This window comes from Centroberyx affinis, unplaced genomic scaffold (genome assembly GCF_046629955.1).
Source record: "Centroberyx affinis isolate AG114_WGS23_722 - 3 ecotype Tasmania unplaced genomic scaffold, CSIRO-AGI_Caff_v1 ptg001273l_1, whole genome shotgun sequence".
In the NCBI taxonomy this organism is placed as follows: Eukaryota; Metazoa; Chordata; class Actinopteri; order Beryciformes; family Berycidae; genus Centroberyx; species Centroberyx affinis.
The window spans coordinates 72,134-216,312 of NW_027279782.1; the positions used below are offsets into that span (position 1 = coordinate 72,134).

A 144,179-nucleotide genomic window follows, 5' to 3' on the forward strand; every position below is an offset into this window, starting at 1 on the left:
CAAACCATTAATGCAGCTAGCAGCATCAGACTCACGCTGTGCTGGGTGCTTAATGTCCTCAGTTCCACCAAGGTCATATATCATATCATTATTATGGTCTACTAAAGGCTTTATGCTAACTCTAATGCTTTCACTCTGTTTAACGGCAGCTTCATGTTAATTTTGGTGAAACCGATTTGCCATAATTGCAGTCCTCATGCACAGACCTATATTCTTAATCAGTCATATTTACTTGCAGTGCATTCAAATGAAGAAAAACACATTGAAATTTGCATAGATCTTTATTTTTAGTAGAATCTATAATTGACATCAATTAAATAAAAAGGAGAAAACAAGAGCCAAAAAAAAAAAAAAATCTTTAAATTACAAGAAAATTACACTGCACCGTTCATATAGTACAAAAATAGGCCTTACTTTAGAGTTATGTCCCATGTAAGATAGTCATTCTTTTACATTATTCATAGGTCACGGTATCTATAAGGTACTGTGTGCAGCCACAGGCCAGGAACCTCATGCGGTTCAAGGTGGGAGGAGGTCAACAGAGTCGTCCGAGGCTGCTCCACTAACCCCGCCCCCCTCCAAAGTGTTGAATTTATACCTAAACAAGCATGCGCACACATGGACGCACACACGCACGCCGAGCACGCACACACACACGCATCTGATTCAGCCCTTAAGTTAATGGCGATGGGATACATTCTACCTCCTCCTTCCGCAGCTGCTGGACATACAGGGTGTCGCTGCAGATCTCAGATCTTTAAAGGCAGAAATTACAGAAAGGTTTCAACAAAACAAACTGAATGGATGTAGGGATCGATGGATAATGACAACCTGAAAGCAACACCGCATGTCAACACTGCACACTGTTAAAATGATTCTGTCTTTGGTTGTGCCAAAGATATTGCTGCGATTAACTCTAACTCCATACTGGTCGCTTCAGATTATATCCTAAGGCAGGACTGAAACAATGTTGAACTCCACATGAAACAGGTCAGCAGCACAAAGAAAAGGTTCCTCAGTACCCAGAAGCATTATTTTCTTTCTAGCAGAGCCACTTTGTAATGAAAGTTTTTTTTTAGTAACATTCAGTTACTTTCTACCATTAAAAGGCTTAATACATTAGTGCCAGTAAGTGGTTGCCTTATAATTACGAACTGCTTTTTGGCACAATAAAAGAACCTTTTCTTTTTAGTGTGTAGTTTTCAGCACATTCTCAGAGTGAAAGGAGTGGGCCGGCTGCAAATGGATGTCGGCAGCTCTCTGTGCTTCAGAAGCACCAGCTACTTAATGCTGTCTGCACTGCATCTGATGTTTTTTTTTCAAAACACAACACTTGAATGCACAGAGCTCGGAGTTCATCAGTCTAAAGTTTCTAGAGTTTTCAAGCTGTAGTGAACACAGCATCAAGCGAAAAGGAATAAATCATTTTATGCATGCAATCTAGGGGGCACAGAACATGTCAAAACACCCAGAGATGTTACAATTCAGAAGTCAGCAATTTCATTCTTTTTGGAAGCAGAGTAATCCCTGGTGTTTAGTAAGGGCGGATGCACAATACACAATGTTGACTAGATGTAGCCCAAATAAGTCAATCTCAATCTCTCATCATCAATACAAATTAAGAAAAATTGGTCAGAAGTCCCTGTCATATTTTTCTTAAGAAGCCCGCTTTGAGATCCATTTATGCATCCAGATCTTGAGAAAATAGTTTACGGAGGCAATTTTGGTGCCCAGTTAGTCCAATAAATCTTGTAGTGTATATCCACCGTAAACTGGGGTGTAAATATGATTTTGTGGCTCAAGTCCGAGCTCGTAGTTATTTTGACAGGGCACAATATCACATTTTTAAATTTATGTCTTCTTTTAACTGGGGGTAATCAATACTTAAATGACAGCAGGCGCTGGTGAACATCACACATCGTCCTGTGGCACACCCTCGTAATCTGCAATGACTTCAGCTTTGCTCCTGTTAAGGGCATTAGTCAGTTTCTCTCCTCATTCTGAGGTTGGTTTCCAATCCAGTTTAGTGCTTCCTGGCTGAAACAGCCTTGATAAGCCAAATGTGCACCTGTGCTAGCCATCTGAGATGAATTAAGCCTCCTGGCTCGGTGCTGCATTTTAGAGAGTTGCTGTTGGTGACAGTATCCGTGCCATTCTTTCTGCTTTGTTTTGAGCAGGTTTTTTGGCATGTATTTGGTTTGAAACCTTTTATTCTCTGTTTTGTTCTAATTTTTTATTTGTCCTTTTTTTTTTCTTTTCTGGATAAGCAGATAACTGCAGGATCCTCCTTTGCAATTTAAATCACATTTGCCTTTGCATATTTATGCAATACCTTCCAAGAAGGGTTTCCAAAAAACGTCATTCAATTAAAACTGATTTGTTTTGTGTGCTTGTGCAACTTCCCCTCCCCAAAAACAAGAAAATTATCGATTTGATTGTCAGTGACAGAAACTCAAGAACAAAAATGTCTTAACCCTAGATGGAGCCGTCTATAAATCGAGTATAAGAGGTGAGGAAAACAAAATGCCCATAACAGTTTCAAGTTGGCAATCATGATTTAACACTCAAACGCTGGCCAACATCTATGGACAATCCTTCTACTATCCCACTTTCAACAACAGCTTTTAAAGCATAGGTGTGACTGCTCATGAATACCAATCCTAAAAGCAATATATTTCAAAGAGATAGGTCTGATGTGGGGTTTGAGGGGGAACAATCATTTACACTGCAGGTTTTCAGTCCCAGCACCGCAGTTGGTCTTTTTCCTTTAAAAACATAAATTAAGACTTGAAAACCCCGATGCTCTTAAATCTTTCCCAAGAGAAGTTCTCATTTTTTACCTACATATATTTCGACCTCTATATTCATTCATCATTAACAACGGAAACAGCATACAGTATGTGAAACATTGCTGAACGAAATGAGAGGTAGATGAAAGGATGAGCAGCTGCAATTTTGTATGCATGTCATCACCATGACAACCTCTCTCAGCAAGCTCCACTGTTCTGTACTGAAAATGGAAAATAACTTCAACATAGTAAAAAAAAAAAAAGAAAAAAAAAAAAGATCAATGGATCCAAAATTGGTACAATGGATTAATTTATGAGATGCAGATTTTAGATGATAAGCAGCCCAAAAGAAAAAAATCACTTTAAAACAATCTTCCCTACAGATATGAATAAAATCTCTCTCAGAATAAATCTTTGCTTGTAGTGTCATTCAGGATATAATTAATTGGCAAGTACACTGAAGAGATAATCTCAAGGTCAGATCAGATGATGACTGGAGGGTGAGCGCAGAGAAACTGATGAGATGTAAAGTCTCAATGCAGGATTCCTAAACAATATTGAATATTTTAAGAAGAGAGCTCGACTATGAGTAGGAGAGGGAACTACCGCTTCACAGGGCAGATAGTATTCGCACTGCATTCACACTATAGCAATTCCATACCAACACTCAAGACGGGCACGAAGGTCTTTCTCACTCACACACATACACACTAGCGGTTCCACACAGCCGTTATGATATGAGGCATGTGTAAGAGCTTTATAGAGCTAACTTGCTCTGATGAAGGGAAGGCCATTATGTCACCATGTCTGGGAAGAAAATCAATCACAGGTAACTCATCACTCGAAAATTGCTTTAAGAAGGCCTTGTGTTAAATAGTCACCTATTGTTCCGGGTCCCATCCACACACTGCGCTGCTCTCAGCCCCAGGGTGTGAGCACAGCAGTTGCTGGAGACGGGTAAAATTAAATGTCTCTGGAACGGATTTTGCCTTAGGGTTTATCTAGTAGCCAATGATAAGTGACTAATACCCTTTCTTGTGAGGGCCAACAGGTTAAGAGGGTAGGGGAATTTAGATTTCCAAATTAATTCTATGTTAAAAAGCCAAAATAAATTCAAACCATCCTGGAGTCTAAAGTGCAGGGAGAACTATGGTAGTTGTGTGACTGAGACCTGAGATATCATTCCCAAGTATGTGGATAACGAGATGACTAAAGCCCCCATCACACCTAGAACAATAACTGTACAGATAAGCACAACTATTAAAGATGAAAATACAATGATTGTGTCTCACCGCAACAAAATAATGACAGAGAGAGCGTATCCAGAAAGCTCTCAGATAGATGGTTTTGCTTCTCTGACAAAATGATTACAATCAATTCATTGACAAAACGTCCATGTATGTCCAGCATGAGTAGGGACTCTAGTACAGCAAATTTCAAATGCTATTGATTTGATAGCGATGTTGCGCTGTGCATTTTTACATAAGCTTTAAAAATGTAAACTGGTAAGAAACAGGTTTTGGATGTTTATGTCAGCACAGTGACACTTGTTCAGAACAAAGCAATGTTTACAAATGTGACAGATTTTTGTCATTGTTTTGTAGTTAAAGTTCTAGATGTGACAAGACCAGCTACAGCTTCTCTATAACTGACCCTACTACACTGTGCACCAGATACACAAGCACACATACACAGAGACACATGCACACACACACACACACACACACACACACACACACACACACACACACAAAGCTGTGTTCCCCAAATTTAACAATCTCGTCTGGCTACTGCACTGAGACTGATGGAAAAAAGGAAGAAAGCAAACAATAATCGTTTGTTTATTGTGACACAAAAAACCCTGGAGCTGGCGGGAAATGGGCTCTGCACAGACACACTTTGTCTGTCAGTGATTGAGGGCAAGAGGGGGGAGAGAGCCAGTTTAATAGAAATGCGCCCAAGTGTGAACAGAGCAAGCTCAGGCCATCCCGAGCTCCGGGAGACAGCGGCCTCCCATCAGGTCACCCACAACGGAGTGGAAGACAAGGTCCAGAAGCAGGACTCAGATGAGAACCCGGTAAGATGGAGAGGGAAAAGGGGATGAGAGATAAAACCAGAGAAGACTGTGAAAGGACAGTACCACAGCCTCGAATTATCAGACCAAAGGGGTGAGAGGATTTTGAGAGCAGGAGGGAAAGAGAGAAAATGGCGGTGAGGGCATTAAAGAGCACTTTGTGTTTTGATAAAGGCAGTCCTCTCATTGTGGACGTCAAACTCTTCGTTTTCGGAGTCTGTATTCACCCCATCATCCCCCCACACTGTGGGGATACCGCGGTACGAGACCACCCTGTTGCCCCCGAGGCTGAAGCTCCCCCCCAGGCCCGCGCCGGCCTCCAGGGAAGGCAGCTTGATGAGCGCGCCCGAGCGCAGCTGCAGCAGCAGGAAGATGCCGGCGAAGGTGGCGATGATGGCCATGCAGCTGAGCACGGCGACGGTGATGGGCAGCTGGGAGCCGAGCTCGAGCTCCGGGCCGCCGTTCCCCTGGCCCACCATGAAGCGGGGGGACTCGCGCTGGATCTGGTTGAGGTGTAGGCAGGTGCCGGAGGCGGGGTCCAGGTGGCTGTGAGGGGGGCAGGACAAGCAGGCCAGAGGGCTGAGGCTGCTGCAGGTCAGGCAGGGCGGCCGGCAGGGCAGGCAGGTCGGGACGGAGGCTGCCTCGATAAAGTTTCCCTGTGTGTAGTTGAGGGGCTGGGAGCCCACGGTGTAGCCTGCTGGACATTCTTTCACACAGCCCTCCTGAAAGAGGTAGAAGCCAGCGTTGCACTCTGCAAGACAGGGGAAACACGGGAACTGAAATAAACATGTTGTTGATTTGAAAAACAGACAAACAGCAGTCTTGTCCTGCAGGGGGTTTTTAGACTTCAAAAAGCCTCACACTAGAGAGCCAGGAGATGGACTCTCACCCAACAAGATGGCCATGGATCAAAGAGCTCAATTAACATGGTAAAGCACGTTATGTCACACATATCCACATTTATTCATCCATTGTTGGTTTTGTTTCCAGGCGTAGATGTAGAAAGTTTTTGGGCAAATTCGTATTCATTCGGCTTTGCCTCAAAACATACTGGAGTGCAAGTCTTGAAGAACGCCCCCATTTCCACTTTTGTCAGTGTTAACTTTTGCTTACTAAAAATGTGATGACGAAAAGCTTTGCAAATTATATGCTGAGTGCAGCATCTTTAAGTCAACAGACCCATTTCCATATGCAGCAGGTCCAGATGCAGACCATTGCCTATAACGGCAATTAAAAGAATGTGGATGCCAAGAGGGAAGGAGCTGATAACAGGAGTGTAAGCCAACAAGAGCGAGAAAATCTAATTTGCTACAGGGTTCTCCTCAATTTGTTCAAAACAGACAAACTGATTCAAATTATTATGGAGATCTCTTTGGGCCACAGAGGAAAATATACTGTAGGTTATCCAGCACTGAGGACTAAAGCTCCTCAGCATCAAGCTATTAATTCTACATTGGACTGATATTTTTATATATATACACACACACTTCTGCTTGATAATCAAATTCAATTCAACCTGTATTTTTGACTAAGCCCTTTGCCATGGAAGTACCCCTGACAGCCTGTAGGGGTCAGACTGCCACTGTTTCGGCCAACATTTTTGTGGGACATGAATGCAGCACAGGGCTCAGTGGTATCTCAGACCTTGCCTATAGCAGAATTTGGATTCGGCAATAGACAGCGATATGGATATCATTAACTTTAAATTGGATAATAAAAAAGGGACCTGAAGTAAAATTTAATTTGAGCTAATCAGAATTCAGCTCTTTATTTTACATGGAAATTAAAAACTAAAGCCACTCATGACATGAACTTTGCAGGAATAGTTTTAGTTAAGATCATTCTGGGACTTCCAAATAAGTTTCAGAATTGCAAATTGCCTACATTTGAATTGCCTACATTTGAATATGAGAAACAATGCAAACTAGGCAAAACCGTGCTGCTGGGCAGAATTGGGACAATGTTCCATCCTATTTTAAATGCCACAATCGAAACACAACTCAAGAGTAGTCAATAGTTTCTCTACCCCTATACAAGTGATAGCACTCTTACCGATGCATATCTGCCTCAGGTCAAAGGTCTTACAGCTGCCGTTGCCAGGCTGAGCCGCCTCTTTGTCGGAGGAGGTGGAAGATGCTGAGCCTGTACCATACAGGACCAGAGTGAACTGGGTCAGAGTGCCTGAGAGACAGTTGGGGAGAGAGAATAAAAATTGAAATTAACCAGGTCTGCCTATACCAGTGAGGCTTTGGCACTCCCTAGGGTGGATTGTGTAATTGTAGCCTCTCCCCTTCTTATTTTATATTCTTGGGTTTCCTGCACAAAATGACAGAAAAGGATTCCTTGAAATGAGCAGCGACGTAAAGACAGACAGTGACTTTACTCTGAGCCTATTAAGAGCGTTATGAAGCGCACACCTCTTGAGAAGTCGTTCAAGTGTGGGGCCTTGTGAGAGGTTCCACCTTAGTAAATCACTCCTTACTGAGGGAGGGGAGCGTGAGACATATATATAGTTCTTGGATTTTGTGGGATTTTCTTGGCTGCTGAGAATAGTGTCGTGGGTGGACCCGCTGTGTCCAGATGTACTGTGGATGGCTGCTGCTGGATTGTCCAAGGGCAGACAGGACGAGTGCAGGATCCACTCCACTGCCTGATTACGCTCCCCGCTTTAATAAAGCTGATTTAAGGTTGGATGTAGAGTTATATAGGGTCCGTTTCACAGCTCGTATAAAGAGAGCAAAGGGGGACGCGCTCTGGATACAGATACTGCCACTTGATCTCCAATCTCAAGGCATAAAACGTTGCCTATTTGGAAGGCTGAACTCTAGACTGCACATATTATTGCACATATTTATATTAATGTCAAACATGATCAGGAAATCAACAAATTTGGACAGCGCATAAACCTACCTACTAACACAAAAATATGCAAGCAAATCCACCAGAACATTAATTTCATACATTACATTGTATCTGTACAGGTGATTGCATGTTGTGTTTTTATATGTATTTCTTAACTATAATAACATCTGGCCACAGGGACAACAGGTGAAAATTAGCCAGTTTGCTAACAGTGGCACATTTACCCTCGGGTCGATTAATGTGCACTGTCCCTGTTTAAAAATAAATAAATAAATGACATGAAATTTAATAAATCCATCTTATAGAGAATATAGCCCACAGGACATTCCTCAACTCAGACTTTCAGCACTAGAAAACACAGCTGAAGTGACATGAGGTTCTTTTTACAGTACTGGTGCGAGGAAGGTGGTTTACCATAGTCGCTGGCCCCAGCCACATTCTCTATTTCCAGAGTCCATGCCCCACTGGGGTTCTCGTCCCAGGAGTGGGTGGTCATGAAGGCCCAGTCATTAAAACCTTCTGATGAGTAGTCATGAGGCCTGCGGGAAAAGGACAAAGCAAGAGTGTAAATGGTCTGTGTTTTACAAGCTAAAAATGTGTGTGTTTGTCTGTGTGTGTACTCGCGTGCTTGTACCTGGGGGCGAGCAGCGTGGAGCGCGTGCCCATGGGACTAATGAGGTGGATGGCCAGGTTTCCCCTACGGTTGTAGGACAGGGTAAGCTGGGCCTGGACGTGCTCTAATGAGCTCACGTGGTTGGCTGTCCTGATGCAGCCATCCACACTCTTGTTAATCACCAAATGGCTGCCAATGTTCCTGACACACATAAGAAACAGAATATTAACAACACACATTCAGACAGTCACGCCCGTTGATTGTGGTTTGTGTGCCGGCCTCGTCTGACACCGTGTGTGGATTGTTCTAATCTTGTGACGTCCAAGCAACATGGTGTGTGCCCCAGACATCTGGGTGAGTCTGACATTGTGCTCTTGGCCAGAGAGTGAGACTGTGAAGGGCAAAGGGTTTGTGGCCTTGAACAGGATTAGCGTCTCACGTCCTGTAGCACCAATGTCCTCTACAGGAGTAAAGCACCCAGGTCTTTCTACTCCCCCCAAATCCGCTTAGGAGATTACATGCATCCACAACAATTCTGAGTAGGAGCCTAGGGGAAGGCGTGGGGCTTTAGTGACACTGAGGTGCCCAAATTATAGACAAGATACAGTGCAATCAGTGAACTGGGTGAAAAGACACACTGGCTACAGGTTAAGTTTGATAAATGCTTCATGATGCACGAAAGAACCAAATCTATTCCTCTGACCTTTGCAGCAATCTCAGATGGGAATAGCCTAAATCTTCAACAACAAAGTGTACACACACACACACACACACACACACACACACCCCTGATGCGTCTTCCACATTAGACATGGTTTGCTCAGTGCTCGGTACAGCACTTCAACTCTTGACTAGATGTTTGGGGAAGTTGGAGTAGCGCAAAAAAAAAATTAAATAAATAAATAAATATATATATATATACATATATATATATATATATATATAGGCAGAGTTTCCAAGAAGCAGAGAGAAAAAGAATTCCTCGCTTTACACAATCTATAACCCCATGGGATCTCTACACACAAGAAGACCATAATAGCCATTTCACACTGAATAGCTTGTAGCTAGTGGTGTGGATATAGAATATGCCTCAGCCACAACTAAAAATATAGCATCCAATGGTCATGTATGCTTGGTTACTTGGTAAGAAACATGCTTCCAGACAGGCAAGGTCCCTATAAAACTTCAGAATTGTGTTGTATAGTTTGGGAAATTCTGATACTGCTAGAATCAACTTACAAAAACTTACAAGTTTTTTTGGTTCTATTGGACATCAAAAAAGTTCAATTACGTAGTGAAACATTGTGCCTGCATGCAAGCCATTGGAAATAATGGTTTCAGAGAGCCTGGGTTGAGTTATTGCAACCCATGTAAATGGGTTACTTCAGACAGCGAAAGGTTATCACAAATGTTTCACGAGCAACACGCTTGTGGAAGAGTTTGGCTTTATCCACCTTGATCTATCTGAATGACTCTACTCTTCCCACACTGCCTGTGTGGACGCCCTGAGCCACCAAGTCCCTGGAGAAGCTCCCTGATCCCCTGTCGTGCTCCACCCTGCCTGCCCATCTGCTGAATACAATGCTGGCTGTGTTTAACAACTCAACAATTCATTGCTACTCGTGGCCAAGTGTGTGGCATCAACTCTGTAAACAACGGAATCCCCCCAGTTCTTGTTGCAGTGTGGTCTCGTGGTGTCAACATAAGTACATCTTTTTTTGTTTTTGTGCTCTATATATATATATATATATATATATATATATATATATATATTATGTATTAAAAATAACTTTGTTTTTATGTTCACTGTCATGATTGTGTTTGTGAAATGTAATTTAACAATGCGTCTTTGAGAGAGACACTGAAACTCTACCTGTTCACTCATTCTAAGTCACTCTGGATAAAGGAATCAGCTAAATGCCTAAAATGTAAATTAAATAAACCTGACTTGGCTGCTGCTCCCAGAAGCTAACACCATCTGGTCTGAGCCCCTCATACCAGATACAGTGTAAGAGAGAGAGCTTCACACCCAGAGACAGAAGGAGAGAACGGGACAGAATAATGAAGAGAAGATGAGAGACCTTGTTTGATTTTGACACCAAGAAAGAAGGAATAAGATGGTGAAAGAGAAATATTTAAAGTCCCAAGGAAGGAAAGAACATATGGGGCAGACAGATGTATATATGAATCTATGAATGATTATTTCTCTTTAAAACGCTCCCTCTCTCTTTGAGCCCCTGCACCAACACACCTGACACACAAACACTAAACCGCATGGCGCATTTCAACACAAGCGCCCAGAACCAAGCTCAAAATGAAGACATGACGTGTCATCACAGTGAAGCATGACAGCTCAGTCACACGTGAGCGCCTCTAACACCTATGTTCTGTCACAAACCACTTCATCTTCAGTTTCTTCTTCTTATCTCTCACTGCTGGCATGTCCAGGTCGACTTCAGATCATGACGCTTTATCACACTCTAATCACAGGCTTAGTTTATCACGTCAAACCTCAAACCATGGAAAGAACGGTATCAGGGCCTTGGGACCAATACAATGAGCCAGAGACAGTGTGTGTGTGTGTGTGTTTGTGTGTGTGTGTGTGTGTGTGTGTGGTGTACTAACCTAGGTTCAGAGAGCATGGAGAGAACACATTTACGCTGCGGCCCCACACTGGTCCACTTGTTTGCCAATGTCACAATTGCGCTGGCATCAAGGAGGCCATATCCGTATGAATGGCTCACTGCAGAAACAGAGAGAGGCATCAGTACTGTCCCGCTGAAGGCCACATCCTCACTACTGCAGCTCCAACTTAATAGACAACCTTCACAATTAAATTACAGCGTGTTCCCTTTTGCATGTCCTGTCAAACCTATCTCTCAACCTCCAAAGACTTGCATCTGTAATCACTTAATGTAGGAAAATTGAGTTTAATAGATGCGTAATATAATAAAAAGCAGTCTCAATAGCCTTTACAAACTGCAGATGGCAGAGGGAAAAAAAGATGGCCAGCAGAACTCGGCCGGTGGAGGGATTAGCTGTACCTTTGCGGCCAACTCCATTGGTTCTCCAATCATTGGTGAGGAGGTGGGCAGGATGAGAAGTTCGTACTACCAGATGTTGCATATCCCTCCAGGTCAGGTTTTTACTGGAACATATGTGTGCGCACACACACAGACACACACACACACACAGACACACACAGACACACACACACACGGACACACACGGTAAAAATCTGGCAGATATAACAGAGATCTCTGACAATAAATCCTATGGTCTTAACCAGCAGGCCAACAGTTGCTGTATCTTCAGTCAACATGTGTTTGAAGTTTCTGTCCTTTAGTAAAATGTCAGTCTTGTAATGAGGAGACTTGATTATCCTGATTATAGCCATGCAGGTTTTTAATAGACAAGACACAAAACAAGGGTTGTAACAGGACACACAGGTTTGCCTCCCTGGTGTGCCCTCAATACCTACAGGCATTCGACTTGGGCTTTAATTTCATCATTCTTTAAATTGCTATGGATATTTTAAAATTATATATTTTATTTATTAACTTTGCTCAATCACATTCTTGTTAAATTTGTCCTTAATTGCAATCCTTTCTTCCACCTCACTCTGTTTTGGCACAAAACTAATTAATCCCTTTTCCAGGACTGTTCTGATGTTTATGTTTGTCCCTTGGTTAGTGCTGCATGACTGGGTCAGAATGATTGGTGGTTACATCAAATAATGCCTTTTTTAGAAATGCATGAAGGAATTCTGTCAGCCAGAGGGGTTAAAAAGTAATTTATAAAGTGGAATAATGAACCAGAGGTGATGCATAGACAGGCAGTGTTGGTAGTTAATGCTAGATTCAGTACCAGAATGTTTAATTTAGTACAAGACTACTCAGTCCATATCCAAAAAGAGCTGGAAGATTTATTTACCTGTTGCTACTGCGGTTATGAAATTGATAGCCACATGCTACAAATTGATAGCAGTAGGGCATAAATTCACCCTACTTAGGCCTTCTGTTTGCTTTACATTCATGTCGGTCCAGATAATACACATGCTTTCCCTATAACTGGATAACTATTGCACATCTTATTATTGTGTGTTGAATTCAATATATTTTATGTCTTTTCCACAGGATTAATCAATTTGATCAACAAAAATCATGACATTTTTCAATCTGTGAAAATAATGGAAAAGACCCATTTCTATCGGGTGCAGGAAGAAACATTAGAATGAGGTTGTAGAAGAGGGGGATGGGCAACCACGTGCCATGGTGGCACGTGGACCAGTTGATTTCACTGATTAGTTCCTCCTCTCTGTGGTCAGCTGCTATAGTCTTTGGTTGGAAAGAAAACCTGCAGACTCTCGGCCCTCCATTCCAGATGATTGCTCAGAATTACAAATAATTTCAAGGCTCTGTGAGACTCGCAGAACAAAGGTGAGAAGCACTTACTTGGCCTCAAGAGCAAGGGCGATGATCCCAGCGGCCAGCGGGGCAGAGGCGGAGGTGCCGGTGTGGGAGTCTGTGCATTTTGATTTGAGGTCTGTCGTCACCTATAAGGAAGAGGAACATGGTGGGCTTAAGAGTCAGACAAACACCATCAGTAGATAAAAAGCTACAAACATTTATCTACTCTCCCCAAATTATCATTAAGTTCATACAGAGGCACAACTGGAGGGCTAATTGCTGGTATTGCATCCTGAAAAAATTAAGCTTATGCCTCATTTTTGCATGAGGGATGGCATTCTGTTCTGTTGTTCTCATGACAAAATAATGAAACAAAAATTTTGAATAGTCACCACCTCTATCTTCACCCTCTTATACAGTTTCATAGCCTTTATCCACTTGTGCCTGTGCTGCTCTAGTGCTTGCACACTGAACTGAAAAATTAATTCACAAGATATCATGGACTATCATCACTTGGTTTAGTGCTGGCACCGATGTCAACACTTGGAACTGGCCTCCTCTAAAGGGAGCATTAACCTTTATTTCCCCACTCTTAGTCTTGAATCTCATATGCATACATTTGCTGGGGCAGAAGCCGCCTGATGGTTCGAGAAGTGGGCTTGTGAGCAAAAGGTCCCCAGGATGAATCCCTGGACCAGCTGGACCAGCCTTAAGACCGAATTGCTCCAGGAGAGCTGCTCAGTGACCAACTGTAGAAGACTATAGTTGTACTGAGTGGCTCCCAGGTGTGACTGTATGAATATGAAGCAGAACCACAGCATGTGTGCTCAGCAAACCCCATCTCTGGGAGGATAAAGGTTAAAAAAAATGCCTCAACTGCCCTCTCCCCACCTATAATTACAATTTCACAAGGGGAGGCGTATCTAGAGAATTGAATGAAACTGAGATACTATGTGAAACAAAAGCACCTAGAATCTATCCAACATCTAGTCGATTTATTGACCAGCCCAAAAAATGGAAAACCTAGTAACTTGTGCGGATTGTTTTTGCTTTAAGGGACTAATCAGTAGAATAAATGGTCAATGTGGACCAATTCTGTATTCAGGAGCTTCCTATATCCCTTTACTCTAAATTGAAACAGATGGATAATGTATAGAGTGTAAAAAGGACTAAGCAGCACGCATTAAGACATTCTCTCCTGCATAATCCAAGAGGTTCGACCCTCTCTTCTATTCCACTTCTTCATGAGTTCATGAGTGACAGGACAATTAAATGAGTACAGCACTGAAGCATTAAGGGACCAGCCACATGTCAGGGAGATGTCATGAGCTGTCTGTCCAGTGGGTCCGGCTGCTAGACTGTAGGTTTGAGAGAGACCGCGCGTGTGTGTGGGTGAGTGTGTGTGTGTGCGTGTGTGCATGTGGATGAGTGAGATTTTGTGTTTGTGACAGGACTGTTAAGCAGCAACAGATTGCCAGATGGAGTTTCAGCATTTCACAATTCAATAACAATTTGGCCCAATAACAATGGCCCAAGAGAGAATGAAAGGAGAGGAAGAAGAGTGAGGAAATGGAGGGAAGAATGCAGATGGCATGTTGTGGTTCAGACAGCTGGACACCAGGTACAGAGTAAAGCTGCAGATACAAATGCTACCATGAACTTCAGGAATGCTCTAGCTACAAATTGTTGAATGTGTCCAATATACTGTATCTGATCAAATGAGATTTTAAAAATGTTTAGAAAACATGAACTGAGGAATTCCTGGTATTCTCTTGTTCTATTTCACTTCATTCTCATAATTGTGTCTGCCTACCAGTATGGCAAGTTATCATAAACACAGTTCACTGGCTGTGGCAGCTGTCTGATTACAATCACCTGTTGTTGGCCTTGCAAGACGGCTGCGGTGGTGTAATTTAATACTAGTATGTAACTGTTATAACATCAGATTGCTCTGAATCTAAACACACGGTGCTGCAAAAGAAAACATCTGAAGCACCTGAATTGAAGTTTGGACTTGTGATTCAAATATTTCAGGGGTTATGTAGACCCTGCCGGTCAAGTCAACTTGCCTCTGTGAATAAATGTCCTCCCTTTGTACAGACCTTTCATCCTCACTGACATTTTACCATTTCACCAAACACATGCAAGCACAAGCACAGCAGAAAATCCTATTGTTTGTGCGAGGGAGAGAGGGGGAGGCAGAGAAAGAGAGAGCAAGAGAGAGATGATGGTGTGTACTCAAACTGTGTGTGTTCCTCTGCGCACAACTACAACTCACAATCTGCTTCTCGTTGAGGTTCCCAGAGCTGTAGGTGGTGGCGAGGGTGGAGGAGCAGGCCTCGCTGTACCAGGGAACGTTGCCATTCTGGGTAGAGCTGCTGATGGACAGCGTGTAGATGCTGTTGGTGTAGCCGTCGCAGTTACAGCTGTCCTTCTCCCTCCCTCCGTTCCCAGAAGCCCACACAAAGATGGAGCCCAGACCCCCGCGGCCCTGCAGCACATACATTTAGACAGACAGATTGAGAAAGACAAAACATAATAGAAACTACTGTAGACGACCACAGAGGCTTTCATCCATGCCTTACCAGATGTGCATATTTTTGAGCCACCACTAATGATAAGGGGTGAAACAGAGGAACAAAATGCCTTTCAATCTTAATGGGAATCCCAATGATGAAAGGGCAAATTCATTACAGGGCTCATTTCAAAAAGGGCCCATTAAAACGCTGCATACATCACAGAGGCCAGTGTGGCCACTCAATGAATTAAAAAGAGCTAAATATTGCATGACAGCAATACAACACAAAAGGGACTATATGTCAACAGCTCAGTGTAATAAATCATCCAGCCTCTCAGCACTCAGACTGCAATAACTTTTATCTAAGAACTGCTTTATTGTACCACAGTGGCGCAGTCGCTGTGCATTGATCAAACCCCAACTATGCACCACCCATACCGCCATCTGACTGCTGTCACTGTGATAATTATCTTGGTAGTCCGTGTTAGTGGTTCCAATCACTTTTATGGCACAGGCCTAGGATCCTATGGCTGTATAACAAGACTCAGTGTTTGCTAGATGGATGTGCTCACTCAGCCTGGGGTGTGATCTGTATGCTTATTAATCCTTTGATCCATTCATTTACATACCTGTCACACTCGGGCTAATGTGCAGTGTGTATTTTAACACGTGCCGCTATCAGGAACGACACTGATTACATGACAGGATTTCTGTACAATATCCGTTTTAGGTTTACATTCAGTATGCCGTGTTGTTTTGTTCTGCTATATGACTACGCTGTATGCTATGTGAGTGGTTTTCAAAATAAAAGCCTTTAAAACTCTACACCTCAATACTCAATTATTATTCAGTTGATAAGCCTGTGTTTGGAAGCTGTTAGAGCTTGCCTTTGCACTTTATCTAAAACCATCGGGTCCAATAGTCTGGTGCTTGAGTTCAAGTTTCTAAATTCATATCAACCTGATGAAGAAAAACTAGAAAGTAATTTTGAGCTCCAGTGACTATTTTTTTATGTGAACTGTTGCCAACAACCTTGATTTGTATTGTAAGAACACTCAATTCCCAGTTGAAAAGATACACCACATGCTGAACAAATGAAAGCTGAGATAAGTTGAGATGAGTTGAGATAAAAGATGAGCTGGGAGTTTAAAAAATGCCCTTCACATAGCAATGAATATTGAAACAAATCTTTCCATACTTAATTTCTCTCACTGCTGCTTCTATTCATTTTGTAAAATTTTCCTCCCTAGTTGCTTTTAGAGGAACTCCATTCCAAATTCCTCTGCATTCATAATTCTCAGGGTCAAAAAGTGCACCGCTTTGTTCAACCCGCTTGTGTCCTCTTATGCTTGAATAGTTCAATTACAGACTGTGAAAAGCAAGCCACACACAGGCAGTAAATAATTTCTGTCTCACACAGCGGTGATGGAAAAATTGGGAACATAAAAACTGTGGCCATGAGGACACATATACATACATACAGTACATACGCACAAACCCACACACGCACACACACACACACACACACACACCTCTGTAACTCCGTGAAGAAAGGCTTCCTTGGCGAGCTTGGCAGGTCCATCGACAGTTTTGCCATCATCCTCTGGGCCCCAGCTGGCACTGTAGATGTGGATGTGTTGGGGGTTCAGACTGAGAGACTGGGCCTCCACCATGTCAGTCACCTCCCCGTCTAGCATACGCACACCTGCACACACACACAGACACACACACACACGCACGCACAAAAGACGATCATAAATAGAAAGCCTTCTCCGTGAGCTTGGCAGACACACAAGAGGACCACACATACTGTAGTAAATAATATATGAGGGAAATATCTAACTAAATCTGTTGATCCAATCAGACAGGCTGCTGTCTCCTCTGCAGAGTGTACAGTACATGGAAAAGCAAAGTCACTTTTTCAAGTTAAGTAAGTTGTTTATATTATATCAAACAATCTAATGAACTTAAGACTATAGTGAAAATCTTTCCTGGAGAATCAATTCCACTAAAGGCTGGGATAAAACAGAGTTCAACTGTATGATGGGTGAACTGCCTCCTCAGTTGTATAGCAGAGAGATTTCTCTGAGTGTTCCTTTACAGCAGATAAATGAAAGCACTTCTTTTTCCCTGTGCCTAAGTGCCTAATGGATATAAGAGTTTGAATCTAAATTGACTTAGATTTGCTCTCCCTGTAAGAGAAGCGAACAACTCAGACAGGGCTTCAATGTTCCTGAGACTTCAAAATGTCTGCTTGTGTGTCAAGTATATTCTTAAAGTAAAACAATCATCGATCAAAGTGCTGTATCAGAGATAAAAAAAACTAAAAAACAAGTATGTGCTCTAACCAATTAATTCTGCTACAAGTTCAGAAAGTTTTCTTGCATCATACTCTTAAGCCTTCCTTCTCTGTCTCTGTGCATCCACAGGGAAAAGGTTGAGAAATCAACATCTTCAAAACAAACATATTCTCCCTCTTTGATGCACGGCAGGTCAGGTTACTCCATACTGCTTTCATATGGGTTAAAGTAAACAAAGTATCAGAGCTTTGAAGTCCTCTGAAGGCATCAAACAGGCCAGGCACTGTGCTCCCAGTATGTCCATGACAGCCGGCACCTCTACCACAGATAGCCACATGGTGTGTTGAGGAGACTCATGTAGGCATGCATCCCCCACCGCTGTCCAAAACATCCACCCATCCCAATATGATGACTAAGGCTGATAGCACAGAACCATTGGTTATATGTATTATATATACACAAGATGAACTTAAACAATTGAAGGCTGAAAATATATTTCTAGATCATGTTTAGCTAGTTCACAGTAAAAATTTGAGAGTTAAAAAAATATCTTTGTTCCATTAAATTCAAAACATGAGTTCTGCCTAACGCTCAAATGATAATCTCATAGTCAAAACTTTCTCACAAACTGACACGGGGCGTAGACTCAGCTCTTGCCCTGAAGCTAAGCAGGGACAGAGCAACAAACTTTCACATAGTTGGTGCAAATGGTTGCCAAAGAAACTACAACAAACAAACTTTCTGGCACTTGTTTCGTCTGTTTCACGTGAATCAGATCCTTGTTTATTAGTACTCATTTAGTCAAACCTGTACGCCATTCTGCCTCAGAGTAATTTAGAAGGAAGAGTTGTACATGGATGAATTCTTATTGAAATACCTTGTAACAGAAGTTAAATATAATAAAATCTAAGCAAATATTCCCACATTAGCCTGACAAAGACCTTCACCATATGCCATGACAATTGCTTATAACTGCTCTTGGTGACATGGAGAGACTGACCTTTTCCTTAAGTCTAGGCAACAACAAATCTGTAAACTATTGGAACTATTTTATGTGTACTATGAGCTGTATATGACCCATCTTATAATCTTAATGTGTAATAATTTCATCTGTATACCATGACTGTAATAGCCCAGGTGACCAGTCGTTCTCATCTATTGCTTTTCTAAATAAAAAAAAAAAGTATAAAAAAAAAAGACATTTGGCACTGTTTTTATGTAAAAAGAACATGCCCATCCCCTCTAGTTGAGATGCTGTACATTCGCCCTATTTGCCCCAATTCAATTTTCTTCCAACCACTAAGAAGAATAAATTTAGATCCAAGGAGTGCACAGTGTACTAACATCACGTTACACGAGTTCTGGGTATCACAGTCGCCTCTTGCTGTCTTTTGGGGCCACCAACGTGCAAAACTGTCTGTAGCTACAAGGAGCATGATTCAATATCGGTTATGCAGGAAGGTAGGTGTGTGTGCATAAAAGGAGCACATGTGCAGGGGCTTCACAAGACCGAGCCCGCCGCCTGCTCCACCTGCATGGCCACGCACAGCGCTCCACCTGCCCACTTGTGTCTCAGTGAAATTGAATGACAGCTGGGATACTACCACTTACCATCTGGAATGACCATAAAGACTAGAGTTATGGCACTATTTTGACTGAGTTCAAACTTGATATGACAGCTGGAAGTAAGCAGCAGGGTATTGAGATTGGCAGAGAGGTAATGAGATAGAGCATGCACTGAGTGGATAGAAGAGCTGCCTGTAATTAACAGGATTATGCGTGCTTACGCTCCATCCTGGAGTCAGAGGACCCTACTCCACACTGAAATTATAACACACTCTCAGGACAGAACTCTAGAGATCCAATCACTGCTATAAAACATACACACACATTGGGGAATTACAGCACATACCACACTGACATACCTTCTTACAATAATAAACACTAGTGATGTGGCAATACCAAAACTTAACCTCAGCACCGATACCAGCCAGGTATCATGGTTTCAATTTTAGAACCATACCACATTGAAATAAAACAAGTCAACTTTGTTTAAGATTTTTTTTGCCATCAAATAGCCATTAATAGTTCCTCTGAAGAGGGGGCGAGGGGGCAGAAAGTACATAAAGCAGGCAGTGGTGCAATAATCAGGGTGCAAAATCCTATTTAGCACCCCTCAACCAAACTGATGCTTATCCCTCCTGAGTGTGCACACGCATAAACACATCTTAAAAGAGTTACATTCAAGAATGATAGTATGTATCTTGTTTGAGCAATATTATGTCACCCTACCCATTTCATTTCTGTAGCATTTTGGAGTTGACTGATACAATATTATGTCACTGTCACGTCTTCTGCATCTGGCATTAAATTAGCGTAGGATACATTGTGTGTGTGTAATTGGCATAGTAAGAAACCTTATAAACCTATTGTCAAATGTCAAGATTTCCCTTTAGAATAAAGTTGAATCTGTCTATGACATTGCTGCATCTTTTTGGAAGAAAAGGGTAAATTTCTTGAATGATGTCTCTGGAAAAATCACTTTATGTTTTGATATACTGAGTTATGGACTCTTCTGTTGCCTACTATAAATTTAATTTACAAAGCAAAATATATCAGTGATCTTCCTTTGATTCTGAAATCTGTAAATTTCAATGTCAGTAGTCTCAACAATCACAGTGAACACGGCCGGGTTAAAACGACTTTCAGAGTCTTGCTCACTGAAGTGCTTACTGCTGTCAATTTCATCATGAAATGTTTTATGTTTGCTGTAACATTTTTGGATAAACTCTGTACTAGAGTCAAACTCTGAAGCTTTCACTCAAACTATAGAGACAGCATGCTCTCTCTGTACTGAGAGAGACTTTTTTTCAGACTCAATCAGCATAATAGATGTCTCTAGATACATTTCTGCTGACTGTATTATGTCAGCCCAAGCATGTTAAAACTGCTCTCCAGCCTACCGTTTCACTTCTGTAGCATTTTGGAGTCGACTTTCAATGGTTTTCCCCAATCTCTAACTAAACTCTGATTGTCTCCCGGTATATGACTATTCCTGGTTTGGTGCATTTGAAATGGACGGTTAATTATTATATCCCCTAATTAAGTGATTGTTACATGCTTGTGTGCCTCCAATCATTTCATGCAAAGCAATATACCTTTGTTTGTTTTATTTGAGCACATTAACATTCAACTCTTTCCCTCTTGGATAATAAACCACAAGACTATAAACTTTAGAAAATCGCGTGTTGCTTTTTTCTGCTGTGGGATATGGGCCCTCTGTGCATTTCACGGGTCCAATCTTAAACATGATCTAATGAAATGAGTCAGTTGTTTCAGTGGGGAGGCCAGGCTGAAGGCTCAGAGGGATCAGGAAAGTCTTGGCTCTGATTCACTGCACTGTCTGTAAACTAAAGCACCTCGGCTTTCCCCGGCTCCTCGCTGGTCTCTGATCTGCCACCTGTGCTTAACCTCAACCTGGGTCGCCGCTCTGCTTCCCTCAAGTTTGATAAAAATATGTAATATATTTTCAGATAGGCGTACTTGTAGGTTGGTGTCACGACAGATTGGGTTAAATTTTGTGGTGAAATAAAAAATGTGGTTATTTTTGGTCTGTGATTTTGGTGCCCCTTTCATTTTGCGTTGTCATGTGTCACATATACTGTGTACCCCAGTTTACACCAATGCACATTTACGTTTACACATTTTGCTGAACTTCCCACACACACTAGCAGTGGCATTTTCTAGTGAAATGTAAAACAAACTTAAAGTCACAATGAAATGAAAAATGACAAAAAATTTACAAAATCTTTCTTGTATTTTTATATCAAAGTCCCATTACTTTTAGCCTACTTGCTGGAAAGTGGCATGTTTTAAGTGTAGATAAAACTTCCAACCAATAATACCATCACATATTTTTACCCCCATCCACCCCTCCCGTCATCTAAAACCTTTAACTTCACAAATTGAGACACAAATGACAACGTGGTACAGCAGTGCATTTTGGGTGTTCACCCTGTTTCAAGTGGAAATACGCTGAATTCCAGAAGCAAGACACCATACAATTACTGTTTCCTTGTGACTTTAATTTGTGTGTAAATAATGTTATAGCAGGGATTTCAGTTTAAATTTTGTGCAAGCTGAATGTGATATAAACACAATACCGATTCACAATACATAGTACCGGTTCAGAAATTTGGTATCACAGTGCTTTTTTTCAGTACTGTCACTGCACACAAACCCAATACACATGCACTTGCATTGCATATCCACCTCACACTCGGGGTGAAGCTCAGAAAGATTCATTGGCATGCAATGGCCTGGGACAAAGACTGAAAACCTGCTGAATCACACTGGAGCAGCAGAACAAGTATTTCAAGTGTCTTGGCAGTCAAAAATGAAAACTGAGATGAAACTGAGGTTGAATACACAAAGTAAAGCCTCATTGAATCAAATCAATCATCCACTTGTTTTTCTTTCACTGTACCTCCAATCTTGGCATTGTAAGCCACTCCAACTCCACAGATCCCATTGTTGGCTACCGCTGCCACCTCTCCTGCACACCGTGTCCCATGCCTAGACAGGGAGGGAGGGAGAGAGAAGAATGTTAAAGAAAACCAATCATCCTTATGAGTTTCATTCACCTAATGATGAGCTAAATTATTGTATATATTCCCCCAGGTAGCGCACTTTGTCTAGCAAAGGGGCTTGTGCAGGAATGTGCTTCCTCCAGTATCATGGTCAAGCTGGATACCGAAAGACAAAACAAACTCGTGGAGACAGATTCTTGGCTTCGCTTTTCTTAAACAAGTCTGAATTCCCATTTGTCCAAAAGAAAAACATTCAGTCGATGAGTGGAGATCACGATACGCTGCCTGTGCCCTTCTAGCATTAGTGACCTTGGAGTCGCCACAGGGCCTGACTCAAGCCAAAGGAAGGGAAATGAGATGACATGCTACCATCACACAAGGGAGGAAATTGTGAATTAGATTTGCCATTTTCACAAAAGGCCTTTCATTGGGCCGGTGCCTCTCTAGTAAGATCTCTCCCTCCAGGCACCGCAGGGTTCAGATTCAGGGAGCCAGCACTGAGAGAGCGAGCGGCTGATCATCACATTCCAGTCAGGTGCATTCCCCCATTCTGCCAGATGGATATGCACTCTTAATGCCCTTCAAACCACAGTCTCCCCCATCGGATCACAGCCATTCCCAAACAGCACTGCAGGAGCCGGAGCAACCCTGTGCCAGATCAGCTCACACAGAGAAAGAGGCATAGAGGAGGAAAGAGCGGAAACAGATGAGCTCCACTTCCTAGGGAACAAGCTAAGCCAGCAGGCAGCCATTCAGGCACTCGGGGTATCCAGCCAAACCAGATAAATAAGTACCAAAACTCAAGACTTGTACATCTAAACTTCATCGGGCTGTGAATTGTAGACATCCTCCATTGATAACAAGGGCTACATCTGGTGTCAGCATATGGCCATGTGCAGAACTGAGTCACAAATTCATTGAAGGTAGCCTATAAAAACTGCTGGCCAGGAGGAGCTATTAAAGAGTATGAAAGAAATCCTTAATGCCTCCGATCTTTGAGTTATTTCCAGGGGCTTGTAAACTTCCCTGACAGACAAAAATCTGCACAGCCCAAGGGTCAGCTCCAGTTTTTTTTTTAAAACCACACTGATTTTTAAGGCTATTCCTTTCATTAAAGACACGGGCATAAGGACTGTGGGCTTGGCCTGGTTGACAGAGGGTCAGAGTGTGGCAGTGGATCTGCCGGCCCCCTGAGGCGTCTTCAGATACACCGTGAGCTGGAAGGCCAGAGGTTAATGTCATTGCTACAGTTCCCCCACGGTGCTCTAACTCTGAGTCTCTAACTTGCAAGTGTCATGGGACTTCAGTTAGACTGGGTCAGAGGCCCTGCTGCAGCACGCTCCACTGGTGCAAGGAGGGATGTGTCAAGGTGTTTGAAAGACCCCTGGATCATAAAAGCACATAATACAGGCACAAGACTAAACACACACACACAGACACTTTATCATGTGGAAGGTTTTCCAGTGAGCTTTATCTTGACTTTCTTGGAAGTGCTGGTCTGTTGACTTTGGAGTTGAATGTCTTACAGCATCCGTGTTTGGAAGCGATGCAGCTGCTGATAAGGGGCAGCTCAGGTGTCTGTGATGGGATGCGGGGCATGCACAGGCTTATACTCCCAGTCGTCGTCTGAGCCGTTCCCAAAGATCCCTTTGACACATTCATTACATTCACTTATTGGAGTGGGCTCATTCATGGCAGACAAATCCTATTACAGTGGCAAAACCCATGGTTTCTGATTCTGATTATGCAACACCTACTTGCATAATCATGTTCCTGGGAGTGATAAAATGGATACAAGATGATATCCCATTACTGTTCCCATTCACATCTGTATGCTCAACTGCTCTGGTGAATAAGAACGTGAATGAGAGTGCATTGGTGGGGGGAAAACTTTTGGTAATTTTGCTTGTGAAAGCAGCTTGTTCCCTGCTACTTGCTCAACGTGACTTGCAGGAGTCTGTGACACAATGATATTTTCATTCAACTATTGATTTGCAGGTTGGCAGCAGGAATGCTCTGTGTGGATCCAATCGCCAGCGTTTAGTCAAGCAGATGACACACAAGGTCAAATGTCCTGTTGAGGTGTGGGGCTTTAAATAAGTCAAATAAACTTCTCCTGGTAATGGTTTTTGTCAGACTCAATTTAGTGGAAAAAGTGACAGAAAGTAATTTGCAGGGCAAATCACTTTTTATGTAGCTGAGGCTGACTCAACCAATTAGGTGCAGTAGGCACAAAATTACAAAATTCATCACAAAACCTGTTTTATCTATAGAAGTAGCTGCTTTCAAAAGCAGAACTTAGCACACACAGACTACTCTATAGACTAGAACTGCAACCACGTTCAAAACAATGGAATAAAACATTGATCAGTTAAACTTGTGCCAAGTATATTTTGGCAAGCCTGCGGACACATACTTGATCTGTGAAAACAGCACTAAAATAGGAACCACATAGAAACCACATAGGTTTTGACTGCACACAATCACATTTTTAATGCAATCCAATGGCAACACAAGATAGCCTGACATAATTATTTAAGTATTTATAGATGAATGTGAACAATGATACTGTGTGGCTTAGTCATACCAATAGTTCTGTTTGGAAAACTTTGGTTGTCTAGGCAAACAAGCCCGGCAAAGAGATAAACCACACTGGACCTGAACCAAAGGAGAGTAAATGATGGATAGAAATGAGAGACAGAATTATAGTAAATTATTGTAATTCAGAAAAATATACTTTGAAGCCGCACTGAGCTTTATAAGGCAAGTGTCAGACTAACACATGTAGGACTATAATGTACTATAATGCTTCATTAAATTGGTTGCTGTTCGTTTAAAATGTTGCAAAGGACGCACACGCTGAATATTTTAGTGGTTTTCCCCAAAATCTCCCTATTATGCGTTATTCCATATCTGATTGAAAAAGTTGATTCTGCAAGTTCATCAGTCAACAGGTTGTTCAGTAATGATGCTCAGCCTTAAACTATCAGAGTTAAACTCTTCTGACACCCAGGGCTAGAAATGACTACAGGAGTGAATGGGGGCTCTGAACTCTTTTACAAACATTTCTAGTGATGTGATGCCCTGACAAGACTGACGCCAACATGAAATCGAGCCTGGACCCAACCTCAAGGCCCTTGGTTTTAGGAAGGAGGCTACAGAGGTGAGAGCCAGGACAGGAGGGCATCAAAGGAATCGCTTCTGTCAAGCACAGCCAGACACGGTCCGCAGGAACAGAGAGCTGCCTGTCACTGGAGGGAAGGCATTGCTCAATCACTCATTAACAAGTCGCTCAGATAAATTAACACAGCAAGGCGTTAATATGCCCCTCTGACACACTGGCAGACTCATTTAGGCTTCAGTCAGCTACTAGATAACAGGCATATTTCAACTCTGAACGGCACCCAGTTTTGAAAAAAAATCTAAATACATTAACAGAAATGAACACTATGCTTACTTATGCCTCAAACTTGAAATCTCCACCATGTGATAATTGTCTGAAGCAATCCGAAGCATGCTGATGTGACTAAGTGAAACACTCAGATTACATTACCAGAGATGGATTAGGATTATGTGGTGAAATTCATTCAAAGGGTTTTATTCAATTGGATCTGTTCTGATCCCATTCCAGGACCATCTGCCCATCCTGGTAAACAAACACATTTGGACATAAATCTTAGTAAGTTCAACAATCTTTTTTTAGACTTGACAGTTACATGCAAATTCAACTGCATGTCAAAACGCTGTGCATGTAACACAGAAATCAACGCCAGCTGAGTGTATTAGCTGCATGTAGTAAAGCCAAGTCATTGTTGCCAAAAAAACAGAATACATCTGGTGTGTGATGGCTGAGTCTTCATGTGACTCTCCATGAGGAATAATTGCCAAGCTCTGTACTAAACGGTATCAACATGAACTGAAATGGCTGAATACAACTTTACTTTGACCGTGTAAGCTACTGCATTTGTTACTTTAGAGCAATAAAGAACCTTCAAACCATAATCAGTTTAATTTATGTTCAAATACGCTGACCAAACATTACATGATTGACAAATAGCCAATTATTCTCAGGAAATGCATGGCAGATTAATACCACGAGATATCATGATCCATACAGGCATTTTGTCAGAAACAGCGCTCCTGTTATCTTGGCTATTTTGGCAAATGGATATTTAGTTTTACACAATAAAATTTCACAGCAAAAAATGTAAATCAAATGTGTGAGATAGCCCAGGGTTTAGTTTAACACAGTCATGCATAATGTGGTCCTGTCTTGCACTCATGTCTAGACATGTGCTGCATTTGGGCATGCTGAATGCTCAGCCACTCAGATTTAGACTAGCTTCCAGCAGACCAAAACAAATCTCAGAGAAGCAACAGTCAATTAGTGTGGGCGCCTACCCAATTGGCAACATTAAGCAAACTGTCCACTTAAAGACCAAGTGGTATGCGCTGCTCACAACATCAATTTTCTTCTAACTACACTAACAACAGCAGTTATGAAGGGCGTATGCTTAGATTTTAAAACACTTTTTTCATGCCTTCACTTGTTCTCATGTCCCAGTTGCCACACACACCCACACCCACTAACACACACACACACACTTCCTGAAAGAAATAGGAGAATTCTGTAGGACGTTCAAAACATCCTTTGTATTTGATAAATTGTGTAACAGCTCAGGATTCTCTCAACATATGTGATAGTGATAATAGGAGATTAAGGTGAACAAAGAGCAATTTCAATGAAGTCTTGTTCTGCTAACAGCCAGACATGCCTCCTAGCAGGGTCTGGTTCAGAGACTAACTCAGGTTACAGCACCTACAGTTGGCTGCAGGCCCGAGGCTACCAACAAGATTAGTATTCATACCCACAGTTGGCAGAATCATTATCTCTCTGCAACACCTAAACTACTTCTCTCTAGAGACGAGCTATAGAGACACTGTTGTCATACAGATACGGCCGCCTTGACATCACAGTGGGTATAGTACATAGATTGGAGAATAAAAAAATAAAAAGAATCTGCCCAAACCTGTACTGGCTCATGATGTACTAAGGAAAAAAGGTGCCAAAAGCAGTTATTTGGCTTATAAAAAGTATAAAAGTGTTGCAATCCTCCAAGGTGCTACATGAGATAATACTCGACAAGATCTGAATTTGCAATCTGTGGTACATGTAGCAGCAAATGAGTGACTTTTAACTAAAGCGAGACTACAGGGAGGTGTAGTAAAAAAGAAATAAAAAACATGGATAACTTTCTCATGGTTGGCAGAAGCCAAAATGACACTCTTTTAGAAAGAGCTGTTGAAATTGCAATAGCAAGGCTGAACAATCCTTTTGACTCTTTCATCAAAATTTGAAACCCAATCAAAAGTTCCATTAACATTTATATCCATAAGTTTTCACTGAGGCACCCACGTTGTTCATTTATCATAATATAAATGCTTTTAAAAACTACAAAAGGAAATTGAGGGCTATACCAAGAAATATATTTTCACCTGTTCAATAAAATAAGCAAACTTGATTTCAGCATATAAATAATTCTTATCACTTTGACATTACAATGAAATATGTTCATGTCCACAGTAGCATTGTTTTTCCTTAGTATGAGTCCCAATCCTCCCACACCCACAGTCTGGCACATGGTGCCTTTCATTCACTTGGTTTTTCTAACTTACATTAGCTTAATTACTTTGAAAAAATCATTGCAGCTCTCTTGGACAGAGGCACTGGCTGATCATTAGTCTCTGGGTTGCTGCTGAGCCTCAAAGGTAAATCTGGACAACTGTTTTCTTCTGCTCATTCTTAATCAGTTTACTAATGAGTTGGCCTGCAGGACAAAAGGTCTGGTAATGTTTATAGAGCGCGGTGAGAGGAATACGAAGAAAACGTCTTGAGAGAGACTAATGTAGGGTGTAGTAAAATTAATCAGCCTGCTGTTTGCAACACTGTTTATAAATAGTTCCTTTCATCCATCATTGCATGAGGATTGCATATTTCCAGAGTGATATGTACAGTCGGCACACAGCCCTTGCATTGTACTTGAGATCCTATTGTCCCTTTACCATGTGTCAGTATGTACTGTGTTACTGTCTTAGTTGTCAATTTGTCTCTGCACCAATGGCATCAAGACAAATTATTGTATATTTATTGTACTTGGTGAATAAAGTGATTCTGACTGCCATAGTTGAAATGATGTTGATGTTAGCTAGTCCTGCACTAAATCAGGAGGCAAAGCTTGTTTTTCTCCACTCAGAGCGACAATTTCTGAAGTTTAACCCAGAGAAGGCAAAAATGTGGATTTGGAGAGCATCCTGATCCGAGTCAGAGGAAACCCTGGAAAGAGAAACAGCTAGATCACATGTTGTCTTGGACAAACATAAGGCTGAATGGTCACATTGCTACAGAGCCATCCTCACATGCTGGGAAAGAAAGACAGCTTTATGGAGGTGAACAGAGTCGGGCTTTCTGCAGGGAACAGGCTCTTACACAGACTTACACAACCTTATGCAGTTCCATGCCCGCCCACGGGGTGTTTACACACGCATCTGCACCAGCCCACCGTAAAGAGAGGGAAACGCGCACACGCGCACACACGCACACACACACACACACACACACACACACACACACACACACTCTTTCTCGGTCCTGCCACAGGGAAGCCACGGAGAGCTGGGTGGCAAGAGATAAGAGCTGGGGTGAGCTGAGGTTGGAAGCAGGAGCAGCCAAAATGAAGGAAACATCAACATTAAGTGTCTTAGCTGGGCTTTGGGCCACTGTGAGCCGCCAGAAGAGCTTAAGCGTGCCTTGGCATAGATTCTGAATGTGTGCAACTGCACTGGAAGGATGTGACATTCTTCCGCAAGAAATTCCATCATTTGGTGTTTTGTTGATGGCGGTGAAAAATAATGTCTCAGGCACTGCTCCAGAATCTCTAATAAGTGCTCAGTTGGGCTGAGATCTGGTGAATATGAAGGCCATGGCATATTGTTTGCACTGTTTTTGTGCTTATGAAAACATTCAGTGATAACTTGTGTATGTCTATGTCTATGTGTGTGTGTGTGTGTGTGTGTGTGTGTGTTCCTGCCCAATGCCCTGCACTAGTAAAGTTCATTTTTAGTATCAGGGTGTTTATACATCTTCCTCCATAGTAAGACTCCGCCTCCTACACATGCTGCAGTGCTTCTAGAGAGTTGATACGGCACTAGCATAGTTAGTAACGGGTCATTCTGCAGCTCTGGCTGTACCCCCCCCCCCCCCGGCCTCCATGCGCCTGGTGCCTGCTCCAGGCCCACGTCTCAGTTGGGGACGTTTGATTTCCACCAGTGCCTAACTATAACCTTCTCTGCCTGTCATCAGTAATCATGGTGAGCCTCAAGATAAAAAAAGGCTCACTGGCCAATGGCCCACAAACAGCAGATTACAGCAAATCACAAATTAAAGTCAGAGGGGAGGCAGGCAGTGGGAGTGAAGGAAGACGAGCAGGGCCCTCCAGAGCCAAGAGATTTGCTCTGTTCCATTAATGCAGATGAACTTAATTCAATCAGTTCTCAGTAAGACAGCACAGTGGTGGTAAACAACTCCTAATGCCATCTGCAGAGGCCGGTGCAATGAAGCTGCTTTCTCCACACACTCACTTAATCCTAGATCAGATTTGCTCTACTTAAACCAGGCTACAGAAATGCCCTGGTGGTACCTGTGTGATTTAAGAGGCCAAAGCAAATCTACAAACTTGGGAGTTACAGGCGGGGTTTGTGTTAGCCAGTAATTGCCCAGTTATGGAAAGTAAAAAATATGAAATGACAGAAAATGAAAGTCTCCCAGACAAAAAAAACCCTGTTGGCTGTAGCTTTTAATTGGATTTGGTCTCATAAATGGCGCCCTAAGACTCAACAGTGGATAAAAAACAGCCACGGGCGTATTTACATGTCAGCTGTCAGAAAGTGACAGAGACTGGAGCACATCTCTATCCTGTAAGCTACAAACGAGGACAAATGAATGAATAAATGCATGCATGTTATCTTGTTATGTCCCCCCACATAGTTTGCATTATGGGCTAGAGTGGGTGGATGCGTTGCCCACCACAAGACAAAGAGAAAAGTGAAAATCGAATTGCCATCCACATAGGTTTCTACCTGTTGTCATTAAGTTGGGTGTATCGCGGCTGAGGATCCGGGTCTCCGTCATTAACGTCGTAGCTGGCATCTGGGTCCTAAAGAGAGACATATAAGCTGTTTGAGTCAGGTGCAGAGACAGCTTCTTCTGAAATTCATAAAGCCAGTTTTGTACACTGATATATTCTTAAATCTGCCAACTGTAAACAACTATTAACCTCTAAATCTGTCCACATAGCGATAATCCTTTCAAGCCAATAGGAGCTCTGGATTAGCATGAGAAATAGTATCTTTAATCTTCAATATGTTCTGTTTGTTCCATTGTTATCTATATCCTATTCTTTGCTGCTGCGGTGACCCAATTTCTCCTCAGGGATTATTTAAGTTTCATCTTATCTCATATCAGAGTTATACTCACGTAGTTCTGTTCCAGGTCAGGGTGGTACTTTTCTATTCCGTCGTCCAGGATGGACACCACCACCCCTTTACCTGTGTAGCCCAACTCCCACGCACCTTTGGCGTTCAGGTCACGGTGGTTCCCGTTGTACTGAGGATGGAGAAAGCCAACAGTAACTACAGTTAGAACTGAATCAACTGAGAGACACTTAAATGCTGAGAAGTGCCTGCTTTAAAGCTGAAAATCTGGCATGGTTGTCTCTCTTTTAAAAAAAAAAAAAATTAATCATTTAAGGACATTTAGATGAAGGATGAGCTTTTGAGTAATGCATTCAGGAGAAAATGTTTTATGTAGTACTTATTGAATATCAGTCAATCTTCCTCAGTGAAAAGGGAAAGTTTCCCTATGAGGGGCAGGCAGTATTACAAGGTTGTAGACAGCCTCTACACTCACTATTAAGAGCAACAGTGCCAAGCTTGCGTCTCTTATCAGTTAATACCAATGAGTGGCTCCGTCAGCAAAGCACCAGCGAACTGGATGATGGCACACAGCGATCGCTCTGCAGGCATTCTGATACGCTTTTGACATTCAACTTGACCTTTGGTCAAATGCCATGTCTGTCTTATGTACTTCAAAGCTCTTCTTTCGAAAATGCACCATCAGTTAAATATAATTCGTCTGACATACCATCCAGCCCCTTTTCCCCTTGGATTTCAGACCCTCGTGCCTTCAGTCTGTGAGGCAAGATGTGGTTTGTTCTGCAACCTTGTAATGTCATTGACACTTAAACCGCCAAGAAGAAAATCCATTACAGCCAAAAGGTGTGATCCGCAATGCTTATTCAGATTGAATAAGGCCATTTGGAGTATTGAGTGAATAAGTGTGAGAGAGGCACGTAAAACATTTCATTTTGAATAACTGCTCATCAAATAAGCCTTTTCCCTTCCAGTAATTTTAATGCATCTCTTTAATCTCACCAGTCCATCTGCACGCTGGAATCTTAAGCGCAAGAGCAAATTTACAGCTTGAGATCTGTGCTTTGAGGCTTGCCCATCGTTTATCAGTAGAAAAAAACGGTCTCATCATTTAAGATAAATAACCAAAAATACTAAATATTCATCGGAATTGAGACATGCTGACTATTAGCATCTGCCTATCACGGACGCCCACCCACCCAACACACCCACACTCTGCTCTGGCCAGCAAGGTTCAGTTTTAATGAGGGAGAGACTGTGATTCACTGGTACTGTCATATAACCTGGAACCGGTAGGAAGGAGCACAGCAGCACACTCCTGCAACCCCACAACCTTTACTACAGCTACCCTTGTTACAGAACATCTAATAAACACAATTATTTCAGAATTTAACATATAGAGAAGTAACATATTCAGCTCATAAAAAAAATGTGTTGTGCTCAAGGACTCTTTTTCTCATATAACTCAAGAAAATGGCAGATGTTGTCGAAGAAAAAAGGTTTGGTGCATCACATGAGGAAAAATAAGTGTGGAGCAGAAACAAGTTACCTTAGTTAAAATAGAAAGCCTTTATTGTAACATGGTCATTGGTTGTTAAAAGACAGACCGGTTTCGACCTATACAGGTCTTCATCAGGGTTCAAATGGAAGTAAAGTCATTTCTTAGAGATTTTACAACCTACACCCAACTAAGGGTGTCACTCAATCCCATAGGTCATCGATACTCGACAGGTAGACCTAATTGATGACATGTGTCTAATGACAATGTAGTTCTGAAGTCACATATTCAGCTATTCCAAGACGAATAAGCAATTTTTCTTTAATTTGAATAAGTACATACTTTTCTACAGTATATCACTTGTCCACGATCACTGCTCCATTTTGAAAGCCCTGATACTTTGTCCCACAATGGGCACATTTATATTAAATGTTATACCACATTACTTAATTGGAACCTTAAAAAATAATCTATTCCCCAAGTTATTAACTTTGGGTAAGAATTTAACTAATATAGTATATTAGTGTATATGGTATAATTATATAACATTATAATACCACTAAGAAATTATACATACTAAGTATGAGTATTAGCAATCAGTAATTCAAATGCAGATAATAACAGGAGGCAGAATACATCGACTAGCAATGCCTAGTAAAATCAATGTCAGAATTATATCAAAAGGTTTTGCTGCTGTAGATTAAATGGCCACAACTATGAAATAAATCGAACACCATTTGAAGATCTAATGCCAAGTCTAGCAGGCGAGGGTAAACAGCTCAAATGAGCGTTTTTTGTTTTTTTTCCATTAATCACAGAGTTGGTCAGCAAACTGCTCACTGCATTTGCATTACACAGAGTTGCTAGCCACCTAAGTGTTTTTAAATAGACTTCAATCTTTATTTAACTGTCTTCAACTTAAACAAGTAAAATATTTATTTAAAGGACCACAGCAAGTATCATGTTTGTAAAATAAATACATAGCTTTACTTTGAACCTTTACGTGGTAGGGAATGGGATGCTGGGTTGTTTTGCCTCCATAAGATGCCGACAATTATGACACTTTTATCACACAATTTTTCACACAAATTAGAAAGCATGATTTTATTTGAAAATATGTTATAAAACAATTTATTAAATATATTAAATATTTATTACTGCGGTGGAGAAAAGAGATAACAGTGCTATTTTTTTTTTTTCAAAACATTTTTTGCATGGAATTATTGCATATCCATGAGTATTATTGATCATGGTACTAGTATCAATAAAATTCTATTAATACCCAACCATTGTGTAAGGACTGAGATCTTCTAGGATGCATTTACCCCTTTAATCACTGTGGTGCAGCCAGTCAACAGGCTACTATACACTCGCTTCCCCTTTCAACCTACCATTAACAGCTCCAGGACACCAGGGAATTGAGTTTGCCTCCGTTCAAGCACAGGCGTTTTGAAGAATTGGTGATGCAAGTCTCTTTGTTCTGCATCACAATGAACCTCCTCCTGCCTAAAGCGCCCTCGCAGTAATTGAAGGAAGGGAGGAGCCCAACAGAAATTCTCAGAAATTGTTACTGTCGCATTTAATAGGCCAGTGTATCAGTGGCATTCTTCAAATCAAATGTAAAATCAATCAACTGAACAACGAGAGCGCTTCAACTTGAATCACTTCTTTGTATTCTCTCTTTGTTGTTGCGCTGTATGAGGCCTAAAATAAACCAAAGCAATTCAGCAGTTAAAGGCACAGTGTGTGTGTACACGCTATTTTTAAAGCAGAAACTTGAAGGTGAAGTCATTCGAACTTGTGCTTGTTCTGCAAACAAGACACACAGCAGCATCGAGCCTTTCACACAAAGACGGCATGGATTCACACAGGCTCGTCTTTTGACTGGGGCAGACATCACACAGCCAAATTTAATTACCTGTATTGACTTTGGGCGGATAGAAAGATCAACCAGTGTGCAATGCTGAATGGACTCTAATGGTACCTGCACACACTGACCACACGCACACTTTTGTTCAGCTGTGTTTCTGTCCAGATGGGCTCACACTCACCAGGTACCACTGGTCTCTGAACTTGGGATCTGAAGGCTCTGTGAAGACATCCCTCTTTTTCCTCCGTTTCACCACCTGCTGCTCTGCCCAAGTCACCTGAGAACGAAACACACAGACACAAGTACGCATAAACAAATTAGCAATGCACACAATATGGTGAGGTGATGTTCAGCTAAAGGCAGTGAGCATCAGCAAGGGAAAATTCTCCGACGGCAAAAGGATACTGCTCACTGTAGTATAGAAAAACCATTAGCACAAGCAATAATTATGTGCTGGCCATGAGGGTCACAGTGTCAGATGAATTAATAGAGATCCCAATTCACAGTGGGATGACAACAGACAGAGAGAGATTAAAGGCACAGGGGTACTGTGGGCTCCTCACTAATGAGACTCGCTGACAAATGCCAGAGCAGTCGGAGACTAATTAAAATGTCTGAATTGGGGTACATTAGGAACTACGCTAACTCTTTAACATGCGTATGGGCACACACAAGTATGCATGCACATAAAAATATACACATATAATTTCAGTGAAAGTTAAACAACACAGCGTTAACCCAGTCTACAGCAGGCGGGGGAGCTTTCCTAATGTGGGAGCTCCTGCAGAAAATGTTGACAGAGGCAGATTGCATACAGTGAAAATAAGCCTGCATCTTACTCCCTCTGTAGACTTGTGCTTGCTGTTCAGCAAAACGCCTGGGTGGATGAGAACAGAAAAAAACATGTCAGAAAAGGAAGACAGAGAATTGCCGCAAGGACAGAGCACCTGACATGAAGGACAACCAAAGCACACCGCAGCTCTCGCTCTGCCTCTGCAGATCATTAGACCCACAGGAGTGGAGAAAAAAGAAAAAAAAGGAAAACCAAAACAAAAAACATGAAGGTCACTTTAGTAGCTACACTAAAGTTATGTGAATCCAACATCACCAAAATTTGGTATGTATGAAGAGGGAATACATGGAGGTGATTTTAGGAGCACAGAGGTTTGTGTGAGTTCATGCTGATGTAGCTCCCTTCGCTGGTTTGCAGCACACAGTCAAAGTGGAGCAGATGCCTCCACAAGGACTGTGATGATTTTTCAATTTGTACTGGGAAGACCAGGTCAGACCTGCAAGGTACAGCTGGACCAGGTAAAACCTGGGAGGGGGGGCGCTAAAATTGTATCCATTGTTTTTTTCTTTTGTATCTTTCTTCCTCTCTCCATGTCTCACACTGCGACGACTAGCCCCTCCCTTAGTGAATGTGTCTGTAGCTTAGATTGTGTTAATGTGATGTAGGAATATTCAGTGAACAACTTGACGCCAAAAACAAATGACTTTCACGGTGGTTTCATTTGGATGCTTCATATTATAAGGGCCAATGCTTTATATTATAAGGACCAATTAGTGTCATCCTTAATTTCTTTTTTTTGGGTGACAGGGGTGTAAGGAAGGACATTTTTTTCATATTGCAACAGTAGGTTAAATTTTTCCATTGCTGAAAGAATGTAAAATGCAGGGAACATTCAGAAGTTCATTTGTGTTGTCAAGAGCTAAATAAATATCAATCAAAAGCACATTATGTCTCTTAGTGAAATGTGCGACTGTGCAATTTCTGTTTCTTAGCTGGATAATGTCCGAACAGACAAAATAAGGGCAACATAAACTCTGCATTGCTCTTCATGGCACTGGATCAAATTGTACTAAATCAAAAATGAATGCCATCATATTGAATTGTTGCCCTGCTCAAAGACATCTTTCCTGTATTGAATCGTTAAATATGTATTGAGATCCATATCAAACTGGTTTTAGAAGGAGAGATTCACATCCATAGCCTCCACGGTAGTTTCCCCGCTTGACAAGGTCACAATATTATTACATCTAATAAATATGATAGGGGGTGGTGGAGCGTTGTTGACAGGACAGTTAAGAAACATAAAGGAAGTTGCTGATGTTCTAGTCCCAGGCAGTGTAATGTTGTCTATCTGTGGGGAAAATGGAAGTATTAACAGGAGAGGTTCTCTGCGGTCAGAGTGACAAAGATCCAGTTGTATGCAGCATCCCAATTTAATCGTCATTACGCATCCGTCCATGTGGTTTCCTGTCTGATAGAAACACATTCTGTTTGTCTCTTATGCTATTCTAGTCATGGGACACAGGACAGTCTGTACAGTTTGCCCTCTTTCCATTTTCTCATCTGCTTTACACTCATTGGATCCCACTCTGCTGACATGGTCCTGAAAAACAAAGATTCTTCTGTGATAGAAACTGTACCATTAAAGTGTCTGCAGCCACTAAGACAGTCACAGTGTTTCTCCAACTTGCAATTTAATAAACAATAATAATGTGTTAGTTTCTTATTCTTATAAATTCTCTTTTCATTTGCCCCCTCCCCCATGAAGGTCAGAGCACATAGTTAGCCACAGAACAGCTCCGTTGCTCAAAGACACTTCAGCAGGGCGGACGTTTGCCAACAAGGAGACATGAACCCACGTTTTCCAATTGAAGGACGGTCTCTCTAACCACTGCACCACCCTGCCATCCAAGCCAGACATAGAGTGCTAGCTGCCTATCCCAAGAGGATGGAAGGCCTGAACGACCTCTGTAATTGTGCCTTATGAGCCTCCACACACTCCTGCAGACAAGGCACGAACATGGCTGACTGCAAAGCCACTCAATCACAGTTCAAACACTTCCAGCAAGGCATGCAGGATCATGCATTAGCTACCTAGACTGGCTGCTCCTTTCAGTTACAGAAACCCTCATTGATGCCATTTAGTCTACCATTAATTTGTAAACCCTGTCATAGACAGTTCTCAGAGATTTCCATCAAAACACAGTAGCACAAGTAATTTTCCTCTAAATAATGCATTAGAGAACAGTGCCTTAGTCTTTACGTCATATGGAGACAGCTGAGATTAGTGTTTCAGGTTTGGTCATGAATAATTACTATTCAGACCAGCAGTCCACCCTGGGACATGGCGAAAAAGTAACTTCTTGTATACCAGCCAGTACCATTATAAGTAATTAGTTTTATTATACTTTCAGTCAGTAAACCCTGAGATATGGGGGGGAAGTAACTTCTTGAAAGCAGTATGATAGCCATTACCTTTATAAGAAATTTGTTTTATTATACTTTCCGTGGGAGAACAATATATGATTCCCTATGTCTGTTTTGAATCACTTTCACAAACACTCACATTCATTACTTTATAGCGTACATTTGACCAAAATGTTCTGTAATTTCAAGTAATGTGTACTTCCACAAAGAAAAGAGTTGGTATTCTGACCTAACAGCTTTCATCTTTCTTTAACTTGGACATTAAGACAAAAGGAAATGAGTTACTGGAATACATTTCCCCAACTGTGACCACAGGTTATCAGTGAATTAGCAATCATATTCAACAGAGCACATCAGTAAGCATCCTGTGAAATGCACCATGGTGCCTGAAAACAGTAGATTAGGGCTGAGATCACAGTCCGTATTTCCTACGAAATGTTCACTCTCCATATTCAGAACAACTAGAAACTAGAAACAATAACAATAAGTAATAGCTTTCAGTTCCAAACTCACAATTCATACTAATTAGACTGTCTAAATCCCAACTGTTTAGGCAAGATGGTAACAACAGGCATTTCCATTTTGCATTTTGCCGTTTTTGAGTGAAGAGGAAACAGAGTCTTGGGGAATTCTTTAATAGTCGGTGACAGAACAGGGAGCCAGCAGTTGACAGATACCATTTCCTTTATAAATGGGTTTGGAAAATGGAAAATAGAGTGCCTTTCCCCTGCGTCCAGACCATTCACATGCAGAACTCAGTTAATGTTCACATACAGGCCGGTCAGTTAATGTTTCAGATGAGACTCTCCGTCCTTCATTATATGAGTATAAGGTCTGCCCTCTACTGCCAAATGGAGGTCCCATCTACGGCATCATTACCATAAAGGAACATGGTTATGAAAAAAAATGACACTAGTTCAGTAGTTATGGCATATGTATTCATGGCTTTATTGTGTTACAGCTGCTACTATTCTTGCTACAGTAATGACACTGGTATTGGACGGCTCGACAGCAGTCAAACAGAAGGCAGTTTGTGTTTAGAGGTAGTATTGAAGGATTGAATCCCACCACAGCTTTCTCTCCTGTGTCTCTCCCCCTCTACTTTTCAACTGTCAAAGCAAATACACATACTAAAGCTTGATGGACTGCTCACACTCCTTCATAAACAAAAAAAAACAAAACAACAACAACAACAAAATAAATCAGAAGGCAGGGGGAGGAAGCAGTTAGGCCCAAGCTTTAAATCTTCTATAGACTCCATCAACAGGACTCAGTCAGCCAGTCCATGAGATCTGGCAGAGGTCCAGGCGCTTTAGTCAGTAATTAGAGACTCTTTATTGAGCCTTTTGTTTGAGATTCATCTCTACCAGTTTAAAAGCTGTAGGCTAGTCTCTCTAGCATTTTATAGTTTCTCTTAGTATTGCTGATACAAAAAATATTTTGCAGTGGAAACATCAAGGTGATTTGCAATGTTTTCTGTTTGCAGAAAAATCCAAGCACTGATGAAAGTGTGAGTCAAATTTGCAATGACCTACTTGTTGATAAAGGCTTTGATCTGACTATTTATTGCAGCAGTGTTGCCAAGATTTGTTAAAAGTTTGGATGGGAGAGAATTTATGTGTAAAAAGCGTGGGGATTGGTCAAAATTGCAAGCTATTGCAACATTTGCTCGGCTCTCTTGATTTCAGGAAAAAAAAAATCTTGTAAATTCCTGGAGGGACTGACAAGCTGACCTGAACTTTCCTGAACAGGCAGGAGGACCTGACACTGTAAGGCTCCACTTTCTCTGAGGTGCTGTGGGAAAAAAGGAATTCAAAAACAGGAAATAGAGCTGTGGTGGGAAAGGAAATCCCAAAGAGGGAGGTTAGGGAGGTGGGCCAGTTCTAAGAGTGGACGGGAACAAAAAGACGGCACATGCATTTCTTTTCCCAATGCGCACCTGTTCTGTGTGGCCACACAGCATGTCAACAAGACCAATGACATGCAGCCAAGTTTCACTAACTTCTAAAAAGGAAGCAGAATAGTGCGGTGGAAACTAATCTCAAACTTGGGCAAGGCGATGACTTTTCTATTCCCAATAATGAGTAATATTTTTCAGAGTCTCTTCCAAAGTGGAGCAGGTTAAAAGATTTTATTAACTGTGTTTGAACACAAAACTGAGGCTATTGGGGGCTTCGGAGCTATTGGGGGTTTAAAATGAGCAGCTTAGAATTTTAACTTGAGTTATGAAGAAACAGAGCTAGAAAAATAGATTGAATTAGTGTTTTGTGGCACTGATCTACACACAATAAGCCCATAATGTCAAACTTAAACATTTTTACAAATTAATAAAAAATGAAAAGCTGAAATATTTTGAGCCAGTAAGTATTCAGCATTATACAGTATTTTCACTCCAAATTGATATACATGTAGATTAATCCAAATTGCTTTGAATGTCCTTGGCATGTCTCTACAGCTTGATTGGAGTCCACGTTCAATCAACTGGACATGATTTAGAAAGAAACACATTATGTCAATATAAGGTCCCACAGATGACAGTGCAGGTCAGAGGAGAAAATTGACCATGAAGTCCTGGAACTGGCCATAGACGTCAGAGACAGAATTGTGAGATGGCAGAAATTTGGTGAAGGGTATAAAACAATTTCTACAGTGTCGGGATTTCACAAGAGCACAGCAGACTCCATTATTAGGAAATGAAAAAAATGTGGATCTGACAGGACTCTTTCTAGAGCTGGTCTACAGAACTACAGAGTTCCTTGGCTGTGATGGGAGACTTTGCCAGAAGGACAACAGTCAGTGCAGCTCTTCAGAAATGTGGGCTGTATGGCCGAGTGGCCGGAGGGAAGTCATTCTCGAAAAAAGGCACGTAATCAGTTTGAAGTTTGCAAAATAGCAGTGAAAGACTCAGAGCTTGAGGCAAGAGGTTCTGTGGTCTGCTGAAATGAAAATTTAACTCCTCAGTCGTAATGCAAAGCTCTAAGTCATGCTGGGACATGGTGTAGGCGTGATGACTTGAACTGAAACTGAAAAACGCATCAGGTTGCGGTGCATTCTAGGGTCAAACAGATATATCGATTAGCCGATATAGGCCTTTTGAAGATATACCAGTATTGCCAAGAGTGCCACCGATGAAGCACCAATAGAATAAAGATAGCAAAATTAGCTAAATTAATGCCTAAAGGCATTAATTAGTGGCACTGAGCCGGTTCAGACAGCACAAACATTTGTCCAGTGGAGGCCGCTGTTCACTCAGTCAGCAAACAAAAGGCTCAGCAGCTCTATGGGTAGACAATGGTGATAACTGAACTTGTCATTCAAGTTTTACTGTCAATAAACAGTAAAACTGTCCCTGTCTGAATGGCTGTGTACTGATTAAACGAAATCAGAGCATGCGACAGGTGATTATGAGGCTCATTAGCATGGTAGTAGCTTTAGCCGCAGTGGCTAAACAGCTAACTACTGGCTAGCAAGCCAGGTAGCTAATGCTCAGCCAGCCAGTAGTGACAGGACCAACAGGGCAAGATACTCCTCCTTTTTAACAATGAACAGAAACAACTCATGTGAAAGCAATGTATGACTTCCTAAATTGTATTCCTTTGGCAGTAGTAGCAGCCCACTAAGATGGCAGCAGTCTACCTTTTGTTGTTAAATGGGAAGATGTGCCAAATAATCGGAGAGGCTCAGGCAGACATAATGTTAGCGTATTTGTGTTGCGTGTTTATAGCAGTTCGGTAGTTTGAAAGGACGCAACAGTAAGAGACTAATGTGCAACGGGGCTGTTTCTTTTGTCTAAGCTGTATCGAGTGAATCTATTATCAAATAAAATTGTTTGTATACATTCCAAAACCCCCGCAGTCTAGATACTAAACTAGACTAGAAAATTAAGTATTAAATGTGATATAGTGCCATGCTGCAATACAAGGCAGATCAATTATCAAACCATAATGTAGTCTACAGTTTTATGATTGTTAACTACAAATTCTTGTTAGTAATATTGAACGATGGGGAGCAAGCTGTTTAAGTGTCCCACTGAGTAGAACACTTTTAATTATTCCAACTGAATGCAAAGGGGAACACTGAACCGAATTGCAAGGTCGGATGTGTTGAATAATGGCGATCATTTGGTCATTATGTTTTGTCAGTGCTGTCATACAGCTAAAGCACCAGCAATCTTATTATGCATTTGGGTCTCGGCTATGTCAGTTAGGGTGACAGAGTAATATTGAATCTAATTGTCCATGATAAATCTTCATTCAGGGATTTGAATTAATTTCAAATGTTGAGTTAAAAAATGACAGCCCTGCTACAGATCTTATTTCCTGTCTTTGATAGACATGTTGATACCCAACATGGTTATTTTGTGTGAAAGAGTGTTGATTTTTTTTGTTTGAGATTAAAGCAGTAATGTTTTGTTACAGTTCAGTCTATATTAGGGGTCATCAACTCTGGTCCTCGAGGGCTGGTGTCCTGCAGACTTTTGGTCCTCCCTGGTAACAATATGCGTTCTTATGCATTCTTGTGCCCAACCGCCGAAGCACAATTCCAAAACAAAAGAATGAAAGGGCAGAGGACAGATAAAAATCACAGAAGTTTATTGCCAGCCAAGGATGCATCGGATGGTCACTTGACCAACGAGAACGAACTGAAAGCCCCAAGATTCATTGCGAGAACGACACATCACGTCCGAGCAGCGCTGTAGTCTACAGTCCAGAGCCGGTTGTAACAGGTGGGAAAATTAACAGCTGTGTGTCTTAATTAATCACGTGTACAATGTGAAGCACACAGCCCATCTCAAACTGTAAGGAAGCATCTCTGTGCTGACTTTCATGAGAAGATCATTCTTTCCAAGATAACTTGGGATGAACTTTCTCCACAAGGACACAAGAACTGACTTGGTGTTTTTGGATTTGGTCTGTGTCTACCTGAGACCAGGTGTGGCTTATTAACGTATTCTTAAAATGAAGAAAAATAATTAAAATAATAAAATAAAGTGCCTTACAGTTTCCCGTAAAGGCACTGGTAAGAGAGACTCATTTTGGGGTGGCCACATGTTGGAGGTATGACTAACCTCAAAACGGTCTGCAAAACAGCTGGACAATACTGAAATGTGAAATAAAAGGACTTTCAAATGAGATCAGACAAGCAGGGGGAACTGGTCCAGAGAGGTCCATAGAGGAGTATCTGGGAGACATTCAGATCCACCAGCTCACCTCTCAGCACAAAGGTAAAAGGCAAACAGACAGACCAGATGCTGTGGGTTGTCAAAGGCATCCATTATAAGAAGGTGATAAATGAGAGCCAATGGTTTGGCTCTTTGCCCTGTGCTTGTTAGCTGACCGTATTCCCCTTTGTTTCTACCCTGCCTAAGCCTGCAGTACACACCGTAATGTCAGGTTTTGACAAAGATCACCCAAAGGCCCGGGGCCAGTAAGACACCGACTTGAGTCAACTGATTGGTCAGTCAGAGCCACAACTGGACCAGTACAGAAAAAAAGAAAAGAAAAAAAACTTCTGGTCTTACAATTACTTGCCTGGTTTTTGCAGTTCAGTTTTGATTTTACCGTATTCTTATTTTATATAATTATAATATTAAGCCTTTTTACACCCCAAAATATCAGTAATCATATAGCTTGCTTTCTCAACATGTATATGCTTACAGTCGGCATGCAATTAGATATGGCTATTTTTTATGTGACCTTCCATTTATTCACATTATTCGTGACCGCAGACATTGTGTTTTTGTCAATCCACAAAAGTCAACAAAAAAAGCCACATCTCACATTATTACATTGGATCTGAACCAAATCAGTGCAAATGAGTAAATGATGAAATTAGAAATGCTTTATAAACATGTAAACAAGTATTTAAAAGATTTGACATTTTTCAAGCTTTTTAAAAATTGTCAAATAAACACATGCATGCACCCCAAAGAACCCAAATTCGGTTCCAAATTCCTTCCAAATGGCAAGTTCAGGGCTGACCATGTTATCCTTGGCTACTGATGGTGAAACCACAACCACCACCCACGCACTGCACTCCATCCATTTCTTCCAAATACAGCAACTACCAACACTTCACACTTTCTCCCCACCGCACACTCTGACACATCAATAAACCTCCTCCATATTCGTGAACACACAACACACCATTTGGTCCATGCCCCCCCCCCTCCTCAAATACCTTACCTTGAGTTCTCTTTGTAGACGGACTTGTGTCCCCCTGTGATCTGACAGCGATCTCTTCACCAACGTACGATGCCGGAAGTGATAATAATCACCAAATGCCTACAAAGACAAAGACAAAGACATACGATCATTTATCACAGAAGGCAATCGACTTAAATCTCTCTCACCGTCTCTCTCCTTTCTGATAATGCAGCAACGTATCACAATAATGTGACAATAGCTTATTTGAAGGACACAGTTACTTTGGCTGTTTTGCTTCTTTATTTGTGCAACAATACCACTAAAATACTACGTAAAAAGTTGTTCTCAACAGTACAGTTAAGTATAGAATAATAGTCAGCCCCAGCCTGTGGATAATACACAACTGCAAAAAGGTATGCCACAGAAGAAACATCTGAGGTAAATTACAATGTTATTAAATAACTGTATTCAGTAAGGAGATCCGTCTCCTGGTGCAGTCATTCATGGAGCCAGATGTGAGACAGCATCTGACCTACTGTAATACAGCGCAGCCCATCAAATCCAGGCAAACTGAGAGCAAGTTGACTGGGAGCCAGCCGACTGCTCAAATAAGAGTGGACACTGCTTTTATTGAAGGTCACTGGGAAAGGAAACAGCCAATGCCCTGGCTGTGAACCCAGTAAGTAATAAACTGAGAAAATATAGATGTTGTATACCTGATAAGAGGGCAGACAGGTTACACAGACACATATACAGCAAACCATGACTTTTTCTCTGCATTTTACACTGCCTTTTTTCTCTGCATACACTATCTGAAATGTAGATAATTGGCTACATTAGCAAGTAAGGTGTGCAAACGTTGTTTATTTAGGTAAGCTTACTCCCATCTCATTTATGTGGTAAGTTTACTCCCGTCACCACCACCTTGACTAACATTCCCTGTGGGAAACCCTGTACATGACCCATAATCCTCTGCACTCAGTCCAGTCATTACCACTGTGTAATTGAGGACATTAATATCGAACATTCTTGCCCTAGACAGAATATATTGGCCTGGCATAGAAAAGAAGCACATCCACAACACATGATCAGCAATCCAGAAGGACATTTTATGTTCAGAGTGAAATAAAGTGTTCAGCTACCCATCCAACCCCTAGAAAGGAACTCAGCTGGCGATGATGGCTGTCTAATAAGCTCTGAATTGTAAAGCTGAATTGGAGCTAGTACAATAAACAAAATTACCAATCACTGGCCACCTAAAGGTAACTAAGAGCATACCCATATGTATCATGACAGGTGCTGCAAAAAAAAAGGGAAATACAATTTCAGTCAATAGAACAGGATACTTATTTTCCTAGCAGAGGTCCTGGTACTGCAGCAGGGACTGCAACACCCCAGAGGAAGCAGGGTTCAGTCCCCTAGCCCCCTCTGCTCCCATTTAATCACAGTAAACAGGCCGGTTCCAGCCTGGCTGACACAAATAGCCCCTGCACACAAAGCCAATGGACAATAGGGAGGCAATAACCAAGAGAGAAGACACACTTTATAACGAGATGCAGCTCAGTGGTGGAACCACAACCATAAGTGTGTGTGTTTGTGTGTGTGTGTGTTACTGTTATAGAGCAAGACCAAAGCTACAAGCAAATACAGAATGTAAATGGAATAAAATGCTGACATCCAAAAGCATTAGCTGAGCCAATTGTCCCTCTTGTGACAGGGGAGAAGAATTGGAGCAGGTAGTGGGTCCATTGTGTTAGCCCAGATAAGAGCCTGGGAGGTTGGACATTGATCAAAGACGTGGGTGGAGAGTGGCAGGGTCCATTAAGCAACTCTAAATAACATTAATACCAATGAAAAAAGACACTTAAAAACAAAGCAGTGAGGATTGATTCAGACGGAGCAAGGAAAAATCCACCCTAAAACATTTTAACACAATAAAAAACAGCAATTGCCGACGTACCGTGCATTTCTGGGCCCATTTGTTGTTCAGTGGTGTATTTTTCTTATTCTCGCGGATAACTGGCCAAACGAATTTTTCAGTTATCTAAATCATCAACGGTAAACGTCAGGTTTTGGTGTTCTCTAAGAGTCAAAGAGCAAGTTCCGATGAAGTTCAACAGTCATACAGGGAGAAATCCATCATAGAAGCGGCAGAGATACCAATTTCTCCATCGACAGTAGCTTCAATAGACCATAATGCAATGCAACAACAAGGCATGTTGCATTTTGAGTTATGGGCACGGAACTACATTTTATCAACTGGAAAACCTCTTGCTCCACTACTGCCATTGCAATTGCTCTTTCAACCTACACCGACAACTGTATGCAACAAGTTGACGTACGTTCTCTGAATGTCTCTCTCTTATGAACTCTTATGTAAAGTAGATGACGCAGGTTGAGGGAGTGTGGGAACAATAGAAAGGTACATTTCAACACTTCATCACAAAATAACTCAGCTTCCTTATGATTGTGTTAGATCATTCTGTTCTACGATTGATTGTTCAGCAGTTAGATCTAGCTAGGCTCATTCTCTCTTAAGTCCTTTGAGACACTGTGTAACTTCAATGCATTGATCATCACAGATTGATGATGTACAACAGTGTAAGAGTATCTGAAGGTGGATTTTTCCTTTAAGAACTCATGATAAGTCACTAACTTTTCAAGGCCAACTAATTTCCACATTTCCACTCAAATTAAACTGTCCTTGACACTTGACCTTATAGATGCAATTGTCGGAATAGAGAGAAAGTTGTGCATTGACGCTCACTGCCAAGAATTCGAACAGAATATAAAATCACTCAGAAATGACAACAACCCCCCACAGGTGCAAGTCGAGATAAATCTACCTCAGACTCTCAAGAGATTAGTTCCAATCACTGCACTGGAAAAACACTGGTATGCATGCATAAACACACACACACATAAGGGGACAAAGATCACCACACATTCATGCCAGCTCAAACATTAGAGACATATGCACAGACACATACTCACCTCAATCAACCCCAAAAAAAAGCTATTCTAGTACTACTAAATGTCTACCCTGTAGCTCGACCATCATCTTGCAATCAGGAACAAAACTTAACAGCGTACTTTTTGGACCATTTAATCAAGAGACCACATTGTGTCTGTAGGGTTTAATTGCTTTGCTATGGAAAAAAAAGCCCATTTGCACCAAAGACATTTAGATTGGGAAAATGTGGAAACAGACGGATCAGGACTTGTGAATGACCATTACTGATGCGATAAGCTAGGCACTGATAGAGCAGAACAGGCTTAACTGGTACTCCTCGGAGTGGCCCATTACTGGAATGAGGCATTAATCCATCAACCTCATTGAAATGCACAGTAACAGACAGTGGAAAATTACTGTCTGCTGGTTTGTTTGCCTGTTTGCTCCCCCCAGCCTGCCACGTTTACCTTGTGGGAAAGCACTTATCAAAAGGTCTGGTGTCTCATCTCCTCTGACTGTTGACACAATTATGTTTTACAAAAAGCTCAATAATGTCTGGAGACAAATTGGAGAGGAGGTTTGTGGCTGAAATAAAATGACGTGAAATTGTATTCCCTATGGAGCTGCGAAATACCAAGCAGAAAGCATGTGGATTTTGGAAATGCAGCCTGAGCAGCGGCCATTATGGGCCGCAGTTAAACTAAGGATACATCAAACATGAGATCTTTGTTTTCAGTTCTCAGTTTTAAGAGTGTTTGATTCAGGGGCATGAAGGTCAAGCACATGACTCCATCTTCTTTGAGCATCATTGAGTTAAGCTGAATTGTCCACAGCAGCACAAATAACAGAAACTGAGACTTATGCACACACAAGTGACACACCCTCTCAAAATAATCAAGCAATTTGTTTAATATAATGAGGTTGGAGTCTAATTGGTCACAGAGGTGCAGCGGTGGCAGAGGGGCAAAGAGCACCGCATTGGCAGCTGGACATAACCGCCAGTTTCTTTTAATACAGGCCAGTGCAGGCCAAGTTGCCCCCCACTAAACAGAAAATGGGTTTGCACAGCTGGTCAGCTTGCCTGCCAGACTACACTTAAACCTCATCAACGATTCTCTCCTCATTGTTTCCCTCAATCATTTGTCCAACAGCTGTCATTCAATCTCCTCATTCTATCACATCTACTTGATAAGAATATTTTTTTTGTCTGTCTGAGCAAAATCACAAAGATTAAGCTAGCCTATAATACAGTAACCACACTGTAAGCAACCACATTCACTTTGTCTGAAACAAGCACAGTCCTATTTTTTGGTTATATTTCTGGGCCACAGAGATGTACTTGAATGAGTGGCTAACACTCAGAAAACTCGTCCAGTATACCAACACACCTAGAGCAAAGCCAAACACCAAACTGCTGCAGTTTGCTGCCAGATAAACTATATGTTTATGAAGCCTTATAAGGTAAACTCAAGCTAGCGTATTTACCCACACATGAGCCTATTCTCAACAAGCTACTGGCCACATTCCTCTGCAGTGTTTATAAATGTGGATTATGACTCTTGGCACAGTAAACTGTATACCTCACTTGTTCTGAAAGAGATTCATCGATTTAATGGTGCCAACAAAAACAACTGGTTTAAATAGGATGGTGAAATATGTGACATTTGAGCAGAGAATGCTGTAACACAAGATTGATAACCTATTGTGTGTACAGCTGGGAAAGGCCCAGCTTTGATTTAAATATATCCAGGGGGGCAGCAGGGTGACATAGCGAGTAGGGTGGCCATCGTTGAGCTGGAGGGTCTGGGTTCAAGCCCCCGTAACAGCCAGCACCCACCCTGCTAAACTGTCCTTGACACACTGAATCCCTACCAGCTTCAGGGGCGCTGTCCTGTAGCTGACTGTGGGTTAGGGTTAGAAAAAACAGAGAATTTCTCTTGCGGGGATCATAAAGTATCATATGATTATTATCAAGCGTTGCTAAAAACAGATGATGATTTCATCCTTTGATTGTGTTTGTCATAGGTTTATCGCACAGTTATATCTTGGATTATTAAATAACTGCTTAACTCTAGCCCCTCAGTTGGAAAAATTTGCTCCTTTTCTCTAAACCCTTCTTCCATCTTGCTGTGATCTGCACAAAATTAAGTAGATTTCTCTGTATTTCAGAGGCACTGCAACTGTTCCCTTAATTCATGTCTGTCTGTCACCTAGAGTTGTCACGGTTTAGCTTGACTGCATGATTACCATCAGGTGTTGCTGGTCTATATAGTTTACCTGGGCTTGGTTGCTTTTACTCGTGATCTAGAAGAAGGCCACAAGGCCAAACGTTATCAGTTAAAGAGTATTTTCTATGGAGCTGGAGTGTGCAACACTTTTTCTTCTGTTTTCTCTTGTTTACCGCCAGTGATCAGCACCTCTCTACAAAAAGATTTTTTGGTGTGCGTTACCTCTCTACAATATTGCCCTTGTTTACCATTGGATTCTACTGGACACACTACTGTCACCTACACAGCAGTGTGACAGTAGTAGTATATCTGTAGATCAGATATTAGTGATTAGTATGTCAATTTATCATTTAGTAGCCTAACTTGAACATGGAAGCTCTGAATATGCACTTTTATTTTTTGGATTACAAAATAATGGTATCCCAGTGTGGGGCTAATAACACCGGTGTGGACTCCAAGACCGTATACCACCAGGAACACCGCCCACTGCGACAACCCTACTGTCACCTGCTTAGAAAATTTGTGTAAGCATGTTTGAATGTTAAGCACTTCGATAATGAATTCTTCTTCAAAAGTGGTTTAACTGTGATTCTGAGATGTAAAGACTTGCAAATCAGAGGTGATATGGAGTTAATTTGTTTAATTTCCTTCTAGGTTGATAGCAGCCTCTGCCCTGCTTCTCCACTATTAACAGGTGCTCAGCTCTCCCTTCTCTCTGCAACCCAGCTATCTCCTAGCCGGTCACAGATTTTCTGCCTCCTGGCTCCCCAATAATGGAATGACCTTCCCACCCCAGTCAAGACTGTAGAGTCTCTCACTATCTTCCATCACAACCCGAGGACCCATCTCTCCAAGGAAAACACTTCACTTGCCCTTCTCCCCTATCTTCCTCCACTCCTCTCACCTGACCATGCTAAAAGAGAAAAAAAGCTTTTTTCTGCTACGCTTTTATTTCTTTACCTAGAACCTCTCCAGAATAGGGACTCAAGACTTGGTCAAAGGGGGCCTGCATCATTCAGGAATGTGTTGTTGACTGCTTGAAATGTTGGCGTATGACTTTAGTGCTGACAGATGCCACAATGTGATGACAGCAGGCTATTATGGTGCTTACCAACCCTGACCTTCTGTTCCCTTTGAATCTCATCATATCATTTAAGATTGTGTTCCATTTCCTCCTTATGAGTTGCTGGCAAATCCCTAGACATATTTATAGCCTATTAACCTGTAGGTGTGTGGTTAAAAAAACAAAAACAAAAACAGACATTTCAACAAGACTAAGATAAATCAATAACTAATGTAATTAAATAAAATACTCCCTCCCTATGGGAAGTAGCAACTTAGAAAATCAAATAGAAAATACAAGGAGAAGAACAATATTCTTATTGTTAAATGAATGTTGTTGCATGGTCCAGCCTCCTTGTGACACCTCTATACTAGTGAATAGGGGACAGGGCAACTCTTCCACTGCAGCACACCTCCACTTTATGGAGAAGATCAGTGTGTAAAAAGTTTACGGTGTCATGGCAGAAGCGCTGCAGGGCCGTTAGCTCACGGGTCGATGAGAGCTGTCCTCAGACGTCCAGCTCTTCACAGCGAGGTCTTTAGGCTGACGCTGCTGTGAGGGAACAGGCAGATAAGCAAAGGACGGCATACATATGCAATTACACAGCCCCGAAAACAGCAAAGCCATAGTTTTACTGAGTTTCTATCTAGACACTATCATAATCAATTACAGGAAGATCAATAAGCTGAGAAGTAGACGCCTGTCATCTCAGCAATTAAGTGCTTTATTCTTTCTCACAGCTGCAGAAAGACAACATGCCCAATGACCTGATAAGTTCTTGTTATGGACATTTCCCCTTTGGCGATTTACTTCCAAGTTTAAAATCACTAACCCAGTGGTTCTCAAACATTTTTTTGTTGGACTGTAATGGGGTAATACAAATTAAAGTTTCAAAAAAAGTCTACATTTAAAATATTCCAAGACTCAGCGAAACCTCTGTGGTTAATTTGACCATATGCATTTGCGGATGATCTAGAAATGGTCTAGTCAATCAGAAAGTGACAAATACACTACACTCATAAAACACTATTACTACAATTCACTTTTCAGGCACTTGATAAATTATGAAATGCATCTGTTTGGGATTTCATTACATCTGTTTTCATTGATTAAAATGACATCTTGGTAGCAGAATAGGACGAATAATGTTTCTCATAAAGTGGTTCTAGGTTTTTATTGTATATCAGTCACAATGTATTGGCACATTTAGTGCCAAAGTAAACCGTTACAAATATCACACAAAACGAGGCCTGTTTGCAGTCTAAATTATTTAGAAAAAATTAACTGACTGGAACCTGTGTTGAGCTACAGAACCAGGCACAGAACATTGTCTCAGTCAGAGACAAATGTCAATGTCTGCAATGTAGATTAATATTTCATGTGGTATTTTTGCTGGACCCTTTGATTTTTACATAGAACTTCAGAATATACCCTTTACTTTCTTTCATCACACACCATATGAGCAATAACAACACTATCTTACCCTACAAAGAAGACCCGTAACCCTCCTTATACAATGACTACACTCGCCTTGGCCTACTTTACAAGATACCCTCGCGTCTTTACAGAGAGTCAAATGGAGCAGAGGTTTTTTGTTTTTTTTGTGCTGAGCAATTCTGTTTGAGATTTTCAGATGTTTTTCATTAAATTCAAAAAGGGGAAAGGAATGCCTAAAGTATGGACTTTCAAAGACAATCCAACATAACAAGCACAGCACATAAAATCAAAAGGAATTGGTCAAAGACTCTGTTGTATGATCACAGTCTTCCAACATTAAAAATCTCACTAGTCTGCAAAATCTGTTCTAGCCTGAAACAAACCGCTTTAAACGTTCAATCTGCTGGAAATCAAAGATCACTCTCATTGCAGTCATACCAACATTTGAGAGATAATGTCTAAAAATGCATCTACTCTTATGCAGATGCCCGGGCGAGCCTCATTAGTGATCAAACTCCACTGCACCCACCTCTAGTCACCCAGTTAGGGAGAGTGAGAGAGAGAGTGAGAGTGACAGAGAGGGAAAAGAGAGAAGGGGAAGGTTGAAAAGGAGACAGCTAAACTGAGACGGAGGAAATTAGAGAGAGACAGGGAGGAGGCAGGTTTTACCACCAGGGATGCAGTCCCATCACTGGGAGCGCAAACTGTATGATTGCTTTTGACACCATGAGGGAATGCTAAATCTAATCTGAGGCTTGAATCCATATTACTGTGAAGTAGCCATGTTGCACAGCACCAGTGACCAATATTTCTAAAGAAAAAATCCATCCAAAAACACTTAATGCTGTTAAAAAACAAAAAAAACAAAAAAACAGCTACTGGCGGTGTCATTTCTGGGTCCGTTTTGTTTTGTTTGTTTTGTGCATTTTTCTTATTCCCATGGATAACTAGCTAGACATAGACAATGTCACATCATGTCATGATATAGGGAAAATGGAGTTTGATAGCAGAAAATCTTCAGCCATGTAAAAGATCAACTGTGAACGTCAGATTGATGTCAGTCCCTCACAATCAAAGAGCAAGGGCTTCTTTCTAGACTTTTCATTTTGCACTAATGTTCAACAACCATCCAGGGAGAAATAAATCACAGAAGAGACAGATACCAGTTTCTCCACCGACAGAAGCCTCACAAGGCCATAATGCGAGGCAGCCACGAGACATCTTGTGTTTTGTCACGTTGTGTCACTTTTTCTGCGACTCGAAATCTCTCGCTCGCTCTCTTGCGCTAGGCTATGCGCTCTTGCTATCGCTCTCTCCACCTACACCTATAAGCAACAGCTGAATGCAACATGTTCAGGCACATTCTCTGGGGGTTGCCAAAAGTCATTCTGGGAAATGTAGGAAATCACAAACTGAGATAGAAGTAGACGAGGCAGGTTGAGGGAATTTGGGTACGACAGAATGGTAAAATAAACTCCTGGAATGCATTGAATATCAAATGTTGATGATGTATAACAGTGTAAGAGTACGCTAGACTGGAATTTTCCTTTAAGGCATTTCTGCTTCATATAGCACACAGTGAAGAGTGACAAAGATGGGGGAGAGAGGGGGTTTGCCACGTGACAAAAGCCATGAGCTGGATCTGAACTCATGGCGCTGCAAGTAGGCAGTTTGCTTCCCAGCCCCTAGAGCCACCTGCCAGGAGAGCTGGAATTAATGCCATTATGTAAGTAGACATGAAAGTACACTGCATAAAATTCTGGGTTGGACAGAATTAATGTGCGCTGATGAATAAGCATGAGCAATGATATTAATACAGGGGTGAGTCACAACATACCAGCGGAAACAGAGATCCCAGCATTGAACTAAATGATTAAAATCACTTGATTTTTTTTCACCCTAAAAGAAAAGTTTACAACATTATGAGGGCTTCTTAAGAGATTTTTAAGTTTAGGAGGTACAAAGAGGGTAATGTCCTTGACGATGAGTCTGACTGCTCAATCTGAAACTTTCCCTACAAAGGCAACGCCGGGTAAATATTGACAGAAGAACACCTGGGCTTCAGGGAACAGTAAATGCGAAGAGTGCAAGGGCACAAGTTACGGTAACTGTCCACATTTCAAATAGGAAGTCTCTCTCTCTCTCTCTCTCTCTCTCTCTCTCTCTCTCTCTCTCTCAAATGATGATGATAGGCCAACGGGACAGAAGCTAATGAGATTAAGTCTGATGTCTATTTTTATCTCCCCTCTCTACTCTTAGACACTTCTATACAGAGCACCGCAGCTGAATAGAAATACCAATCAGGTTCATAAGACCCCAGTGGAGGACCAGAGGAGGAGGCTACCGACTCTCCATATCAACTCTCCATCTAAAAACACCTCCATCACTGTTCTCTCCCTCCACAGGGGGCTGGGTACTGTTGTCACTGCAGCCACCGCAGGTAGTCAAACCCTCTCTGCTTCATTTTAATAGACTTTAATGAGGGTCTTCCTAAGGGGCACAGCAGCAGCATTTTGAGAATAAATTTGAGAACAATGTGAAGGGAAAGCCAGACGAGGTCTAAATGCCTCCATATTAGTAGGTGGTGAATACAGCTGAGCAATTTCCAAATCACAGAGGCTGCAATTAACTGCTTAAGAGAGAGTTGCGTCCAAACTGGATTTTTAACCAAGGTGTTTTAGGGCTGCAGGCAATCTTTGGTCCATGAATCAAGTACAACCTTGGTGAAAATCTTTCATCATACTCAAACTCTGTAAATCCTGCACACTGATATCTATTGTTTTAACAAAGTCACTTTTCTTTACACAATTTTTAAGTGCAAAAAAATGTATGACAAGAAAAACAACTTAAAATCGTAATTGTAAAATTCTTGTCAGATAATCGCAATTAGATTTTTTTGTCAATATCTTTCAGCCCTATTGGAGAGCGTGTAACTGTAAGTGTGGGTCTGAAGGGAGATGCTTCCACTTTCTGATTGGTACTAGTATCATTTTTAAACGACAGTAGTAGTAGTAGTAGTAGTAGTAGTAGTAGTAGTAGTAGTAGTAGTAAATGTATTATACACACAGACATCATGTTCTCAGCCTCACTGCACCACAGAAAGCTCGGTCCCCCCGGTTAGTCTTATTTGCATCACTGAAGGAAACTTGACTTCCATTCCAGCTCCAGTTTAGTACATATTTCATCCGACACATTCTTATCGGGTTGCTACAAAAGAAATTAATAAATCCACCGGGATAATATGCATCTGTCAAGTTTACACTTTCGGCACATATTTCAAACAGCCTTTTCACATTGCTGGTTTGGTTATTCCATTGCAACCTGAAGTGACCTGCTGCACACAGCCAACATGAAATGGAGCTGCAGCCCCGTTCCACTGCTGCCAACGCCCGAGGCTACACACATTACAGTCTGTGATCCCCCTCACTCTGCAAAAAGCCTCCAACTCATTGTACTCCTCCTCTCTGCACTGTAGGTGAAGTGGGGTGAAAGAAAGAAAGATCACAAAACAAGTTCCACCACACTGGCTGTTACACAACAGATGGAAGAAGGGGGCCCTCCAAGACTGTTTGTTACTGTTGTTCCCATGGAGATCAGGCTGCAACGATAAAACCACTTAAGGATTCAATTTTGACAATGTGGTATCTTGTTAGAGGTCTAGCAGGGGTAGAGATGGTGATAAAGCATTCAGTTTAGTCATTAAAACACTGAATATATTATGCACGTAATTGAAAATTTTTCAGAGTCTTTTCAAAGAAGAGTGAAAATTCATATTTAGTCTGCTGCCATAATATGTGTACAAGTTACAGCTAAGCTAAGTTAAACCAAACTAATACTGGTGATCTATACTTAGGAAAGCAAAAGAAAGTAAGTGTATTTTTTCATAAGCCATTTCAAACATGAAATCACCCAGATATAATTGGTGTTAATTTCTTGGTGGATACGCACTGAGCACCTCAAACTACTGATGATGGAAAAATCATTGAGCAAATCATTTGAATGACTGAGTGCCTGATCAGCCGTTACTTATCCATACTGTGATGACCTTGTTTGGGGAAAGTAAGGCTTTGTGCTTTTAACGGTGAAGTAAATGTGCAGGTGTAGGGATTATAGGTGGTTGATGTTAGCTATAGCAAAGACAAACCAAACCAAGGAGCATTTTGGAACTGGTTCCAAGTTTGCAAAATACCCGGATTCGTTAAACCCCAAGTCGAATCCCTCGTCCCACCCCCTGATGATGTCATAGGCTTGCATCCCCATTCCCCACATCCCAGTGTGTTTGTCAACATAGCGGATGGGCACAAGTGTTCAAAAGCATGGGCAGACTTCTGAAAATTAAATAAAAATATGGCAAAATGTAATATTCGCAGCACGGTCCTGTTTACTAAGAATGGCTGCACAAGTCTGATGAATAAGCACTTATCAGCACAGCATCAAGTCAACATTAACGAGTGCTTTGTTTCTGAAATATTCTTTGTCGTTTTTACCCCACAAATTATGTAAAAAGGTTTGACAAGGGGGATTCGGATTCGATAAAACGCTTCCGAACCCCAACCCTAGTTGTAAATGACAGACTGTTATCATAAGGCTGCTCATTTGGTCTGGACAAAATCTTCTTTTCATTCCTCCCCAAACTCAAGGTTGAATTTGATCTGAATAAATGAATTTGAGCCGAATAAATGCACTGTACACAGTGATGAAACATCCCTTCAATCTGTCCGAACATCAATTTCACACCTAAGTGTGCAGCGATAGGCGAGAAATTGATGTTGCTTAAAATTGATGCTACCTCCTAATAACTGGCTCTTTGTCATTAAAAGTAGTCTAGAGAATGTGATCAACACAATGTGACAAAGATAATACAGCAAACGTCAACCATGTATATGAATAGATTATGTGCACACCCATTTTCTAGCCACCTTGGCATGACTACATTACATATAATCTTGTTTTTTGCTCTTCACTACCTTCAAAGTTTCCCATAAGTGAATGATATGGTCACTGTGAAGAGCACCAGGAAACAGAGCAGTCATGGACCATTTCTGAAATCACTTTTGATATTCATCTGTAGAAGGAAACCAAAGGACATCCTGTAACTTAAGGATCATTTCCTTGAATATCACAATCATCTTTGCAGTAAGTATTTCAGGGAACGCGTGTTAAATCCAGCTCTTATGCAGTGCAAAATGGCTGGCTGGATCTGATAAGGAACATGTGGAATCTCTTTTTGGACTGCCTGACATTCAAAGTTTAGCATAACTCTCAGTTAGATAAAGAGAGGACATTTGACTCCCATGAGCTTGTTGTTGACGACTTTAAGTTTCCTCCCCGTTCATTCAGTAGCAAATACTCAAATCACAGTAGGTCAGTAATGACAGATAGAACTTGGCAAATTAAAAGAAAGATTTTGAATGGTATTAGAGCGACTGTGTTCACTCTGTGGTTTAAATGAGATTGAAAATGAAATTCACTTTTTTACTGTTTTACTGCCCTCTATATAATGAATGGAGAATTGAGTTGTGTGATAAGCTAATTCATTGTGATTTAATTCTAATGGAAGACAGTCAAAGACTTGAATACCTGCCCGATATATCTCTAAGGCGTGGGAAAGAAGGAAGGAATACTTATTTATTTTAAATCCTGAATGACAGATTGGATACTATGATACCAAACTTCTTTGCCTGTAATGTAATCTGAAAGTGAATTGTAGATGGATAACATGTACTCTATTTTGTGATCACTGTACTTTTGTTTGATCACTCTGTTTCACTTACAGTGTCTTGAAGGCCTACATGGGCTGGGCACCAGTATGGTGTATGACACTGTAATAAAATTAAATAAAAAATCAAATCAGTATTAGTGAAAGTAAAGTATAATGCGTAAATTGAATACAGTATGGTACTGAGGTGAGTGACACAACCTACAGTCTGTCTGGACCGAGGCTGTGCGTTACGCAGCTAATGCCCTGAGAATAACAGGCATTAATGTGGATCAGTTTGATAGCCTTTCATTCAAAACGGTAATGAAGCTGAGTGCAAACATTGTCAGCAGCAATTAAATACAACTGGCAGAAGTTGTTAAGAGAAATTAGACTGTTCAGTCTTTCAGTGGGTCATCACTGTTTACTGTGATACTGTATCATTGTGAAAGCAACCCAACAAAGAACACACATGGAAACGGGGCCCTGCAGCTGCCACACACAGCATAACTCTTTGTTCCCCCGATTTTAAACTGATAATGTGTTCATTTATGTGGGTGAACGTCAATCAGCAAAATTATTCAGAATTTCCATTCCCTAGGCAGAATGAACAAATGAGTTCCTCCAACCAAATAATTCAGCAGTCGGGGCAGATATGTTGGATACAGTTACAACACGGAATTATTCATACTAGACAGCAGCACAGAGCAAAACAACTCCAGTCTCATCTACATTATGAGCATGAGAGGCAATCACCGCCTTGTCAAGGAACGCTGAACACAGATGACATGGCTGCCTTTCTTTCGGCTCCCTGTCAAATAATTCTGCACTGGGTCCAGCACAAAAGGAAAAAAAAAATCAATCAGACACTGTAGTTCCAGAGGATGGACAGCGTATAGACATTAAGGAGTGCATTGTCACGCATACTATATGTGATCCTGGCCCAGAAATCATCACAAGCAAGTCCTCTACCAATAGAGCTGAAGTAATTCAACATGACTGGAGAGAGAACTATATGTACAAGATCAATTATGAAAAAGCAATTATGAGCACAGCATCCTTCCCTCAGTTTCTTACACGAATTTCAATTCATACATGTCGGGCTAAAGGCCTTCTCAAAATGGCAGCATGCTAAGTAGGTGCTGCTTACCAAATAACTGCGCCATTTTTTTGTGATATTGATCAGAGGTGATGATCAAATCAAATCCAAGAACGGCAAGTCGATACTTGCGTCCATGTGGAGAACGAACGATCTTCCCAAGTTGTCTGGGACAGAACAAACAAGAACACGGATGCAGAGGATTAATCTTTCCAGTTTGAGACGGGCTGTGTGCTTGACCTCGCGTGATCAATTAAGACTCACAGGTGTTAATTTTCCCAGCTGTTTCAACCGTCTTTGTACTACAGCCTATAGCAGTGTTTGGACATGATGTATCGCTCTCGCAGTGAATCTTGAGGCTTCCCATTTGTTCTCATCAGCCAAGTCAACAACAACCAATTCATCCTGGCTTGGCTAGTAAAGTTCCGGTAACTTAATCCATCTTTCGTCTTCAGGTTCTTTTGTTTTGGATTTCGGCTGTTAGATATTAGGGCTGGGACGATATGCTTATCTCCCGATTCGATACTATCACGATACTTGGGTGCCGATTCGATATGTATTGCGATTCTTAAGTATTGCGATTCTACAAGTATTGCAACTACAACTATACACTAGACCATGGGAAAAAGTTGAATCATACACTTCTAGAGACTGTATATCATGAGTCATATTTCTCACATCTCAGTCAGTCCTTCTGAGATTTATTTCAGCAGCAGCATTGCTATACTGCATATAAAAGTGGTACATAAAATGTACAATAGAATGAATAAAAAATATATATACTTTTTGTAGTAAACTGCTACATTTAGCTGTTCCTGCTCATCAAACTAGTGCTCAAAAGACTGCCGGTGCGCCGTGCGATAGCCGCACTGATGAGGAGACATGAAGGATCCTTCATGCGTTTTTTGACCAATTGGAACGTCCTTCATGATGGCGGCTCATTTTTGGATGCCGTGTCAGAGGACATGAGGCCGTGAGGACGGAGGAGAGGATGCATTTTGGCCAAATGGAATGCACCTGAGAGCTCCGTGTCAACTCAGCAAACTTGTGTGGATTTACTTTGTATTACTGGTTCTTTTTGCACATACAGTACTTTCACTCATTCAGTATGATCGGCAAACACTTTTGGAGTTACAATTGTCAGCCAGTTCGGACTTTAAGCCAACTTTTGACATCGCAGACCATGTACTCCCCTGGGTCTTTTGTTTACCTGCGCGCCGATGGAGGAAAACAAAGAGAGGGAAGAGCGCCGGGGCTCTGTGCAGAACCCGACAGAGAAACAACAAACCCCCTCTGCCCAGCATTCTGCTAGCTAACGTTCAGTCCTTGGACAACAGACTCGACGAGCTGCATGCACGGATTAAACACCAACGGGACGTTAGGAGCTGCTGCGTTCTGGTGTTCACCGAGACCTGGCTAGAGCCCAGCATGCCCGACTGTGCCGTCACGCCGGAGGGTTTCTCCGTCTATCGGCAAGACAGAACGAAGGACTCAGGCAAGTCGAGGGGAGGGGGTGTGTGCTTTATGGTTAACTCTTCGCGGGCCACGGATGTCTGTGTCTTAAATACGCACTGCTCCCCGGTTCTGGAGCTGCTGACCATCCAAGTCTAGACCCTACCTCAACACAAATACATCTCACCATCTGTTGGATAAAAGCGGTAACTTCTTTCCACCTCGTCTAATAAGCATAGACTAAAATGAAGCAATTGAATTTGAATTATATCGATTCAGGAGTAAAAAAATCGAATGGCGATACTTAAGTGAAACGATTTTTTTCCCACCCCTATTAGATATTATGTCAAACACATCACAGAGAGCACAAGAACGCATATTGACACAGGCCCCAAGTGTGTTTGACACAGGTCTAAATGGGAAAACTGGTAAAGATTGCTGGCAAACAGCAAGGCATGGCAGAGAGGCTACATGCTGGATGGGACCTTGCAGAAACAGGATGTGCGCCATGTCCTCAGAGCTCTCAGACACCTAGCCCTTCCCTTCCCCTCCAATCTGGCTCACAGCAGGCCAGAATGAAAACAACAGAGCCACATAACACTAGGGCGGCGTATTGGCAGTGGCCTCACGACACCATCAGCATACCGTAGACAGATACTGGATTTACTCATCCCAGAGGGAGATTCGATTGTCACAGCAGCAATACACAACATTACAAAAGTCTATCATTAAGTTAATAGAAATAAGAAAATATATTTGCCCCCACCCTCCACCCCCGTGCAATCACATAATTGCATCATATCACATTATGATTGAAACCTACACCTCTGTGTAGGTTTCAATCATAAACTGTACAGTTTGTCATTTGATGGTTCTAATATAACATCATATCATGTATGAGTTGTGTTTGAGTCTATAGGTGTAAACAAAATGCTTACATGTGAGCTCCACACATGTGAGCGTTGAGTCTTTGTGAGTTATTTTAGTCCTGTATAACAAAGCTTGTGGACAACATAACTTTTTTAGTTCTTCTCAACCTGGTTTGTATTTGAACACAAAATCAGCCCACACATCTGCTTTGAGACTAATTAGCATAGGCATGATGGAGTCCTCGATCTTCGTAGCCACTGAACAGATGTAACTTAATCAAATGTGACCTCTCTGCTGTGAAATGATTGCTATAGTGACACCTACAGGAATGGCATCCGCGATAAAGACAAAATGGGCAAGACAAAAAATTGCATATTTCCTTGTCTACATGTAAAATAATATCTAAGTATAGATACGATTTACAGATTCAACTTTGAATAGCAAAAAATAAGCAAGTCAATTGATTTGTTTTGACCCGACATGACACAGTCACTTTAACCTGCTGGATGCTGACATTTTGTTATGTCCTGTTCTTTGTCCCCTCACTCTGTGTCCTTTCCATGATGTGTGTTTGTGTGTGTGTGTGTGTGTGTGTGTGTGTGTGTGTGTGTGTGTGTGCTGTGGTGGCATTTCAGGTCACCCTAGCCCACAGTGGGGAACATTCCATTCTCTTGAAGAGTCCGGTCCGGTCTGAGGATGCAGACCGGCCAGCCGACTGCCACAGCTGTTGGCCTGCAGCTCTCTGGATGCCCAAGCCACACTGCTGCACGGTGGCTGGGAGATGACAGGAAGGCCGACCACAACCATTCCCAGAGTCTCACACCACTATGAACATGATACTCAATCAGTCATCACACAGAGTTTGATACGTTCCCTATTCAACATTTCAATGTCGCGGTTAAATGGACGCCTCTGCATTTTTAACCAAAGTTGGTTAATTTTCCTCCCCAGACACTTGCCATACTGTGGGAGAAGTTTCGACACTTGTCCTTCAGTTGTTGTTTTAATAAAAATGGCTTGTTAGTACTGGAAAATTCCCTCATTGAAATGAAGGCCACCATGAGCCACAAGTTAGCTAGTGGTTCCCCCTTCTTTAAATGAGCAATACCAACAATTACTAGAATTACGCCAACATTTGCTGTTCTCACTCTGTAATGGTGACTATGCAAAAAAACAAATAACAGTTTCCTGTAACCTGAGGAAACAAGTGTTGCATCAGTCTGAGGTAACTGAAGTTGGGACATAACAACAAGTAAAATGGCGAACGGTCCCAAAATAGACAAACAAGCCAACCTGGTGCCAAAATAAGGATAATAAAAGGTTTCAGGCTGGGTATATGTGGGGGGAGAGAGGGGGAGAGAGGGAGAGAGAGAGAGAGAGAGAGAGAGAGAGAGAGAGAGAGAGAGAGAGAGAGAGAGAGAGAGAGAGAGAGAGAGAGAGAGGGAGAGAAATTCTTTCAGAGACAGCTAGTATTATAGGTCTGGAAAACAGTGGGAGGCTGACTGTTTTCTGTGGACTAAACACTGAACCCACTTGTTGGGAAAGCTCCCTCGGAGCTAAACACAGTTCAGGGCCCAGCTATTTCGAATGCACCATAATTGCAGGCCTTCTGGCTTACTTTGTGTATTGGAAAGTCAAGGAATGGCAGAGCTGGACTTTCAGGGAAACCTGAGAGCTGGAGTATCTCGGCTTCACCACAGCGGTGCACAGTCGAGCGCACTGAGCCAACGAGGACTGAAGCCGGTCTGGACCGCCGCCCTGGGAACGAGAGCAAGTCACTGAGGCTCACCAACTATGGCCACCACAGCATCCTGTCCAAAACATTGGTGAAGTTCCCTTAACTAAACCAGACTCCAGCTAGACAAACAGATGGACACTTCCCTCAAGACAATCTCTTCAGTTTTTTCCTGCACAGTGTTTTCGTAAATGTGGGGGGTTGGGGTGACATTCTGGGTCTGAGATCCAGGTTTGCTCCTGAGCCCATTCCAGGATCAGCTCCAGTGGGTGATGGCTCTCATTTGTATGTTTATATCATGATGCATGGACCGTGCTGCAATTGTAATACTGAGCCACAATTTCCTAATGAAAGCAATTTTCCAAATTAATGTAAATAAATAAATAAATGAATGCAATGGAAAAACTGTTCTCTGTTTCAAACAAATAATGCATGCTCAATAGGAACAAATTCCATGGCTCAGTGCAGGATTCACACAAATCACACACACTTTGGTTTAATGGCGGCCTGGTGTGCCACTTGGTCAGTCAAATACATCTACTTGCATGTAACTACCATAACTACCATAGCTGCCATAAGCCTTAATGAGGCTTTCTCTTCTCAGCACAACCCAAAAAATGATACAATAATGGCACAAGGAAGTGAAAGCCTCACAGCAACCGAACACAGTCTAGTATATCATTCCCATTCAAACAACCAAATGGCAGCACACCCTACAGTTAGGAACTGACAGTATAAAGCATCCAATTCAGTCAGCATGGCTTCAGTCAGCAAAATCATCACATACAATAAAGGAAGATGAGCTCCGTCTTCAATAGCTGGCATCCAGGGATTCAATTTCACAAACATCTGATGAAGTGGGGGAGGGGGGTAAACTGCAACCCATTGATGCAGAGCTTACATCTGTGATAAAATATTCATGAGCAGTCAAACACATCCCAACAACTGATACTGTGCACGGACGCAATATATTCCACTTCCTTTGCATGGATAGATGACCTAGAAAGAAATGTTCTCTGTTTCACTGCTTGTGTCGCTCTACTGTCAAGCTCAAACTAGCCAACTTTAAAGACTTCCAGGGAAATAGAAGAATGCAGCGATACCTGACTAGGCTGTCACATCAATAAAACAGATGATATAACACATCCTGGAAGTACGACCAACACTTTCAAAGGAAATCAGGGGAAAAAAAAAACTCCCCCCCTAACGCACTTATGAACCTTGTCCTCCAGAGGAACAATTTCTGTCGAGTTGGCAGGTTACCAAGACATTACTGGAAACATTCAAAAACAAATAAGCACCTACTGAGTGTGGTGTGTTGTAAGGAGGTAATAGTCTAGTGTATAACTGGAAGTCTGAGTGCACTGGAAAGACAGAACAAAGGAAAAGTGTGAGGCGAGAAAAAGAATTTTAAATGTGACAGAGGAAGAGAGATGAGGTGTTATGGAGATAGGGAATATTTTGAGGAGCATGATAGCTAAAGGTGGACGAGGGAAGAGAGTGAGAGCAGATAGCTGGAGGAGAGATGAGTAGGAATTGCCCAAATGGGCTCAAGATGTCGCTGATATTCATTCGCATTTATTCGCAACTTGAGTACGAGGGGAGCGTGTGTGTGTGTGTGTGTGTGTGTGTGTGTGTGTGTGTGTACTGTATGTTAATCTGTGACCCAGTAGATCATTACAATAAAACAGCATAATAGGATCAGGGACTCAAGTCATGCCTCCGCCAAATGCTAAATGTCATGTTCTAAAGAAAATAATTAGATTGCTTTAGACTTTATCGAGCTGAGAGAGACCTGACTGGCAGCATGATGACACGACTGATCAAGACTTTGTGACATGAATAAAAAATTTTCTCATGTTGCTGAACCACTGTTTCCTCTGTCCTCATTTAGCAGACAGCCGCCACAGCAAGGAAATTACCACTGCTGTTAGAGAAAATGTGAAATTAAAATTAGCATTGTAGTTTAGTTTTACTATAATCTAAAACTAAAATAAGTGTAGTCCAAATGTTTGAGAAGTAATAATTTTATTATGATTTAATACTTTTTTAGCACTACAACCGCAACTAGAAACATAACTTGGACCCAAACAACAACAGATAAGGAACAAAACAAGAAATATCCCCCCAAGCACCACAGCTGCATAAAACGACAGAGGAAACACTGTGCTGAAGTGTACCAACTTATTCAATTTTAATTTGCAGTTAAATTGAAGATCAGATATACAATGATGTATAATTTATCATAAGTAAAATAATGTTCTCACTGAGGATTTAAGCACAGCGCACACAAAATTTAGCAGCTAGATTTGGCTCAAACTGACATCCATCTTCTAACTACATGCTGGAATTTGGGGCTTGACCTTTCTGTCTTGGGACTTAAAACTCGGTCCTCGTGACTTATGTTCCCATCGCGTGCCTAACTTGGTCACATCCCTGGCTTAACACAAAACCAAGTCCCTGCAGAGAGAAACCTGTATTTCCATCCGAGTCGGTCCCATGTAGCTAAGCTGCCTCTGTGTGATAATGACACCTGACCTGAAATCTGAATCCAGTTCGCGGCACAAAGCAGGCGGCTCAAAACTGCAGATCTGTTACAAGTTAGCAGGACTCCTATTACAAGGAAACAAAATCACTAGCAGCCGTCATAAAAGCTCCACCTAAATGCTGCATTCCTCCCACACTGCCGCCTCCATTAGGCTAGTTACAGGCTTTTAAAGGTTCACTTCATTGTTTTCAATGTAAAGGGCTTATCTGATCTGAGCTTCAGCCTTTTCAAAACGCACCACAAACGACTGCTCCGCCTCACACGTCAACTTCTGTGTGGGCGTGTGTGTGTGTGTGTGTGTGTGTGTGTGTGTGTGTGTGTGTGTGTGTGTGTGTGTGTGTGTGTGTGTGTGTGGGGGACATAAAGTGAGAGTCTGGTTCATGCAGGCCTGGTTACACGCAGCTCTGTCAGAGAGGAGCATTCTGTCCTCGTTATGTGAGCCACCACCAACTTTGAGGAGTTTTTAAATCCACCCAGATCAGTGAGAACTAGCACAGTGCTGAACGTGTTTGACTTTAGCTACCAGCAAATGAACTATTTAACTTTCCCCTTCAGTCACTGTATACTTTGTATTAAAATATTTGAGGAATATCTTACTTTTTCATTAAATGATGAAGTTCAATTTCAAGCGCTCTCATGTCTTAAAGGACTAGTGCATGTTGACCTTTCTTAGGCATACAGCACAGGTACCTTTCTGAGATGACTAAAAATCAACTCACAGATTTCAGTCTATCTAACAACTACCGAAATATGTTAAAACATTCGGTGCCAAAGTTTGATACTTTAATGGTTACTCTCACATCGTCTTTCATCCAATAACTACACTCCAGTCCACAGACAGGAAAACCCAACTTGTCCAGGCGTCACCACACCTTCATCTATCGGTTTCCTCTCAGTAAGAAACGGTCCAAGATCTGGCTACATTTTACTAAAATTGACGGTGACAGCACGTGGTGCAGTATTTGTACCAAGAAAATAACTGCTGAGTCCACCAGCACCTCGAACCTAATGAAGCACGATGTAATGCACAGTTTTAACCTGAGGCAAGGGAGTTTCACCGCCAGAAAAAAAACTGTGATAAAAAATAGCTTATTTTTAGAACCTTGTTGAACTGGATTTTACATAAAAGCACAGAAAATGTACTAGCACTTGATCTTCTTGAAATAGTTCTAAATGTGAAGTATTGTTGACTTAGCTTAAACTCTAAATATTTAAAATCTGATTTTTTTGACTAAAGCAAAGAGTGATTTTTATTTTTTTTTTATATTGCAAAATTGCATTTTGAATAAATACATACTTTATTCATAAGTGCTTGTTTTGTACAGTTAAATTGAAGAATACAAATACATACATAAAAATGTCACACTTAAGGGTTTAAATGCTACTTCTTTTAGCTGGGGAAACAAACAGCAAAAATGATGTTAGCCAAAAAATTTATGCTACTGCTATTATTTAGGCTATAATCATTACATAATAAGCTTTTATTCAACATAGGTATCAGAAAAACTAGTGTTCTGGTACCGGTGTCTAATTTGAGGTACCAGTATCAGTAGCAAAAAATTCCAAACAATACACAGCCCTAACATATGTGCATGCTTGTGTTTAAAGCCAGAGAGAGTTGCCTGTCCGTATATTTGTGTCCCCTCGGCACATCTGGCTCTTGTTACGGCCCTGTGACCTGTGTGTGGTTCTGCTCCATCCCAGCCCCCAGCCCCCAGCCCCCAGCCCCCAGCCCCCAGCCCCCATCCCTCATCTGTGGGAGAGCAGGGGAATGACTGAGTGGCTCTGCTGCTGCAGTTCCCAGGGTCCCGGGACGCTGGCAGTATGGGTGTCCTCTCCTCTGCTGCAGGCCGGACACAGCCGCCTGCTGACCAGTTGGGATTTGTTCTTTTCGTCTTCAGAATAGTCTCCAGAATCACTGATAGATGAGCTGCTTTTGGTTCTCAGGACTTTTCCCTCAGTTACTATTCTTATAGCTCTCATGAACGGCAGTTTTATGAGAAGATGGCATTTATTGGTTTGACCTAATGCGGTGTCCATCTAATTGATAATCTGTCCAAAGAGGTAATTACTGAAAAGGTTACAAAGGTTTTCAGTGATATTGAGTGATTGAGTAATCAAGTGAATAAATCTCTTAGAGAGAAAGGTGTTTCATTATATTCAACCTGATCAAATCGGAGTCTTAGCATTTCATGTCAACCCCACACCACATCGGACATTTTTCCCAAACTGGTTATGAGATGAAAAATAATTATCTATAGAAAAATGCTGCGCCTACACATGAAGTGCTCCATATAACAATTGCAATATTCAACACAAGCACCTTTAGTGCATCCCTAATCAGTGCCCAAAAATCCATAATATCATGATGCCTGGAAGGTGGCAGGGACACAAGTGAATTTAACTTCAGTATCATACTGGGACACATCCACACAGCACCACCTACAAGAGACAACAGGGCGAAACTGAACTAACATCAACTAAAGCCAGACATTAATTCTGTGCTTGTCCAACTTGTTTTGCTACTGAGAGATTGTGTAGAGTGTGTAGGCGTGATCATTTTTTTCCCATGGCCAACTCCATATAACAGCTACTGATTGTTCAATGGAGATAGACGGACTGAAGTTTTGTACTCAGTCTATAAAGAAAAATGTACTTGTTCATCTCTGCAATGTTTTTGCTCTAATATTACCAGGTATGCCGGGACTGAATCATATTCTGGTACACTCGTTTGAGTGAACGTTGCATTGATTTTTTCTGAATCAGTTCCATATCATATTTTGTTATGTGTGAATTGCATTGTTAGATGTCACCCTTACAAACCTACTGTAGAAACCTATTTACAAACAGATTAATCTTAGCTAAGCATTTTCAACAAAAGTCATGCTCAAATATGATTCTGGCCAATCTATGCACTCCTTCAAGAGCTTCACTTTTGACGTGGTTTTAGCAAAGACAGTTTTTGTCCCTCAGCTACCACTTGTTATGATTAGCAAGGCTCTAAGAAGAAAGTGCCATGTGAGACGGCACGATCATGACTAACTGATAATATCCGTCAAAATGACAACATGTCAAGCTCAAACCAGTAGATTAACATCTGCCAAACATTGCACCTTTAAGATATGGGTGACTCAATTAAGCCTTGATCCAGCTTCCTTTCTGCTGTTTTTTTCCTCTTTTTTTTTGCTAGCAAGTGAGTTTGCCTGAAAAGTTTAAAAAAATAATGGAAAGATAAATCAATGTGACTTATCTATGTAAAATTTTCTATGCAATGCATTTTAATAAATGTTATATTTTATGTGATCAATAAAAAATTCAATGACATTGTCTCACTTCCAGTGTTTTGCAGTGGTATTGGTTTAGGGTTTAAATTATATTTGGGCTCCTACTGGCATAATGTTCTCCCTCTGAACACGGAAGTCTCCACCAGAGCAAACAGGATAAGTCAATCTCTGCAGTTCATTAACTTTCAAAGACCAGCAGCTGCGTTGAGATGAACTGAGATCTGGGTCTGCTTAGTGTGAGAGAGGCCGGAGCACGAAATAAAGGGAGGCTCTCCTATTGACAGCAACACAAGAACCAAAGGCAGCGGGACCAAAGACACTGCAGAGTTATAGTGCGCTAGTCTGTCGCTGATCAACCAGCCCGAGATGAGAGAAGATGCATTCCTCTCTGCATGAAAACCCTAGGCCCTTAATGGGACCGGCCATACCAAACAAGGGCCCAATCCAATAGCTCAGACTGTGAACTATGTTTGCAATGTTATCATTACGGCACTTCAAAGTAGCACCATCTCTAAGGGACATCCTACGCTGGCTGTATAGGGCTGCACGCTCTGTTAGACCCGTCAGTTCTCATTGGCTAAAGTAGGCCAGAACCACAGTACACACAGTGGTCTGTTAAAGATTAATGCAGATATTGCACAAGTAAACCAGCTTACAAACCATGGTTACGCATAATGCAATATTCACGAGAAGCAATCTATAGCTGGTGTGTTTGAGTCACATGTAACAGTCAAGGGACCTGGAAAAGCCCTTGGGGTATTTAACTTATCATGGATGAATAAAAACACTCAGCGATCCTATGTCAATAGCTGGTTTCCATCCAAGTCTCATTATGTGAATTATATAACATTTTAAATCGCAAAAATGTACTCAAAACGTTTTTAGGCTCCCTCGAGACATATACGTTGTTTTTTGTCAATAAAGAAAGTACACAATAAACAGACAAATGCATTTGCCATATAAATAAAGACTTAGCAACTTTCAGAGAAAAAGGCTGGGGGTAAAATATTTGTCCACCACAATCTCCCAGAAACGTTGTATGTGCTGTCCCTCCTAAGCTCCTGTTGTGGTCGCACGGCTCTTAGTCTGTGCATTACAATACTGTAAAGTGCATCTTTGTTTTCATCCTTGGACAGCATGAAATATTGCAAAAATTAGCTGACGAATGAACAATAACAATTTGCTCGATACTAATCAATTCTTGAAAGGCTCTTTCCATTTTTTATGTGGATGTGTTTCCTGGCACGGCTACATTCTAGTTCTGGAAGCCTAATTATTCACTTTGAGCTGATGGAAACACACTTAAGTAATATTTTTTGTGACATTTCAAAAGTTCACCTTAAATTTGCTTGAAAGTTGGACGAAAACACAGCTAATGACACCATGTTAAGGAACTACTTGTGTAGGTGCGTCAGATGAGTCGGGTTTGGTTGTTTAGGTGGTGACGCGGTACAACAGAGAGGAAGCACCTGTGTGGGGCAGAGCGGATCATGCAGAGTGGCTCCTTTCAGAGCTCAGCAGGCAGCTTGTTCTCCCATCATCTCTGGGCCAATCATATCCTCGCACATCATTTCCCAGCCAATATCTTCAATATCCCCTGTTGCCTCACAGGTAATTGCTTCAGTTCTCCAGGGGCCAATTATAGGCTTCATACCTTCAGCCTCTCGTTTCTGGGCCTGGAGTTTTCTGTTTCACACTACTTGTACCGAGCTACATTTTGTGGAATGGTTTAAATAAAGGGGTTAGAGATGCCCTTACCCAACAGTTAGCAGAGACTTTAATTAAAGTGTTTGGAAAAATGTACATGAAACAGATCTCTCTCTCTCTCTCTCTCTCTCTCTCTCTCACTCACTCACTCACTCACTCACAAAATTTCCATATCTGAAGTTGGTCAGAAAGGATTCTATATAGATATAATTATACATTCTTCTGTTTCATGTACACAGAGAGAATTCACTATCAACAATTACTAATTTGTGCAGGTGAGATAAAAAGTAAGGGCCCCATAATAAAGTAGAAGCAATGGAGACGGGACAGTTTCTGTAGTTGTGAAGTGCATGTTGTGATTACTATCCTCCCAGTAACTCATTTCTGGTAGTTGACCTCTCACAGAAAGAGAAATGAAAGAGGGGGGCGGTGTCTAAGAACTCAGCCAAATTAATCCTGCCTTAAAATTGGCCAGCAACACTCTTAAAGGTATACTGTGCAAGATTCATGTAAAACAGCAGCCAATGCAGGTGCCAAGATGAATGATGAATCTAAATCAAAACAAAGACTGCCTCCAAACAGCACTGCAGAGACACGCTCTCATCGAGCAAAACAAATGCAGCCAATTCTCAAACGGTTCAACACTGGCAACACAAGCCAGTAAGGAGTGGTATATTTATGCAGAAATTACTCATGGCCTTGTGGCATGACTTCTATAATTACGTTACTAGAAACATGGTGCACAGTGCAACACAGCTAAAAATGAAACACAGTAATGGCTGGGGATCATCGCGGGTTACACTCTGGGGCTTGTAAGCTACAGATTAGTACCATCAAGGCTAATAATTGTGCTAAGGCACATCAGAACAGACGTTGCGCAATTACTCATGTGCGTTAGCAAGGCTTTTACCAAAAGACCGGATGATCATCATAAATAGAGCGGATGGGTGATAATATCTCTCCACTATGCGCTGTGTAAGGTGACTCTGTTCTCTGTACATATATTTAAAGAACAGCATAAAGACAACAAAACTACACCAAATCTAAGTCCTCCATTCAGACTTTGCAAAAAGGTTACAAAAGCACGCACATCCAGACGCGATGAATACTAGGTGCTTCTAGCCCTTCTTCTGACATGTCTGAAGAAGGGCTTGCGCCCGAAAACGTCACATGGTGGTATACCAATAAATGTTCATGTGACCATTATCTAGTGTGCGGACTCTATTTTTCTGTTCTCCATTCAGACTTTCTTAGCAAACTGGTCGGCTAAAGTTAGCCAACAGCTTATAACATTAAATAGCATCCTGCCACTGCAGCAGCGCAGCATAGCAACAAACATAATGTTAGCCTGGTTAGTTCTGTATATAGTGGAAACACATAACGAACCACTGGGCTTTGCCTTCATCAGGCTCAGCCCTGCACAGCTCCACACAGCCTGATTGTGAGTAATGGAGATGAGGCATTAGATCCAGTTAGTAGGATAGTTACTAGACTACCCAATAGAAATAGTCCTGATAACAAACATTAGATAACATAAATCGCACTTACCTGTCTAGGAGAAAATGGCCAACTCGACGTCAGTTTTAATTCCTTTGTTCTGTCTCAGGTTCCTCCTCCTTTCAGTAACAATACCAACATTTATTCTTGTTTTTGACCTTGCACTATCAAAGGCAATTTGGGAGAGATACCAGAGTATTTCTATAGTATGTCCATATTTTATAAATATGAAAAAGACACTGAGCTGAATACAGGCGACAACAACAAACCAAATGATGAATGAGTACATTAGAAGTTCATCCCTCCACTATATCTTTTGATCTACTGAGAAGACTGTACGCTAGATTAAAGTAAATTCTTATATAGACTGCCTAGTAGGGCTCTGTCATGAGTTACTGGGTGGACAGTTTCATCCCATGCACTTTACAACCACCAGAAATTATCCATCTCCATTTCTCCTCCTTTAATCTTGTGTAAAATAGAATATTAATCCACTCATGAAAGGGTCTGCTCTAGACCTGCTCAGAGAGGGGGAAAAAAATCAGCACATCAGATAGCAGAGATAGGCCGAGAGTCTGAGGCTCAGTCTAGTGTGCTGTGGTGCCAGTAAGGAGTACAGTAAGGGCACAGTACACCAAACACAATCCTCTCTTACATGGGCTGGACCAGCAGAGCGAGCTATGAAAGCAGTTGGCCTCTAAAAAGACTAACCCCCCCTACACTCAAGCTTCTGAACGCAGCATTTCTTATCAGCCATCAGTGACAGAAGCTAGTGTTAACCAGAAAGGAAGTGGCAAGGTTCTGAGAAATGCTCTATGCTACTTTGAAGTGAATGTGTAGGAAAAAGATGAGGTATTTATTTATTAATTACCATTCTTCTTCCACCTTTGGTTATAAATAACCCAAGGCTGTCCTTAAGGAAAATAAGACTCTTCATTTTGCAACCTCAAAATGCGGTGTGGTTCACATTCTGTTCTGATGAATGAACGCCCCTAAGCTGTTTCACATTCCAGTCGATTTTCAACACAGGTGGGGGAAGCAACAAAAAAACAAGACACACATTCTTGGAAAAGGTGCATCTTAATAATAGCCCTTTCAAAACAAAGCAGTTCTGACAGGATTTCGCCTGATGACATTCCACAGCCCAATTATTGTAAAGGTAAGCTATGTTGTAATTATGAAGCTGCAACTTAACTACTCCGTAATAACAGTAATGTAATAACTTGTCTTTAAACAAGAGCAATAAGACCATTAAGCCAGAGGCAGTGAACTACTCAACTCAAGGTGCAGCCCAAAAATATCCCTGCAACATAGCAAAGGGCCGGGCTAAATGCTGAGGCTTCAAGCCTCATCAACAGGAAGGTAAGGGAGCTTTCGTGAGCTGCAATACAGGATGGAATAGATGGTGAAAGCCTCAGGCCACATACAGAAAGCCACAAAGTTTAACAGTGATCTAAAAGAAAGAAAAAAAGAAATCCTCTAAAAAGGCATCTATCTAGTCCTCTTTAACCAGTGATGAAAATAAAGAAGGCTGGCTCTGTTGTAGCAGCGAGCAAGACTGATCACTTTTTTCGATGAAGTCTTTGATCTAGTGGACGTTTCATCCTCTTCACAGATTAGTATATAATAATTCCTTAGATGTATTCACATGTGTCAGTCCCCCTGTAATCAAATTTGTCACACCTTCTAATCACTTCTTGCTACCATTAGTAATTCCTCTAATCCCACTTCACTCTGTATTTAAATACAGGTGTAACAGAAGCACAGTAAAAAACTGCTGTGTAAGTCTGATGTTAGAAGGGCTATAAATGGTCTTTAAAATGTGAAATAATCACCCAGTGGGGATGCAAACACAAGATGGCACTTGATGCCCATTCACCACTGTGAGTCAGCTGTTTCTTAATTTGATTACTTTAACTTTCATTATTCCTCTTGTAAAATGGCCTCACAGTCTAGACCTGGAGTCAAGGTGGAAGGTGTAATCCATTTGCCAACCGCTTGCTCATGGCAAACTTTTAATGTCAAAATTAATAGCATTTTTTTTCATTTTACGTAATCCCTTATTGGCATCATCTATTGAAGATAAGGATAAAAGGGAGAATAAAGGTTGAAGGATTTGTAAGCCGTATGAGAACTGTGCCATGGATCGTGCAAAAGGGGGTCACACTGAAAATGAAGAAATTTTGCACATTCGGTGTATCAAGGTTAGTAACTGATTTCCAGGCAACGTTGCCCGAAGGTTTCCTCACAGACCAACTAGCAACCTCATTGTCACATTGGCCAGTTTGCCTTGATTGGTGAGTATTGACAGAAAATTAATGGATTTCTAGCATCTTAGTTGCTTGGGTTTCAGATCTTGGATGCAAAGTTAGGGCGTTTTCACACCTGCGCTTTTAGTGCGGTTAAATCGGACTCTGGTTCGTTTTCCCCCTTGGTGCGATTCGTTTGGGCAGGTGTGAACACAGTAATCGCACTCGGGTGCAGACCAAAACAACCGCACCAAGACCCTTTAGAAGAGGTGGTCTCGGTCCGGTCCCGAACGAACTCTGGAGCGGTTCGTTTGTGGTGGGAACGTGATCCGACCTAGATCCGACCCAACTACCAGGTGAACTCAATTTACTCCGCAAGTTTGAGCTAAACGGCTCCTGTAGCCAGGTAGCAGGTACAGCAGGTATCGTTCTCACCTGGTTTGTAGTGATGCATTTTGGTTCACTTGGATTTTTCTCCGTGTGAAAAGAAACCGAACCAAGGAGAAAACGCTACAAGTTTACAAACTCATCAACTGATTCGGACCAGAGCAAACAAACTATAGGTGTGAAAACGCCCTTAGTCTCCAGGGCCAAACAAAAACAAGAGGCACTTGAGCTGCCTAATGTCCCGCCATAATCACCATGATATACTCTATATAGCCAGTTAAGCTAATTAATGCATTATTAGCAAATATTTCTATGTCAACATATTTGTCTTCACATAACATGTGGGTGGTATTTATACAAACTCTGTATCTTAAAGCATTAAGTACTTTCAAGTAAATCTGTTTTTCCTCATTAACATGCAAATTTATGTAGCCAGGTGCTCCAAAATCAAATCAGATCATCTACTCTATAAGGGTTACCTGTGGTGTAAGTATGAAGTTTCTATCATGTATTGTTCTTGAGTTATTGTGCTCACAAGAATGTGTCTACAGACAGACAGACACCATGATAACCTGATGTCCCACACTATGTATACGAGTCTGACATGTACAGGGTAGGGGTTTAGTGATGCCGTAGCGTAGTAGTAGAAGCAGAAGAGTGGAGGGCGAAACAAAAACAACCATCATCAGAGCCATAAAACCTTCCCAGCTGCAGTCTTTGATCCTCCCCTGAAGCTCTGTTCCACCTAAATCCAACACCTGCACACCAGCAGACTGATATGTACATGCATAACCCCACAGCTGAGACACGCCATGCCTGACCACACATTTTTCATGAAGATGGTACTCTCATTTCCCATCGGCTGCAGGCAAAAAGACTTAACAGCATTGTTCGTTTCCCAGCTCTAAGCCAATGGCTTCATTTTCATCAACGATGCACTGGAATGCTGAAGCTTCATTTGGGATGATCAGATGAGATCAGATGTGGTTATAGCCCACCTTTCAAAGTTAATGAACAGATGAACAGACAATGCATAAACAATATGCCATGGGCTGAACAGATGCGATTGTTCCATGTCGTTTCCTTTAAGGTTTAGCATGACAATGCTGTCAGTTCTCCTTGTGTTCTCAGGAAGGCCTGCTAATCGGCAGTAGCTTGTAGTGTTGTCACCACATCAAAATGTTGACTTCAATACTAACTTTAATATCTAAACATCTGACACTACTACGATATCACAGCAAACAAGAAAAACCATCAAGCAATGTTTTAAAATGCTTGACTTTGACAGCTTTTATCTGCAGACTTTAGCGGTGTCCGCGATGATCTGGTTAGGGTCAGTGTTGTGAATATGTAGCTAAACAATGTTTTATGGCAACATTTACTGAATTTATTTCATTGAGAGAAATGGCTTTGAGGCAGCTAATGTTGAAATGCGACGTTTGATTTAGCTTTGGGGCTGAAGCAGATTGTTAGAGCACTTATGTGCCAACTCCTCTGATTTTAAATTGCCAGGTGTGTTACAGGAAGACAGCCAGACCCAAGGCATTGCGTGGGCAGCATTTTCTCCACCAGCACAACAGCAGCCACTTAATAGCCACTTGTACAATTTTTGTTCCCAGCTGCAGTGAAAGGCTAGTAATTTTCAGAAGAATGTTAAAAATGAAAATGCCAATAAATGTATTTTTCACTGTTGGGCCAAAGCACCATTACTTTTAAACCTAAGGCAAGGACTGTTACTTTTAGATTTTGTCCATGTTGAATTCAGACAGTTATGCTACTGTGATATATTGCCTTCACAGTCACATTTAGGGATGGGTTCATTTCAGCCCTTGGTTGATTGTAATATCACAAAATTAAATGTTGCTTCTGTTCACAACTCAGTTTCCATTTACTTGCACTGTAAACTGTAATGCTTTACTTTGTAACACTGGGGGAGGGGCATGGTAATACCATAGTATTAAGTGTTGCTTCATTTCACAGTCCAGTTTCACCATACATAAGTCTGAGCACTGTAATGCTTGTTGCAGAACATGTATAGTATATTTGTCATTACTGCATTGGGAAAGGGTGTGGGAAGAACCTGGTCAGACCATAGAATTAAGCTTCCTTATAGTCCAGTTTCAACTTTGTTACCAAGTAATTTGGAATGTTTTACTTAGTACTATTGCAGAACTTATGGTAGATGTTTGTCTTAATGGAATGGAAAAGGAAAATAAGCAATTATATAAGGGCTATAGTAAGAACCTGGTAATTCTTGTACAATCCAGGTAAGTTTAATAAACCTTTTGCAACTGGGTACAGCCATGAACAATTACTATGTAAGCAAAGCTAATTTATAGTAAAGTATTGCCTTGATTCTTATGAAGTACACAATTAAACCTGGGCTATTGTTAATATAAACCTTCAGTACCTACAAGATAGCTGCTCTTGAATTTACAGGTAATAGAGAAGGTGAGCCTAAAAATGTGTAACTGAATTTCCTAGGAATTATGCCATTATATTTTACCTACTTAGTTACAGCTGTAATTACTTGGTCACTTTTTATTCTTACCTTGTACCACCTAGTATTTACCTGGTAAAAACCTAGCACTTAGGGTGACCGTAAAAGCAAGGGTTACCGCTTTCCTTTGTAGGTAGTTTTAACACGGTCACTGTGTGTGGCCGTGAGAAATGGGGGCAGTGGCAGAGAAGGCCTTGGTTGCCTCAACAGCCCATTTTGTATCAACCTTGTCTGAGGGACTTTGTGGCCTCATTCAAAAACAAATGCAAGTGCAGCTGCTCAGCATCACATAGACACCTTGAATTGATGTCAAACATTAAGAAAATCCCTCAGAGGTTTGACTTAACATCATTTTGCCAAAAGCTATTTCCTGATGGCAGGGTTTTAAGCATAAACTCAGTATCCTGTAGTGCATCACACACCAACAAATAGAAAGAATGAGGTACGTCGAAACTACTTCAGAGCTCCTGGAAACACGTTTGTGGTTGAAATGTTGCAACCCCAATTTTTTTATTTTTTTATTATTAAACCTTTATTTAACCAGATGAGTCCCATTGAGATTACAAGATCTCTTTTTCGAGGGAGCCCTGGCCAAGATAGCAGCAATACAGAGTTTCAAACAACATACAAACAAACATTAAAAGCACATAAAACAAAACATACAGTAGCAACTCACAGAATCATATGCCTAAAAGACAGACAGGAGGAATCGGGCCTAGCTAAGGAAGCAATTACAAATTCCAATTGAATTTGCCTCCAAACCCTTCACTACAATGTCATACAGTCTGGTGCCCTGTTGAAATGTTAAAAAGCAAATCCCTCCAAATACCTACAAGCTCAACATACTCAAAAACAAACAAAGATTTATGACAATCACTCAATTCAAGAGTAGACATTGGTAAAAAGTTGGGTTTGGAAAACTGGTAGCTTAAACTTGCAATTTGCAAAAAAAGCTACAGTATTTCAGTGTATGTGACAACTGAAGTGTAAATGGCAACAGAGGACAGTGGCCTAACTAAACTCTGAATTTGAATAAGATGGTAGCACAGTCCAACAAATGGTCCCTTGATTCTGCATGTCTGGATTTAAGCCAGGTATATAGAGAAAATATTGCAGCTTTGCCAGAACAAGGGTCAGAATAAACATTAGTCAGGAGGAGGTACTGATCTGGCCAATGACGCTTGATCAAACTAGCTCTAGTCAGCCAAAATGGACCCTCCCTCCCTCCTCCCCCGCTTTAAAAACATCACAAAATCTGCACAATTAAACCCACTTGCTCACATAGGGCCAACCAACACAGCTCCTAGTGTCCAGTTTGCTAGTACATCCCTCTAAATGTCTTTATCCCAACACATAGTTAAAGGATTTCAGTGTGTAGGATTACTCATTAGTCTGCACACTGTGATTCAGCGTACAAATAACATTCCTGGTCTCGACCAGTAAGATCATATGGTCCAACACAGACCACTGTCTGCCACCCTGTAAAAGTAGTGAGGCTATAGAGCAAAACATCTGTATTAAGAGCTGCCCCCTCTCTGTCCATTAGGCTTTGGGGTGCGACTCATTTTCTGAAAAACTACAAGCACATACCTAACATCGCAAAAATGATATATTATACTTGTAGACAAACTACATAGTTCAGTGTCACACCTGTGTGAGTCTGAACATCTATTGTCCTCTCAGTATGCTGTGTAACCACAAAGTTACAGCTCCTTTTTTTTTAAATGCAATTGTTCAAAAACATTTTAAGATGGGTAACAGAAGATCTTACATATATGTCACTCATGGAAAATAACACAGCTGGTTTATTTGGAATAGCCGATCACATCGCTGAGTACAAGATCAAGCTGTGCAAAGTAGCTTCCTGAACCTTCTCTGTCTATCCAGGAGGATGAGATCCATTGGGATTTCTTTTTAGATGCTTATTTTACATGTTATTTGTATTATTAATGTCATTATTGTTCATTTATTAAACAAGCTTGAACTTGCAATAAGAACGAGCTGTTGGTTTATAGCATTAAGTTTGTTTTTTCTGACAAGTGAAAAAATTACCTCCAATTCCCCAAACCGGGAAAAGAGATGTGCGGCCAAAAATGTGCTGGTGCAAAAAAACAAAAGCCGATGTTTACTGCATTGTGTCTCATTTTCCAAGGATAACTTCTATTCTTGAAGTATCTATGTATGCACATATGAATAACTGATGATTAACACTTGGAAAAAAAATCCTTAATGTGGGTTTTACTACCCATGAGGAGGAGGAACCTCTATGGGTAACTACAAAGAAAAAAAAAATCACCTAGTCCTCGACTAAATAAAAGTACCATTTAATGTTAAATGATGACGCATTTTCTATGCACAAGAGTTCTTTTCATGAGAAGATGAGGTCAAACGATGACTTGTAGTAGTTTCCATTCAAGTTAAACAGGAAGTTTTAAAAGAAGAATACGTCATTCAAACACACAGGAAATGTTTATTTGATTTCACACGTCGCCCACACTGACTGTGTCTGGTAACAAACCATGGGCATAATAAGGAGTTCTTAATAATTTATAGTCTTCTCCACACGGAAGGTGCAGTTTACTGTAAATCTACACCTTTGTTTTTCATCAGATCAGTCCAATTCCTGCAGATGCATTGTTGCATTCTGTCATCAGTGCTTTTCCATCCTCAGTTCAGAGTCATCCTGAACTCCCCAGTGACCCCACTCACACCCCACTAGCTTTTCTGGACACACAATCCGTAATGAAATTGTGTTGCTGCAAACTCTGTGCAGAGCTCGACGCAGGGACAATTCAAACGTACTGAGGTGAAACTGATTAGACACGGTTGTAGCGTTACCACATAAACTTTTGTAGCAACCAATTCACCAACAAACAGCCTTCATGAGGAAGATTTCCCAAAAAGGTAGCATAAAACCGGGACAAAACAACATTTTAGTTGACACATGTATTATCAATGCGAAGGTAGAAAAAAATCCAATGCGTGCAACACATGCTCTGCACCACAATGCATCTGCAACAGAATGATGCAGTGCTAACAGATTCTCTCACTGGAAATGAACAAACTCCAATCACAGAGTGACACATTCAACGTGTGAAGTGTGATTCCAGTCCATGGTTGACTACTAAAAAGATGATGAGCAGTATCTGATGGCAACATCAAACAGTCACATGGAGACCGCAGGCTGAATAACATATGGAGTGACATAATTAACCATTTAGGGCTTCACTGCCCTAAGGGACCTCTGAATTGACAAATCAAAAACAAAAATTTGGAAGGATAAAAATGTACCAAAACATAATAATGAACCATACATTATTCATCATATTATGAATGAGTGTACAATTAACAAGTCATTTATTATTCGATACACAGCAATGGCACGCTCAACTCCTTTTTTGTAACTTTTCAGTAAGCTGGTGTCCCATATATCCACCCTCAGAAAAACTAGTTTAAGTTATTTCCGCAAACAACAGCCCTTAGAAACAGTCAAAAGTGCTTCAGTACTTGGACTTCCTCAGTGTTTCCAAACACTGCAAACTCTGGGAAAAGACTGAATGAAGAGGCAAAGCTGTCGCTAGCTACTTACATGTCCATGGTTGATGAAACCGTGTTTACTGGCGATTCGGTCAGCTTCCTCCTGACCTCCAGGTATGTGGACAGCCCATGTGTTGGTGTAGACCTTCTGACCCTGTGCTGTTCCCAGCCCACAAACCAGTAAGACCAACAGAGGCGCTAGCAGCAACTCCACCAGCCTGAGCCTGGGGCCTACAGAGGGTGATGGAGGGCCAAAAGCCATGGGTTCTCCTAGTGCAGCACGGTCTCTGAGCGCAGCGTCTCTCTGACAGGCCGGGGCTGCCCACAGTGAATGCAGGGACGAGGAGAGACAGCGAAGGGGACAGTCTCAGCACACGGTGACCTGAAGGGAAGGACAGGGGAGAGACAAGGAGAAGAGTAAGGGAAGAAACAAATTAAAATAAGATCACAGATCTGCACCAAAGTTCAGCAAAACAATGGAGAAACAATTCTTCAAAGTCTGAGAATCTCTACCTCGCAGCTGTGTGTCAGTCAGAGTCGAGTCAGCCCCCCATGACTCAACTTGACCATAAAAACTGCATCACAAAAGGGGGGATTTATATCACTAACATGTCAATATTCATGGAAAAACCATTCAAGTCAAGCCCAAGAACAACAATTACCCCATTTCTGAGGTTTTGTTCTTGCTCTTGCTATTGCTCTGTGATTTCAGTGGCAAACTGGATGGTCAGTAGATGAAGTGGGAGAAGAAGAGAAAGACACTTGGCTTGAGGGAGTTGTATGCAGTATGGAGGCAAACCAAATTAGATTCATTATAGGTACAGGTAACATATGACGCACTATCACTAAAATCTCACAAAATCTCAGTCAGTGGGTGGGTGAGGACTCTTCCTGTCCCTTATGTTCAGGTATAGCAACTGTAACATATTTTGTCAAGATGTGTGTCACTAGGTGTATCCCAATCTCGGAACCCATCGTCTATCCGTCTGACGACGATTAGACTCTGGGGGCGGCGGCCAATATCGACCGGATTGTTTCACAAGTTTTTTAGGTCCAGACGACATTTCGGCTAATCTCTATAAACAGATATCTGCATATGAGACGTCGTCTCTCAACTCCAACTCCATTCTCGTGCCTCAAGTTGCTAATCGGACTGTAAACAATGACCGCCGCACGGAAGAGGAAGTCTTGGCCCGGATGTCCGCTGGCTACACCGCAAACCCCGAAATATTGGCCGCCGCCCCCAGAGTCTAATCGTCGTCAGACGGATAGACGATGGGTTCCGAGATTGGGTGTATCCCAAAGCCGATACACCAGGCAACATATCCAAGGGAGAGCCAACAGTTAGAAAGATATTCCAATTGGTTTCGTCCATGAGGGAGAATAGACTAGGAGTGAAGCATTTTTGGGCCAGCTAAGGACAGGCAGTAAACTGGGGGAGACATCTGATAATCCCACAGGAAGCAGTGAGCACTACCTCAAGGCCAGACTTGGTGTTGTGGTCAGAGGCACAGCGGCTTGCATATTTTGGAGTTTACAGTGCCATGGGAGGGCACTGTAGATGACGCATTTGAAAGGAAAATACTTAGATACAGTACACTGAGTTGGCAGCGGAGGAGGAGAAGTGGGGTTGGAAAGCTAGACTACGCCCCGGGGAGGGTGGATGCACAGCGCAGTCCACCGTAAAGGACCAAACTGGTATTTTTGCATGTTTTAGCTGGTTTACTACACTGCACACATACTTAGCCTCACGTCACAACCGACCATTTTCCAAAGCATACCATGCTTTTTTTAAGATTTTTTAATATTTCCTCGATTTCCCTATTCTTTTTTATTCAAATGTCCAGGTGATAAAACAACCATAAAATTCTCTGCTGCTCCGGCTAACATTCATGCCCAGGTGTAGACCTCATGGACATTTGAATTTAGTTTTTTAAAAAACAATCTTTTCTCCAGTAACTATTTTCTGGCAGAGACGCACAGTCAGCTGTGTGGGTGTCTGCGTGGAAAACATTTCCAAGGAAGAGGAATTCATGTGCTATCAGATAAATTGGAAAAAACGCATTTCCTACTTGGTAGTTAGCCTGACTATCATAAATTTTAAAGCAAGAAGAAGCCAAATCCACATCATCCTTGTCGTGATGTCCAAGCCCATCTTCTGAGTTTGATTTTCTCACCAAATAGGACGTGAATTTTTGGCAGCCGACTTTGAAGTCCCATATGTCGGAGCTTCCCACCAGCATGTGAACACACCAGAAGACATGTAGACTTTTCATGTCAGTGCACGCATTAGACTAAATTATCACATTGCGATAAAGTCACTTTGATAAAAATAAGCCTGTGTGGGATGTTCACTGTGATGGATTACGCATCTCAAGCAACTTTGAAGTCCCTGGAAGTTGATTTTTACATCATACTGAAATCAGTGGAAATGAATGGCTGCCTGGAAGGTAGGAAAAATGCATTCAAAAATTGAAAAAAAAAATGTATATGCTTTGGAAAATGGTCTGTAGTAATGTAAAGTATACGTGAATTGTAGTAAATGGACTAAAACATGGAAAAACACGGGTATGGTCCTAAAACCTCTTTGGTTGTGGGCGGAGTTTAAAGGAGGCAGTATGAGTCTGAGGCAGCAGTGGGAGCCAGTGAGCGGTTGTGAAAAAGGAGAGAGCAGACAGTCTGGGGCACAAAGTCACTTGACTGTTACAGAGTAGGAACAATTTGTTAGACTGAAACATACTTGCTGCAGCAGTTAACAGGATTAATGAATCTGCCAGGCAAAGTGTTCATATAATGCTCATATTCTGCTTACGCTGTGCTGTCACATTTGTTTCTCCAGTCTGTGTGGCAGGGTTTCTCCTACCATTGTTCAGGCACAATGGGCCTCCTATAGTCTGCCTGTCCACAGGGTGACCATCCTGTGGATGAAACACTGGATTTATACTCACCATGTCATTGTGCCGCATTCCTAAAGTGCAGCTCAAACTGTAAAAGCGTTCTTTCAATTTAATCTAAGTTACCAAAATTGTACTTAATAAGAATTTTGACAAGGGCACATCTGCAGCTGTAAGTGACCCAAATTGCCAACAACAGCCTATAGTTATAGTTTTTCAGCTACAGGTTGAAGTCAGGACAGAATATAAGTGTTCTTGTGAATGGGAAAGTAACTATTGCCAACAAAAACTGCTTCATTTTGTTGTGGATTTGCTGAAAAATTGCAAGGCAAACAGCAGTTTTCAATGTTAATTTCCTTCAAAAGTGCAAGGAAGGGCAACATTTGTAAGTCATAAAAACAAATAAAAACATTGGAATGATCCGTTTGTTGAAAAGGACTTTCACTGGAGAGTTTGTTGTGAAACAAGTTGCATCGCAATGCGGACGTTGACGATTCTGAATCGATTCACAAATGTAAAAAATCGATTTTCGAAATGTTAGTTAATAACATGATGTTGACAGAACGAACGCGGAACTCAACTGCGAGGGCAGTGCAGCACCCGGACAGTCTACAGCGCGCACACGCTAGAGTTGTCTTGTCAATACATCCATGTATCTTGTAGTTCATCTTCAAAACAGGCAGTGGTTGCAAGCATTTTTTGATTTAATGACTCAATAATTACCTTTGCGAGACAAACGTGAAGTATATTGTTAACTTTCTACGCCGTCATTCAGAGACTAACGTTAGCACAGCGGAGCAGCGATCAGCAGTAACAAACAATGAGACCGGCTGACCAACACACACTGCAGCACTTACACAACTTAATAATAATAATCGTTTTATAATCGCATCATAGCCCTCTGAATCAAAATCGAATCGAATCGTGAGGCCAGTGAAGATTCACACCTCTAGTGGTGATGGTGTTCTGCCTGTTCTGACCAGGAAGTTTCAGATTGCAGTAATCTCAAACAATACATCGCATGACCAGGCCAAGCTATAAAACACCACAGATGAAAATCAACATATGCCTACTTTTTTCAGTAATATGGAATTTATAGTTTTATAAAATATTTGCTATATTATTTAAAGCTTTAGCTATTTTGGCTACATTTTATTAGCCTAAATTGTACTTCATCATACTTATCAGCACCTAATTCGGCATGTCACTGCTATTACGTCCAGATTAAATACTTTTTCCTCCTTTGCATAATGTTAACACATTTTCACGCTATACTTTACAAATTTACTGTCAAAAGTCATCTGGGCAAACTTTCATCAGCTACCAGCTCACCACTGCAACAGATAACTTCCCTCTTACATGCTGCCTATCTGTTGTCACAGAAAATTAAGCAAAAATAAGACAAATCTGCTCATCGGGGGAGGTCACTGCTAAACTAGCGCTGTTTAGTCCTGGGGCAGACAACTGGCTAATGTACATATCAAACAAATCCTGTTTGTAATTGGCAATTTATAGCAACACTTAAACCCTTGAACTGTTTGCAATAAATACCGGTAGATGCATGTGTGGAACTGATAAGAATGTTAACTGGCGTAAAGTAAAATAACACCATTAAAAAACAGCTGAAAAGATCAAAGAGTGATCAGTGTACTTTTTACAGCTATTTCCCCGAGAGATTTTCCAGGCGAAACAATGTATATAGGCGAGATGGATTTGTGAACCAACAGGTAATTTCACTGTAAAATTAGCAGCAAGCTTCCAGGTCAGCCTGGTTGGCAAACTGCTAGCTAATCCAGGCCAAACATATTTTACAGTACTATTCCCTCCCTGTGTAAATCACAATCCAAGCACAAAACATTTTTTTTTACCATTCTAACTCACTTATTTAGCAAAAATTCTTAAGCATTTCTACACTGAACACCACAGGTGTTTCCAATATTTATTCACATCTGCCCTCTCAAGTGTACAGACACTGTGGGATTGTGTCAGTAACGACGTTATTATTACACAGGCCTAGCACTGAACCTCCTTAATAAAAACTAGGACTTTACGGCATGCAAAAGCATAGCAACTATAGATTTTTAACCTGTAAATGGAATTAACTGGATAACTTAACAGAACAAGAGAAGGAACAATGACTTTTGTCACAGTCAGCACAGTGATGACAATGTCTGTTTCAAAGAAAAGGCTGAACACACCTGGGAATGAGTAACAAACATTTTGGACATACAAAAGCCAATTAGTGGTTAAAGCCATCATTCAACAGCATTGTGTCCTAAACGCCATCTGTTGTGAAACACAGCTGAATGGCCTAGTGATGATGTTGCATTAGTACATCTCTTCTATGACAGTCTCATGTGCTGGCCACATCTTCATTTTTGCTTTTTTTTACCTGGTTTGTACCTTCATTTTTTAAACATCTGGAGAACGTTAGCTGGCTTCATGTCAGGGACAATTATCATAAGTAAACACCATAGCACCATATATAACAACCAAGCAGGGAAATGAGAAGCCAGAAGTGCCTTTCAAAACTTCAACTCTTTTCAACATGCCAACCTTTAACAATATCCTAACCCGTCCACCATTTTTTAAATATTCCTTCCTCTTCAGCTAAGCCTATTAAATAAACACATAAACAAAAAAACAAAAACAAGAGGAAAAGAAGCACAGCAAGCATAAGTTCCATCTTCACCTTCATATCATCTGCTCAATTCACAATGAAAACTATCAAATAAACATTACTGCCTATCTGAAATAGCCTTAATTTTGAGAGGCTAAAAACTGAGTTAGGCCAACATTCATCAGGGTATTTAAGTCTGACACTTCAAAAAGACAGAATAGCCTATACTGAAAAAAGGCAAAGAAAATACCAAAATCAAATACCAAAAAACCCCATGGCAAGATACCTCACTCACCTTTCTCCTGAGAGGGGATTTTATTCTGATGCAAAATGAAGCAGATGCAACATATAAACAGAGTGTGCACCTTCCCAAGCCTCTGTTTAACTTCCAGACACGCATGGCTCAAAGTGCACACGCCTGTGACCTCATCTGGGCGCTCAACCACTCAGCTTGCTTCAACGTCAATGTGAAAACCACACACCATGGAATAACACAAGCCCAACTACTTTACTGCTCGCAAAAGACAAAGGAGAAGGCAACTATCTAACCGTGCCTGGTTTTTAGTGTTACCACAGTAAATGATACCATATGTCAGACTGCGATAATAGAGGTTATAATAGAAAACCCACGTCAAATCAAAATTAGCAGAGTATCATTAAATCCAAAGTATGTCTGTGAGGCCAGTCTTATTACAGAACTCATCAAAAAGTCTGAAAGGGAAATGGTTTACACCTCATAGTTTATTCACATTTTGCTGAGATAAAATAAACTAAAATGCATTTAGCCCATATGACCCTTTGCTCATGTCTAGTAATTATTGCCAGGTCCCACAAGCCATTGTGCCACACATGGAATCAATATCTTCAGGTAGGAACATTCAAGTATTGTCAGCGCAGGGACAACTTTTGTGAAATGACAGACAGCCTGGGTGGCAAACCGATGAAATGACAGTACTTGTTTTGATACAATTTAATTCATACATTCACTTCCTATAAGCCAGACTCAAAAATCACAATAGGCTCGGGAACACATCAGGTTCATCTTGCTGAACAGTACGTGCTGCAGGAATGAAATACCAGTGCAAAGACTTCCTTGAGTTACATAATTGTTGTCTGAATAGTGACATGGGAACAAAAAATATTTGCATGGCAGAGCATCAGTACAAGGGTTGGGTTTATCACGAATTGCACCATCAAAATTCTACAACTAAACATTACTACACAAATTAAAGCCAATGATCATGTATTTTACTGTTCGATGTTGCTATCAGGTCATATGCAGGTTATATATTATTTGTGGGACAAGCACCCACCTGCCTGGGGTGAGATTTCTGTGGTAATCGAAGAGGGAGTTGCCTGTTGTTCTGTCTGTTCACACGGCAAGTGGGAAGTGTTACTGAGAGCCGCTCAGATCTGCAGGAGGCGTACCGCTTACTATCTGTAAAAGCCTTAATTCCTCATATTCAGGGTGACTATTGTGACTCTGAATATAGATTGTATTCAGACTATAATGGCTTACTACTACTGAATCACAACTACCACAATATCTACCTTCATGACTATATATAAATGCAAGTGCTGCAACATCTGAAGCTTACATAGGCCGAGGCTATCTATTTTACAAAAGGCTACAAAATTCAAACAGATGCACTTTGTGGTAGTTAACAAGACACTGATCACTGTCATCATGATGACCATGCTTTTAACTTTATCATTTTTGTGTTTTTACATAAACTATTATATGTGTGCTTTGTTTAGTGTCAGATATGAGTTATGTGCGGTGATGTTGTATGTGAAACGGCAATAAAACCGATATCATGAGTAATAACACCTTGGCAAGGGCTCTTATTCTAACAATATGAATTAGGGTCTTAAAGAGAATGTCTGAATGTTAAACAGGCTGTCCGGTATTCCCAAACAATCTACATGTTTGAAATACAGTAGGCATAACCAGTGCATGGATTAGAAGAACAAAGGAGCCTGTAATATGTGAGAAAAATGTGCATGTGTGTGGCTATCGCTCCGGTTTCTGCCCTCTAGGTAGCTATGCGCAACTAAGATATTAGACTCTAATGATTAATGAGCTGCAATGTCTATATTTATAATATTATATTATAATGTTTTGGAAAAAAGTTACCATATAAAATATGTATTCAAACAGAAGCCTGACTGCCTACATTTTGGCTAAAAGAAATCTATCAAACCCACAGCAACAGCAAAGTAATCTTATTTGCAGAAGGCCAGGGCCTCAATCAGTTTTGAAAAGGATGAGATATATGTAAAGAAAGCCTTTAGATACCATGCAATATTCACCAGGCTGAATAGCACAGAGAAAACATTTAAATTAGTGCATCTGCAGCATCAGGCCTCTACCCGTCAAAGATTTCTTCTCAAGGACCTTGATAGAAAATGCGTTTGACTTACCCTAACTTTTCATGCAAGAGTCTTTTGTTATGAATAATAATGAAAATATTCTGAAAGGCATTTTATATTGTCAACCCCATTTGAGGTTTAATGGGTTGACTGTCAGTTAATTAGTGTGCTTTCCAGGCAGCACACTTCTGCTCTTCCTCATACTTTTGCTGCGTTTTGTTCTGCCAAAGCTTTGTCCTCTAACTACTTCTTCATACTTTCGGCTACAAAGCCCACGTAGATCATTTAGTGCTCCACACATACACTTACATAATATTTTCCATCACACAGCTAAAATTATATTTGTCCTTTCTTTCTCGATTTTACTTACTTACTTAGGCTACTTACTTACAATGGTTGAACATCTTTTCAGTTTTTCAACTTGATTTTTCCTGAGATTAGAACTAGTATACATGCATTTCCTTAGAGTACTTGTATACTATTTATTTTTTATTCATTAGTTTATTTGATAGGGACAATACAAATGAACATAGTGGCACTTCAACTGGTTACACACAAGTTGATGCAACTGATATTCTACATTGCCAGTTTTCAACTCCTGTCCTGTGTTAGGCTTTTTTAAAAGAAAAAAGGAAGAAAATATTAAGGTTACATACAATTATGAAGCATACTTATTGCTTCATAAGGCAAGGCTCACTCAACTTGACAGCACTACTACAGCACAAAGGGTGGTACCACACTGCACAGACAAGTAAGCCTACAGACATTTTCCTTAAGATAAATGTACCTTGTCTAACTGAGATATGTTGTTTTCATTTGGTGCATGTAACTGCATGCAATGGACTCAATAACCTTGGTTTAGTTGTTTATCCATAATGAGCAGCAGCTCAATACTGTATTACTGTGGAGGTACACTAGACCACAGAGGTATGAGTACTGGAGGCAGAGATGACAGGGTGCTCAGCTCCCATGATGGAGCAGACACACTTCTATACAAAACCACTGTGAGACTGAATAGCGAATGATCAGTGACATTTAAAAGAAAATATTCATATCAATCCAGCTTTTTGTTATAATGAAAAATACAACATACCTAAATCAAATGTAGACCATGGTAGTCGTTAAAGGAAGGTTAATATATAACCAATGATCACATATTTAACAATCTGAATGATACAGGCATAATCAAGATGGCAATAAGCCCACAGCAGTATTTCTCAGAGCTGGATTGATTAATTTAGATGTCAAAGGTCACTAGGATTGACTCCTGAGGAATCCACATGTGTCACAATCTCCAAAATCCCTGGGATACTAGGATAAATATAAAAAGACTGCAACAAAACTTTGCTGCATAAAGACTTCTGTGGAAACACCAAACGTCCCTCAGCAGCTGTGTTGTTTTTACAAAGAGCCTTAAATGTTTGCGCGAGCAGAGATTACCGCAGTACAGTTCAGGAGGAAGGGAAACTTCTCACGCTCGGGCCTAACGCTAATCACTTTTTGTTTGTGGGCTAAAGTTTCTTCAAGGCGTTTTAATATACCAGCTGATGGGAGTAACGTTACACTAGTTTGCAATCATATGACTCACCGCACACGTTAAGTCAACAACAACATGTAGTCGTTTGGCATCGCCCCGTGGCTGGACCTCGGCTTTCCTCCCGATCTGATGACTCCCTTTGCTGACAATATGTCTGAAACTGTATCGCGTTATTATCTGCAACTTGACACAACGTAGGCTGACCTGCGTTATTTCACACGTGCCTCCTCTTCCTCAGTCTCTCGCCCAGCCCTTCCCGAACATTTTCAACCCGCAGATTTCCTCACTTGCTCACATTCTACCGATCCGACCACCCGATTGAACACTAAACACAAATTTTTCACCACAGCACCCACTCCGCAGGAAACCACAGAAACCGGACGCGGCGCCGTCGACGTCACCTCGGCGTGTGTGATCCCCTCCGAGCCGATACACACACACACACACACACACACACACACTGACAGCAACGAGGATCAATAACACAACCTGCGCTCCTCTCTCGGGGTCCCGCTGGCACCAGGGCCGAGGATACAGGGCTTAGCTAACTGGAAAACTCGCCACGCAGCCCAAACAAGTAGAAATATAGCGGGGAAACTTTACACGTACGACTTACCAGCTTCCTTTTACATCGTGTTCGACCCGGCGTGTTATTGTTTCACTCGACGGCACTAGAGCCCACGACGGCACGGCGAAACGAGTGAAAAAATGATAACAGAAAATTGTTGGTTATAAATAGTCATGATACCCCTCTGGTACACTGCTGAGTGGTCCGCACAACCCCCAGGAAATACGTCACTGCGATGGACAAAGTGCAAACGTTTGAGCACACCTACTCTGCTGACCGTCGTTCAGCCACCGGCACTGTAACAGCCCCATCTACTGGTCAGAGACTGCAGTGCATCTCGGGACAGCCTGGGTTGGGGGTCAATTCGTGAATCAATTCCAGTTCAACTGAGGAATTGGAATTGGGGAAAAAAAAAAACCTACAGGGAATTGAATTAGAATTTCAGGAAGTTTAATTTAACTCAGTTAAATTCTGTGAAATTCCATGGGTTTTTTTTGTTTTTTCTTACCACATCTGAGATTTCATGTAGTGTTATCAATACTGAATCGTGAAATGTTAAAGGTGGTATTTGATGCATAACATGTAATCATAATACATACATTATACATTATGATTGAATGTATTTGATTTGATTACCTGTCTTTTATTTGATTCATAATGCTTGATTTATAATGTTTAGCAGGTCAACACAACCTCTCTTAGAAGTGGAATTTAATGGAATTTAGTTCTGTTTCTTGTCATTCCAATTCAATTCCAATTCTGTTTCCTTAGAGCTGAGTGCAATTCCAATTCCAACTCCAGGAACTGAATTGGAATATACAATGCATTCTCAATTCATTCATCCTCCTGTTGTTGTGCTAACTTCCAGGCAGTGACATAATGGCGAAATTAAACTATTCCTCGTATTTGTTGAGGACCCACTGGAACCTTCCCCACTTTGGGAACCACTGTTTTACACCAGAGACCCAAGGCTATCAATAGCCTACAGTGGGTGGCCATTGGGAAACTGCGGTACCATCTTCTCTAGAGCCATTACACCTACTTGAGTGACATAATTCAAATTCTGTTTTATTCCTAAAGCTTTAAATTGTTTATTGTTAATCTCCAAAATAAAATTAAAGCACTTTAACTTCAAAACGTACATTTCCTTGCAGCCTTGAAATTTCCAGTTGACTTAACTAGTTCTGAATGATTAGGTCAAAAACTCACTGAGTGAACTTAAGGCAATACGTTCAATCAGCAAATGTCCAGTCATGTTGAGAAGTGTTTATCAGTTGAATCCATTAATTGATGGATTGCATTCCAGTGTTATTTGTTCTTTCATATTCAGCTGTTATGTAATAGTGAACGGTTGCTAACATGCTCCTTCATCTCATAGCTGTCAGTCACAAGTCATGAAGATTAAAGATTGCACTATGGGTTATTACAGTGTAATATGTTCTCCTGGCAATAGTTATCCTCCTGTCATAATCCTGATGTTGGCTGTCATATATTCTTTTGATAAGAGGGGTGGGTAGCACTATATAATTGTAAGGTGGACTCCATTTAGACTGCAAAATTGCACAGGCAGATGGCTGCTCCCCTTCGATATTCCTCTTTCTCTCTCCCTCTTTCTTTCACACATACACACAGACACACACACACACACACACACACAACATCCATGGTTGAACTAACTCAAACAAAAAGAAAAAATGCACTTGGATGCACAAACAGCCCATTCAAACTCACAAACACTGGACTCTCATGCTTCCACACTGACACTCAGATGGAAATAGGGTCGATTTACACTCACACATTTACATTGGTGCAGTATATGCTGATACAAACATGTCCACAAAATGCCAAATAACACTGATCTTTAATGACATAACACACACACACAAACACATGCATACTATTCTATTCGATAATCGCTATTTAAAAGAGAATTAGAGGAAAGTTACAGACAGCCTATGAAGGTTTGATGCTTATCTAACCTCTCACTCCTTGATTTATTTGCAGTAACCGAGTAACTGAGCCTACCATGTATTACCAGAAAGAAAACAATAAAGCAGGTGTAGCTCAAAACAAAGTCATCATACATATAGTGAAATGCAAAGTGCTTATCATTCTGGCTGGAAAAAGTATCAGAAAAATACTATCAAGACTCTGTGTGATGTGACTTATGGAAGTCAGTGCATGATGAGATTTTTTGATGACATGCAACAATCCAGGATTTTGGTGGAATATCTATATAACTGTAATTAGTTACAAACACTGCTCAAAATGCAATTCATACTATGAAGGACCAAGGAGTATGGAGCAAATCTATCAATTAATGTGTCATATTCCAAATTCTTATGGATATGTGTATGTACTGTACTGTATTTCAGATGGTATGAAGTGATAGCAGCAATAACCAAATACAGTTCAGAAATGTGTGCATCAACAAGGGTGTGAAAATCTGCCTGATTTCTAGATACATTTTCTTACCGAGGTTTTCCAGGTTTTGTCTCCTGGCAGTATGAAAGCAATCATTATGAATGAAGACTGAATGACACATAATGACACTTGTGTCAGAATTGTCACAAATGTTGGAGCGAAATCTTTTGTGGTGAAGCCTCTTAGCTGTAATTGTTGCATTTTCTTCTCTTCTTCACAGAGGAGGGAGGTATCTAATTTGAAAAAGGATGAATAACTGCATGCAGGAGCATCAGAATGACTATACTGAGTTAAACAGCATCTCAAATCTCTTTTACAGGATATAAAATTCAACAGGCCAGACACATAATAATTCATTCTCATGTTCATTTTTATCCCTCACTGATTGATTTTCAATTTAAATAAAAAAAAACCATTAAAAATCATAGTGTTATCCTATCATTATTCTTCCATATACCACACATCATAGACATAGAAGTCTGCATATGCATGGTGTATAGTTTGCCTGGTAAAACATTCTCAAGTCAAGTTTGTTTTTTATAGATCTCAAATTTTGTTATAGTTTGACAGTAAGAATTAGATTTATTTTCTACTTTATTTTTTGCTTACCGCCATGCAATCCTTGCATCAGTTACCTGAAAATAAATCATCATTGCATGGATTCCTCTGATTGTTATAACAACATAATATTGTGCATAATACAGTTACATACAGTAAATAAATTACATATTACCAAACTAATAACTCAGATAAAAGTGTTACATGTGCAGCGGAGCATAATAAGGAGCAAAGTATAAGGTGAAAAAGTTTAAATCCAGGACCAACACACGAGTAGAACACAGTTCAAAATCTTTATTTTAAGTACAAATGCGACAATACCATGGGAGGTCAAGGGACGAATAAATACAAATGTGTTCCAGCATTTTAAAATAGTTGCCATAACATAAGGCATAGAGCCAATAAGCATATAGTGAGGCTGTCTGTGATCAGGGTCGCTGGAGCCAAGTTCCTTCCTGTGGAAGCAGATGAACAGAACATTTATCACCAAATTATCATTTATCAAAACATAGAAATCATATTGCTTAATACAGGCAGAAGCAGGGCATTGCTGAAAAGAGCATGTGTGCTCAGCAAGACTTCCTCGGATAAGTAAAACAATAATAACTGACTTCTTATGACGGGAGATTTTAAACCAGAGGTGTTTCTATTAATTTTTTTCAAGCCCCACCTCTCAGGTCACGCAGGTCTCCTTCATACTGAGCCAGGTCGAGGGCGTGTCTCTGCCCGCTGTCCAGCTCGGCCCGCTGCTCCTCAGTGACGGCCCACGCCTGCTCCACACTCAGCCAGGACAGCTGAGCTGCACTGAACACCACCTGCCGGACGTACAGCCAACACAAACACTCAGTAACGCATAATGGGAACTTGATTATTTATAAAACAAATAGATGCACTGTTCTGTTGATTTGCATAATAAATAGAGCAAAATCTGTGGTGAAACTCACTGCCATCTTTGTTGGTGAGATCAGGGCAATAGTTTCAGGTGTGATTCCCTCCACTTGTTCTTGCACCAGAGCCGACAGAACCAGGTCCTCCAGACCCGCTGGACAGAGAGAGAGACAAATGAGTCCACTGACGTTATAGTTAAATAACTAAATGTTTCTCATGTCAAACACAGTAAAAGTTCAGGAAAAACTTTCAAGCCTTATACCCCCAGGGATCATATGTCCTACTATCAGAGATGTGACCAAGTCAACTGTGCTCTAGTCCCAAGTCAGTCTCAAGTCTTGAGGCACAACTCTTAAGTCAAGTTCCAAGTCTAATATAGATTACCAAGTCAAGTCAGAACAAATCAAGAGTCCAGTATCAATTTAATATCTTAAATAAAACAAAATATCTAGGAAGTGCATCATGAGTTTGATTTCTATAATCAGTTTCAACTTCAATAAATTCAGTCATTCCATACAAATTCAGTTGTCTAGTGGAACAAATCTCATCACTTTCAATCTAAAGTCATTACCACAAGTCCCAAGTCACCAGAACCCTAGTCAAGTCAAGTTCAAGTCCCCACCTCTTCATACTATACCTGCTAACGTCCCAATTTCAGTGAAAACCTCTGGCCCCCAGGCACTGACGGGACCAAAGGCCTCGGGCCTGGACAAACGGCTGGTCAACGCCTCCATCTGCTGTTCTGAGCATGGCAGGGACGTCTCCCGCAGGAACAGGGCCGCCACACTGTCATTTGAAGGAAAGGTTCACGATTTTAAAAAACGTATCCCCTTCTGAGGACATCAAAACATTTAAATTTTTTGTTACTGAGAAATCGGCACCAGCCTTCTGTTGGCATTTGTTAGCAGTGCCAATGCAAGTGTTTGTGATATAAATAAAAATACTGTCAAAATCACATGCAAGTCTCCAAGTTCCATTATACTTGCATAGCTATAGAAACAGCAAAAATAAATAATAGGACCTGTATGTAACTTTGAGAGTAATGGTTGTGTGCCCCACTGATTTGGCATGAAAACATTTGAAATGCCCTGGGAAGGTTTTGTTTGATTGCTTCTTAATATCACAGGCTTTAAAAATCTTTCCCTTTAAAGAGCATCAGCCTCATTAGAAATGGACACCTGGGTGTTATATGGACCAGTGGTTTTCTTTGTCTCCCTGCACTTCAGATCTGACTCCTGACATATGTTGCATGTTATCTCCTCTCTTTCTCTTTCACCTTTACTATCACTTTCCAATACACACTATCCAATAAAGCAACAGTAACAAAATATCTTCAAAACACATCTGGCTTGGTTTGGTCTGGTGTGACAAAAAGGCAAAGTGTGTCATCAGCTCAGCAGCGTATATTTTCAAGTCTAGAGCTCAGAAGTTGTCCAATCAATACAGTTTCAAGGGTTGTTTTTTTTTATAAAGGGATGCTGTATTTGATGAAGCAGGTTAATAACACATTGGATTTCACTGACCTCAAGTTGTAGGGGTTCAGTCTGTTGATCTCTGAGGGATTCAGACCACAGATCAGATGGCCGAGTGTTGCCAGATCTACAGCTGTTAACTGCTCCACTTTCAGCTTGCGCCTCCGCATCATACCTAGAATCACTGCTCTCATCTGGAAGGTCACAGGTATATCCAACACTTGCCAAAGGACATATTAAATATGTAAAAAGTCATTAAGTTGAGATGCTCTCATTAAAGTTTCAAATGAGGGTGAACAATTCAAAAGCTCACTTTTTTATGGCTCCAGTCCGTCAACGTCCCAAGATGTGCCAGCAGCCCCAGGTCAGTGAGGTTGGTGTCGTGCAGCTCCCTCTCTCCCATCTCCGTCACCACAGAGCCCAGAGCCAGCAGCTGATCTGCTGTCAGCTCTCTCACCGGACTGTAGGCCTGGATCCAATCAAGACCCAGAGCATACTTCAACTTCAATCGATATTAAAACACAACACAATGAAATCAGGGTCGGGGGTTACGGATTGGGCTGTGTCTGTTTGTACATTTGTCCTCCATCAATCACGATATCTGGTGATTTCTCAGATACCACCGGTCTGATTTGGACCAGCCTTCTGCCGTTTAAAAAATTACACTGGCTGGCATAATGGGGGCTTCATAATTAAGTAAAATGTTTTCAAAGTCGTCATAGGTAGGTTTTATAAGGTGACATTTTGTTTGAATTCAACAAATGTAATCGCCAAACATGTTGGCTGAACATAAATGAGTAAGATAATATGTTAGAATCTCAGCAGTATAGATAGCACCACTGCTCTGCAATTTGCTTTCAAAGTGGATGTTGTGGCTCAAGCATCTGACCAACTGAGGCAAACTTTGAAGCAGGAGTGCATTGCTCTGAGGTTGTCAACCTGCTGTGTGGTGATTGCTACTGGCTGGGTGGGAGGTGGAGGGAGAGGGGAGCAGGGCTAGAGACGCTCGTCTTCCTGTTTATCTTCAAACTTACAGACTTACAGCTTTAACTAAAAACATGACATCTCAAACACCTCTGGTCTGACTTTGATGAAACTTGGAGGGATGACACGTTTTGGCGCTACGTTCTGGCATTTAAAAAGCTGCACTAATTGGCCTCATGGGGGTAAAATTTCAAACTTTGAAAGGCCATAACTGCCACTAGTCTGAATTTGGGGAAACGTGGAGGGATGATGCATCTTGTTCCGGACTGGCCTAGGGGATGCCTGCATCATTTGTGGGGGACGACATGTTTATTTGTTTGACGTGATATCCCTACCAATATGGAACAGAACAATATGCTGATACCCTAAATGAGTGTGAATAATATCAAATAAAACAAAAAAAACAGACAAGCTAAGCAGTGACTCTAATTGTTTTCAAAACCAACAGTCTTTTGCAGGCAGCTCTGTAAGCTACATTGACCTGAAACAATACTGACCTGCCTGAGTTTTACCCACAGTGACCGGCGCTGCTCAGAGCTCAGCGAGGCGTCCTCACCAAAAACTTCAACACACTGTTTCAGATCCTCCTGTGACATGCGGTTAATCTGAGTGGATGTCCAAGCTGAGGGAAATATCCCTCTGATGTCAGCGCAGCTTGGAACCGGCACTAGTCGGAGAGCAGGAGACACCGGTGAATGTGTTGATACAAACGGAAACTTTAAAGAAGAAACATTTCACTGTGATACTTGTCTGACTTCACAAGTGCAGTGGAGTGGTTTCTCTACAGATATAGATGCAATGCAGTAGAAACAGTTCAGTAACACAGTACCACTAAACGTTACAGAAAGTATTGATCAGTAAACCTTTGGCCCTTCTGCTCTTTGCCCTGACGATCCCTCGAATGAGGCTCTGGGTCTGCTCTCTCTGGCGATGCTGGTCCATGCACTGGCTCACACAGACTCCGCCCACCGCACTGTCCTCCCAGCGCCTCTGACCCACCAGCACCTGCTCCACCGTGTCTTTATTCAGCACTGACTGAGCAGGGGAAACACACATTCCTTCACAGTCATGTTATATACTCAAAGCCTGTTTTGATATGTCTTAGAAAATCAGGTGGTTTTCTAAAATATTCTTTATGTGGGTTCATGTTTTCGGGTGCTCACCAGTGGAATGGAGTTGATCTGCTTTAACGAGAGAGAAAACACTAGCCTGCCCAAATGTTCCACATCCCCAACGTCCCATTTTGACGGCTCCCTAGCAAACATGCAAACATATTTAGCCATTAGAGTTTTGTAATCCATACCAAAGAGGAAATTACAAACACAATGCTGGAATCTTCACATTCAGACATTTTTAGTGCTGTATACTGTATACAAAGTACTATTGCCACCAGATGTAGGAGGTATTTGTTTTAACAATACATAAATCGTTATTTCTCTTTAGCAGAGTATTTACTTTTTTATTTTTTTATAAAACCACAACAAGAGTTCATGAACAGTCAACCTCCAACATTTCCTGTCTTGGGACTCTGTGGCCAACCCGAGCCCTCAGGCTTCTATTCAGCATTTGTTATTACTAATTACCAGCAGGGATCTTGAAAGGTGTCGGACACAGAAAAAAAATAGCTGTAGTTTATAGTTTGTTTCTAAAATGGAAGCAAATGACTGATATCGCTGTTGGATGACCTGGGCAGCCAAGATCGATGACTGATCATTTCAAGTAACGTGGGAGTAAGTGAAAATATGAGAAAGTGAAAATATTCTACTAAAATGTATTCAAATAAACAAATAGATAAATAGAATAGACAGAATAAAAATATCTAAAATATAAAAAATATTCAAAATAATTTTAATATTTTAACATATATATATTTGTAATTTATGTTGTTTTAATGTTATGTTATGTTGTTCACTATGTAAACAAGCTCAAATGGTTTACTCAAATGGTTTACAACTGAAAAAAAAATAAAAGTTTAATTCCAAAATATATAACCATTTTGAGGAAGAACCTGTTACCGGGATTTCATGACTTAATAATGCACAAATACAGATAATCACATTCATAAAATGTTACTAATTTGTAATTGTCTAAATACCAATACATGAGTTTCACATTTATGTCTACAATCAGTTTGTGAATGTATGTGAGTAGCCTATATATCACTTTTTTCAAATATTGGATATCTCATTTTGAACTGAAACTCTCCACATATTCTTGTCCCAGATCTCATAACCACAAGAGATAAAACTCTGTGTTGAATTACCCCAGCAGATCTTTCCCAGTAAGCAGGGTGCTGATATCTCTCAGGGCCTCTTTAGGTAGGCAGTAGGCTCTCATCTCATCCAGCCGCAGAGCCAGGGCACCTCTGTCCACCAGGGCCAGACTGCCCCGGTCCAAGAAAGGGAGTAAAGGCCCCAAACGGTCCAGAGTGGCACCTTCAATCTCCCCCTCCTCCTGAGAGGAGCCCTGCAGTGTCGGACACACAGACGCTGATGGAATAATTAGGATTTCACAGACTTCATATGACTTCACTTGCGTAACACCAAACCATAACTGGATGATGGATATGTTTTGATGCACTAAAATCTCACTCTCTTTCTCTCGCTCTCTCTCTTTGTGTATGTGTGTGTGTGTGTGTTTGTGCTTGCTTAAGAAGATTAAATCAGCAGTAGTTTCTTCTTTCTGCCTTGTTAATGTGTAAACATAATAAAAGAAATACATCACTAGTGACACAAGCCCTAATTTAATTTAACACGAAATAGCATCTCTGAGTTCCAGTGCACTCTGAATGCTCATGGTGCCAAAATGTCAGTTTTGGCACCATGGGTGGGTTAATTTAGAATATCAGCTTTTTCTTCATGACATTTATAAATTATCAAGTCACACTCATCTTTCCATAAAACTCATCTTTCCATGTCTCTCTTTGTATTACCAGCACAGCGATGGCCTTCTCAGCTAAATTCATCTGTTTATAACGCGGCAGGTTCAGGAAATCAGGAAAGTGTCGCTGAATGTAATCCAGTATATCTCTGAAGGATGAATTAGAAAGGTTCTCTATCATCTTCACTCTGGAACAGAGCAGAGATACCAATGTATTAATGCATGGATGAAGACATACACAAAGGAAATGCTTATGTAAAAAGTAATGTACATCTTGAATAAGAAGGTTCTTACGGTAATGTTGCAGCAAACCAAGAGTTCAGAGTGCTGAGGTCCATTTCTGGTTGGTTCCTCAGTTCCTCTACGATACATTTTCGCTGGTAACACAGCCAAAACACATCTGAACTTCTTAGTATCAAATATTTAAATAAATGATTCTTAGTTTGCTATGGATACATTGATTTTCTGCACATGCACATGTAGCAGAGCAATCTAATGAATAATGGCAGTGTAATAGAGACTGTCTCAATATAACTGAGCGGTTGAGGGTCGTGGCAGTATCAGTTTCTCACCAGAGCAGGTCTCATGCCTCCAGGCAGCCCAATGACAAACTGAAGCAACTCTGAGAAATCTGTTTCATTGATCCAAAGCCTCAGCCAGTCACAACTCATGCCACTGGCAATATGACCCAAATCCCTACAAATGAAAGATAAGTCAACAAATTAAATTGCTATTGAGTGACTGCCTGACAAAATTGTGACAGTGTCAATCAGCTGTGTGTTTTCATTTCAGTTTGCAGAAAAAATGACTCATTACTTAAAACCAATTGTATGCTCTGGAAAAAACTGATTCAACTTACTTAACTGTTGCCTTGGTAACGTTTTCAAATTCATGGATCTTCTTGAAAAGAAGCTGAGCCTATCCAGAAAGAAAAAGTTAGTGTCAGACTCAGCAATGGGGAAACTACTACAAACAGATACAGATTCCGCAAACTGTCTACATTTTTAAATTATGTTACTACATAATGTAACCCTTAAAATGCTAAAATCACAACTGTAATCCTTAAAATGTATAGATTCTGACATAGTTTAACAAAAAATGTTATGCTTTAGATGTTATCTGCAGTCTCACAACATATTCCAGTATAACAATCAATTGAGAAGGGTGATAGATGTTTAATGATCAATACAAATAAATTTGGCTCAGGTCTGGTCAGGCTGAGAACAGGTGGTGAAAGCAGTCTAATACACTCCTGGTTGTGACAAAATCCCTTTAAGGTAGCTATTACTAATTTATGCTACTCCTCTAGACCATTGTACTACATCCAAACTAATTAGCTTGATGGCGGCTGATGCGTATGGAGTATTATTATCCTGAATGGCTCATTTGAAGCATGTCCAATGAGTTGCAGATCAATGGGAGCATAGACCAAAGCTAACAACATGTCTTTTCTTCCGTGGTAAGAGCACTAGAGACCCATTGTAGTCGGATCAATGCAGCGTTTAACGTCAAACAAGAGTATGTTGAAGCAAAATGCGCACCTGCTGTGGAGACCAGTGCAGGTCTCTGTACAGGCTGACGTCTCTCAGGATTGTTTCTCCGTTCATGGCTTCTGTCAGCTTCCTTAGGGGGACAAAGGGCAAAAGACAAAGTACCTGCAGAGTGATGTTCTGCAAGCCTCTGTGTAGAGTCTGTTGGTGCACAACACAAAACAGAAAGAAATGAAGCCCAAACAGCCATTTAAGACCCTTTAAGAAACACAAGACAGGTTTCCCGGACATGGATCAGATGAACAGATACTTTCTGGAAATGGATCAAGCCTAGTGTTAGAGTAATTGTTCAGTTGTTAACCATTTTTTGTCCTCTCTTAATATGAAATGTTTTTTGTTTTTGTTTTTGTTTTTTTTCAGTAAGTGAGGGATTTTAGACATGACAGGCAATTTGTAATTGCATATGTACGGAAGCTGGTGATGTTTATCTGGTATCAACTGCCAAAAAAACATCTCCACCTCCACAGTGTCTTCTGCTCAAGAGGTGACAGCAAAGTGAGAGTCACTGCAAATCATTAAGGATGGACAGAGAGACGAGAAAGTGATCTACTGAAGAAAGACAAGAGCACCATCACCTCCTGCGCTGCATTGTATAGCATGGCTCTATGGCCAGGCTTTAGCTCTGTCAGTAAGGTTCTCCAGCACTGGCAGTGGGCGGCTTCACTGATCTCAGGCCAGTGGAGGTCTCTCAACACGGCAGGGGAGAGACCAGAGTGTAATGGCTTCAATCTGCACAGTGTTTCCATGGTAAGCTAGCAGGGGGAGGATCACCACAGAAACACACACCGATTAGAAGACAGTTGGCTGAAAGTCAGCAAAAATAGTTGAACACGATGCCTACTTACATTGTTGTCCTTTGAGATCTTGGATAATATTTGAAAAGCCTGAGGAAAGTACAGAAGTTGTTTATAAGGGTGCATACAGTATGACAGAAGAGCAATACAGTCAAATAGTAAAACATTTTAAAAGATACTACCAGTGTTTTGAGCAAAGGTCCCATGCCAAACCTGCCTTGATAGGAATTAATACAGATCACTGTTTATCCTCTTACTATTGAGATATTTGGTGCCCAATTAATTGTGCAATTAACTACTTCCATAGGCTAACAGTGTATCTGAAATTATACCTTTAACACCTCAAAAGATGACAAAAATCACTGCACTACATATTAGTGCCATGTTGCCCTTAATTCATTTTTTCTTCTTTCGAAATTGCTACATTGGACGTTATTGTTGTATCTGAAGAGGAGGAAGAGCTGGTTCTTTCCTAATGGATGCATCATGGCACAATTTAGCATTTTTCAAAAAGAAGTGATGCTGCATAAATTGGCATGACATTTTTCTATCAAATCTGCAGATTTTCAAGGGTATAAAAAGTCATTTCTGTTGACAAAATGCACTTATTGTAAGTCGCTTTGGACAAAAGTGTCGCTAAATGACATAATGTAATGTAATTTCTAATACATTTTCAGTTACATTTGAAGCCTGTGGCAGTGAGAAGCAGAAAATGACTAATATCTAAATAATGGAAACTGGAATGATCTCATTTCCAAACTTTGACTGAAATAAGAAAGACAAAGGGCCTACATGTGAAAAAAAAACACTGTTACAGTCCTTGGTTGTAATCAAATTCCCTGCTGACCTGTGCTGGGGAATATTTGTGCAGTCCTGGCTGAGTGAGGACTTCCAGGAGTTGTTGTGAGGGAAGTGACTGCAGGAAGGAAGCTCCTAGCTGAGGCAGCAGACCACTCAGGGCAGACAGCTCCGGAGAGGGCATGCTGCTCACATTCAGGGTCTGAACTGCTGGTGTCAACCAAGAGGACAGCTAGCCATGAAACACAGTTAAACAGAGTTAGACACTCATTTATACTACACAGAAGTCTATATTTTAGAATGGTGATTTTAAGAAGATTGTGTTGATGAAATCTGTAATATACTAGATGTCAGTCAGAATATGTTGTAGAGTTGTGCCCCTTACCCTGCCACTGGCACTGATGAGTCCCTCAGACATGCATTGACCCAGCTGTTGCCACAGTGCAGAGGACTGGGACGAAGCCTGAAGAAATGGACGCAGCTCCAGTGGATCCAGGTAACATGCAAGAACTCCTAACCTGCAGAGAGATGTTATTGTTCAGTTTCTGACCACGGGAACATGGGCGGGGTATGACTAGTGTCTGGGTCCTACCTCAGTATGTTATCACTGGTGAGATTCTTCCTCTTACTGAACAGGGTCCGGAGAACATGGCGGCCCCTTGTGCCATCCAGGCTGCTGTTGCCCAGCAACTCCACCAGCGGACTAAGCTAAAGGAAACAACAAATCAAGTACAATTATCACCTTCAAAAGCTAACTTTAACTATTTGCTATCAGACCCCCAATCCTTAGTGGAGACAAAAGCTACACTGATCACCTGACCATGTCTGAGAAGGCTGACTTCTCAGTGCAAGTGGTGCAACAGTTACATCATTTGATGTAACTGTGAGTGAAACTGCCTCTAACCTGATGTGATGTCAGCTGCTGAAAATGACTGACTGGGAGGTATGGCAGTAATGGGAAGATGGAGCTGAGGAAGTATGGTGGCCATGTAGGGACATCACCCACCACACTCGACTGTAGAAGTCTCTTTACAAAAGCCTTTTTCTGCAGCGACTTCATCTCTGAGCTGTGGTCGCGGATGGCCATCAACCTACAGAACAATGTAGAAGCTGTCAGCATCAGGACACGCAAAACCTTTAGATTAAAAATGGGAATTCTTGGTCCGGCAACTCACACACTGTCATTGATCATCAGGGAGGCCGGGAAGCTCATGATGTCGGAGACGGACATGAAGGGAATGAACTGAGACAGGTCCACAAAAAGCTCTGGGGTCACTCGTGGGAACTTATGAATGAAGGCAGCTGTCATTGTTTCCATGGCTTGTAACTCTTTTTGAGAAGCCTGAGAGAGAGAGAGAGAGAGAGAGAGAGAGAGAGAGACAGAGAGAGAGAGAGAGAGAGAGAGAGGGACAGAAACTGATCAGTATTCAAGTAGGACCTCTTTATCCATGGGCCATGACATACATCCAGATAAACTGGATAAATAAGCACACTACAGTAATCAGTATCAAAACTGTAAATTGTAGTAACAATATTTCCATGTTGCTTATTTATTGATCTTTAGCTGTCATTAGTGTGTCAACAGACACTTTTAGCACTATTGGAGTGCAAGAGAGAGCCAAAGTCTCCCATTACATTGACAGCGTACCCTGAAGGTACAAAACATTAGGGGCATCCTCCTGATATTGAGTTACAGCCCATTTTGCACAATCCACATCTCAATAGTCTCAAAGCTGTAAAAATCCTTCTCTAACGCATCTGCTTCTCTTCATCTGCATCTCCTCCTTTGTGACTGGGATTGTGACTCCTTGTGATTTAATAAGAGAGATCAATAAGGGATAATGGCTTTTACCTTGAGTCACCTCATCATTGTACTCATCAAAAGAGAAAGTGTCTCTAATATTTCGTACATTCAGTATATGTAGCGAGTTTTAGAACAAACCTGGATGGTTTCGACTTGTAGCTGGTCCCAGCTTTGATGCATATGAGAAAGAAATCTCTTGACAGCATCTTTTTCAGCAGACATCACTAGAGTGCGGATGCTCTCTCTTGGCATTTGGAGATACTCCTAGTGAGATAAAGCGAATCCCCTTAAAATAAAGCTCAGTGAGCTCATCTGTTGTACGTGTGTGTGTATGTGTGAACGTAGCTGCATAGCCAAGTACCTGCATCAGAACTCTGAGAGCAGAGGAGTTGTCTTCCCGCTGTATGAGGTCCCACAAGACAGGCTGAGGAAACATATTATTCAATCATTGCTGTGTGTGTGTGTGTGTGTGTGTGTGTGTGTGTGCATGTGCATGTTTGTGTGTGTGTGTGTGTAGGTGTGTGTGTGTGTGTGTGTGCATCATCTATCTTACACTGAAGCAGCTCAGTAGGTCCTCCTTGATAGAGGGGTTCTGCTCTCTGCGCAGGAAGACTCCCACAGTCTGAAGAACGCTCATGGAGGCTTCCGGCTGCAGCGTGGCCCAGAAGGAGGTGTTGTCGAGGAGACTGGAGAGGAGGATGGCCTGGCCTAACCCCTGCCTCGCCTCTCCCTCCCCCTCCTCCAGACCCGAAGAGAGCCCCACCATGAAGTCCAGGACTCGCAGCACATAGCCCAATACCACTAGAAACCCTCCACGCTCCCCACCCTCAACCTCACACACGCTCAGCTTGTGCAGGACTTCCACCAGCAGCGGGGCCGGGTTCACGCACAGTTGCGATGTGTCAAACTTGTATGGCGCCGGCAGCATGTCAAAAAACCTCTGCAGCAAGCACTTCCTGCCCTCCAGTTCTGCCTCCAGGTAAGCACAGACGTCGGAGAAATGAGGCATGGATTTTAACTGCTGGTGATAGAGCGAGGCGTTTTGACAGATGTACTCTCTCAAGCCATGTGTGTGTCCGCAGAGCTCCAGCAGGGTGGAGTTGGTGAAATGGTGCGTCGCCCACTTCCGGTACTGACAAGTCTCCTCAGTGGGGTCAACACGGGAGAGGTTGTGTATTTTGGTGCAGTACGCTGCGGCCCAGCTGCCCTCTGGGAAGGAGTGGTGCTGGCCGGGGGGCTCTCTGCCACATAAGGCTGCGATCAGGACAGAGTTGTTGGGCAGGAAGCAGTGTCTGAAGTCGCGGGCGGTGAGGGACCTGCTGCCCAGCTGAGCCAGACAGTTCTCATCGAGTCCTGGGCTTCCTGCCGCCTCACCTGACAGCTGCACACACAAGTCATCTATACTGGACTGGTTGAAATAATGATAGTCCTTTGTCGCTGCTGCCTGCAAATATCAAAGTTAGAATTTGTACCATTGTTAAAAGGGGATAGGAGGAGTAGTAAGAAATAATACACAAAGCACAAATACATTTAGCATGCTTTGCCATGGCTAATAATTTAGCACGTTCCTAGAAAACACTATTTAAGTCCAACTAATGATATGTCACTGTATTTAAAGGTGCTCAATTTGACCATTATTGTTGTTATAAAATAATTGAAGTCATATCTCACTTGGTGTGCTCTCTGAAGCCAGAAAGAGGAGTTGGCACACACAGTGTTGTTGAACTCATGGGCAAAGTACTCGCTGCAGACATGGACCCAGAGGAAATCCTCCTCAGCTGCAGACAGGTACCAGGCCGCATCAGAGCAAGTGGCATGCAGGTCAAGTCCAATCTGACCCACTGCAGGATTAACTGACCCATTCTCCCCTTCAAACAGGTTGCAGTAGAGGAACACAGTGAAGTTGGAGACTCCTGTCAAGCCTGGGATGGATGCATTACACGCTGCCTCCAGAATTTCTGTTGAGGTGAAGAACTCCGCCTCTTTCTGTTGGTCTTTGCCTCCTCCGCCTCCCTCTGTGCTTGGCTGGTGGAGCCGGGAGCGGCGAGGTGCGGGGGGGAGGTCAGGTGGGTGATTTTTTTTGGAGATTGTTCGTGATGGCGGGGTTTTTTGAGCTGAGTGGGATGGTGTTAGTTTGGACCTCAGTTCACCTCCCTCAGTGGAGGGGCAGGACAGGAATGGAAGGGTGCTGGGGAGACCCTGGGAGCTAAAGCCCAAAGCCTGGGCGTTCCATGTCACATTATGTCTTATCCCCCTAAATATGCATGGGCAGATTAGAGAAAACGATGGTTTCATGTCACATCATGTCTTATCCCCCTAAATATGCATGGGCAGATTAGAGAAAACGATGGTTTCATGAAGCTATTGTGACTTTACTTATAACTTCCCGTTCTTTTATTAACGAAGAATAAAACTGAAGGTATAACGCTAAGTAATGCTTGATATAGTGCCATGGTCAAAGTGTAGATTATAATGATATAGTGATCTTTATGAATAAAATATCTTACCATAAGATGAGCTGCCTCAGGTCACCTTTAGAAAGACAGACGGAAGGCAAATATTAACCGAAAATCACAGTGGAATCAGGTAAGGGGTGAATGGTGGAAAAAGCAACTGGAGGCCCTTGCAGCATTACAATTATGCTTGATGCAACAGCACAGCTCAGCTAACAATGCCCAGGATATAATGTTACTGACATCAATGAAAGGATAAAGAGATTAGCCGGGCCAGGGGATTGACGGTACAACAGATGCTCTCAATGACCAAGATGAACATAATGATTTTAAAGCAGTGTCAGTCACAGTAGCTTTCCCTTTCGTATTTTGGTGAATGACACTAAATACAATCTAAAGAACTTATGACTTCTTTTTGACCTGTAGTACATTTAAATGGACCTACTAAATAGTTAATTGCACGCTTTTAGCAGTCATTGCTTTTCTCAGGATCCTCACTTGGAGCAAAGCATCCAAATGTCGTGTGCCTTCATAAATTGGCACTCGAACAACGAGAGCCTGCTAGCAGCAAGCTGGAACATTAGTAACTTGTGAACACTCAGTATTCCTGTTTGTTAATTCAAAGCATCACATTCTCTCAGCATTCAGGACAGACTGAGGAGGTGAAGCAGAGTGAATGTTGAGAGGAAGCCAAATAATATCAAGCATACAGGCTGTGTTTGCTAGCTACTTGCCACTCGACATAGAGAAAGTCACTGTCCTCATACCACAACATGACACTTGCCTTCCCTTTATCTTATCTTCCTCTTAAAGTATTTGTTACCTGAACCCTTTCAGGTATATTCTCCACCCTGTTCCGATGTAACTGGAGCATTCTCTTTCTTAATTATCTAATGATTTGATTATCAGATTGTATTTATATAAATGCACATAACTGAAAACACTGATGGAGCTATGCTTTATGAAGATGACAGGGGTTTTTTTTTTATATAACTCACTGAAACAATCAATCAACCACTCTTTGTGTCATGTAAATGAATCGTTATCTCTTGTGTTGGTGTTAATGACCTCTGAGTCCAACTGCTCTACATACTCACCCACTGAGCATCGCCCCTGTGGGTTAGGCTGTGGCACATCCACCAGGCTGCTGACATCATCAAGCAGCGCCATGGTAACGCGGTTCACTTTCTTCCTCAGGTTACTGTAGACAGAACTACCCACCCTGTGCAGGAGACCCCTCCTCAGCCCATCCAGGCTTTGCACCAGAGCTGGATTTTTCTCTGCTAAGTGGCCTGCCCTCTCTCCTCCACCTGAGCGTGATAGTGCCTGCAACAGTAAGCTTTGCATGGAGTCTAAATCATCCCCTGTGTCCCTTGTGTCTTCCACAGAGGCATTTCCAGACAACTCGTCCTGCCTCATGGCCTCAGGAGGCAAGCTGAAGGGCTTTAAACGTCCAAATGCAGTTGAGCCCCTGTTCTGTTCACCACCTTCACCTGCTGGGTGTAAACTGACCACAGGCTTCCAGTTGCGGGTCTCTAGGAAAAGTAGTAGCTGCTGAAGCCAGCTGACGTTGAAGGCACAGTCACTGCGGCCCTTCAGTGCACAGATGAAGCCCTGCAGGCCAGCGCTGGCCTGGCCATAGGTTCCACTGACCAGTGCCTGGAGCACAGTTTCCAGCACAGCGCTCACTGTCCTCCAGTTCTGAGATAAGAGAGCCAAGAGCGGCCGGTGAGGCTGACGCTCAGATAGAGCGATGAGACTCTGCAGCAGCCCCAGAAACCAGTCCCAGTGAGGGCTTCCCCGCAGGGACAGAAACCAGTCCTGGAGTCTGACGCTGGGTCTGGGAGGCACCCGGCCGTTCCACTGGTTCAGTGTAGTACTCCCCTCAGACTGGATGAAGGATTGCAGCACCTTTTCCCATAGCTGCTCCTCATCAGACACTGTCTGTCTCTCCTCTAGCTCAGCACCCATCTCTTGGAGGTAAAGAGAGATGTTGTAGAGGAAGGAAGACAGACGGTGCCTGTCCACCGCCTTGTTTAGCGAGGGCAGGGGCATGTTCTTGCTGGGCAGGAGACCAAGTGTCTTCAGACCCCCCATGATGCTCCTCACCAAAGGGTGTACTTCGTGGTCCTTGTTAGTTTCTGGAGAATTTTTTTGAGGATTCCAACCACCTCCTTTACTCCATTTTGAAATTATTTCCCTGAGAATGGTATCTCTTTGGTCCTCTTTATTTCCTCCTGAAAGAGTCCCATTAAGGAGAGCTAGAGCCAGCATTATGCCATAAGCACATGTAGCACAATATACAAATACTGTATTTGATGGACAAGTTTAGATGATGTACTCACCTGTCCTCTCAGCGGATGCTTGTCCCAGTAAAATAACACAAACTAGGATGCTTGTGAATCCAAGAGTGGCCATCCCTGGCCCCTTCTCTGCCATCTTCATCTCATGCCAGTGTGCACAACGACACAGTGATGTCACATCTTTCTCTTCAGTCTGTTTTTCCTAATGATGTCGCAAAACCCTGTGTTTAAATAGATGTCGTTTTTTTCATTTTCAGTGATGGGATTAACACAGGGAGTAAAGTATCTCACCGGAGAGGGGATATTAAACCTTAATGACTGGCTACCTTACCACTTTCACAGCATGGTTAATAAAACAAGTACCAGTAATCTACTTTACTTATGAAAACCATAAATCTATGAACTAATTAGAGGTGGAGCAATTTGTGATATTGAACAGAGTTGCAGACAAAGAGTGCCCAGAGAAACTGTTTAATTTATGAATATGAGGCTAGACATTTTTAATCCAAAAGCACACAATTGTGATTGTTAACAAGCTCACTGTTCAAAAAGATAAGCACAGAATACATATAATTTAGGTTGAGAGTAATTTTAATCAACTTTAAATGCCAATGATCATTTACAATAATTAAAATTAGGAAAATAAATATTTTTTAGAACTCACCAACAGTTACGTTCCATTCATTACTTTAAATATCCTTTCAAGGCTTTGGCAGCATCTCTAACTCGCAGGTATCACTGCACTCGGAGCTGACCTCTTTTGGACTGCCACTCTCTGTTTCACCATCTCTCCTACTTTCTCTACATTTCACTCTCTCCTTCTGCACCCCTCCCACCTGCGTCCTCTAGCTCTCTGTGCTTTTCTCTACTTTGTGAACTTGTTCTCTTGGGTTCAGGTTGATGCATGGCTTCATATTTCATGAGTCATCTGACCATCATAGGTTGGTTGACTATTTTCTGTGATAATACATAGAAAAAATAGAGAGTAGTATGAAAAAGCTTAGGTACACGTCACATAATTCCTTAAAACAGCAACAGTGGATCAGGACACGTCTATGAGTCCTTCAGGTCATGTCATTGTTTTTGTTTGGATGTACAACAACGATGTACTTAAAATCACACTTAAAATAAATAGATTTTTTTTCAATGCAGTATTTTGGACCATCGGGAAGCTATAGGAAGGTCACAGCTGTCAGCTAGCTGCTCAAACAAGGTGAAAATCTGGATCATGTTAATCACACCCAGGATATCCATCCCATTCTCTAACTGTCCAATGTCTCCCACTGACTAATTCTCTATTGAGTTGTCTCTCAGCTGGGACTCATCTTGTGACTCTGGTTCTGTGGGGGTGTAGTCTTACCTACTGGGCCAGGCCAGCAGGACTCTGCAGGCTGTCACTGTTTAGACACATTTATCCCTCGGTCACGCCAGCCATACAATCAAGCTCTGTACAAGGGGCACAGCAGCAGGCTCCCCAGCGTCAGACCACTGTCTGCAGGCCCTGAAACCCTAGAGGGTTGATTGAAAGGACCCACTCCCCCTTCCTTTAGCTGTGTGATACTGTGGCCTGCAGAGGGACAATAACTTCCTCTTGTATTATTGATACCGCAGGGAACAGCAGTCACTCAGTGCGGCAGGGCTCGATTGGCCGCAGGAATATTCAATGAGAAATTGGATCCTCCCCAGACTTTCCTCCTCTCTGCTGGTAACACAGGTATGGCACTGGGGAAATCAGCTGGAGAAAGTAGCTGTTGAGATTGGAATACTTGGTTTGCTTCCAAGTGTTAGCCTCATAATACTGTAGCTAGTCCCAGTTTTAGTTAAGGGTTGGATGGATAATTTTCTGAGCAATTTCATATTGAAACACACCATTTTCTCTGATGTCAGCTCTGCAGCAAATATATTTTCAAGATGATGTTAGAAACCCCTTAACCACCTTATGTACCTTCTTATGTAAAGTGAACAACATGTTGTATTTTGCATTTTTGGACCAAGGAAATTGCAACACAATCATTTAATTACATTTTAATTACCACAACAGCACAATGAGATTATCACTTATCTGTCATGCATAATTGAATACACATATATTTTCTATCAGATTGAAGCAGACAGCAAGAAGAAGGAGGAGAAGAAAAAGAAGAAGAAGAAGAAGAAGAAGAAGAAGAAGAAGAAGAAGAAGAAGAAGAAGAAGAAGAAGACAAGGTGACATCCCAGGTGACAGTGGAGTACAGTTCACTTCAGTTTGTAAGTGCAGGCCTGGAAGCAACTATGTGGGGCACCCCAAATTTTTGCAGGTCCACAAATTCACATAAACGTGTCCACGATGCACATCAATAGACAAAACATATAATAAAGTCACAGATGAAAGGAATCGAAACCCTTGACAATAGCTGCATAACTGCAAATTAAAATTCAAACTTTATGAATCTCTGTCACATTCTGTAGAACTGTCCTGACTGCATTTGACATGCCTGCCTCCCAGTGGTGGACTGGGATAAAAAACAAAACAAAGCAAAAACAATGGACAACACTGGAAATGTGACGCAGACTGGCCCATTACAACTAACCAACAGATACTCCACCCACTGTCCCACTGTATCATTAGAGATATAGTCAATATTTTTTTTTAGAATGTTTACAATTAAGTTGCTCACAAGATTTCTGTGCTCTTTGCCCATAAACATCACATCTCAGCAAATTGGGGATCATAGAAAATCCTGACTTTCCCTGTCATATTTACTTCCTTGTTTATATTGCACAGTGCACACACATGCACACTGAACTCGTAATTCTTATATTTCCAAGAGCACTTGAATGCAGCATAATTGCCAGAATACCAGCTTTGTGCAAACATTATGCTGCTGCACATTAATGTTAGCAGAGCTGGTGCATGTTCCACTGTTATAGTGCAACCAAATAAATTAATCAATTAATCAAGGAGCAGAGTGCATGCCGAATAGGTTTCTTTTTGAATGTTCATTTGATTTGGGGTAGCAACGTCTACATCAGTACAATCAATCACCATTTTACAGTTAAGGAATTTCTGGAAAGATGCAGGTATGCTGGTTTAGTTCTTTGCTCTGCTGAGTACAGTTGTCAGTATGTCTTTAAAAAAAACTTTGTGTAAAAGAGTGACAAAAGTGTTAATTACATTGGTGCCAACACTACAATTAAAAAGTTGTTTTGTCGTAGTTTCATAAGTGTCATGAAAATCTGATCCTCAAGTGTAAATGAATTGACTTTTCATCCAGCATAGTAATTAACTGAATCTTCAAAACGAGCAAAATATCCAACAATACAACCAAACATATCTCTGTCAAGCAACCCCGTTTCCATTCTGAGAACCTCCTCTGTCTGCTGAGATGCCGAGTACCTGCTGCGACAGTAGGCTTTGTAGCTGTCCAGCAGACAGCTACAGGTAGGACTGTGTTGACATGCAGGCAACACTACACAACAAGCTTGGGAGAAATGTAAAAGAACATTATAAGAGATTGAATGAGCAGAAATGCTTGGGGAACTCTGCCTCTGAAGCTGAGTTCCTGGCAGTTTTTCCAACCCCAGACTGTGACTTTACAGAGGTTTATTTATTCAGAAAACAAGCCAATGAATAGGCCAGGGAATAATTCTTTATGTGACGATTGGTCACATTTAAAAGGGTTTATAAATATAAAGTGGAAAAGGAGGGTCAAGAAACCAAACTGCTGGTCAGCATCATGTCTCCCATGACACTGTGCATATTCAAAGACAGTCATTATGTTATTTTACTTTATTTGGATTAAGTAGGCCTGTTTGAGTCGAAGATAACAGCTCCATCTTGTTCATACCTTTCTAAATCTGAAAAATTCTTCTAACAAAAGTTGAATAGACCATTAAAAATTTAAATTACAAAAAAGAAATCTAGATCTGCATGTTGGCACTCAATGAACAGTAAGTAGGGTATTGAGGGGCAGATGATTATGAATTTTTTTCCCACCTGCAGCTCGCTCGCTCCCGACCTGCTCACTTCGTGATGAGAGCGCGGCTGGGCAGCTGCTGGGGAGTGGCCGTGTCGTAAGAAAATAGGTGTAAACTGAAGTGGGGATATCATGAGCTGAAAGCTCATTGGGTTAATTTCTTGACACTCAAACCCAAGAGTACAAGTTTTTTCCAACTGCTCTGTTTTTTTCCACGTTCACGTTCTGTCTTCATAGACAGAAATGACGGCAAGGTATTTTCATATTGCAATGTAGTAAGAAACTTGCCACTAGCTAGTATTAACAGTTAGGCTATGGAACAACGTAAGTATATTAGCAGACCTTTCTGTTCAGCTAATGGTTGTTTGTTTAGCTCTCCAGCTTAAACACAACCTTACAAAGTGTGGCCAGTGTGGCTATCTTTCAAGCTAGCTAGCTAGCCTTGCTTGTCTGCTGGAGCAAAGAAACTACAATGTCGTAACTCTGTGTGGCATATTTCTGACTAATAATAGTTTAATTAAACAGCTGCTACGCCGCTGTGGGTATTCAAGTAAGCACTTCCCATGCTTTAGTGTGTTGAGTGATTGCAATATTTGTTGTATTAATACATCTGTGGGTCTCTCCCAAAGGCCAGCCACCCACTCCTGAAGAATACCCATGAAGCTTCAGTGTGGTTCTAAAATCACACATTTACAGGGGAAGTGATGGTGCCGACTGTTGTACAAATGGATTTGGAGGAGAAAATCCAGACACTTAAGACCCTGACAGCATGATGGCTTGGATGATGAAAGACTTTCACACTTTGTGGTCCTTTCTGGTCCTACTTTGTGGTTCGGATCTGATTTTACGACATTTATACATTTCTTTCCTCATTTGTAGGATGATAAATGACTAAAGGCCAGCTGGTCACTGACATCCATAACAATAAAACACATTTCAGGATTTCATTGTGATTTTTCAGAAATATCCATTTGATCAGGAAGACTGGCATTAAACATGTCATTGATGCCACCTCATTTTACCACTATTAAGTGCAAGCAATTGAACAAACTTGGGTATAGATAATAACTAATTATTGATCAAAGATGAAATCTTAGTCGATTCTGAGTGCTATGATAAACATCAATTATGTTTTTTGTGGTGGCGAGACAAGAGACTTTTATTTTGAAGGCAGTATAGCAAGACAAAGCTGAAGTTCAGAGTTGCTAATGCTAACCACTGAACAACCTTTTCACAGTTATCAAAGAACTGCATTATCATTAAAATGTTTATTTTCTGGAAGTCACAAAACGCTAACAAGCTAGCAAACTTGGGTGCGAGGCGTTCCATTAAAAACCGTGCTAATAAAATCTTTGTGGCAATTTGACTTCATGTGGACAAGGTTTCCAGACCGAGATTTGCCAATCAGATAAGCTTTCTGAAATCCTTGAACATGAGTTATGTGTTTTACTCATGTGTTACATGAGTAAAACATATTGTGTGAAAATATTTGCAATAAAGTATAAAATCTCACCTTTGTGTGGCTTCTCCCAATTGTTTTGTCTGAAACATGGCCACTGTCCTACGCCTCTTCCCTGTGAGCTGTAAAAGAGAGAGAAAAGTTAGCCCTGATTTTATGCCCACATGAAGTTAAAGTGCCGCAAAAACCCTGATCTGCACAGTTCGCCAAGAAAATATGCATTTCTAATGTATGGTGGTGAAAACATAAAGTAAAATGGCTAAACTATTATAACTAAAATAACGTCACTATTAATGTAGACTGAGCCACAATTGCCTTGGCTCTGTCACTGTCATCAATGACCACACTGTTTGCTAAGACAATTGGGGCAGATTCGCACTCTGTTTTGTTGACTGTGTCCATATCCGGGATCTTATCCTTATCATTTTTCAAGGTTGAAGTCTGGGCAGCCTCATGCTCACTTTTTGGTTGAGCAGAGGGGCCCTCCACCTTTGGGACTAGGTTGTTATCAACCCCAAAAGATAGCAGCCTGCAAAGCTGAAGCAGGATCTTCAGAGGTCGGGTCAGCTGGAGTCAGGGCACAGTGGGATTTCATACTGAGATCCTGTGCCAAAATACCTTTGTCACCCTCCATAACAATAGCATCTTGGCTGTTGTCAGTGGCTGGCCCTACTGCTTCATTTTCTTTCTCAAATGCACTCTTAGCCTGCACAGGTGTACATCCAGAGGTCAAACCAATGGATGCCTCCATGTCTGAACCCAGCTCGCTTCTCTTAAATCAAATATGAAATGCCCAAATATGGGTTCCATTTCCATAGCGATTTATCGATTTATCGTTCCTGTCACAGTCTACATTTAATGCAGTATGCAGCCTATGAGGGGCCGTGCTTTTATTCATTCATATTGACTGTAGAAGGTTTATTTTTTTTATTTAAGAGAATTTGGTAAAGTAAGTAAAGTAAAGTAAGTAAAGAAAGGTTGCAGTTGTCAACACGTCTTTCATATTCAATAGACAATTCAATTCTAATCATTGAATGTTGTTATTCCACTAAGTAAGCATGGCTAGTGATTGGTTGATGTAGGTTATTGATATTTAAGATGGGATATTTAATAGTAGTAGTGGCCTACTACTAGGCTACTGCTAATATTACATTTAATTTTATTATTCAGTAGGCTATGATTCAAAAGGAGGTTTACATTTTACATTTTCAATAATATAGCAGACATCCAACAGAAATGTCTAGTGAAGAGGTAATATCATGATGCGACATTGTAATACAGCTGCAAAGAGCATTTATTTTCCTGGAATTACATGGCAGACAGGAGAAGTCGGGAATATAGAAAGAATATGAGATTGAAGTGAGGGAGCAACAGTCAGAGCCTAGGAAGTCAAATTACAGTTCAATGGAAATGTAGAGGAATATAAAACGACCTCAATCTTCTGTTCAACAAATGCATAATCGCATTTGACCATGGTATATAGTTGTGCTTTGGATGACACAGCTGAAGGACATTTCACTTGGAACAAAAGCAGAATTTTAATATTACACAGAAAATGGGCTTCTTTCTTGCCCCTCAATCCCGTTTCATAGCTTCCAACATGAAACATGAAATCTGTTATTAGAAGCCTTTTCAATAAAGTTGTGCATAATCATGTCTACCTATATTTGAAACTGTAGGCTGGATGTAACTAGGCTACTTTTGTTTTGTATGATTCACATACTGTTGATATGGGCCTACTACTTACTGTTGCAAACACACACACAAAACACTTTTTACCCTAATGTTGATGACTAACTCAGTCTAACCACAAACTGGTAGTGCAGCTTTAGCGATGTGCAGCATTAACCTACTTCTGAAATTCAAGTCAGTCAGATACACATTTCATATTATTTGTAGCATTATGGTGTCTTTGTGGCTGCTCTGGCCTTTTCTTTTCATATCCTAGAATGGCAATTTCTATGATGAATATCTATTTCATGTAGACCCATAGCTGTGTCCTCATTGTGGTTCCCTGGTTCTTTTATAATTACAATAAATTTGCATCTTATAAACAGTTAGACAGCATGAATAATCTTGGTGGTTAAACCAGTTATTACAGCTTACTCTACTACAGGGCGAGATAAGAGTTAAAATGGGGAAAATCTCAGCAAAAAAAGGGGTATTTTAGCCCAAATGCACCACCCGAGAATGGAAGGAGAAACCCCGATCTGCAGTTTGCCAATAAAATATGTATTTCTGATGTATGGTGGTGAAAACAAAGTAAAATGGCGAAAACATCAATATTAATGTAGACTGAGCAATAAGAGAAGAACAGACTTTATTCCAAAATACACACAAGCCATACAAAAACAAGTGTCTAAAAGGTTCACTTCATTCATTCCACCAAGGGCTGCAACACGTTCATTCACCATTCTCCACAGGGGTTTTCCTGATTTCACCATTCTGAGTTTTCTCATCTCCTAGAATAGAGAGCACAAACCCATCAATGCAAGGTATTTCATAGGTACTTCCTTCCCTCTAATTTCATAAATAAATGTATTGAATAATGCCGCAATGCAGCTCCATAGCAGCCAATACAGCTGCTGTGGAACCATCCCTAGACCTCCTCCCTGTTCAGGTGCCTGATGCCCAGGACGTTCCACTGTGCACTAATGGTCACAGAGTTTCATTTGGTTTTTTTCTCATAACTTGGAATTCCCTGCAAAGTGACCATGTACTTCCTCTCTTCCAACATGTGCACAATAAATGCTGCAGTGGTGAAGTGCTACCTCTAGAGGAGGTTTTGATGAACCACACCGTTTTAAGAATAAAAGAGCAAGAAGAGACTTTATTAATCTCCATAGAGAAATTATTTTTCGCTTCCCCCCTCCACAGGGAGCAAGAGTGCAGAGTGAGCTACCGAACGGCTCAGGTGGGGATTCAGTGACTTGCTCAAGGACACTTGGGCAGGTGGAGGCTTCCCAATGTGGGGGCTTGAACCCATGTCCTCCAGTTGAAGGACAGATTCAGTGTAATCATAGCACCTATTTTGAATGTGTATGAATATGAATGAATATCCCTATGTTGACTGAATGGTCTATTTTGGTCATTACTGTCATCAGATGTAGATTATTGTAAATTGCTTGCTGCCGAGGCAACGTTGTTGGCACAAGGAGGAAATTAGGGGAAATTATAGCTCTGCTTCCTATGAAGGTGCCTTACCATGTGCACTGTAGTAACGCCCATTTTGCAGGTAATTTTGCAGTGGTCAAAGTCAGCCGTGTCTGACTGGAACCACACTGAATACGGCACAGAATGTTTGCGTACCCCACTAAAGTATATTTCCCTCTAGAAGCATTGTTTTACACTAATAACATCTATTATCAAACAAGAGGACAGGGGAAGTGAAAATTTAAAAATAAGTATTTTACTATAAACTCAGATATCTCCTTATTCTGAAGAATTGCTAGCAACTGGAGAAACCATACATAAATACAAGACTCAGGAAAAACAATAAAAAAAAGAATAACACAGCATCAGGTGTGCCCTACTTTGATCTTCCAAACTACAAACAGGACTACAAAAGTTGCTCATGTTCTCAGTGGCTCACTAGGTGAAATCATTATGATCTTTGCTATAGAGACCAATAACCTAAATAATATCAAATCTTGTCAGACAATACTTGTCCCGCATAATGTTGTCCAGTTCAGATCTTGGGAAAAACACCAAGGATGAAAAGCATATCAAAGTTTTTTTTTCCAACAAATCAGCACTCAACTATTCAAAAGTAGACTACTTTGTGCATGTTCTGGAGCAAAAACACTCCTCTGCAGTCTTGCCTTTTCACTGGACAGGAGTCCACGATCAAACATTGAGGACAGGGATGTCGAAGAGGTCGCACAGGCCCTCGCTCTCATCCAGGTTATAGATGTAGTCATGTTCAGTTGGGGGGGGAGACAGACGGAGGAGTGGAGAGAAAACTGAGAAAAGGAGTGGAGAGCAGAGTGTATAGGATGCATAATACCAATGTAAGACCCAAATGATCTAGTCAGAATGAAAATATAGTGCATTGAAACATTTACCTTCAGAAGCCATAAGCTCTGTGATTAGATCAGCATTCATAATTTCTACAGAAATGAGGCAAGACCGAGAAAGAGAACACACATATTCATACATTTATATATAATCAATAAATTCACAGTGGAATTCAAAGAACAGAAAAATTGTCAGACACAACATGAAACATGCTTAGTACCTTTGGTTGGGTCTAGCATGTCTGCCAGGCCTTTTGATAAGCCCAGCACTGAAAAAAAGGAAATCACTATAAGAAAATTCAGCACCGAAGGAAACACACAGTACAAGAGATGTGAAAACATGATTAGTTGTGTGTGTGTGTATGCATGTGTGTGTCAGAGAGAGAGATACAGACACTGCACGACCAGCTAAAGCATGTTTGATTATCTCCTTCCATCACATAGTTGTAACTGTTGTAACTTAACTTTTAAAAAGGAACTGCTCAATATTTTGAAGTTTGTGCTATTTTTCTCCTCCTCAGTTTAAATGAGAAGCACTAGCAATGCTAACAAGCCATTTTTCAGGCAGTTCTAGTATTGATTTGACCGGTGCTTTGTGACAAAAAACAGCGTGTTCCTTTAAGTGACATATCCATAACAGCCCATTTCAGGAGCTAATTCCACAAACAAAGCTACTCACATTCAGATGCATCAGTTCTGTTAGGCTCAGCGTTCATAAACGGTGATGACTGAAGAGACTGGGAGTCCACTGAGGCCGTTTGCCTAGATTGAGTGCTAGGTTTGTCAGCAGTCTGGTTGGTATTAGCTGAGGCATGACTAGGTGTGGCATTGTCTTCCATTGCCAATGCAGAAGACGCGGCTGATTTGGCGCTCTGTAGAAGTTCTTCAGGTGGTGGGACCGGCAGCACCACAGGAACAGAGTTTACAGGATCTTTGTTAATAAGCAGAACGTCAATGGGCCCGTTGGTGCTTTTCAGATGGATCTGATACTTCCTTTGACCGTTCTGCACCTGTAGGGAGATGCATGCATGCACTAAATCACCCCGTTTGAGGTAAAGTAAGCAAAGAGGAAGTAAAGTATGTTGTAATGATGCAGGACTTACAGCTTTTGGTATGGGAACATCTAACTGTGTACCACACGGTGCGCGTACTGCCAAGAGGGTATTACCTGCAGAGACAAGAGATACAGTGAAAACCTTGAGCAATGAGTTAAATTTGGTCTTTGTGCATTTTAAATCAAAAGAAAAAGTCATTTTGTTAGGGGTCTTTTTGCCTCTATTAAACCATGTTAGAACTGCGTCAGTGCTGGTAATGTGACAGCCACCATGAATTGGTGCACCATATCTTTGTCCTGCTGTGTTTATACTGGTGTACAAAATATTAGGGACATCTTGGTATTGAGTTGCAGCCTCTTTTGCACAATCCACATTTCAATGGTCTCAAAGCTTAAAACTCCTTCTCTAACTCCTCTGCTTTTCTTCATCTACATCCTCCTTTGTGATTGGTATAGATTTAATAAGGGAAATAAATAAGGGATAATGGATTTTACCTGGATTCAGCTCATCAGTGTACTTCATGAAAAGAGCAAGTGTCCCTAATATTTTGAACATTCAGTGTGCATTCCATTTCAAAAGTTGGAATATACTGTTGGCTTTTAATCCGAACTCTTCAAGCTCTCCTGCAGATATATTAATCAAGACGACTCAATAGCGGCACAGGCTTCCAGCCCAGTGAGCTCAGAGACGGAGGAGAGGGAAATGAGGCAAGCTTTCTGTGCTGCGCTTCCTGAACTATGCTTCTCCAATTTTCACTTCCTGAGCAGGAAAAGAGATGAATTACAACTACTGACCTGCACCAAACAACTTTTCCTTCTGTTCAGACTCCCCCCCCCCCCCCCCCGCACCCCCAAGTGAAACTTTGTTATCCTCTGCCATCCCTACAATGGACCCACTGATTAAAAGCTGATGCGGGCATGCTGTGATATAAATTCAGCAGTTTCTGCTTTTATATTTGACAATAAATTGGACTCAGATGTGTGTTTTGCTCTGACAGCTTGAGGCCAATGATGCCCCATAATCAAAAGACAACAATCAGTATTTGCGCTCATATTCGTCTTTTGATTTGAAATACAAATGACGATTCTATAAAAACAAAACAACAACCAGATTAGGTTTACCACTCCAGCACTTTCAGCTGTATCAAAGATATGCTGCTGACACAAAAAAACGTAAATAAGAACAAGTGAGAGGGAAGAAAGAGAGTATAGAATACCATTGAAGCAGCTGCAGATATCGTCATGGTTCACATAGGCAAGAGTTGATCTGAGTTAAGGTTCAACCTAGATTGTTGATGTGAGCATAGAATAACCTCAAGGATTTTATCATTATCTCAGAAAGCAGCAAGCTTGCAAGTATGATGGAGACATACACTATAACATGTTTTTTGTTTTTTCCAAAGAATATACAATTGTCATCTCCACTATCTGCCCAATACTTCAGACCCACCTATGCTGTTTTTCAGTGAGTTTAATGTGTTGTTAGATACGATTCAAGGTTGGACTGTTGTTCCAATTCTCACAGGTCCCATTCAGTTTCAAACATCAACTATTCAGTTGACAGGTACCTTGTCAAATTGACGCTATAAATTCTCACTTCTTAACTTTCGGAACTGACAGTAGGTCCCTGATAAGTAGTGTCCAAATTAAATGAATGCACTTTCAGGAACAATAGAGTTTAGATTGGAATTGATAGCTGTAAACCTGCATTACGTCGACAAATATAAGTCACATTTGGGTGGTGGGTTGAGTTCAACCTACTTTTCATTTTTAGCAGACTGATACTGCTCCGCTATGGTTAGAGGGTTTTTTTTGTTTTTTTTTAATTATTGGGGCAATTGTGTGTGGATAATCACCACCTAGTGGGTAAATATTGCTCCAAAACAAACTATTGTAAAAACATAACAATGAATTACACTCAGTATCCACTTAACTGGGTCCACCCAGTAATATAAGACTTCCATGGCTCCACCTAGCTAGTGGTGGATAAAACCCCCATTTGCCTTCAGAGCAGCCTGAATTCTCAGAGTCCTGGATTCAACAAGGTGCAGGAAACGAACCACACGGATCTTGGTCCATGTTGACTTGATAGCATCACGCCAGTTCCTGCAGATTTCTCAGCGGCACATTCATGCTGGAAACATCTTCTTCGAAGTCATCCCCACGCTCCATTATGGACACCTATTATGAAGGTGTATACTGTCATTTTCCTGGAACCATCCAGAGACAATGCGTGCTTCATGACCTGGCGCATTATCCTGCTGGTAGTATCCGCCATGTATCAGCCATGAAGGGATGAACCAAGTCAACAACATTGTTTAGGTAGACTGTGGTATTTAAACAATGCTCAGCTGGTACTAGGTGTCCTACTATGCGCCAAGAAAACATTCCCCGCACATTTATACCACCACCGGCAGGCTGTACCGTTGACACCAGGCAGGATGAATCAGTTATGCCATATTCTGACCTTGCATTAGCATGTTGCAACAGAAACCGAGATTCGTCAAACCAGGCAACATTTTTCCCACTCTTCAATTGTCCACTTTTGGTGTTCATTTGCCCACTGTCGTTTCATTTTCTTGTTTTTAACTGACAGGAGTGGAACCGGACATGGTCTTCTGCTGCTGTAGCCGATCCGCTTCAAGGTTTGACAGTTGTTTGTTCTGAGATGCCCTTCTGCACATCACTGTTGTACTGAGCCGAGTGAGAGGTTTACATAAATGGGGAGGTGTACCAAATAAGTGGATACTGATTGTATATCACTGCTGTTTGTCAAGCTCATCAATGAAAGATGTGCACATAACATTACTGAGACCTTAAATTGATTAGACATAGATGCTGAAATATAGTGATGGCGAATAGGGGATTTCAGCCATTTTGCTTGCTGAAGCATATCATAGTTAGTTCAGCTTCATGAAATGCTTCAGAGGATCACATGTGAGAATCTTAACTGATTCTGTGGTTTTATTTAAAACTGAAATACCTGAAATGTCAGCAAAATGTGAGAAGCCACTAAAAAAGAAACAAATTCAATAATAGAATGCATTTGTTTCATTTTGCCACATTTTTAGAAATGTAATCAGAAAAAAGTTAAATAGGGAATGTGATATAGCATACAGTGGATTCAACCCTACACTTGAGTACTCTGAGTATACTCTGTCCCTTGCACACTACAATAATGCAGGACAACTGATACATCAAGGCAACCAATGTGTTTGTGCTTCAACATGCATAAGAAGGATATGGGCTGTTTTTGGAGTCTTCCGTTGTGTTCTTGATGCTCTGTTCGACCCAAACCTTCTGCAGGTCCAACACACTTTCCTTCTGCTCCAAGTCCTCCAGCTCGGACTTCAACACTATCAGCCTGTCGGCGATCTCCTGTGTGTTGCCTCCTGGCCCTACGCCCCTTATTCAGAAGAAAGCATCCACAACATATTGTTTTAACAAACACATACTTAGCACGAAAACTCTCACACACTCTCACGCACGTAAAAACATACTTCCACTGTACGCTGTTTTTGGATGTTTTCTCAATCAGACCAATGCCCTCCAATACATTGGTGATGTCATAGATGCGTCTTTTCTGTCTGACAGCCAGGACTTCAACAGCCTAGAAAAACAGAAGGAAGCCCATTTATCCACAGCAAATCAGCTCCATTCTAAAAGAAATCACATTTTCTCAGACTTCCTCCAACAGGTCTGTAATATGTATCAGGGATCAGCCAGCGATGGTATTGCAACATTCAGGGTCACTTACAGTGGATATCAAAAGTCAACACACCGCTTCAAATGTTCTTGTTTTCACTGCCTAGAGGCCTGAAATAAAAACCCTGAGGCCTGAAATTAAAGTGTTGCTGATGTTTCGAAATACAAATTGTTCTGTCTATAGCTATAAGAATATTATATTGGGTGGTATTCAGTTTGAATGCAAACCACCAGTATTTGTTTCTGTGTACAGTGGATGTAAGTGGTAGATGCCCCATTGATAGCCTCAATGAGTGACCCACACTCAATCCCCCTTTTCTTTGGCATCAAAGACAAATTTCTACACAAGCACTTTTTAATTATGAAGCAAGACACAGCCGGATCAAATCCTGTGTATTAGTATGTTTTTAAGTTTTATTGTGAACACATTAACACCATATAAAAGGAGAAGGGGACGCACACCAGTATTGGAGGTGCTGACCACGGCAGGCGGAGCAGGAGTGGATGGAGAGGGCGCAAACTCGTAGCCTCAATGCAAACAATGCCACAAATATAGCCAACATTTGACAAAAGTCTTCTTCAGGGTATTTGCAAATAACCTGAAGAAGACATTTGTCAAAATGTTGGCTATAATAAATTGTTTGCATTGAGGCTACGCATGTGCAACCTCTCCATCCACTCCTGTACATCAACACCATGTCAAACAAGTAAAGCAAAAATGCCACTACCAACATTAAATAACATCTCTAATGACAACAAGATTGGCAACATGATTTAGCTGATTGTAAGCGATCTATAGTGGCCACTGAGGATAATAGTTTATAGGGTGCTGGCTGATCCCAAGTAGAGGCATTGCTAATTGGTAAGGTCTTACAACATGGCCTATAAAAACTACTGGACATTGATGCTAGTCCTGTTTCACACAATACGAAGATATATCTTAAGGAGTCAAAAGATAAGGAGAATGGCCTAACTGGACATCTTGTAAAAGAATTACAGACCTGTTAACTATTTATATACTCAACCCGTTCAGTGGAGTTCAAATTGTATCAATAATCAAAATAAATTTCACTCTTTCCCACATAAAAAATAAACATACATTTGTATATATATATGTATGTTTTTTTTAAATGCATCTGAGAAAACAATGTTTACGGGAGTTTTGGGATCACTGCTCGTTGTCCTGTGTGTCTGGCCGGGCCTACTTACTTCTTTGAGATCCACCACACCATCGCTTGCCTCTTGCAGTAGGGTGACAAACTTGGTGGTGAGCATGCCGAGGCTCCTCTCCTGTCTCATGGTCAGGGTCTGCGGGGTGTCGGGCACGGCTTCCAGTCCAGCCGGGCTCCCTCCATGCTCCATGCTGCTGGAGAGAAGAGCGAAACAGTGTTAACTGGAGCCTCAGCCTCCCTTGCAGGTTTGGCCACCGGCTGGTCGCTGTCCAACATCACCCGGACCATCAGTGGTGGCGGAGCCGTTAGGACTGGACGAGCAGAGCCGGGGACGGTTTGAAGCAGCTACGTCAAGCCCGCCATACACAGTCCGAACAAGACCGGAACACAGCCGATTTTACCTTCAAAATAAAAACTTGTAACCTCTTGTATAGCCTTATATGGGTGTGAATGTATGCTGTGAAAAGGACATTTTGGAGAAAACAATTCAATTGTCACTTACTGTAGATTCATAAGAGATTTTCTATGCCGTTTCGTATTACTGCAGCGACGTTTTATTTTTATTTTTATTTATTTTTTTACCGGAAACCCTATTTCATATTCTGTGTGGCTTTCCGCTGGTGTATCATCGAATAGCTAGTCTGTGAGGATAAAAAGCAGTGTTTCGCTTAGAGTAGCTACAAGTAAACTGTTAGCTATCGGTAAGCGTGCTAATACATGCACACAACTTAAAACTACAGTATACATTATCTTGACAAAGGGCTTGAAAATGCGATGAATTACTGTTGTTTTTACCTCGATCGTTATCGGGACCAAGCGGCACGGAGTTGCTACCAAGGATATTTTAGGGGAGCTACTCCAACATGACTGTCGATTCCCGTCAGTATTTTCACATGCGGTACAAGTTTACAGATTTGGCTGACGTGTAAATTGACACACAATTGAATTAGATGTAATTTTTTACAACAATTTACTGACTCTCCTGAGCATCTACAGCGTCACTATTATGAACCTAGTAGGCGCGTATTTTTCCGGTAGAAGTTTGTTGCCGGCTTCAAAATAAAAGCCCAAGAGCTTGAAAGGATGATCACAATTCTCACCAGAATAAAATTCAACCAGATAAATTAGCCTATAAATTGTAATCCTTGAATTTTGGTATGAAACTTGCTCTTTTGGAGAAGAGGTTTCATAAAATGTTATTTCGATGTTTCATGTGTGCTGTGGATTCCTATAGGCCTACAGGCTAGTTCTTGATGTGTATGTATTGTATTATTGTGTTATTTTCTATACCTGCTGATTTATTCAGTAAAAAGCTAACTCAAGTCTCTGATACCCATTGAAGAAGGAAGTTCGTATGAAGGTGCTCCTTCCGTGCAGTGGATTTCTAGGCAAATTTAAAGCGGATTTCTCGCCATATTGCCCATTCTGTAAAGTGAAGCAATTCCTCGTTTATTTTTCTGCAAAATTCTGAATAGCCTATTTCTTGTTTGTGCTGCTTTTAACAAACCTCTTGATATCAAAGAAAGTATGGTCTTGTTTGTTGACTGTGATGCTGGTTTGTCTTCATTAGACAATGCTCCTAAAATTGAATACCTATTTGGTAAATTCCATATAGTCAAGGGTTATAGGATCTAAACCATAATATTCGGTCATGCTGAATAGGCTTAGTATTATTTTTAACTCCCTATTGACTGTAAAAACTAACAAAACAATATAAATCTAATATGAAAACTTCTCATATTAGAAAAAATAATAAACACCATAAATAACAATTCTCAGGCGCCGTAGGCTACTACTCTCATGATTACTTTTTGATTGTGTCTTTCTCTTTCGGTTTTTTTTTCTTTTTCTTTCATTTTTAATGAAAGACTGTACTTCTGTTCTTGTGCAGTTCTAAAAAAAAAAAAAAAAAAAGTCCCCAGCTAAAAAAAAGTGCTGGGTCGGTCGACAGATCGGTCAGGCGCTCACTTGTCACGTGACACGACAGCGCACAGATGCAGTTGCAGTCATATGATCACCAGTGGCTGTTGGGACCTTGTAGGAAGTAACTTGCACTGTATCTAGCACAGAGTTGTTGTATTGATTTAGTCAGCACTGGGGCATCGTGTGGACATTTAGGATGTCTGCCGGTGGTTTGTTGCTGCGCTCGTGCTGCCTCGCTCTGTTTTTTCTCGGCGCGTGGGCTCAGTACGCTCCTGACGAGGTGACCGAGCTGCCTGGTATGCGGTTCAAACCAAACTATCAACAGTGGTCTGGTTATCTTAATGCCAGCCGGGGAAGGTTTCTCCACTATTGGTACGTTTTCTGAACTTCTGAACAAGGGTGTTGCAAAGAATTTGATTGCTTTTTGGCAGCTTCTGATTGCGGGCTGTATCAGTAAGATATTGTACTATGTAATTCTTTTGGTGTGTTGTTTTTTGTTGTTTTTTTGTCTTTGCTTAGACTATGGAGAGTTTGACTCGTGGAAAAATATCTCCCAAAATAAGCTTATTCCAACTTCAGTAACTCAAGATACAGATTGCAATTCGGTGTTCTCAAACATTACTGACGTAAAATACCTTATATATTTTTCAAGCCAAATATCTGTATTCAAAATACATGCAGTTTAGGGTGTAAGGCAGGGGTATTCAACCGTGTGCCATGGAGGGCCAAGAGTCTGCAGGTTTTCATTCCAACCATAGACTACAGGTGATTTTACTGTGTAGCACACCGTTAACCAGAGAGGAACTAATCAAGTCACCTGATGCAGTCTGTGGTTGGAATGAGACATGTTTAATAGCCCTGGTGTAAGGCAATAAGCCCAAATTATAGCGCTGGAAGACAAGTTCGTTTTACTTCCTTAAGTCTTCCAGCAACTCTTAGTAACAACAATACCTTTAAAATAGTTTGACTTTTAAACGTCTTACAAAAGTTTACTGTAAACTTGTTTGAAAATGGAAACATATCTTTAAATTACCTCTTGTGCACACCACGTCTTTTTTGTGGAAGAAAGTTATTTTCACTGTTTGTATTTTAACTGTTGTAGTCTAGTACCAGGTGTCTAGGTCTGTTTAAAGACTTCGAATCTGTTCCATCGATCCAACTGGCAGGTGTAGTTCATTAAGTGTAACTCATACTTTGTCAGATATATAAAGCTGCTGCTGATCTGTGCCACTGTCCCCAGGTTTGTGACGTCTCAGAGGGACCCGCTGACCGACCCCGTGGTGCTCTGGCTGAACGGAGGCCCTGGCTGCAGCTCGCTGGATGGATTCCTGTCAGAGAACGGCCCCTTTCATGTGAGCCGCGTGTGCTTGTGTAACTATACCTGTGCGCTGAATTCAAGTAACTCTGAATAGGCATTGTTGAGTTTCCTCTTTTAGGTAAATGATGACGGGGCCACGCTGTATGAGAACAAATTCAGCTGGAACAAGATCGCCAACGTTCTGTATCTGGAAGCTCCTGCAGGAGTCGGCTATTCTTACTCTGATGACAAGCAGTACAAAACCAACGATGACCAGGTGAGTTCAGTTTGGGGAGTAACTTTAAAGGATCTCATAAGGCAAAGAAAACATCACCTGGAAACACTGTTCTTTCTTGCGTCTTCTCTTAGGTCGCCGATGATAATTACCTTGCCCTGCAGAGTTTCTTTGACAAGTTTCCGAACTTCACCCGAAATGAGTTCTTCATCTTTGGGGAAAGTTATGGTGGGATTTATGCCCCGACCCTCAGCCTGCGTGTGGCTTCAGGAACTGCCAACATCAACTTCAAGGTGGATGCTTCATGGCCTCATCCACAAATTCTTTGCTCACCAGCTGCTTATTATCAGTAGCACCACTAGAGGGCAGTTTCATGCAGCAAGTGATGCTACTTGTCATTGAGAAGCAGTTTTGTGCAAATTACAAAATACATGTGCATACTTTGAGGCAAGTAAACCATCTAACATTTGTCTTTGTATGTATGGTTGTTCTTCTAGGGCTTTGCAGTAGGCAATGGTATCAGCAGCTTCGCCCTCAATGACCAAAGTTTGATCTACTTTGGTTACTACCACGGCCTGTTTGGAGAAGAGTAAGTAGCACATCTTAGAGCCAACTTGTCTGCTTTACAGTAAAGTGGTGTAAGGTGGTCATAAATCAACTCATCCCATCAGATGACAGGCCCTTGCCACAACAGGGCACACAAAATGCAGAATTTCCAGTTAAGTCATGTTGGGTGTGTTAAATCAAAAGAGCGCACTGCTGTCATTGGAACATAGAGAAAAATATTAGATGGCTTTGTGAATAGATTCAGAGAGCAGAGGAAGCAAGGGTAATACATTTTCAAGTCACATGTCAATGCAAATAAACCCTCAAGCCAGTATGTAAACTGTAAACTGAAAGGGAGTGGTCTGAGGAAGAGTTATTTTCATTGTGTGGACTGAACATCGAATGCTTTGCTGTTCCTCTTCACTGACCAGAGTTTAGTCTGAATGCTCTGAGCTGGTGCTGTTCTAAATACATGAAAGGGAATTCAGACATTGCTCTGAATATATAAAGTACCCATTTGGTGCCAGAGTATGCACTGGGGCTCATTAAAAGTGTCCTATTGCTTCCTCGTGGTGCGAGTCCCCTCCCTAATTGTGAGGCAGCTGCAGCACCAATTAAGACAAATCACAAGCACTGACTTCATTTAGTTGAGCTAGATCTCCAGCTCCCTCGTCCGACACGTCTGGCAGCAGTGAGTTTGAGTTTTTATTGGGGATCTCTTTTAGCCCAGACTAGTCTGGGCTAAACAATTCCCAACAAGTCACAGTACTAAAGTTCCAGGTGTCATTATTGTTAACAAAGGCTACTGCTTCCTGTGAGTCCTGTTCTTGCCTGCATGCGAGACACACCTATTAAAAGCATCACCTTGATTTTTGTGATGGAGTGTAGTTAAAGCAGTATTTCTTCACTGCACACTGGTATTATCACATGTCCTTCCAGGGCAGCTGTAGAGGGACTTTGGCTGTGTTTCACGGCGAGTGGAAACGCTGACATTTTGCACCAAGATACACATGTTAAAAAGTAATGACATCAAGCCAAGAAGTTATACACACATGGTTAATGCAGTGATTGTCATTTTAACGCAATGTTTTCTGTGCAGTTTATGGAGAGATCTGAACATAAATTGCTGCGACAAGGAGGGCTGTAACTTCTACAATAGCAGTTCAGACACCTGCAAGATAATGGTATGGATGCATCATTTTTAATCACCTGGGCATTTCTAGTGCTGTTGGATGACTGATGCAAATTCTACTTGGTCTTTGTCTGCACTCTTTTCCCCTCAGGTGAATGTGGCCTTTGGTATTGTGTATGAGGCCGGACTAAATGAGTATGCACTTTACTTGGATTGCGAGGGTGGAGTGAAATCCCACAAAGGCTACGAGAGGAGCATGAGTCATCTGTTTAAGAGCTACAAGAAACCCTGGGAGTCCAAGGTGAGTCTTCCCCTTTATGGACAACATTTATGCACCTGCATTTCTGATTTGTTTGAAGATTTTTTTAGTATATTGGAAGGAGTGGTTTGCGTTTGGTATCATAATTCTTTTTTTTTTTTTTTAAATGAAGACTGCAGGTCCTTCCGTATCTCTGGGTGAAGTCCCTCCCTGCATCAATAGCACAGCTCAGATAAACTGGCTGAACAGAGGCGATGTGAGGAAAGCTTTGCATATTCCAGATATCCTACCACCATGGGACATTTGCAGGTAGATAACCAGCAAATTAGTCTGCTTATCAACTTCAGAGCTCTAAATCAATTTGTCTCCCATTTCAGAATTACCATCAACACAGGTGCACTCTGTTGGATTTCAAATTAAGCTTGACTGCACTTCGTTCTGTGGGAACATTCTGTAGAGAGTTTAAGATTTATGCAACAAAACATGATGCTTCATGCTTGGTTGGGGAATCATGGAATAAAATTAACAGTTATATTAGGATCATTAGAAAAATGGTAACTTAAATCTATCAGTTATTGATAAAACAAGTAATCTGATTAGATACTTTTGACAAAAAATAGGTGAGTGCTTGTTGGATTATGCAGAAAAAGAGGCATTTAGGTTGTGAGATTACTGATAAAATGTATACACCTTGAAGTAGTAACTGTAGATAATGGCTTATCTAGAATTAATTGCTCATTTAATTTCACATTTCGTGTATTTTGTGTAATTGAGATTACACAAGGTTACTGAGTTTAAGTAATCTAGTGATTTACATCTTCAAATCTGTAATGGAACACATTAAGGACATGTTGATCGTGGCCATAATGAACCGTTTCCTTCACTGCAGTGAGGATGTTGGAGAGCATTACACCATCCTCTACCCAACAGTGAAGGATGTGTATCTGAAGCTGCTCTCTGTGGGTCTGCGCGCTCTGGTCTACAACGGAGACACAGACATGGCCTGTAACTTCCTGGGAGACCAGTGGTTTGTGGAAGATCTGGGCCTGAAGGTAAAGGCTCTGAACTGGGGAGAGGTCATGAAAATATCCAACTTGTTTTGTTTTGGGGTTTTCCCCCCCTGACAGATGACATATGAATTGAACCAAAGTTTCAATGTTTCTGTTCATAGCCGACCACCAAGTACATGAGCTGGATATATGATGACCAGATTGCTGGCTTCTACCAACAATTTGGAAACGTCACCTTCTTGACAATTAAGGTAAGCACCACTGCCACATCTGGCACAAAAGCATGATAGTCCTTTCTTAAAATCCTCAAAAAACTAATTTGATTCGACAGGGTTAGGACTGCATGAGTGCTTGTGCCTCTTGCAGACACAAGTTGTCGTGAAATGCTGCTGTCCTCTCTGTTTCAGGGTGCAGGTCACATGGTCCCACAGTGGGCTCCCGGCCCGGCTTTCCACATGTTCCAGTCCTTCATAACAAATGGGCCCTACTGAGCATGATCCAGACACTGCCTTCTGTTTTCACTGCACTCATCTGTAGTCGGGACGGATCATTTTTCTCAGGGAAGATCAATTTGGAGGAAAAAAACAACTGTAGTCTTAATACAAGTATGATCAAATGAAGCTCTTTTCTGTAGCACTGAACTTAACGAGAATCTTGTGCTGTTTATAGTTCCCACTGACACTTTCTTTTTACGCTGAAGGAAATTATGTACAGCGCTTGCCCGCTCTGAACTGAATCTTAATGATCAATCTGCAATTTCACTTGCATTTTACATGACTGTTGACTAACTTTTTATTATTAAACATTTTATGAAACTGCCAGTGTCATATGGATTATCAGATTTATTCACATGCCATGACTGAAATTAATTTATTGGAATATCACAGATAGTGCTGTTATGTAATATTTCCAGTATAACTTACATGATTGCAAGTCACTATTTGGTATAAGACAACAGGACATGTGATTCATGATTACAAACACCTTGAAAAAATGTATCCCTTTTGTTTGAAAAAATAAGTAAACATAAACAAGTCCTGAGCTCCACATTTCACTCTAAAACAAAAGGTGCAATGACAGAAATCAGATATGCAACCTGTATTGCCATACAGAAAATGTTCACTTATGTGACCAAATACCCTGTTGTCTGCAGAATCAAATGGATGGGAAAAATCATAGACCAACAATGTTGACATACACATTTCATGTGGTCAACATAGTTGGATATAAAGTGAATAACCTTGTTCACATAAAGTGCCTAACCCAACAATCGGAATAATTAACTAAAAATGAGGCGTAACAAAATTATTTGTTGTATTCCAACCACGATGGGAAGAAAAAGATCTTTAGTCCAATGACATGCAATAAAAATCCTGTCAAAGATTGAAAGGTTTTGTACTGATCACTAGGTGCTACGCTGATGACCAGGCAGCACCGTTTCAGCAAAGTTCATCACTTCCCTTGTTCCCAATTATGGGGTAAATGTGACAAAATGTCAACAGTCCAGTAGTGTCATTGGTAAACCATAACTGCTATTTCAAAGAAGAATCCCTTTTACCATGATTGTTCAGTCCCTCTTCTCATTATACACTCACTGAGCACTTTATTAGGAACACCTTACTAATACTGGGTAGGTATCAGCTTTCAGCTCAATGCCAACCGGCTACCAAAGTGACATCCGCCTCAAGGTTCGACGTGTTGTGCATTCTGAGATGCTTTTCTGCTCACCACAGTTGTAAAGAGTGGTTTATCTGTAGCCTTTCTGTCAGCTCCAACCAGTCTGGCCATTCTCCTCTGACCTCTCTCAACAAGGCATTTCCGCCCACAGAACTGCCGCTCACTGGATGTTTTTCGCACCATTCTGTGTAAACTCTAGAGACTGTTGTGTGTGAAAATCCCAGGAGATCAGCAGTTTCAGAAATACTCAAACCAGCCCGTCTGGCGTCAACAACCATGCCACAGTCAAAGTCACTGAGATCACATTTTTTCCCCATTCTGATGTTTGATGTGAACATTAAGTGAAGCTGCTGACCTGTATCTGCATGATCTTATGCATTGCACTGCTGCCACATGATTGGCTGAATGGATAATTTCATGAATAAGCAGGTGTACAGGTGTTCCTAATAAAGTGCTCAGTGAGTGTATGTACACACACACACATAATGTTAGGTCAGGTAAAAAAAAAAAAAAAAAAGAAATAAACCAGTAAAAACAGAGATGGATCAGAGAATTCTAAAATTTCATTCAAATATTGATTCCCAATATACTGACCGTACTCAGGGTTTATTACTGTGATTGCAAGACACATTTTGGAATTGTAAAATTGGGCATAAGCACTTATTTTAGCCACCATTTAATTAATAAAAATGTTTGTTACGAATGGCATGTGGGCCGGTCATACCATTCTAAGACTTTGAACGTTCTCCGTGATTTCAAAAGAGGGGAGCAGATGAAAAAAATGTATTTTGCAGCAAAGCAAATGAGCTCCTGGCTTCTTTGGTCTGCTACAATCTGGCTTTGCTTCCTTATCCAAATCAAGACAAATCATGATAATGTAGCCTTGAATGTTCCCTCTCTTTTTCTAGGCCAGTCTGGAGTTAGTAAGTCACTTGTAAATAATCAGCCATTAAAACCTAGAACCTCATTTTAGATAAATACTTCAACTCATCTTCAGCTTGATAAAAAAAAAAAAATCATAAAATGAACTGCATTCATGTTGCATACTTCAGCCTTGCGTACCTGTCATATATAAATTGTAATCCAACTTCCATTCAAAACGCTTCACTTGGATGATCTCAACGATTATGCTATGAACATCCTCAATTAGTGTCAATGTCATGTTTGAGTCTAGTTGAGAATAAGGTTTTGACAACTGTTGCTTAAAAGGAAAAAAAGCCTACAGGTACCACATCACCCATGAATGATGCTTTGTCCACTTTGGCTCAATCACTCAATTAAAATTTCCAGTAAGTAGGACACGAGTCTTAATTTGTGGAAAAATTAATTTCAGCAACTCAGTCCTCTTATAAATGCAGCACTGCCACTATGAAGAGTTCAACATCAAGTCTGGACTCGGCCTAGAACTATCGCATGTCAACTTCAAGCTTCATAATGTTTACTTGGACATGCATTCAGAGTACACAAATTGGCACAATCCAATTTGATTATAGACCTTTCCATTCATGAGGTCCCTCAGCTCTTGTAAACAGGACAGGAATGTTTCATCCATGCGGGGTCAGGAGATGACAGAAGGGCCTCTGTGCCCTGTGTGTGGGACGGCTACAACACCAAGAACTACTTTCACTGCAAGTTGGAAACATTGTAAAAACAAAAAGTAAAACATGCAACTTAAAATTCACATGAAAAATTTAAAAGGCCAAGTGTCTCAAGTCGGTTGTCATTGAGGGGTTTCTTGAGTCTGTTCAATCAAACAGCGCTCCATGGCTGAGTAAAGCACTCTGGGAGATTTACTCAGTATGGAGAGGAGACGTGACATGCAGTAGAGTCTTGAGTATTTAAACGAGTCTTGAGATGCTTCTCCACAATATTCAGTAGTTCAGAATAGCAGCACAGAACCAAGCACCCTCTCTGTCTCCAACGGTGAGGACTCCGCTCGGTCCAAGTCTTTTTAACTGACGACGTCTTGGTAGATGGAGTTGGTAGTGGTGAGGCCAAAGATGAACGCTCCAATGGTAACCATGACAACACCGTAGACCACCAAAACATGCCAGCTGTAGGGGGGAGAGGACCAACATTAAAGGAAATGCTTAAGGAAATAATTTCATGAGTTTTGAGACCAATATTTTGAAACTAGCACACATCTAAGGATGAGTTCTGTCCCACCTGGCAGATCGGCTCTCTGTCTCTGAAAGCTTGGCTTGAATCAAACACAGACCTGTTGAGTTAAAGAGACATTAGACACAGACATTACGGTATGACATTAAAAATTAGCCATACATAGAAGTCTTACACAATGCCAACAATGAGAGCCACGGTACCTGGGAAGACAAAGATGAAACAGGCCGCCAGTCCTCCAATAAGGGAGATTACCCGACCGATATCTGGGATGAAGAGTGCGAGGATGAGTGTGACAGAAAACCACACCAGCGTCTGCAGGACCCTGCGCCTCTGCTCACGTCGCACACACACCTCCACCTGCTCGCCTTGGAAACGCAGCCAAAGTCCCTCTATAACTGCCCTGGAGAGACACGTGATGACACCAGTGTGCAGTGAGGAAATACTGCTTTAACTACACTGTAAAATAATTAAGTTTGTCAGCCAGGGAAGTACTAGAGATAAGCAAAATATAGTACTGGGTACAACTATGGCAAAGTAACAGGCAAGCTATGAAATGATGTTGATTTAGACTGAGAAATACTGGGATTCTTAGATCGCCAAGAAAAGAAAAAAAAACTCTGGGAGTCCAATTGTGTCTGTTTCAGTAAGAACAGTGGAAAGTCCCCATGAAATGAACTCCCATTACATTTACTTCCTGGAAAACAGATAATCTTTCATGGTGACATCATGCTGCACTCGTAAGCGTAACTATGAATTTCTAACCAATAAAACCATCAGATTTTTTAACAATCCTGCCCCTCTGCACCCCTCCCATCAAATAAAATTGCCTTTCTCTCCCCGACTCATATTCCATTGATTTAGACTTTTGAATGATCCCTCACTGCATCATTCCCCAACATCCTGTTTCAACAGTAAATGCGTCAAATCAAGGAAGTAAATATTTTGATTTACTACAATCCTCGGACGGGAGATCTGAAATAATAGCCACAATACCTTCTCTTGTTACGGATTCATGCCCCTTATGGACTGACCCTCTATTGTTTTTCTACATCAGATTATTATTGATTACCTGTTGTTTACCTGATGATCTCAAATTCCTTTGAGATACATGATAAGGTGTAATAATTTTGCAACCCCAAACTTTTTCTGTCAGGCCCCCCTTTGATGATATAGGAACATTTTCAGCAGTTCAGTTCTCCCACTTCAGATCTGCCTCTTTCAAATAGGTGTCAAGGATTTTGAAAAGTTCGCCTGCAGTGGCTCTGTTCGATATATATTTGCAGAAAAGCAAATCTTCTTTTTAAATCTTCTGTATCAATATATCTTACATACGTTATTAATAAACTGTCTCTGTTACTGTCCGTAGCCTCATCCATTTGGATAGCAAAATGTCCGTCTTTATCTTTTCACTAAGCTGTTTTTCCATGCCTGCAGAGAGGTCACAGATGCGCCTTGCAATAGTGTTGTTTGACAAGGGGATAGCTATGAGTTTACTGACAGTTCCTTCATCAGTGACTGTTGAAACCATGTCAATAGCTGCGGGGAGTACTAACTGCTCCGCTACGGTGTGGGGCTTTTTGCACTGGGCAACTCGGTAGGCTACTTTGTTGGAAGCGATCCCCCCTAGGGGGGAGTCCCCCCCTAGGGGGCACGCCCCCCAGTTTGGGAACCTGTGCAACAGACAATGGTGTGCAAATGGGTCAATTAATTAATAAATAAATAACTCTAGTTAGATGGTGATGGTATAGCTTAAGGTCAAAATTCAAAACCTTAAAAGGCTATTACTCTCAAACTAGAAGACGGATTGACAGAATGTGGTACAAACTACTGTATATCTAGCTGTCCATGTCCTGCAAATTCACCTCTTGGATTTAAGTCCACCATATTGAATACCCTGAACTGAAATAGACCAAAGAGTGGAAAGGAATAAAAAAAATCCTAGTTCTGGTCACTGAGAAAGTCTGACAGTAGCCCAAAGTATGGCAAACAGGGAGACCACAAGTGCTAACGTGTCCTGGTTCTTGCACCCGAAGCCTATGGAGAAGGAGCTGTGCTACACACAGGCCAGCTGTGGTTAGGATACCCAAAGGATGAAGCTAGTACACATCTTATTTTCACTGCATCTTACCTGCCGCAGAAGTGCAAAATGGGATACGAGGTGACGACACAGACGACAATGAAAGCTCTTGCAATGGCCACCGCAATGTCATTAGGAGGGTATGACATCAGCACATCCTGACTCACATTGGAGCCAAATGACAGGAAGCCACACACACCTGATCAAAACAGAACAACAAACACTTGAGTATTCTGGCAGTCAATCACATTTTCTCAGATATTACAGCCTGCTGAGTTGAAACAGCCAACGGCATAATTTTAGCAAATATTGTAATATTCAGAAACTTTTCAAAAGTTGTAGACACAGGTTGCAACTTGACTAGGCTTGGGCCGATATTCAATATTATCCAGTATCGCAATATTTTGTGAATATTTTGGATATTTATTGAAAATATCTGGTATATATTTGCAGAAAAGCAAATCCTCTTTTGAATCTTCCGCATCAATATATCTTACACACGTTATGAATAAACTGTCTCCGTTACTGTCTGTAGCCTCATCCATTTGGATAGCAAAATGTCCGTCTTTATCTTTTCACTAAGCTGTTCTTCCATGCCTGCAGAGAGGTCACAGATGTGCCTTGCAATAGTGTTGATTGACAAGGGGATAGCTTTGAGTTTACTGGAAGTTGCTTCATCAGTGACTGTTGAAACCATGTCAATAGCTGCAGGAATTGTTGAATCTGTTCACAAACATATTACATGTGACTTTTCAGGCTGTTTTCATGGCCTCATTCAAATGAATGGGAAGTAAAAATCCGAACACTACAAACTTGTCCCAGCTGCATCCGATCTTGGTGAGTAGTTTATATTCTGGTTTTCATGGTGGTCAAGAGCCGAATAACCCCCATGTTAAAACTAAGTGGAATATTGCTTTAAAGCAGTTTCCTAACCTTTAAACATTTTAGTATTCCGACAACCTGTATAAGCGTTGCGTGTAATATACACACAGTAGACAGTTTATTAGGGACATTATTACGTATTTAGTAGCACACACTGACACACACCCGTACAACAAACATACCTGTGCCTGTGTACACAAAGAGGCAGATAATCATGCTAAGAGTGACTACAAGTCCCCAAGGCTTGATCTCAATCCTGCTCATGCTGTTGAACACTGGCACACTGCTGACATGGCACTGTGAGAGGATATGGGTGGACAGAGACGAGGAGGGAGGAGGAGACAAAGAACATTTTTAAACTCAAGTCACAGCAAAGTAACAGAAATTACCAAAGGCAAATCCTTTCATGATCTCAAAATGATACGAAATGAGGATATACCTGGAAACCAAAGCATATGGTGGGCATTGCATTGAACACTGCAGTCCAGGAAGACGCACTGTAACAAACACAACGATTTAGCAACTCAAGCAAAGCATGATGAGGAGGATGCTGAGGTTTCTGTCTGAATGAGTGGCGAACAAGCTGAAATGCTGTTTAACCTGGGACTTGGACTCTAAATCTAGTCAAGAGCAAAAGCTGCTGGCTGAATAGAAGAGAGGTTATGGCATAAACTGTAAAGTATGGAGAGCTCACCTGGTGGGAATATAGCCTGGAGTCACCTCTTTATCAGGCCAGATGTACCTGATAATGACCACTGTGGTAACATACCAGGTACCCATGACACTCAGTGCACTGCAGCGAAAAAAGAACAGCAACAGACACGTTCGTCAGTTTTATCATGCAAGGCATAAACAAAGAAAGCATTAACCAATTTTACTCCTACACTACCAGTCAGAGGTTTGGACACACCTGATTGAACGGACAATGTTTTTCATTCTCTTAAAGCCATTTTGATCTAAAGGCTTAAGCTTAAATGCTTGAAAATTGTTTTTTAGACAAACATAAATAGTGAAGTTGATGCCTATGCTTGAATTTCTTTCCAAAGCCTTTGCCTTTCCATCAAGGCAAAGGCTTTCTACTTTAAAGAATCTAAAATATAAGATAGTTTTGATTTGTTTAACACTTTTTTGGTCATTGCATAATTCCATTTGTCTTATTTCATAGTTCAATGTCATTACTATTATTCTAAAATGTGAACAATAGTAAAAAATAAATAAAAATGCATGTGTCCAAACTTTTGACTGGTAGCGTACATGAACCACAGTGTAATGAACCAATGAGCATATGTTAAGTCCTAAGTGATGTATACCTGGCATACTTCTGAAAGCCAATCTCTTTGGGGATGGAGAGAGGAAGAATAAACAGGACTGCAGTAACAACAATGGTAAATTTGCGGTCAGTGTACCAATGTTCAGTGACCACACCCTCCGTGTCATGATCCACTGCAGCTATCACTAAAACAAAAAAACATGGAGTTAGGAACATAAGTGGACTTACAAAAATCTTTCAGAAAGGACAGAAAGATTGGGAGGTGAATCTATGCAGGATGAGAGGATTGAGTGCACAGGACAGAGATTTAGCAAAGTAGATAATTGAAGTCACATTCATTTGAACAAATCAAAGAAGAGCAGGGTCACAGTCCGTTTTGAGAAGCAGACAGCAGTAGGATTTCTACAAAGTCAGCAGTTAAGGGTATGGAAATGCACGAGTGGGTCACATGACAAACACACTTATTGAGATAGTAGACTGGTGTCGTCCTGGACACTCTTTGCCCTCGTCCAGAATGATGGCACAGCTTTTTTTTTGACAGTATACCAATACGACTACTAGACCTTTGGTTTAACACAAAAATCAGCACTAAACGTAGGGCAAATATGACAACATCAAAGTAGGTTACAGAGCAAGAAATAACAATGACATTCATACAAAGCTTGGTTCTAAAAAATTTAATTTAAAACTGTTTGAAGATTAGGAACCGGAACATAAACAATTTTCCACTTTAATCATCAAATCAATCTTGTCAAATGAGACAGAAAGAGGATGGTTTGTGTGTAATTCACTATAACAGTGCAAATATACTCACAGCGGTCCAGCTGGTCTCCAATGACAATGAAGAAAGCAATACAAGTACCAAAGGTGTAGACAGCAATGGCTACCTCGCATATGACTCCTGTGACCTTCCCGCAGGAGGCCCGAACTACTTCCTGATAGGAGCTTTCATTGCTGACCTGTAATAGAGCAAGGAACGAGAGAGGTAATAACACTGTAAAACTTGCATTGTAATAAGTGGACATGGGATCAGTGGTAAATGTATTGGAACGGTTTTGTTGTATACTGAAATTTGCATTTCTGAGGAAAAGATAATTGACAATAATTCAATTCGACTTTATTTCAGACACATACAGGTCCATATCAACAAGAAAAGAGACATATAAAAATATAAAAAAGTAAACTACGAGGACAAGACAGCACAAAAATATGTACAAGATCACGGAAGTTCACAAGTGCACAAGTAATTAAAACACATACAGACATTTGTTCCAATGTTTCCAGAAACAAGAGGAATACCTTGTGTCACTTTTTGTAGGCTCAGTTAAAGCCATTATGATTACATTTTTTGACTCAACTAGCCGACACACAAATTTATACATGAAATTCCTCAACACAGCATGGAAGGTGGGGACATTGCGAGTCACAAACATGTGACTTGCACTTGTCCATCTTGGGAGCTTAAGCAAGATTCTGAATGCATCATTATATGCCACCTTAAGTTTTCTCATTTTTGCTTTACTATAACTGCACCACAGGTGGGCTGTATAGAGTGGAGTACAGTAGGCTTTAAAAAGAGCTGTTTTAACATCATCTGTACACATATGAAATTTGCGTGCTAGCATATTAGCTTGTGCATACAGTTTGCAACACTGGCGCTGCACATCATCGTCATCACATAAATCATTCCTGATGATATGACCCAGATATCTTACTTTGTTCACCACATTTAGCGCTTGGTCTGCCATAAAGAATGTAGGGAAATTTTGCTTCTGATCCTCCTTGGTTTTAGCAATCATAACAACACTCTTTTTAGAGTTAAATTTAATGTCATACTGCACACCATAACTTGAGCAGACTCTGAGCAGTTGCTGTAAGCCAGCACTATAAGGAGACAGGACGACTAAGTCATCAGCGTACACCAGATGGTTAATAAGACTATTCCCCACTATACATCCAGTCTTACACTCTTTTAGCTTTTTTGAAAGATCATCCACTCCATAATTTCTACTTGTATCTACCTTATTAGGTACAGCTAACTAGGACCAGGTGGGACCCACTTTAGCCTCCAGAACAGCCTAAATTCTTTGAGGCATGAATTCACCAAGATGCTGTAAACGTTCAACAGGGATCTTGACCCATGCTGGTCTGACAGTGTTGGAAATTTCCTGCGAATCTTTCATTCTGCAAACATCCCACTACACCTCATCCCAGAAGTGCTCTATAAGAGCACTTTTGGACTGTTTTTTTTTTTATTTTAGACATTTTTTTATGCTTTATTGATAGAGACAGTGTGAGAGAGAGACAGGAAGGTATGGGAGAGAGAGGGGAGGACATGCAGCAAATGAACGCGGGCCGGATTCAAACGCGGGTCGCTACGGGAAGGACTGAGCCTTACGCGCTCTACTCGGTAAGCCACCGGGGCGCCCCACTTTTGGACTGTATATGCCAAATTCAGATCTTGCATGTTACAAATTCTGAGCTTGCATCTTACAACAGGAATCGGGATTCGTCAAACCCTGGTTTCCACAATTTTGGTGATCATGGGGCCACTGTACCATCTTGTTCTTAGCTGACAGGAGTGGAAGCCAGCATTGTCTACTGCTGCTGCAGCCTATCCATCCATCAAGCAGGATAAAAACACATTATTGAACTCTATGACTCATCTCAGTATACCAGCTTAACACTGACTCATGTCTGTACACCAGCTGAGACACTGCTCTCCTTTCCCCCTTCCTCATGCAGGGTCAGTTTAGCAGTCTACCGCATCCAAATGAGTATTGCTGTTTAACTCCATAGGAAAACTTGGCAGGAGGAACCCCACTGCAGATTGTGGCCATCCTCAACTTGAGGCATGGTAGTAGACATGGCTATGGTTTTGGGCTGCTAAACGAGCTCAGATGTGGACATTCATTCAATCATCCATTTACTCTACATTGCACCAAAGTACTGTAGGTTAGAGTCTATCCTACAGCTGAAGTCTCATTAAGATGCATTATTATGCATGAGGCTCTTTTTTGTCCTTTTAAAGAAAGATCCTGGTGATGTTTCTGGGTCAAAATGTAATGCAGTCATATATAGAGGTATAAGTGATCCAAAAATTTAAATTACATAACTTATTGGTGATTGGGGTGGACTCACCCTTTCTCCATTATGTTTTAACATGTAAAATGTGTAGCCAATCAGGAAGTGAAAGTCTGCTTTTAGGGAGTTTTTATCATTTGATCAGAAATGCAAACACAGCAAAAATTATGTATTATTACACAAGACTGCTCCAATATTCTCACCACTAATGACAGACTAATGTCAGACTTACAGGACTACAGCAGATGGGGGAGAAAGACAAATGAACAGTAAACGATGGAAATAAAGACTATCAGGATCTGATCACACCAACCTGGGAGCAGTAGCCCAGGATCACCAGCCCGCTGATGATGAAGATCAGCATAAACTGAAATGCAAAGAAACAGGAAACATTTAACTTATAGTTCCCCATTCTTACACTATATTGTCTATAAGCAATTTTGTGTTGGTCACGGGACAACAGAGAATGCATGCATTTGCTGTTTTAGGCTAGAAACAGTTACCATCTCTAGCACTTCTACCAGTGCACCAGTATGACTGCAAGTATGGTGAAGCCAGATTCAGTCTTAACATACCATCGATCTTACACCAAATTCTGTTAGGTCTGAATGTTTCATGCAGTGGGAAAAGGGACTGGAGAAAGGAAGTGTTTTCTGACAAAGTGTCTGTCTGGATCTCCTCACCATTTGAAGCAGCACTCCAGCAGTTACTCCTCCTGCCATATTGAAGGCTGCTGGGAAATTGAGTAGACCTGCTCCCAGCGCCGCATTGACTACGATGAAAACGGCGGCTATAGATGACACGCCACCGCTCCTGCTCCTGTCCGACTCCAGATGCCGGACGGAATCCACGCTGGGGCTCTGCAGGAGCCACGCTCTTTCTCCCGAGTCATTACTCCCAACTCCGCCCCAGTCTTCTACATCGGTGTTAATTGCCATGAGTTAATAGGCTACACCCTGACTGGCAGTGCCTCAAACACTCCACGAAATCAGCCTCTGACTCTCTGGATCCAAGTGAAGGAAAGGCAGAGTGCTCAGTCTGGGTGAAGGGACAAGGAATCACGTTGCAGTTCAAATTTTGAGCCTGTTGTTCAAGTTCCAGGACAGGAAGCAGGTGATGTTTCTGAAAAAGTTATCAACATGGTCAATGTGACGGTGCAGCCATTCAGTGATCTGTAATGACATATTTTTTTGGCATTTAAAGATGCATGCATTGGGAGAAAGCCCACCTGATACAGCTGAGCATCGACAAAATGCAGAATGGCATATCAACACACAATGTAAACTAACAAAGTGGTTAATTAGCTGAATGTTAGGATTTTTGTGAAAGGATGTCACAAGGGGTGAGATAGTCGTTTTTAATACCACACAAGCTCTCAGTTTTCTTGAAGGAAAAGTGATAAATAGTCTGTGCTGATTGAGTTCATTCCCTTGCAAATCCCCACTTCCTTTCCCATTGACAAATACAAAATAATTTCTCAACAACTGACATCAATTGACTTTTACAAGAACAATTATTCTTTTGAAAATAAGCTTCCAGTTAGTGGCGATGGTTTTGCTTGTTTTTGTGAGAATTTATTCATGACACTATTTTATGAGCATCTTCTGCTCTGCATCTTGACTCCCTATCATATTTATATATTTAATGATGATGTTTTAATTATATTTTGAGATATATCACCCCATATGTAAAATCCCAGCTTCATTTTAAAGATACTAAAAAGGAAAAACATGCTATATCTCTAATAATACTTTGTTCTACATATGACCAGGTGTTGAGAAGCGGGGCAGTGGTTGGAGTATCTGTGGGTCAGTGTGGGTCAAATATTCATCACAGTCCGCTATACCAGCGCATATCTTTACTCAAGCCGAGCCATGACGCTTACTGGATCTGACTCTTCACTTCAGCCTGTCATCTTCACCACCTAGTTCCAGATACCTGGGATACTCACATATCCAAATCACGGGGGCTAATTAAATCATTATTTGTTATTGAGCTGAAACAAAGTTTACAGACACTGTGGCACAACTGGTGGCTTATCCTTAAGTTAATATAGCGCGGAAGCGCTAACTACCGAGCAAGCAATTACCCAACAGACCGAGATGCTGTGATTGCTTAGGATGACCAACTGACCTCAACTGCATTCACTGCTCTGCTACGGAAACCGACACACAGACAACTCATGACCAACTGCACAAAATACCAGTTTACCGTGTAGCCAAGGTAGGTACTTTTTTCACCTTAGTTTTTTCCGTTGTCGTTACAATAACTGCTGCCAGTTAGCTTCACGACACCGTCAATCCCATTGTTAAATCAATCTGCTCTAGCTAGCTAACGTTAGCTAAACAAAAAACACAACTAGCTAAACCAATATTCACCAGTCCACACCTTTACATATTTATATCATTCATCTTAATTGTGACTCCGCTGCCGTTTACTGATGCGTACCGGATAAAATGCCATTATCGCTAATAATACCTAGTAATTACCTTCAGTGCGACAGCCTCCACTGCCGGGGATGAAACGCCTGTGTGAATGTTTGGCAGCGAGCTTGATAGACTGTACGAGGCATGTGACTCTGCGTCACGTGATTGAAACGATCGGTATCATGGGTATTGTAGTTGTTAATATCTGACTCGCTAACAAAACACGAGAGCATTATCTATAACCCTCTTTGCACTCCTTAAGATTAACTAATTTAGACTTGAATGCGGACCTTATTTTGAATACAAAGGTGGGTAAACTGTCACTTTCAGTGGGTGATAAACATAAGCCACAGGGCCAC

The 144,179-nt window shown here is 41.3% G+C and overlaps 5 protein-coding genes across 12 annotated transcripts; 1 reads left to right on the top strand and 4 right to left on the bottom strand.

The window, feature by feature from the left end:
* Nucleotides 1-2,206: 2,206 nt before the first annotated feature.
* furina (furin (paired basic amino acid cleaving enzyme) a) lies at nt 2,207-89,793 on the bottom strand. Of its 6 annotated transcripts, none has more exons than XM_071525178.1 (16): nt 89,660-89,793; nt 79,672-80,001; nt 43,415-43,513; nt 34,191-34,286; nt 30,688-30,816; nt 30,291-30,367; nt 22,052-22,140; nt 16,798-16,970; nt 15,026-15,238; nt 12,793-12,893; nt 11,383-11,486; nt 10,964-11,081; nt 8,360-8,539; nt 8,140-8,264; nt 6,916-7,044; nt 2,207-5,614 (listed from the first exon to the last, which is right to left on the bottom strand). In XM_071525178.1, the coding sequence occupies exons 2-16, from the start codon at nt 79,879-79,881 to the stop codon at nt 5,010-5,012; spliced, it is 2,448 nt and encodes an 815-aa protein (XP_071381279.1). In that variant the 5' UTR covers nt 79,882-80,001; nt 89,660-89,793; the 3' UTR covers nt 2,207-5,009. The 6 variants fall into 6 exon arrangements, with proteins under 6 accessions (XP_071381279.1, XP_071381278.1, XP_071381281.1 ...); XM_071525177.1 differs by lacking the exon at nt 89,660-89,793 and adding an exon at nt 89,095-89,348; XM_071525180.1 differs by lacking the exon at nt 89,660-89,793 and adding an exon at nt 87,558-87,642.
* Nucleotides 89,794-92,924: 3,131 nt separating this feature from the next.
* Nucleotides 92,925-108,682, bottom strand: LOC139648949 (stereocilin). Its single transcript, XM_071525224.1, has 29 exons — nt 108,562-108,682; nt 107,314-108,453; nt 106,271-106,295; nt 105,435-106,017; nt 104,317-105,207; nt 104,125-104,187; nt 103,902-104,027; nt 103,135-103,301; nt 102,864-103,050; nt 102,552-102,667; nt 102,345-102,477; nt 102,009-102,191; nt 101,213-101,251; nt 100,943-101,119; nt 100,359-100,508; nt 99,677-99,735; nt 99,390-99,513; nt 99,112-99,194; nt 98,870-99,005; nt 98,201-98,403; nt 97,101-97,191; nt 96,801-96,972; nt 96,435-96,604; nt 95,267-95,422; nt 95,005-95,147; nt 94,119-94,267; nt 93,538-93,635; nt 93,264-93,408; nt 92,925-93,048 (listed from the first exon to the last, which is right to left on the bottom strand). The coding sequence occupies exons 1-29, from the start codon at nt 108,659-108,661 to the stop codon at nt 92,960-92,962; spliced, it is 5,898 nt and encodes a 1,965-aa protein (XP_071381325.1). The 5' UTR covers nt 108,662-108,682; the 3' UTR covers nt 92,925-92,959.
* A 7,552-nt stretch (nt 108,683-116,234) lies between these two features.
* Nucleotides 116,235-124,903, bottom strand: LOC139648919 (transcription factor E2F4-like). 2 transcript variants are annotated; one of them, XM_071525176.1, is made up of 12 exons: nt 124,677-124,903; nt 124,384-124,522; nt 123,919-124,075; nt 122,511-122,614; nt 122,249-122,410; nt 120,222-120,265; nt 119,054-119,118; nt 118,630-118,960; nt 118,172-118,219; nt 117,999-118,043; nt 117,756-117,896; nt 116,235-116,396 (listed from the first exon to the last, which is right to left on the bottom strand). In XM_071525176.1, exons 2-11 carry the CDS (start codon nt 124,392-124,394, stop codon nt 117,781-117,783), a joined length of 1,083 nt encoding a protein of 360 aa, XP_071381277.1. In that variant the 5' UTR covers nt 124,395-124,522; nt 124,677-124,903; the 3' UTR covers nt 116,235-116,396; nt 117,756-117,780. The 2 variants fall into 2 exon arrangements, with proteins under 2 accessions (XP_071381277.1, XP_071381276.1); XM_071525175.1 differs by having other exon boundaries at nt 122,505-122,614.
* A 980-nt stretch (nt 124,904-125,883) lies between these two features.
* On the top strand, nt 125,884-131,974 carry LOC139648917 (lysosomal protective protein). Of its 2 annotated transcripts, none has more exons than XM_071525173.1 (11): nt 125,884-126,176; nt 127,045-127,156; nt 127,241-127,378; nt 127,471-127,629; nt 127,834-127,925; nt 128,982-129,066; nt 129,166-129,319; nt 129,453-129,582; nt 130,163-130,325; nt 130,445-130,534; nt 130,691-131,974. In XM_071525173.1, exons 1-11 carry the CDS (start codon nt 126,001-126,003, stop codon nt 130,772-130,774), a joined length of 1,383 nt encoding a protein of 460 aa, XP_071381274.1. In that variant the 5' UTR covers nt 125,884-126,000; the 3' UTR covers nt 130,775-131,974. The 2 variants fall into 2 exon arrangements, with proteins under 2 accessions (XP_071381274.1, XP_071381273.1); XM_071525172.1 differs by having other exon boundaries at nt 125,889-126,176; nt 129,166-129,315; nt 129,446-129,582.
* A 154-nt stretch (nt 131,975-132,128) lies between these two features.
* Nucleotides 132,129-142,511, bottom strand: slc38a7 (solute carrier family 38 member 7). The gene is made up of 11 exons (XM_071525174.1): nt 142,078-142,511; nt 141,708-141,761; nt 139,125-139,269; nt 138,351-138,495; nt 137,735-137,833; nt 137,480-137,537; nt 137,223-137,337; nt 136,210-136,357; nt 134,282-134,481; nt 134,127-134,178; nt 132,129-134,014 (listed from the first exon to the last, which is right to left on the bottom strand). The coding sequence occupies exons 1-11, from the start codon at nt 142,330-142,332 to the stop codon at nt 133,912-133,914; spliced, it is 1,374 nt and encodes a 457-aa protein (XP_071381275.1). The 5' UTR covers nt 142,333-142,511; the 3' UTR covers nt 132,129-133,911.
* Nucleotides 142,512-144,179: the final 1,668 nt, after the last annotated feature.

Excerpts from the sequence above, each read along its gene's own strand:
- furina (XM_071525178.1), bottom strand. The coding sequence starts at position 79,881 with ATGGCTTTTGGCCCTCCATCACCCTCTGTAGGCCCCAGGCTCAGGCTG. Across the intron at positions 22,141-30,290 it reads ACCCAACTTAATGACAACAG|GCATGGGACACGGTGTGCAG; the intron begins GTAGAAACCTAT and ends CTCCCTGTCTAG. Across the intron at positions 11,487-12,792 it reads GCCCTTGCTCTTGAGGCCAA|TAAAAACCTGACCTGGAGGG; the intron begins GTAAGTGCTTCT and ends CATATGTTCCAG.
- LOC139648949 (XM_071525224.1), bottom strand. The coding sequence starts at position 108,661 with ATGAAGATGGCAGAGAAGGGGCCAGGGATGGCCACTCTTGGATTCACA. Across the intron at positions 97,192-98,200 it reads ACTGGGAAAGATCTGCTGGG|GGAGCCGTCAAAATGGGACG; the intron begins GTAATTCAACAC and ends CATGTTTGCTAG. Across the intron at positions 96,605-96,800 it reads AAAGAGCAGAAGGGCCAAAG|TGCCGGTTCCAAGCTGCGCT; the intron begins GTTTACTGATCA and ends CTCTCCGACTAG.
- LOC139648919 (XM_071525175.1), bottom strand. Across the intron at positions 118,961-119,053 it reads ATGTTCCCATACCAAAAGCT|GTGCAGAACGGTCAAAGGAA; the intron begins GTAAGTCCTGCA and ends ATCTCCCTACAG. Across the intron at positions 117,897-117,998 it reads AGAGCTTATGGCTTCTGAAG|TTTTCTCTCCACTCCTCCGT; the intron begins GTAAATGTTTCA and ends TCCTTTTCTCAG.
- LOC139648917 (XM_071525172.1), top strand. The coding sequence starts at position 126,001 with ATGTCTGCCGGTGGTTTGTTGCTGCGCTCGTGCTGCCTCGCTCTGTTT. Across the intron at positions 127,630-127,833 it reads CTGCCAACATCAACTTCAAG|GGCTTTGCAGTAGGCAATGG; the intron begins GTGGATGCTTCA and ends TTGTTCTTCTAG. Across the intron at positions 129,067-129,165 it reads CAGACACCTGCAAGATAATG|GTGAATGTGGCCTTTGGTAT; the intron begins GTATGGATGCAT and ends TTTTCCCCTCAG.
- slc38a7 (XM_071525174.1), bottom strand. The coding sequence starts at position 142,332 with ATGGCAATTAACACCGATGTAGAAGACTGGGGCGGAGTTGGGAGTAAT. Across the intron at positions 139,270-141,707 it reads TCCTGGGCTACTGCTCCCAG|GTCAGCAATGAAAGCTCCTA; the intron begins GTTGGTGTGATC and ends GCTCTATTACAG. Across the intron at positions 138,496-139,124 it reads TGGAGACCAGCTGGACCGCT|TGATAGCTGCAGTGGATCAT; the intron begins GTGAGTATATTT and ends TTTTTGTTTTAG.